Source organism: Zea mays, chromosome 8, assembly GCF_902167145.1.
Source record: "Zea mays cultivar B73 chromosome 8, Zm-B73-REFERENCE-NAM-5.0, whole genome shotgun sequence".
NCBI lineage: Eukaryota > Viridiplantae > Streptophyta > Magnoliopsida > Poales > Poaceae > Zea > Zea mays.
In genome coordinates, this window is record NC_050103.1 from 50667482 (window position 1) to 50811660 (window position 144179).

The 144179-nt window shown below is 43.4% G+C and overlaps 1 protein-coding gene across 2 annotated transcripts; it reads right to left on the reverse strand.

Annotated features, from left to right (window-relative positions):
* Positions 1–53546: 53546 nt before the first annotated feature.
* Positions 53547–55821, reverse strand: LOC103635177 (uncharacterized). 2 transcript variants are annotated; one of them, XM_008657703.3, is made up of 4 exons: positions 55618–55821; positions 54682–54748; positions 54476–54592; positions 53547–53740 (listed from the first exon to the last, which is right to left on the reverse strand). In XM_008657703.3, exons 1-4 carry the CDS (start codon positions 55640–55642, stop codon positions 53605–53607), a joined length of 345 nt encoding a protein of 114 aa, XP_008655925.1. In that variant the 5' UTR covers positions 55643–55821; the 3' UTR covers positions 53547–53604. The 2 variants fall into 2 exon arrangements, with proteins under 2 accessions (XP_008655925.1, XP_008655926.1); XM_008657704.3 differs by lacking the exon at positions 55618–55821 and adding an exon at positions 55205–55404 and having other exon boundaries at positions 53548–53740.
* Positions 55822–144179: the final 88358 nt, after the last annotated feature.

Sequence of the window (144179 nt, forward strand, 5' to 3'; positions counted from 1 at the left end):
AAAGCTTCGGCGTGGTAGCAGAAAATGAAACCGACTTAAAGATGAAAAGGCTATTCAGACCTCGATGGATTACTATAGAATTATTATCAAATGTAAAGGGCATGAATGTAATTTTGTATGGGCTGTGTCCCGTGCCTATAAATAGGTGAACAGTACCCCGTACTGTTCACGCTGATTTGGCATTTGCTTTTGCATCACACCTGTACTTTCATCTCCTTCCAAGCTGAAGGTACATTTGCAATTCGATGTCATTTCTGTTTCTTCATGATAATAATGTAAAAATAAGTTGATAATAATATATAATTGTCTATGTTATCCTTCATATTCCTTATGATTCATTCTTCGTCATTGTATGCTGTGTTTATGAAGGTACGCCCTTCATAACCTTCGTCTGAAAGTCATTATATCCTAAGGGAGATAATGCTCCGAAGGACGAAGGACTTTACCGATTAACATTTTCTGTGTTGCCTTGTTCTTAACTCATAGCATTTGAGAACAAGTCCCCAACAGAACTCCACCCTCGAGTAATAGATTAGATTGCTCGCTTCTTTTTCTTGTTCGTTCTTCGATTGCGCACAGGAAACGATCTTCGTGATCAGGCCGATCTCGCATCAGCAAGGTCGGTAACCACAGGGAGTTGGTTCAGCGATTGCATTGGCGCCTCGGGCTTGCTCGTCGTAGTTGGATCGCAAGGGTCATCTTCCGCCAAATCGGAATTATCTCTACTCGCTGAAAGATCGGGCACCTCAGCTACATCAACCCTGGACAATAGAGAGGAGCTTGTGGTTGATTTGTCCACTGAGATGGTGGAAAAGGACTTGCAGGTGGAGCAGCTGTCCAATGAGATCCAAGAGCTAGAGGAATTAGTGGGGACCAAGGAGAACACCATCGAGGTTCTCGAGGATCAGCTTATCAACACCCAGCAGCAGCTTGCCGAGGCTAACGAGCACCTGGATATGCATCACCAGGAGATCCAGGACATGGAGGCCAACGAGGACGTCGACATTGAGGGAGGAGAGGAGCCTGCCTCCAGCTTGGACACTGCTGGCTCAGGGAGACCACCTTCCCTCGAGTCGAGTGTTGCCTCGTTCGCTCACTAGGTATCAGGAGTAGGGCTAGAAGTCGGTAATGGTGGGACTCCTCAAAGCTAGCTTAGCTTTTGCACCCTTGGGGTACTAGGCTAGATAGAGTTGAGTCTTTTGGGCCATTGATGTAATCATGATAAACTCTTTTGGAAGCATGGTTGATGGATGATGTTAGTCTTAAATTGGGAAGAAAAGTTTATGCCTTGTGAAATCCTTTATGTTTATGAAAGAATCTATCAATTTCGCCCTTTGACTCTTTCTTCGCGATTGAACCTTGAACCTTAAAGATGTGTTATTGAGAATATATGTGATTTTTCAGATGGCCGGGAGAGCGCGTCGTGGTCAGAATGAGCGTGTTCCTCCACCGCCGCCACCGCCTCCTACTCTGCAGGAGCTAATGGCTCAGCAGAATGAGATCTTGAGGCAGCTAGCTCAGCGCCAGCCACCACCTCAGCACTATGGTAGTGGAGATCATCAACGTCACCCCGCGGCAGCCACCTACCAGGAGTTCCTCAGTACCCAGCATCCATTGTTCACTAGGGCAGAGGACCCACTTGATGCGGATGTATGGTTGAGAGTAGTGGAATCCAAATTCCCGCTACTCCATGGTGTTTGCTCAGAGGTCACTAAGGTCAGGTTCGCCACCCAGCAGCTTCGCGGACCCGCAAGGACTTGGTGGGACCATTTTCTTGCTATGCAGCTAGATGACCGAGAGGTGGAGTGGAGAGAGTTCAAGGCAGCTTTCAGGGGCACCATATACCAGCCGGTATCATGGACCGAAAGCTCAACGAGTTTCTGGCACTCACTTAGGGGAGCAGGACAGTGTTGCAGTATGCTCAGGCCTTCAATGACCTGTGCCAGTATGCTGGGTATCATGCAGACACGGACGAGAAGAAGAGAGACAGGTTCAGGAGGGGGCTCAGCACTAAGCTCCGTGACTGTCTCAACACCGTCAGGGCCAACAGCTATAATGAGTTAGTCAACATGGCCATTTCTCAGGAGGACTGTATCACAGCTCGTCAGGCAGAGAAGAAGAGGAAGACCCCTGTGGCAGGACCCTCAGCTCAGCCACAGCGCTTCAGGATTGTGTCTGACACTCAGAGCAGGGGACCTCAGCAGCAGCAAGGGCGTTGGGTGATCCGACCACAGCAGCAGCAGCAGGCACCCAACCGTACCCAGTTTCCAGCTCAGAGGAACAATCAGCAGCAGCAGCAATATCGTCAAGCAAATGACAACAGGTGTTTCACATGCGGCAACACCGGACATTATGCCAAGAATTGCCCCAGAAACCAGCAGAGGCAGGGGCAGAATGTTAATTAGAACCAAGGCAAGAGGCAGAAGGTGCAAGTGAGGCAAGGCATGCTGAACTTCACCACCATGGCTAATATTCCAGAGGGAGCACCCGTCTTGACTGGTATCTTTACAGTTTTGAATTATCCTGCTATTGTTCTTTTTGATTCTGGTGCATCACACAGTTTTATCAGTACCAAATTTAGTGCCAAGTGTCAGTTACCTTTCCTCCACACCAATGGGGGTATTACAATTTCGACACCAGGAGGCAGGATTACCACCTATCAGATCAATAGACACGTACCAATTAAGCTGGGTAGTTTCATTTTTAAAACCACTCTCTTGATAATGGGATTGGATAGTGTGGATATCATCCTAGGGACTGATTGGTTATCGCGACACCACACGATGATTGATGTCGCAGCCAGAGCCATAGAAATCCACTCCGCTTTGGATGGCGAGATCACCTTGTACCTACCCGACTAGGGTTGTACTCGTTCTTGTGCATTCACTATGATAGAGTCACCAGTGGAAGGGATCTCAGTAGTCCGTGATTACCCAGATGTTTTTCCGGATGAATTGCCAGGGATGCCACCTGACCGAGACATTGAGTTCGCCATTGAATTGCAACCCGGGACTGCTCCTATCTCCAAGAGACCCTATAGGATGCCTCCCGCAGAATTAGCAGAACTGAAAAAGCAACTGCAGGAGTTGTTGGACAGGGGGTTCATTCGCCCAAGTACTTCACCTTGGGGATGTCCTGCTTTATTTGTGAAGAAAAAGGATGAGAGTTTGAGAATGTGTGTCGATTACCGCCCTCTCAATGCGGTGACTATCAAGAACAAATACCCACTGCCCCGCATTGATGTTTTGTTCGATCAGTTGGTGGGAGCCAAAGTATTCTCCAAGATAGATCTTCGCTCGGGTTACCATCAGATCAAGATCTGTACCAGCGATATTCCCAAGACGGCCTTCTCAACCAGATATGGGCTTTATGAGTTTTTGGTGATGTCTTTTGGGTTGACCAATGCCCCGGCTTATTTTATGTACCTGATGAACTCAGTATTCATGCCAGAGTTGGACAACTTCGTGGTCGTTTTCATTGATGATATTTTGGTCTATTCAAAGAATGAAGACGAACATACTGAGCATCTGCACATCGTGCTTCAGCGACTGCGCGACCATCGTCTTTATGCTAAGTTGTCTAAATGTGAATTCTGGCTGAAGGAAATTAAATTCTTGGGTCACACAATTTCCCAGAATGGGATATCTGTTGATCCGGAAAAGGTACAAGAGGTAATGGATTGGAAACCCCCGACTACAGTGAGGCAGATTCGGAGTTTTCTGGGATTGGCAGGGTATTATCGACGATTTATTCCGGATTTCTCCAGAATTGCCAAGCCAATGACTGAACTGTTGAAGAAGGGAGTCAAGTATAATTGGAGCCAAAAGTGCGAAGATGCCTTTCATACACTAAGGCAACATTTGACAACAGCCCCAGTGCTAGCTCAACCTGATAACACAAAGCCCTTTGAAGTTTATTGTGACGCTTCTGGTACTGGATTGGGATGTATCTTGATGCAAGATAACAGAGTAATTGCTTATGCTTCCCGAGCACTCATACCCCATGAGAAGAACTACCCTACACATGATCTGGAGTTAGCAGCCGTAGTGCATGCTCTCAAGATATGGAGACATTACTTGATAGGAGCTCACTTTAACATTTACACTGATCACAAGAGCCTCAAATATATTTTCACTCAGGCAGATCTTAACATGAGGCAGAGGAGATGGTTAGAGTTAATCAAGGACTATGATTTGGAGGTGCATTACCATCCGGGCAAAGCCAATGTTGTGGCAGATGTCAGTGACTCAGAGGAATAGTAGCGCGGGGGTATAACTGAGAGAGTTAGTTTGGAAATAACCCGAGGACTTCGGTGCAAAGTGGTTTTTCTAGGAAACCTTTTATTAAATCTGATTTAAATTCAAACAGAACTTGAATAATTCATATCTTCGGTTTTATTCACCCAAATCAAGTCAAACCAATTTTGCCAAGTCTTAAATAATGTAAACTACCTAAGAAAAATATAAAACCCCTAAGTGCTACAGAAAACTTTAGGGTTTAGATTTAATTATTGTTTTGGCCAAAAGCTAAATAATAGGAAGAAAAATAATTGCACTATTTAACTGTGGTTAAGAAAATTTGGAGAAGTACATGACCACCTACTGACCTATTTAAAAATGATAAACCCTCTGTACACCCCATTAAGGTAGAGTTTGCCATTTATTTCACATTGTGCTTAAAGTTAAAGAAAATAGGAAAGGTGATTAAATTAAGGAACCAGGGGACACCCTTATTTTTGTTAGTATACTTATTCAGTGTAGTTTACTAGAAAAATTTATTATACCCTGGTTTAGTATAAAATATATAGGATACCTTTTATTTTAAGAAAACAAGGAAAACTTAGAAAAACCCTACAAAAATAACCCCAAAGTGAAAACACCCCAAACCTTGGGATGATTAATGTTTTGTTATTAAAAACATAGGAAAAATATGAAATCTTCTGTTTGACATTTTTCAAATTACAAGGTAGTGGAAAGTGTCTTTTTGACATTAAACTTTAGAAAATCACAATTAAATAACCACCAATTAACTTCCTTTGATTTTTGGCACAGAAGCATGTTATTACTGGTAGATACTAGCAAAATAACCTTTGGTACAGAACCCACACCTAGATAAGGGTTGTAGTGCAAAGTAACCCCTCTGCCCCAACTTTTGTTATTTTTGTCTAAGACATAGCATTTTTATTTTGAACCTCAAATTCCTAGAACAGGCTATAGTGACCAATGACAACCCACTGTAATTTTTACAGAATGTTTGGAGAAAGTTAAATCATGGTTGTAGTTCAAACCTTCACTAGAATTTATAAATAGAAAATAAAGAAGGAGAAAATGAATGATGGAAATTAGTGCCATCCTAAAACCCTTTGTAAATTGCCCACTGAATTATACAAGGGAGATACCAATCCACTATGCTTATCCTTAAAAAAACCTAAACCTAGAGTGATAAGCATAAACCACCAAAAGCCACGTATGACCAAGAAACCCTAAGTTACTCATTAACTTAGTTTTTCTTCCTTTAGCATAATGTTATTAAATCCTGCATAATCATGACATACATATTCGTTGCATCTCGATAGACTGTAACCTCGCTGACGGAGAATACGTCCTCGTGCCGGAGCAAGGAGCTGCTTAGGAGGTAGCCCCGGATCCAGCACCAGAGCCTGCACCAGAGGATCTTCCTACCACAGCTTTGGAAGGCAAGCCCCGGTTTATGCATAACCTGTTATTTATGCTATTTTACTATACTTAATGATCGTAGGATTGAATGTGCACTTAGGTGTAGGAGTTGTTTGAAACCCTAGTTGCATGATCTCAGGAATCCTATTGAGCTGAATACTAGTATGCTAGGCCGAGTAGTTGCTTATTTAATTAGGATCTCGGTAGAAGTCGAGTGATTTTCTAGCACTCGCGCGAGGTCAGGAATTGGTTGTACCCACTTTCATATCGCAATGATGCTGGTCTGTGGACAATAATCCATGGGGATTGGTTGTCTACGAGATGGGAAAGTGGAATAAGGATTAACGTGCAGATACCTGTGTCAAGCGTTTGAACGTACTAAGCACATGCCGAGAAATATGGTAAATCGGTAAGCCTAGTACCTGATTGAACCTGGCAGTAGACTTTTCCCCTCACGCGACCTGAGACGTGGTCTCCCATTCCGGTTATGGTGGGTACAAGTGCGGTCACTGCACGACGGCAGTCGGGTCAGTGAGGCATTGTACGCCAAGGCGGTGAGCCCTGATCTGCTGACGGGGAATCGATGGGGACGGTTGATGTGTGTGGGGACGGAGTGCCTCGCCACGTCGTGTGTTTAGGTTTACCTTGCAAGGATGAAAACTCGATTCGAATCGTCTGCTTCTCGCAGCTAATGAGACTGCTTGATCCATTGTACTGCATTGAGTAACAAGTGGAAATATGATGAGTTGATACAAGATGTTGATTGCTAAAATGATTGCTACTATGTATGAGTAGATAGTACATATTTAGCCTTAAGAGAGTCACACTTAAATTTGACAAAGCTAAAACTTGATTTAGAAACTCAGCTAGTGCTTTTGGCAACCAAACCCCATAGCCAAACAGCTGCATGTCTAGAGGTAGAGGAGTAGACTCCTCACACCGGGTAAGTCTAGCTGAGTATTAGTATACTCAGCCTCGGCTGAGGAGGAGCATGAGGAGTGATGGGACAGGCTTCCCCATCTCTCTGTTTATTTATCGTTAGTTTTATTCCGCAGCACTTCGAACAATGATGACTACTTTTGCAAAAACTTCGATGGTGATGTAATAATCTAATACTCCTTAATGTATGGTTTTATGTTTTATTGTATTTGCTCTGTGACTCACCATCGAGTGAGACTGTGATACTTGATCCTGTCAGTGGCCTCGCCGGACTAGATCCGAGGGATTGACGAGTTATTCCCATTTAAGTGTGGTCTAGCCTCTAAGGCGGGACTTAGGCACTTAAGTTGGAATAATTCGGGTAGTTTCGCCACAAAAAGGGCTTCAACTTTCAAAATATAATTGGTCAAGGATTATCCAAGGCCAAGAAGGAGGAGCTATAGGAATATGCTATATAATTGGTCAAGGATTATCCAAGGCCATGCTCTTCGGCGGAATTAACGAAGAAGCCTTAGGATGTATTCGAGATCGAACTAGGGTAAAGATTATCAGCACTCTGTGGAAGAGTGTTGGTTTTCCAAAGCTTGAAGCTGACATCAGCAGCTACCGACGACAGCATATCGTTGGCAGCTTATTCTATTCTAATTTCAAGGTAAAGTTTTTCCCTCAGCTTTTTATTGTTTTACGATGAAGGTGATTTCTGATGAAGGTTATTTTGCACATAGTATGCTACTAAGTAAAGCCTTGAGGATGTAACAGGACCTCGAAGATAAGAAAAATGAGGTTATAATTGAAGGCTTGGAAAGTAAAATCAAAGATCATGAAGCTGCTCTTGAAAAGAAAGATTTTGTTCTTCAAACAATGGAGGGTTCATTGGCAGAAGCCCAAGCCAAAATTACCAGATTAAACAGTGAACTCCTCCTGGAGTCAGAAAGCTTCGAGCAAGAAAAGAAGAATTTTGATGCGAAGCTTGAAGCCCAAGTCGAAAAGAGTTTGAATTTGCAGAAATCCTTGAAGGAGCTTCAGGACAAATGTCTAAACTTTGGCAACCGGTGCGTGCAACGGCTGAAACAGGTCTTCAACTCAGTGGGAGCCAGTTCTAAAAATTTTGAACCTTCGGTTGAAGACCTGCCAAGCACCTTCGAACATATTGAGGGCGAAGTTGAGGCGCTTGACGAAGGTATAGCTGGGCATGGTGACTTTTGTGCCCTGCTAGCTTCTCGCGGCACAGCTGTAGCTTTTATGAAGGCTAGTTGCACGCACGGAAAGATCGTAAATAGGCCGAACTTCAGCCTATCACCAGTGGATTTAACTGACATCCCTAGCCTGGCCCGAAGCATTGGAAATAGATTCATAACTCAAATTTGGACGAAGCGTGGGCGGAACTTAGCTGGTGACGAAGCTCGAAGTCATCTTAAGCCGGTATTAAACTTGTACCTGTTGCTTACCTTCTTCTGAGATTTATGTTTACCTTATACCGCTTTGTTATGTACAGGATGACGAAGCCGAAGGTCAATGATCCGAAGCTTGACAGATACTGATGAAGCTGCTGCGAAAAGCTCTAGAGAAATTTGAATTATCTTTGTAAAAGATATTGTAATTTAGGAATCAAACATTGCTCTGTAAATTTGTCCATACCTTGTAATATATTTTTACCTTTCCATCCGTGTATGAATTGCTTTGATGTGGACGAAACTTGTACTTTTTGAGTCGAAGGAGAAAAACACCTTCCCTTCTTTTCGTACACAACGAAGCATAACTTTGCTTCTTTTATACTCATCGAAGCCTTATCATCAGAGCCGAAGCATCTGTTTGTACACTATGTTATGATGATGATGATCTGACGAATGTCTAAATGAATGTGTATGAATGCAATGAATGATGTGATGTAACGTGCAAATGAATATCCAAACACACACATACGAAGCCACACCCAGACTCTGCATCCCCTTAGGAACGTCTTTTGAGTCTTAAGCTCTGCATCCCCTTAGGAACATCTTTTGAGCTTCTTCACCTTTTATTTTGGTGGTATAAGTTCTGCATCCCCTTAGGAACGTCTTTTGAACTTCTTCGCCTTCTATTTCGGTGGTATAAGTTCTGTATCCCCTTAGGAATGACTTTTGAACTTCTTCGCCTTATATTTCGGCGGTATTTGGCTCTGCATTCCCTTAGGAACGACTTTTGAGCAGAAAACTTACGCTGCGCTCCCGTAGGAACGACTTTTTGTAGCTTCGTCATGCTCTGCATCCCCTTGGGGACGACTTTTGAGCTTCTCCCTGCTTTTCCTCTTTTTTCTTTCTCTCTGCACTCGATGGTGCATGCTCAGATTTTACATTTTACATTATTTTGGGGGATTTGGCTCTCGTGGAGCTAAATAAGAAAGAAAAAATTACAAGTTATGGCCCCATTAAAAACCTTTCTCCCCCTTTGGAAAGGAAAAAGGGTGCCATAGAAAAAAAATGAAAAAATATTACATCAAATTACACATAATACCGCCGAAGCTCATCCACATCCCAAGATCTAGGTATGTAGTTACCGTCCATATCCTTCAATCTGTAAGAACCAGGCCTCGCCGAAGATACCACTAGAAAAGGTCCTACCCACTTCAGCTGTAATTTGCCTACTGTGTCCGGATTGGCCACTCTTCGAAGTACCAAATGCCCTGGCTTAATATTTTTCAACCGAACTTTTCTGTCACGCCATTTTATTATTTCAGCTTGGTATTTATTGATGTTCTCCACAGCCTGAAGTCTGGTCCCTTCTATAGTGTCTTTTGCTACGTGATAATCAGCTTTGTCTTCTGCCGAAACTGCTGTTCTTATTGACCCTGCTTTAGCTTCTTCTGGAGTTATAGCTTCGTCACCAAATAATAGTTTAAAAGGTGTAAAACCTGTTGAGCTTGGTATGGTTGTATTGTGGCTCCACACTACTTTAATCAACTTATCTGGCCACTTTCCTCTGGGCTGATTGAAGATTAACTTCATTATTCCTGTCATTATAATGCCATTTGCTCTTTCTACCAGTCCATTTGATTCTGGGTACCTTACTGATGCAAAATGAATCTTTGTGCCAATTTGGTTATAGAAATCTTTGAACGTTTTAGCATCAAACTGTGTTCCATTGTCTACAGTTATGGTCTTCGGCACGCCGAAGCGACAAACAATATTTTGTCAGAAGAATTTCTGGACTGCAACCGAAGTTATTGTAGCCAAAGGCTTTGCTTCAATCCAATTAGAAAAATATTCTACAGCCACCACAACATATTTCAAATTACCTTGGGCTGGTGGAAGTGGGCCTAACAGATCCAGGCCCCATCTTTGCAATGGCCAAGTAGGCTGTATTAGCTGGGTGAAAGATGAAGGTTGTTTTTGGTCTCTTGCACATTTTTGACAATTTTCACATTTTTGAACTAGCTCTACTGCATCCGAAGCTGCCTTCGGCCAGTAAAATCCTTGTCTGAACACTTTTCCCAGCAAGGGCCTAGACCCAATATGAGATCTACACAGACCTGCATGTATCTCCTTCATTAATTCAATACCTTCAACTCTGGATAAACACTTGAGGAGTGGAGAACAGACTCCATGTTTATATAATTCCCCTTCTATTATTACATACGGTCTTGTCCTTGCTTCCATTCTCTTATTATAAGCTTCGTCATCCGAAAGACAATTACCTTGGAGGAAAGATATAATTTCAGCCCTCCAATCTTCATTATGTACTAGGGAAATTGCAAGCACTGCTCTCTCCATAAGTTCAACTGAAGGTGCTTTTATTGTTTCAAAAAATACTTCCGAAGGTAGAGGTAGCCCATGTGCCGCTGATTTGGCTAGCAGATCTGCATGCTCATTTTCTACTCTTGGAATATTCTTGACAGAAAAACCTTTGAAAGAAGCCTCCAACCTTCGAACTGTATCGAGATATTTTTCAATTCGGGTCTCTTGCCTTGCTACTTTTGTCTATATTGCCAGAAATGACTTGAGAATTAGTTTTCAGGATGGCCCTTCTTATTCCCATTTCCCTTAACTTCCGAAGCCCCAACAGAAGTGCTTCGTATTCAGCAATATTATTTGTACAACCAAAGTCAAGCCTTATTGCATAACATGTTCTGACTTTTGAAGGCGCTACTAGGACAGCAGCCGCTCCTGCACCGAAGGTTCCCTAGGAACCATCGCAGAACACTGTCCAAGCTTCGGCGTCTTTGTTTATTTCTTCTTCCTGAGACCCTGGCGTCCAATCAGCGATGAAGTCTGCTAACGCCTAGGACTGAATTGAGGATCTATGGACATAGTCAATGGTGAATTCGTTAAGCTCTGCATCCCATTTTCCAATCCTTCCAGTAGCTTCTCTGTTCCTCATTATGTCCTTCAGAGGCTACGACGAAGGAACAATTATGTGATTGTAATATCCCAAAAAAAATGTTGCCAAAGGTTTATCTTCGGTGTGTGGATGTGGGGAAAGAGTTGTGGGCCGTTGGATGCAAAGTCAAGAGACATCTGATGCGTCATTTCTTTTTCCCACAAAACCCTAGTGGTCGCCCCCCTATTTTCCCTTTTCTTGGCCGCCAACCCCCCTTTTCCCCACCCTTGGCCACCCCTCCCCCTTCCCCTTGCATCCACCCTCCACTACTTCCTCCTCCCTCTAGATCTCCCCCCACGCAGCAAGGATCGAGAAGAGGAGGAGCAAGATGGATTGAAGAGGAAGAGAGGATCAAAGAGATGTTCTACCCCCATCTCTTGCAGATTTTCTTGGGGAAACCCTAGGTAAGGATAGGATTCTTGTTCCTCCCTATAATTATATGGTTTTGGAGGTTGTGGATCATGTGGATTGAAGGATTAGAGGTCGGATTAGATGTGGGGTTAGGTTTTGATCTCGAATTTAATTTCTGCAGAATGGCAGATTCGACAGTTTCTGTTCATGTCAGTTTTCCGTGGTCTTAGTGGCCTCAAAAAAATAAAAAGTCTATATATGAGTCGTAGATAATTTGTAGATCTTTCCGTGGCCGCGAAGAACACCTCAATCGGACATCAGAACAGAAAGTTATGACAGTTTGATTATAGCAGTTTTTCAGTCTCATAATTCTGTGCAGAATCTGTTCTCTTAAGAGTTAGGCAATTTTATCAACAGAATTAAACTGTGGGTTGGTAAAAGAAGTTGTAGATAATTTCATAAGCTTTCCAGATTGTTAAAGAGTGCATTCATATGATTTGTGAAACTCCAGTTATGTTTGTTTTACTGTGGCTGTTCCTGTTTGCCTGACAAAAATGAGTGGGTCTGTTCACTGGTGGGTTTCATCTAGTAAATGGCCAAATTGGCTCTTCCAACTATGGAGACTTTTGTAGAGGGATAAAAGTTCTTACCTCCAACAGAATTTCGTAATTTTTGGTTCAGTAGTTTGGGAGATATCGAATTTTCAAGTTAACCATACTGCTGTCTAAAACAGATTCAGTCAGTTATCTTGTCAGATGTTTTAGAACTTGTAGATGGTAGAATTTAATTATCCATTGAATACTGAAGTTGTAGAGTATTTTGTGTAGATACTCCTAGAGTATTTGTTTGATATCACCGCTGTTTTAATTTTAAAGATACAAAATTAACAAACAGCGCTGCTGCTGTATGGCATGTGGTTCAGGGTGGGAGTCTTTCCACTGGGTCTTGGTTTCAAGTGTAGGAGTGTTTTGTTGATTGATGGCAAATGTTTGTGAAATATTTGTACTAAGTTTTATGCCCGCTAGCAGGTGGCTATACTCCAGATCATGTCTAGTACATTTCTTCTTCTTCGATGAAGGCAAGTGAATGTAGCGGTGGTTGCTCCCGTTCTAACCTGTTATTTCTATTGCCTACACTCTAATATTCAGAAGTATTGGATTCTTTTATAATTGGACTCTATGGTGATGCTTTACTTGCTTGCATTATACTGATGCTCAATCATATATTGATGATGATTATGATTCGAGTATGATTCATGAGATTAATTCACACCCCCTGAAGGTAAATGAAGTATTATTTGAGGTTGGTATTGTATCTGAAGGTAAATGAAGTATTATTTGAGGTTGGTATTGTATCTGAAGGTAAATAAAGTATTATTTGAGGTTTGTATTGTATCTGAAGGAAGTGAAGGTTATTGATAAATGCAGCATGCCATATACATTGCATGACTCATTTGCATCTAAAGTTTTGTCGTGACCTATGGTCCGACCGTACCGGTACAATTTAGCATCGTACGTTGCCCGAGGAGGGTACGATGCAGCTTCATACCCTTAGAGGTATGAAGGCAGAGGACATATGCATTGCATTCATATGCATTCATTGAAGTGATATTTGCAGATGATGTGGTTTTATACTCTCAGAGGTATGAAGATAGAGTACCTACACATTGCATTCCTATGCATACATTGAAGTGATATTTGCAGGTATTATTGACGCACGGAAGTGTTATAGAACCTATTGTGGTTGTTCGAGGAAATGAGATGGTATTGGTTATAGTGGGACTACTGAGTTCCATATCTACAAGTATTTCTGATTTTAATTGTGACTCTTTTAAAATGTTGATGAATTCAATTTGTGGTTTAAAGATATCGTCAAAATTATTCGCTTGCTGAGATGTTTCATCTCACTCTTGCATTACTCAATGCAGGTGCTTGTTGCTCATCAAGGGAAGTGGGAAGTAGCAGCACATCCACCTTCACTCTTATAATAACACTGCTTAGGCGCAGTCATGATTTAATTAGAAGCTTCTTGTCAAAGGACGTTTGTTTCTAACTAGTTGTGCGCACTGGATAATTTAGCTCATGCCGTTATGGTTGTCTTCCCATTGCTAGCAGACTATTAATGTCTATTATGTTTTCTTATCATGATATCTATTTATACTTTGTTGCTTCCCCGTTTATGCCATTTTCAAAGGAGATGTTGTCGAAATTTTATATACGAATGTTAGATGTGTAGTTTAGTAGCATTCTGGGGTGTTTGTGGATCCCGGGGTGTTACAGTGATATGCTTGAAAATAATGCCGAAGCTTCCTGGAGGCCATTAACACAGCATACAACACCTTCTCCAATTCTGTATAATTTTTCTTTGATAAACTTAAAATTTCGGAGATGAAGTACACTAGAGCTTGCTTTTGACTTGACCATCTAGCTTCTCCTGCACAAGCGCCGCACTAACTGCAGAGTGCGAAGCTGCCATATATAAGAGCAATGGAGCCTCTAGCGAAGGTGGAGTTAGTGTTGTTAAATCAATCAAGTATTGCTTCAACTCTTCAAAGGTTTTTTGCTGAGCCGGGCCCCATTGAAAAACATCGGCTGACTTCAGTTGTTGGGACCATGCTTCGTCGCCGAAGGTCCTGCAGGGAGAAACAGCTTCGGCAAAAGCTGCTTATACGTGAAGCCGAAGCTACCACTCATGAAGCTTCGGTGTTATAGCGTATCCGAAGAGGAAGGATCGAACCGACTTAAAGATGGAATGACCTTTTAGTCCATAAGGGTCTGAGTCATTGTTGTAAACTTTTATAAGGGGTATGATTTTAATTCCTTACAGGCTATGTCCTGTGCCTATAAATAGTGAACAGTATTCCTTTACTGTTCACGCGATCCTGTAATTGCAAACACATTGCCCGGGAATTATTATTTTCAGCCAAGGCTAAGGTATAAATGTACCTAAACATTATGTTTTGATATTTAGATTCATATAATAAAATATATGAATAATGCTATCTATTTTTGATACATCTTTCTTTAATGTTTCATGTTTTATATTTCATTTCATATTATTTGATAATCCTGATCACGAAGGTGTAACCTTCGTGATATTCAACTCATGGTCTTCGTCCGAAGTTCATTAAATCCTTTGGGGAGATAATGCTTCAGCGGACGAAGGGCATTAATATTTAACATTTTATGTTGCCTTGTTCTTAAGGCTAAGCATTTAAGAACAAGTCCCCAACATTGGCGCCTACCTCCGGTGAACTCACTTCCACTTTTTGAGCTGATGGCTTCGTTCAAGAACCAAGCTGGAACTACTTCGGCTCCGAAGCTGATTCTCCCCATAACAGGCAGTTCATGCTCAGAGCCAACTAACAAGAAACGGAAGAAGGAGGCACAGAGAAGAGTACAACATGTAGGGGTACAAGGACCCTTCATCAAGTCAAGATGGTCTCACATCCCAATTACCTTCTCTCAAGAGAATCTTCAGCTCAAGGATTACCCACACAATGATGCTATGGTTATCTCCTGTGTGATCAAAGGATTTCTGGTTCACAATGTTTTGGTTGATACAGGCAGTGCGGCTGATATCATATTTGCCAAAGCCTTTAGACAAATGCAAGAGCCTGAAGACAAGATCCATGATGCCACACATCCCTTTTGTGGCTTCAGAGGAAGGCAGATTGTAGCACTCGGCAAAATCACAATGCCAGTAACCTTCGTATTTATTAACAACACAAGGACTGAACAAGTCGTGTTTGATATTGTTGACATGGAATACCCTTACAATGCAATCATTGGTCGTGGTACTCTCAATGCCTTCGAAGCAATACTTCATCCAGCATATCTTTGCATGAAGATACCTTCGGACCAAGGGCCCATTGCTATTCATGGAAGTCAGGAAGCTGCCAGAAGGGCCGAAGGAAACTGGACAGACTCAAAAGCAATCCGTAACATAGATGGAGTTGAAGCTTGTGAACAATACAAGTTCAGAAGGGAGAAAGCTGCTTCGGCCGATCAGCCGAAGCCCATGCTCTTATGTAATGACATAGCAGATCAGAAGGTGCTATTGGGATCTCAACTGTCCGAAGAACAGGAGAAAACCTTGATAAGGTTTCTGTTCAACAACAAAGATGTTATTGAACACTCGCTCAATGTTGATCCATCCTTCAGACCCAGAAAGCAGAGGCTTCGGAAGATGTCTGATGATAAGGCCGAAGGTGCTCGGAATGAAGTGAAAAGACTCCTTAGTGCCGGAGTTATCAAAGAGGTAAAATACCCAAAATGGCTGGCTAACACTGTTATGGTAAAAAAGGCCAATGGTAAATGGAGGATGTGTATTGATTATACTGATCTCAACAAGGCCTGTCCGAAGGACGAGTTTCCATTGCCAAGGATAGATTCCCTAGTTGATGCAGCAGCTTCATCAGAGCTTATGAGTCTGCTGGATTGTTATTCAGGCTATCATCAAATTTGGATGAAGAAGTAGGATGAGCCAAAAACTAGCTTCATAACCCCTAGTGGAACATATTGTTATCTTCGGATGCATGAGGGGCTCAAGAATGCTGGAGGAAGCTTCAGCAGAATGACAGTGAAGGTTCTTCATTCTCAGATAGGCAGAAATGTGCTAACTTATGTTGATGATATCATTGTAAAAAGCACGAAGCAAGAAAATCACATTGCTGATCTGCAGGAGACCTTCGCTAATTTTAGACAGGCCGGGTTAAAGTTGAATCTAGAAAAATGTGTCTTCGGAGTGAAGAAAGGGAAATTTCTTGGTTGCCTAGTTTCAACAAAAGGAATTGAGGCTAATCCAAATAAAATCGAAGCTATCCTTCGAATGGAACCACCAAGTACAAAGAAGGGGGCTCAAAGATTGACAGGAAGACTGGCATCTCTCAATAGATTCATATCTAGATCAGCAGAGAGAAATTTACCATTCTTCGAAGTGCTGAAGTCAGCCGAAGTTTTTCAATGGGGACCAGTCCAGCAGAGAGCCTTCGAAGAGCTGAAGCAATATTTGATAGACCTAACAACACTAACTCCACCAACGCCAGGGGCTCCTCTGTTGTTATATGTGGCAGCTTCGCACTCAGCGGTAAGTGCAGCACTTGTCCAAGAGAAGCTTGAAGGCCAAGTCAAAAAGCAAGCCCCAATATATTTTGTATCCGAAGTTCTTAGTTTATCAAAGAAAAATTACACAGAATTGGAAAAGGTGTTGTATGCTGTTTTGATGGCCTCCAGGAAGCTTCGGCACTATTTTCAAGCATACAATATAGTTGTCCCTTCTTCACAACCATTGAAGGATATTATGAGAAATAGAGAAGCTACTGGAAGGGTTGGAAAATGGGATGCGGAACTCAATGAATTTTGCATTGATTATGTGCATAGATCTTCGATTCAGTCCCAAGCGTTGGCGGACTTCATTGCTGACTGGACGCCAGGGGCTCAGGAAGAAGAAACGAGTAAAGATGCTGAAGTTTGGACAGTATTTTGTGATGGTTCTTGGGGAACCTTCGGAGCAGGAGCAGCTGCTGTGTTGGTCGCACCTTCCAAAGTTAAAACTTATTATGCAACAAGACTTGATTTCAGTTGCACAAATAACATTGTTGAGTACGAAGCTTTGCTCTTGGGTCTTCGGAAATTAAAGGTAATGGGAATTAGAAGGGCGGTTCTTAAAACTGATTCCCAGGTTATTTCTGGTCATATTGACAAAAGTTATAAAGCAAGAGATCCGAAGCTTGAGAAATATTTAGACACGGTCCGAAGGATTGAGGCTTCCTTTGAAGGGTTTTGTTTTAAAAATATTCCTCGAGGAGAAAATGAATATGCTGATTTATTAGCCAAGTCAGCAGCACATTGGCTGCCCTTACCTTCGGAAGTATTTTTCGAAACAATAAAAGCACCTTCGGTGGAACTTCTTGAGAGAGCAGTCCTCAACATATCTCCTGTCTATAGTGAAGACTGGAGAACTGAGATCATCTCTTTCCTTCAGGGTAACTTTCTTTCAGATGACGAAGCTTATAACAGGAGGATAGAGGCAAGAGCTCGACCATATGTTATAATAGAAGGGGAGTTGTACAAGCATGGATTCTGTGCTCCATTACTCAAGTGTTTATCCAGAGCCGAAGGTATAGAATTGATGAAGGAAATACACGCAGGCCTGTGTGGATCTCACATTGGATCTAGGCCTTTGCTTGGAAAAGTTTTTCGTCAAGGATTTTATTGGCCAAAAGCAGCTTCGGATGCAGCGGAATTAGTCCAAAAGTGCGAAGGTTGTCAGAAATGTGCAAAAGATCAAAAACAAACTTCGTCTCTAACCCAGTTAATACAACCCACTTGGCCGTTGCAAAGGTGGGGCCTTGATTTGTTAGGTCCGTTACCACGAGCACAAGGGAACTTAAGATATGTTGTAGTGGCAGTGGAATATTTTTCTAAATGGATTGAGGCAAAGCCTTTAGCCACAATAACTTCTGTCACTATTCAAAAGTTTTTCTGGCAAAATATTGTTTGTCGTTTTGGAGTGCCAAAGGCTATTACTGTGGATAATGGAACGCAGTTTGATTCCGAAGCTTTCAGAGAGTTTTGCATCAGTTCGGCATCTGGAGTCAAATGGACTTGTTGAAACGGCTAATGGCATCATAATGACAGGAATAATGAAGTTAATCTTCAATCAGCCTAGGGGAAAGTGGCCAGACGAATTAATCAAAGTGGTTTGGAGCCACAACACAACAATATCAAGATCAACAGGTTTTACACCATTCAAACTATTGTTTGGTGACGAAGCAATAACTCCAGAAGAAGCCAAGGCAGGATCAATAAGAATAGTAGCTTCGCCAGAAGACGAAGCTGAAGCTAATCACTCTATGGAAAAAGATGCTATAGAGGGAATCAGGCTTCAAGCTGTGGAAAACATCAACAAATACCAAGCTGAAACAATAAAATGGTGTGATAGAAAGGTTCGGCTAAAGAACATTGAACCAGGACATTTGGTGCTTCGAAGAGTAGCCAACCCAGAAACAGTAGGCAAGTTACAGCTGAAATGGGAAGGACCTTTTCTGGTAGTATCTTCGTCAAGACTCGGTTCATACAAATTGAAGGATATGGATGGCAACGACATTCCTAGATCATGGAATGCGGATGAGCTTCGGCGATTTTATGTTTAGTGTGATGTAATTTTTTCTATCCTTTTTTGTGGTACCCTTTTCCTTTCCAAAGGGGGAGAAAGGTTTTTAATGGGGCCACAACATGTAATTTTTATTTTTCTTATTTCAATTCTATAAGAGCGATATCCCCCAAAGATGTAAATGTAAAAGCTGAGAATGCACCATCGAGTGCAAAGGAAAAAGAAAAGAAAACAGGGAGAAGCTCAAAAGTCGTTCCTAAGGGAATGCAGAGCTTGCAGCGAAAAATAAACGCTGATTCCGCCGAAAGTAAAAGGCGAAGAAGCTCCTAAGGGAGGCTTACAGCGAAAAATAAACGTTGATTCCGCCGAAAGTAAAAGGCGAAGAAGCTCCTAAGGGAGGCTTACAGCGAAAAGTCAGCGCTGATACACCGAAAAGTAAACGGTGAAGTCGAAAAATAAACGGCAAAAAGATTTGAGTCAATATACATTTGGATATTCATTTGCACGGTACATTACATCATGACATTTGCATTCATAAATATTCATTTAGACATATATAGGATCATTATCATCATATTATACAGAAAAGGCAGATGCTTCGGCTATGAGGAAAAGACTTCGGAGAAAGAGGAAATTCTCATGCTTCGTTGTGTACGAAAAGAAGGGAAGGTGTTTTTCGCCTTCGGCTCAAAAATAAAATTTCGTCCACAGCAAAGCAGATCGTACACGGATAAAGGGGAAAAGATATATTACAAGGTATGCACAAATTTACATAAGTTTCTTTACAATTATATTACAAAAATTTCTCTAGAATCTTTTGCAGAAAAGTCCTTCGGAGCATCTGTTAAGCTTCAGCTTGTCATTCTTCAGCTTTATCATCCTGCACATATTAAAACGGAATGAGGAAGGTGCAGAATTCAAGGAGAAGGTAAAGTAACAAGTATAAGTTTCTCACTGGCTTAAGGTGGCTCCGAGCTTCGTCACCAGCCATTTTTCGCCCGCCGTTTATCCAAATCTGGGTCATAAACCTGTTTCCTATGCTTCGGGCTAGGCTTGGGATGTCAACCAAATCTGCCAGTGACAAACTGAAGTTTGGTCTATTTACAATCTTTCCGTGCGTGCAGCCAGCCTTCAGGAAAGCGGTAGCTGTGCCACGAGAAGCTAGCAGGGCGCAGAAATCAGCATGCCCAGCAATAACTTCGTCAAGTACATCAACTTCCCCCTCAATGTATTCCAAGGTGCTTGGCAGGTTTTCAGCTGAAGGTGTAAACTTATCAGAGCTGGCTCCAATTGAGTGAAACACATCCTTCAGCACACATCGACTGCCGAAATCTAAGCATTTCTCCTGAAGCTCCTTCAATGATTTTTGCAAATTTGGATTTTTCTCGATTTCGGTCTTGAGACTTGTTTCGAGATTCTTCTTTTCCTGCTCAGATTTTTCTGACTTTATAAGTAATTCATTGTTTAATTTGTCAGCTTTGGCTTGGGCCTCAGCCAGTGAACCTTCCATAGAATGAATAACGAAGTCTTTCTTTTCCAAGGTAGCTTCGTGTTCTTTAACTTTGATTTCAAGGTCTTGAACGACGAAGTCCTTTTTCTTCAGAGCAGCTTCGTAATTTTTGACTTTGTCTTCTAGATCTTTGATGATAGCTTTGTTTTTCTCCTCTTCAAGATCTTGTTGCATTCTCAGCACTTTACTTAGTAGTATACTCTGCAAAAACAACCTTCGTTAGAAAACATATTAATTCAAAAAAAACAATAAAAAGTTGAGTTTTTACCTTGAAATTAGCATAGAGCAGGCTACTGGCAATATGATGTCGCTGGTACCTGCAGAAGTTCGCCTCTATCTTCGGCAGGCCAACGCTTTTTGAGAAAGTCCTAACAACCTTGGCCTCGGTTCGATTCCGAAGGCATCTTAGCTTCCCTTCATTCACTCCACCAAATAGCAGAGACCCTGGTTTGTATCCACAGGATATAGCATATTTCTTTAGCTCTTCTTTTTCAGCGTCTGTTAACTCTTGTCCAAGTATATCTTGAAAATTAAAATTTTCTTCTTCCAAAGTGTCTTCAATCTGCTCTTTTCCTTTTTCAGTTGTCGTGTTCACCGCAACCGCAGCAGCTTCTTCTTCAGCCATTCTCCGAAGTATATTGTCAATATCGCCAAGTGTGGTTTCTAGATTAGGATCTTCGGTGATCCCGGTTTCGGCTCCGGTAGCTTCAGCTTCAGTGGTTGCCCCGGTAGCTCCGGCTCCGGTGGCTTCGGCTCCGGTGGTTTCGGCTCCGGTGGCTGTGGTTTCGGCGGTGACAATTTTTGACACCGACGTCGGTGGCGGTGTCTGATGAATGACATCGGCCACTTGGATAATTCTTCGTTTTTTCGGCTTTGCGGGACTTTCTGTTGCCGCAGCTTCTTTGTCCTTCTGAAAAAACTTCGTCAGTTCTAGCGCCAGCGGACTTAGCCTGGTAGGCAAAGGTTCAGTCATTACCTTCAGAATCTCTTCCACTTCGGCAGCAGAAGGTGTCGCAGGAGCTTCCTCCTCTCGGGCCAACGTCTTTGGTTTTGGGGATGCAGCTTTCCTTTTCTTCGAAGCAACTATCTTCGGCTCAGGGCTCAGTTTTTCAGAAATTTTCTTTTCCTTTTTAGCCAATTTGGTGCCTTCTTTGTCAAGGGCATTGGCAATTCTCTTTCTCTTCGGGCCTTCGGCATCTCCGCCCAGTTACTCATAATCAGGGTAATCAAAATTCAAGGCATCTAGCACACGATTCAATCTTCGTTTCGGACGTGTGCCGAAGGCTGCAGTCATTAATTGATCTTCTTTCTTATAGTAATTGCCGAGGATCTCGTTGCACATAATTTCAATGGTGGTCAACCACTCCTGGCAGGGTGCTTTAAAATGTTTCTTAAATTTGTAGTGATAAGGCAATCGAACAAGTTCCCCCTTCTTCTTTTCTTCTTTTAGCTTCGGCATCTCCCACTCCCTCAGTGTTGGGAACACCTTAAAAGCCAAAAATTCCTGCACTAGATCTCTAGTGCCAATATGATCTGAAATCACTCGAAATTCAGCCAAAGCAGTCTGACTTGGGCTTCCCATTATCATGTTGCATCGGGGCCTCGTCTCTCCGAAGGATAATTCTAGTGGGCTCTGGACCAGTTTATCTTCATCTTCATCAACTTTAACATAAAACCATTCAGACTTCCATCCGGCTGGCCATTTGCATCGGTAGCTTATTACTGGAAACTTCGAAGTCTTAGGATAAGCAAAGTTGTAACAGCCAAAATTCTCATGCAGACCATCTCCTCTGGCTTTAGTCTGATAGTGTAGTTCATGAACTCGGCAGAAACCTTCACCGAACGGTTCCACTCCCTGGCTACGAAGGGCCCAAATGTAAACACTTAATCTAACAATAGCATTGGGGTCAGCTGATGAAGGTAAATCCCAAACTTTTTCAGTACAATAGCAATCATCCTGTTCAGGGGGAACCTTAGACCAGCTTTAAGAAAACTTTTGAAGACCACTACCTCGTCCTTTCCTGGCTTTGGGATAGTTTCCTCTCCACCAAAACGAATTAATTCCTTCTTGGCCTCACTAAAATAACCCATCTTCACCATTTTAGGAAGATCAGCTTCAGAAATGGTGGACTTTCCAAAGTCCAAATGACTAGGTTTACTTGGCATCCCGCAACTGTACTCATCTTCGGAACCATCTTCTTCAACATCATCTTGTATTGCTTCGGCAGCAGGTGTGTCCTCTGATGAAACCAGCCCAGAATGCCTCATTGCTTCAGAAATCGGAACACTTTCAGCGGCTTCGGTCTCATCTCCATCACGCTCAACCCTAGCAGTGGAGCGTACTCTGGCCATTTGAATTTAAATTTCTTGAAAATTCCTTGGAAATTAATAACCTTTTTTCCAAAGCTCTTCTCGTGACGAAGCAGAATTTAAACTGGAGCTTCGTTTGAATGCAAAAGTCAAGCTTCGGCTATGGTTAAATTTTTGGCAGCAAAACAGTGCAATAGCAATGAATGTTGTGGTAACTTCACACCTACCTGTCTATTTGTATAGTGCTGCAGGTAAGAAGGTGAATCATCAAGATTTTTACACCGGACAAACAGTCGCTCGCACCCACTGAACGGTGGGCCGCAAAAACCGAGAAAGTAAACCTGCATGGTGGGACCGCTCCGCGCTCGGAAACTGCATCGTTTCTCGGCAACGAGCTCAGGGAAGGTGTTTTTCGGACCTTCGGCTTCCCGAAGCCTAAGGCCTCAGGGGCCGTAACACACTTAAATCGGAATAACCCGTCAGTCCCTCAGATCTAGTCTGATAGAGCCACTTAACCAGGATCAAATTCCACAATCTCACGCGAAGGTGAGTCACAGAAGAAATACAATAAAACAGGAAACCTCAAATTAAGTACGGAGTTATTACATAAATCGGAGTTTTTGGAGTAGCAAATAAAGTTCACAAATTAAGTGCAGCGGATAATCGATGTCGTCGGTAACGAGGAAATGGGCAAGGCCTAGCCCACTACTCCTCATGCTCCTCTCCTGCCGGAGCAACATCCCACTCGACCGTCCAACCCGGTGGCAGGGTGGTAGGCCAAGTCACACCATCAACTACATCCTGCATGGTACCTGCAAAAATGGTGCCACAAGCAAGGCTGAGTATACTAATACTCAGCTAGACTTAACCGGTGTGAGGAGTCTACTCCTCTACCTCTAGACTATGCAGCTGTTTGGCTGAGGGGTTTGGTTTGCCAAAAGCACTAGCTGTTTCTAAAATCAACTTTTAGCTTTTCAAATTCTACCATCATTAACTTAGCTAGATTTGCTCCTTCTAAGCATACATGGTAACAAGCAATTAGTTCAATCAACAAGTTATCTCATGTGATCCACATTTCACTTCTTACTCGATGCAGTACAAGGAATCAAGCAGTCTCATTAGCTGCGAGAAGCAGACGATTCGAATCGAGTTTTAACCTTGCAAGGTAAACCTAAACACACGGCATGTCAGGGTACTCCGACCCCACACATGACAACCGTCCCCATCGATTCCCCGTTCGCGTCCAGGCCTCACCGCCTTGGCATACAATGCTCCACTGACCCCGGCTGCCGCCGTGCAGTGACCGCACTTGTACCCACCATAGCTAGCATGGGAGACCCTGTCTCAGGTCGCATGAGGGATAAAGTCCGCGCCCGGCTTCACTCAGGTACTAGGTTTACCGGTTACCATTTTTCCCGGCATGTGCTTAGTACGTTCAAAAGCTTGACTCAGGTATCCACACATTAATCCTTAATTCATTTTTCCCGTCTCATGGACAAGGCATCCTCCCTGGATCCAAGTCCATAGACCAACATATATCCCATTATCAAGATGAATACAATCAATTCCTGACCTCGCGCGAGTGCTAGAAAAATCACTCGACTTCTACCGAGATCCTGATTAGCAAGCAGCTACTCGACCTAGCATACTAGTATTCATCTCAAAAAGGAGTCCTAAGTTCATGCAACTAGAGGTTTCAAGCAACTCCTACACTTAAGTGCACATTACAGTCCTACAAGCATTAAGTGTAGTAAAGTAGCATATATTAACATGGTTATGCATAAAACCGGGGCTTGCCTTCAATTGCTGGGGGTGCGGGGAGATCCTCAATAGCAGCCTCTGAAGCCTGCTCCTGGTCCTCCTCTTGGACAGGTCCTTGCTCGGGGATGAGCACGTACTCTCCGTCGGCAAGATTACAATCTAATGAATGCAATGCGTAAGATATATGCATGATACAATAGGTGCTTTAGAATTTACAACTTTTTAAGATGTAGGGTCTTTTGAATTTAAACAAGTTAACCTTACTTATGTAAAACCCTTTTAGTGGTATACTTGGTAAATTGGGTTAGTTTTAATGGGATGAGGTTTATTCCTTCTTCTCTTTTCTTTTATTCTCTTTAATGTTTTGGAGTAGGTTTGAACTACAAGTTGCTTTTATAGAATTCCAAAAATTCTGCAAAAATTACAGTGGCTTGCTACTGGTGTATGATTCTCTGTCTCAAAATTTGGGGTTCAGAAAGTGAATGGTTTTCTCTGGACAAAATTACCAAATCTTAAGGCAGAAGGGGTACTTTGAACTACAACTATTATTTAACAGTGGGTAATTCTTTAAAACTTATTTTTGCTGGCTTTTAGGTGTCATAACATGACTTGATACAAATTTCTAGTCATTAATACCTTTTAATTCTTTTCCTATGGTTTTCTTAAGGTTTCTAGCCAAAGGGGTGCTTTCTACTACCACTATGTTTGAAAAACATCAAACAACAGAGTTCTTATTTTTCTTAGCTAGTATTTTGTGCAAGAGCAATCATTCTGAAGTTTGGGTTCTTTTTGCTTAGGGGAAGTGGTGGTATGCATTATTTGAATTAAGTGGCCTTTCTCTTAAATCACTAGCAATTGGTATGAGTTTGCTTCCTTTTCATGGGTTTGTATTTTTCTCTGGTGGTTTATCTCATCATGGACTTAGCTAATTTTTGGTTGCCCAACATCTCATTATTTGAGGTTGTTTATGATTTATTGGGAAAATGCCTTATTACCACTTTGTATTTATTTTCCTTACTTAAAAAGTTAGGCTGGGGTGCTCTGTATTTTTGTAGTGGGGCTCTGGTGGTTATAAGTTCACTGGATTTTTGTTAACCACTTTGGTTATGGTTTTGAAATTTTAATAATTGATTTTCAGTCTACATAAGGTTGATTAAAGCATCTTAATTAGAAACTGGTCCTAATTAATGGCCTCTGCATTTTTCCTAGGTTCTTGGTTGCATAAGTAAACTAGGAAAAATATTACTAATCACTGTTCAACATTTTCTAATGCTTTTCTGATTTTCTCTAAGTTGTGGACAAAATGGCTTTAAATGAATAACTACATCATAATCTCTAATGCTGGGGGTTCTACTATTTTTAAACAATGTCTAATTAGGGTATAAGTATCTACAAATTTTCTTAAGCTCAGTACAGAAGAAAAACTAATTTTCCTTAATTAAACAAGGTTTAGGGGGTTTCTGTTTTTAATTTTAAGCTCTAAAATTTAGAACAGAAAGCATATGGTTCAATAATTTTAAATGATAGATCATAATATTCCAGAGCTAGCAAAATTGGTTTGACAGCTTTTTATTAAGATTTCATCAAGTTATGAATTTTCTAAGTTCTCTGGTTATTTTAAAAGAATAACAGAATTGATTAAAGGGAAAAACACTTTGCACTGGGGTCCCTGGCGGTTTTTCTAAGTTTTCCTTGCGAATCAGTCCTTAGGTTACTATTCATATGAGTCGCTGACATTACAGAAAACCCCTCGGGTTCTACAGAACCTAACCCGAGGTCCTTCTTCTACCTCAAACAGTAGCCGCGGCGAAGAAAAGGGCGGAGGGGCTTACCGGCGGCGAGACTGTTCCGGTGAAGTGGCCGAGGGTGAAGGGGAGGTCGCGGGGATCACAACGGTGTGCGGAACACCGTCGGAGATGGCCGGAGTTGGTCGGTCCACGCGCGCAGGCGGGGATGCTCGTCGGCGGCGAGGAGACCGGCCTGGTCACGGCGAGATAGTTCAATCAAATGGGTCGGAGAGGTCTACGGGATGCCAGAGAAGACATGAGCGAAAGGAATTGGGCGGAGACTCACTGGATAGCTCGGTCCACGCGCGGCGGCGGAAGACCGAAGTCCGGTGAGGTTGATCTCGGGCCTCCGGTGAAGTCCGGTCGGGTCCGAGGGCTTGGCGAGCTTCACGGGCTACTGGCGGAGCTAGCCGAAGCACTGGTTGGGCTGGAGGGCGGCTGGAGTGGGCTGGCCACGGCGGCCGTAGCTCTGGCGGCAATGGCGGGCGGAAATACGCTCGCCGGAGCTAAGGAACGGTGGCTGGCCGGTGAGGGTGAGTGCGGGACGAAGTGGGGCGCGCCTGGGGAGGCTTTATAGGCACGGCGCGGTGCACGGGCGGTCGTGGACCGGCGAGTGCGCGCGGGCGTGCACTGGGAAGGCGCGGTGCGCGAACGGGCGTGAACCAGGGGTGTCAGCCGCGGTCGAACACGTGTTCCCGTTGCCTCTGCCCCTGTTCAAGCGCCGATTGGGAGCAAATCTTCACGAATTTGGGCAAGATCACTGCAAGGGATTTGTTCACCAGACCAAGCTTTGTCTTTTGTGTATGGACGACGTGCGGTTTTAGGCTAGGGACAGGGAGTTGTAGCGTCACCAAGGTGCCAGTGTCAGAATGCCTGGTCCCGAGGTTGAGCTGCGCCAAAACCGTGTCAAATGGATTTGGTTTGAGTTCAAACTTTCCCAGAATGTGTTCAAGGTAATTTGGCACGACTTTGATATTTGGATCTTCTGGCTTTGAGTTTGGAAAAGCAGAGAACACAGATGATCTTTGAGAAGAGGTCTGAAATTCAGAAATTCAGAAATCTGAATTTCCCTAAGGGTTCATTGATCAAGGGCTGTTTTGGGGATTTAATTGAGTTATTTTGGCTAAGCCTTCTTAATCTTTCTTGTTACTTAGTAAATATACTTTAACTTATATAATTGGCTCAACTTAAAATTTTAAACTTTTCATTCTCTTTTTTATATTTCCTTGAATTTTGTTCATGGGGTTCACTTAGGGTTTTGAATTAGGGTTGCACATTCTTATCTTTCAAAAGCCTCAATTGTTTTGATCATGACACTTTAAGTATATACTTGGTGAATTCTTTCTCACTTAAATTGTTTTGATGCTCATGCTTACTTTGGTTCACATAATATGATGGTTCTTGGTTTGGCTTTTTAAGAGAAACCCTAGGTGACACTGGGGTGTCACAGCCTTCCCCCCTTAAAGGAATCTCGTCCCGAGATTCAGGCCAGAGTCCTCCCGGGGTGAAGCGAAGGGTGAGACTGATAGGAAAAAGGGTGATGATTGTTATTATTAGGGCAAAACTGCTCTTCGAATGTCATTCTCTTTGCAACTTCAGAAGGAAGTCCTTTTTAAGTTTTATCTTTTAGTTACTTCATTCTGAATTAAGATCATATTTTTGGAAATTAGATTCGAAAGGCAGGAGGAGGGGTTGGGGGTGATTACATACCAGCTTCCTTAGGTAGGCAATCGGGGAAGTTGGATCTTAAGAATTCCTCGGTTTCCCAAGTAGCTTCCTCCTCTGAGTGATTACTCCACTGGACCTTGAACATCTTGATCGATTTAGCCCGAGTTGATCTTTCCTTGCAATCCAGAATCTTGGAGGGGTACTCTTGGTACGAGAGATCTGGCTCTATCTCCAATTCTGGCTCTGCTAGAATCTCAGTCGGCAATCGAACACACTTCTTTAGCTGAGATACATGGAATACGCTGTGAATGGCAGACATCTTTGAAGGTAACTTCAGCTTGTATGCCATGGGTCCACATGCTTCAATGATCTCATAAGGTCCAATGTAACGAGGGGCTAGCTTGCCTTTGATCCCAAACCTCTGCACTCCCTTGGTGGGTGATACCTTGAGGTATACAAAACTTCCCACCTTGAACTGGAGAGGTTTCCTTCTTTTGTCATGATAGCTCTTCTGCCTGGCCTGAGCAGCTTCTAGATTCTTCCTGATCAGCTTGACCTTCCTTTCGGCTTCAGCCACCAAATCAGGTCCAAAAACTTCTCTTTCACCAGGCTGAGACCAATTGAGTGGTGTCCTGCACCTTCTCCCATAGAGAGCTTCGAAAGGTGCCATCTTTAGGCTGGACTGATAACTATTGTTATAAGCAAACTCTGCCAAGGAGAGGTGCTTATCCCAGTTCTTGCCACAATCGATCGCACAAGCTCTCAGCATATCTTCCAGAATCTGGTTTACCCTTTCCGTCTGACCATCAGTCTGTGGGTGGTAAGCTGAACTCCTGATTAGCTTGGTTCCCAAAGACTCTTGCAATTGTTCCCAAAATCTGGCAACAAATTGGGCTCCTCGGTCAGAAACAATGGTCCGAGGTAATCCATGCAAACACACGATCCGGTTGATATACAATTCTGCATACTTCTGAGCCTTATCAGTGGTGTGCACAGGAAGGAAATGTGCCACTTTCGTCAATCGGTCCACAATAACCCAAATTGAATCATGATGACGAGAGGTGTTGGGCAGACCCACAATGAAATCCATGCTGATGTCGTCCCACTTCCATGAAGGTACGGACAGTGGTCGCAAAGCTCCAGCGGACTTCAAGTGGCTTGCCTTAACCCTCTGACAGGTGTCACACTCTGATACATACTGGGCTATCTCCCTCTTCATTCTGGTCCACCAGTACAAAAGCTTCAGATCATGGTACATCTTGGTGCTTCCCGGATGCATAGAGAATTTGGAGAGATGAGCTTCATCCAAAATTTTCTTCTTGAGATCCCGGTCCTTAGGAATTACCAATCTGCTTTTGAACCATAACACACCTTTCTCATCCTGGCGGAAACAATTATACTTCTCAACCTTCTGATGGAGATTCTTCTTGATAATCTGCACTCCCTTGTCACTGAGCTGGGCCATGATAATCTGGTCTTGCAAAGCTGGCTCAACAGAAATGTGAGACAAAGAACCAGAAGGAATCACTTCAATTTGCATCTTGCTCAACTCATCACACAAGGTGTTAACACGAGAATCCATCAGAATACAGTTGCATTGCAACTTCCGACTCAAGGCATCAGCTACCACATTAGCTTTCCCTGGGTGATAATGTACCTCTAGGTCATAATCCTTGATCAGCTCTAGCCATCTTCTCTGCCTCATGTTGAGATCAGCCTGAGTAAAAATGTACTTAAGGCTCTTATGATCAGTGAAGATGTTGCAGTGGGTTCCCATTAGATAGTGCCTCCACATCTTCAATGCATGAACCACTGCTGCTAACTCAAGGTCATGAGTGGGATAATTTTGCTCATGGGGCCTGAGTGCTCTTGAGGCATAAGCAATGACTCGGTTGTCTTGCATCAAGACACAACCTAGCCCGGTGCCAGAGGCATCGCAATACACATCAAAAGGCTTGCTGCTGTCGGGTTGCGCCAGAACTGGTGCGGTGGTCAGATGCTGCCTTAATGCATGGAAGGCATCTTCGCACTTCTGACTCCACACAAACTTGACTTCTTTCTTCAGCAACTCAGTAATAGGCTTCGCAATCCGAGAGAAGTCCGGAATAAATCTTCGGTAATAACCGGCCAATCCTAGAAAACTCCGAATCTGGCGAACAGTCGTTGGTGGCCTCCAGTTCATCACCTCTTGCACTTTATCAGGATCAACAGCTATTCCATCCTGAGAGATAGTGTGACCCAAGAATTTGATTTCCTTTAGCCAAAAATCACACTTGGATAGCTTGGCATAAAGGTGGTGCTCTCGCAGACGTTGAAGCACTACATGCAAATGCCCGACATGTTCTTCTTCGTTCTTCGAGTACACCAGAATATCATCGATGAAAACCACCACGAACTTGTCCAATTCCGACATGAAAACAGAATTCATCAGATACATGAAGTATGCTGGTGCATTTGTCAGCCCGAATGACATCACCAAAAATTCATACAGCCCATATCTGGTTGAGAATGCCGTCTTCGGAATATCACTTGCTCGTATTTTGATCTGATGGTAGCCAGAGCGAAGGTCTATCTTGGAAAACACCTTGGCCCCGACCAACTGGTCAAAGAGAACATCAATACGAGGCAAAGGATACTTGTTCTTGATAGTTACCGCATTAAGAGGGCGGTAATCTATACACAGCCTCAAGCTTTCATCCTTCTTCTTCACAAATAGCGCTGGACATCCCCAAGGCGAAGTGCTTGGGCGAATAAATCCCTTATCCAGCAACTCTTGCAATTGCTTCTTCAACTCTGCCAACTCAGCGGGTGGCATTCGGTAGGGCCTCTTGGAAATTGGGGCCGTTCCCGGTTGCAACTCGATGGCGAATTCAATATCCCGGTCCGGTGGCATTCCTGGCAATTCATCAGGAAAGACATCTGCATACTCGTAGACCACTGGGATCTTTTTCAGGGGTAACTCCGTCATAGAGAAAGCACATGACTGAGAAGAACCCTGACTAGGCAGAATCAAAGTGAAATTCCCGCAGAAAGGAGAATTAACTTCCACGGTACGACTGGCTACATCAAGCACAACTTGGTGCAAGGTCATCCAATTTGCTCCTAGAATAATGTCCACATTTTCCAATCCCAATACAAGAAGAGTGGTTTTGACAATGTGGCTTCCCAGTTGAATAGGCACACTTTGGTTTAATTGATTAGTTGCAATTTTACCCCCAGGTGTGACTATCATGAATGACCCTTTTGAGTGAGAGAATGGCAGTTTGCAATTAGCACTGAACTTTTGGCTAATGAAACTATGAGATGCACCAGAATCAAATAGAATTAAAGCAGGTTGATTATAAACTGAAAAGGTACCGGTCATGATAGGAGCTCCTTCTGGCACTTCCTCTAGAGCAGTGAAGTTGAGCTTCCCTTGCCTGACTTGCACCTTCTGCTTTCTTCCCTTGTCTTGATTTGGTGCTGGCATCTGCCTCTGCTGGTTCCTGGGACAATTCTTGGCATAGTGGCCCACATTGCCACAAGTGAAACACTTGTTCCCATTGCCTTGGCGGAACTGCTGCTGCTGCGGAGGCTGATTGTTCCTTGGGGCGGGAGCTGGATAGCGGTTGGGTGCCGGCTGCTGCTGCTGCTGAGGTGGCCTGATCACCCATCTGCCTGCCTGCTGCTGAAAACCCCTGCTCTGATTGTGAGAAACAATCCGGAACCTCTGAGCCTGAGCGGATGGTGCTGCCATTGGTGCCTTCCTCTTCTTCTCTGCCCGGTGAGCAACAATGCAATCCTCCTGAGAGATGGCCATGTTGACCAACTCATTGAAGCTATTGGCCCGGACAGTGTTGAGTCGTTCCCGCAGCTTGGTATTGAGACCCCTGCGGAAGCGATCCCTCTTCTTTTCATCAGAATCAGCATGATACCCTGCATACTGGCATAAGTCGTTGAAGGCTTGCGCATACTGCAGTACCGTGCGGGTTCCTTGATTGAGGGCCAGGAATTCATTCAACTTCCGATCAAGAATGCCAGCTGGAATGTGGTGTCCTCTGAAGGCGGTCTTGAATTCCTCCCAAGATACTTCATGATCAGCGGGGAGCATAGCACGGAAGTGGTCCCACCAAGTCCGAGCTGGGCCGCGAAGCTGCTGTGCGGCGAAGCGAGCCTTGGCCTCATCAGGGCAGTCTCCTGTGAGGAGGGGAAACTTGGACTCGACGACGCGAAGCCACACGTCGGCGTCCAACGGATCCTCTGCCTTGGTGAACAAGGGCGGCTGCGTGCTCAGAAACTCCTGGTATGTTGCCATAGCCGGAGGTCGCTGATGCTGGCCTCCACCATGATGCTGTTGGTGGGGCTGGCGCTGCAAGAGCTGTCGCAGAATCTCATTCTGCTGGGCCATCAGCTCCTGCACTGTGGGAGCTGGAGGAGGTGGCGGGGGAGCTTGCTCATTCTGCCCGCGACGCTGCCTCGCTGCCATCTGAAAACAGAGATTGTCGCCAATGTTATCCCGACTCATATTTCCGAACGACAAGATATCATCTCATATGGAAGGAAAAGGCCATAATCATAATATTAGGTTCGAAAATGAAGATAACATGGTGACAAGGATCCCACAGATATCAAAAGTTTACAGGGTTACATTAATCAGGGGAAAGTACCCATAAGCCTAGTCCAAAAGGTGATACTACTAAGCTCGCATAGGTTTCTATCCGCCTAAAGAAATGTCAAAGCGACTGCTTAACCCTGAGCGGTGGAAGCGACACTGGATACGGGTGAAGGTGATGAAGACATCCACACTACTGATGCATCTATACCAATACAAGTACCAATTTCTGGTCCCATTACTCGCGCTCGTGCTCGTCAACTCAACCATCAGGTGATTACACTCTTGAGTTCATGTCCATCATATTTAGACCATGGAGACCCGTGCACTCTTGTTTTGCTTAGGAATCAGGGAGAAGACCGAAAGGGAAAAGGATTTGAACATGCTGGATTCGGACTGCAGAAGAACACCAACTTGTGACGGTCACCACGGTCAGATGCGGGCTCGGATTGGAATGTTCAAGCACAACATGGAAAGCTTATCAAGTCTACTTTCATATGGATCCGGAATTATAGTCATATCTGTTCTGAGGCCGCCGTAATCATTGTTTTCTTACCGAGACATTTCCTGCCTTTTCTGCCCATGGTGCTGCGTCACCCTATTTTGGCCCAATGGGTCGTGTATCAAGTTAGGTCCATTAGGGACGCATCCTAGGGTTGCAGCACGACCCCAATACCCTTGTGGTCGTCCTCCCATGTTTATAAACCCCCTAGCCGCCACCAAGAACAGCGGGTTTTGTTTAGATCAAGTTTAGCTCTCGCTACTTGCTTGCAAGCGCGCGTGCTAGTTCAGCCGCCCGTCTTCTTGTCTTCGGAACCCCACCATATTGTAGTTTGATCTTTAAACCTACATTTAGATCTGGTAATTCAGTACTTGTTCTACTTGTTCTTGCTAGTTCTTCGATTGCTTGCAGGACGAGTGCCCTAGTGGCCAGGGTGTCACGCTCCACAAGATCGTGACAGCCATAGGAGGTGGTGTATCGGTTGCTAAGGCGCAGCGTCTGATGAAGACATCCACACTACTGATGCATCTATACCAATACAAGTACCAATTTCTGGTCCCATTACTCGCGCTCGTGCTCGTCAACTCAACCATCAGGTGATTACACTCTTGAGTTCATGTCCATCATATTTAGACCATGGAGACCCGTGCACTCTTGTTTTGCTTAGGAATCAGGGAGAAGACCGAAAGGGAAAAGGATTTGAACATGCTGGATTCGGACTGCAGAAGAACACCAACTTGTGACGGTCACCACGGTCAGATGCGGGCTCGGATTGGAATGTTCAAGCACAACATGGAAAGCTTATCAAGTCTACTTTCATATGGATCCGGAATTATAGTCATATCTGTTCTGAGGCCGCCGTAATCATTGTTTTCTTACCGAGACATTTCCTGCCTTTTCTGCCCATGGTGCTGCGTCACCCTATTTTGGCCCAATGGGTCGTGTATCAAGTTAGGTCCATTAGGGACGCATCCTAGGGTTGCAGCACGACCCCAATACCCTTGTGGTCGTCCTCCCATGTTTATAAACCCCCTAGCCGCCACCAAGAACAGCGGGTTTTTTTTAGATCAAGTTTAGCTCTCGCTACTTGCTTGCAAGCGCGCGTGCTAGTTCAGCCGCCCGTCTTCTTGTCTTCGGAACCCCACCATATTGGAGTTTGATCTTTAAACCTACATTTAGATCTGGTAATTCAGTACTTGTTCTACTTGTTCTTGCTAGTTCTTCGATTGCTTGCAGGACGAGTGCCCTAGTGGCCAGGGTGTCACGCTCCACAAGATCGTGACAGCCATAGGAGGTGGTGTATCGGTTGCTAAGGCGCAGCGTCTTTGGAAGGCTGTAGTCGGGCCGTGAACGTCGTCTCCTTCCCCAATCGAGTTATTCCACACCCTCTCATCGAAAGATCGGGCAATCACCCAACGGGTGCACATCAGTTGGTAATCAGAGCAAGGTTTATCGGTGAGAGATTTACTTTTCTTCGCTGTTTTCTTATCTCCTATAGTCCAGAAAAAGCCAAAAAATAGTAGATTAGTTTTACCGCAATCCTATAAACCATTGAGCATTTACTAGTACTACTTAGTTAGGGCTTGTTGAGTTTTTGGTTGCATCGGTTGTGTCGAGTTGCTGGTCTTAGTTTATTCCTTTAGAGTTTTGAGTTCTACCACGTTTTGGTCACCACGAAATCCACCATCACCAAAAACATCTCTGGTTCGTTTTTGCCACCACAGATACATATCATATCCGATTTGGAAGTTTAAATACAATCTGGAAAGCTTATCTTATCTTCTTTCCAACGGATCTGACCTTATCTCAAAATTCGTTCTGAGCGCTCCGCAATCATCGTAGAGATTTCTGGACTTCCTATATTAACAAGATTTGTTAAATCTGATTTAAAGGGGTTGTTAGCAATATCTTTATTGTTTGGGTTGTCATAGTGAAAAAAAGGGTTTAGGCCCCTGCAAAAAAAAACAGAAGAAGAAGAAAAAAAAAAGAATAGAAAAGAAAAAAAAAGGAAAAGAAGAAGAAGGGGGCTGAATCTCTAAATCTGTTGTTTCTCTTTGTGCTGTGCTAGTTGTTCTTTTTCAGTGACTACCTTTGTGCCTAGGCTCACGTCTCTAGCCTGGTTTAGCCTAGGACCAGCACAGTACCACCGTTGAACGATTATTCAGCTTGCTTTTGTAACTAACGTGGTACTAGTGTATTCCTTGCTTCAGCCCACCTACAACTCTACATATTTCGACTACAGTTTGACAGGTCGTGTTGCTGCGGCACCGATACACTTATTCCACGGTTGCAGACTTGTTGGTTGCTGACCCCTCCTGTTGTGCAAGGTAAGAATTGGTAAGAGCTTGTGTGGCAGGTTGAGAGTGAGCGCCTTGCAGTAGCTACATCCTAATAGTTGTAGAGTTTTCATTCCTTCACGTTTTTTTTTTCTTGTTGCCTCTGTTCGTCTAACCATGGCAGGATTGGAGGTTGATGATGCTTCTCGTAATATGCCACACTCTCCTCGCACCAAGGGTATCATACAACACTTTGTAAGGCTAGTGAAGACGCACACGGAAGGTCTTGATAATGACATGCAGGTGACGAATGAAAAGATGGGGCAATTGGAGGCCACACAGATCGACACGAACACCAAACTTGCAAATGTGGAAATGACAGTTGCTCATATTGACAAGAGCCTTGTCGCACTCTTGAGGCGGTTTGATGAGATGCATGCTAATATCAATGGTGGGCGTGATGAGGGCGCCGAAGGTAACTGGGATGACTATGTTGCTGATACTGAACAAGATGACCAAGAAGCACCTAATCGCCGGCGACTACGTACTAACCGTAGAGGTATGGGTGGTTTTCACCGACGTGAGGTACATGGTAATGATGATGCTTTTAGTAAGGTTAAATTTAAAATACCTCCTTTTGATGGTAAATATGACCCTGATGCTTACATTACTTGGGAGATTGTGGTTGATCAAAAGTTTGCATGCCATGAATTTCCTGAGAATGTGCGGGTTAGAGCTGCTACTAGTGAGTTTACTGAATTTGCTTCTGTTTGGTGGATAGAACATGGTAAGAAGAATCCTAATAACATGCCACAAACTTGGGATGCGTTGAAACGGGTCATGCGGGCTAGATTTGTTCCTTCTTATTATGCACGTGATATGTTAAACAAGTTGCAACAATTGAGACAGGGTACTAAAAGTGTAGAAGAATATTATCAGGAATTACAAATGGGTATGCTGCGTTGTAACATAGAGGAGGGTGAGGAATCTGCTATGGCTAGATTTTTGGGCGGGTTAAATAGGGAAATTCAGGACATCCTTGCTTATAAAGATTATGCTAATGTAACCCGATTGTTTCATCTTGCTTGCAAAGCTGAAAGGGAAGTGCAGGGACGACGTGCTAGTGCAAGGTCTAATGTTTCTGCAGGAAAATCTACACCATGGCAACAGCGCACGACTACATCCATGACCGGCCGTACACTAGCACCAACTCCCTCGCCAAGTCGACCAGCACCCCCGCCTTCCTCCAGCGACAAACCACGTGCATCTTCCACAAATTCAGCAACCAAATCTGCCCAGAAACCCGCAGGTAGTGCCTCTTCAGTAGCTTCCACAGGTAGAACAAGAGATGTTCTGTGTTATCGATGCAAGGGCTATGGACACGTGCAGCGTGATTGTCCTAATCAGCGTGTTTTGGTGGTAAAAGACGATGGTGGGTATTCCTCTGCTAGTGATTTGGATGAAGCTACACTTGCTTTGCTTGCGGCTGATGATGTAGGCACTAAGGAACCACCCGAAGAACAGATTGGTGCAGATGATGCAGAGCATTATGAGAGCCTCATTGTACAGCGTGTGCTTAGTGCACAAATGGAGAAGGCAGAGCAGAATCAGCGACATACGTTGTTTCAAACAAAGTGTGTCATTAAGGAGCGTTCATGTCGTTTGATCATTGATGGAGGTAGCTGCAACAACTTGGCTAGCAGCGACATGGTGGAGAAGCTTGCACTTACGACCAAACCGCACCCGCATCCATATCACATTCAATGGCTCAACAATAGTGGTAAGGTCAAGGTAACCAAGCTGGTACGAATTAATTTTGCTATTGGTTCATATCGTGATGTTGTTGACTGTGATGTTGTGCCTATGGATGCTTGTAATATTCTGCTAGGTAGACCATGGCAATTTGATTCAGATTGTATGCATCATGGTAGATCAAATCAATATTCTCTCATACACCATGATAAGAAAATTATTTTGCTTCCCATGTCCCCTGAGGCTATTGTGCGTGATGATGTTGCTAAAGCTACCAAAGCTAAAACTGAGAACAACAAGAATATTAAAGTTGTTGGTAATAACAAAGATGGGATAAAATTGAAAGGACATTGCTTGCTTGCAACAAAAACTGATGTTAATGAATTATTTGCTTCCACTACTGTTGCCTACGCCTTGGTATGCAAGGATGCTTTGATTTCAATTCAAGATATGCAGCATTCTTTGCCTCCTGTTATTACTAACATTTTGCAGGAGTATTCTGATGTATTTCCAAGTGAGATACCAGAGGGGCTGCCACCTATACGAGGGATTGAGCACCAAATTGATCTTATTCCTGGTGCATCTTTGCCGAATCGTGCGCCATATAGGACAAATCCAGAGGAAACAAAAGAAATTCAGCGACAAGTGCAAGAACTACTCGAGAAAGGTTACGTGCGTGAGTCTCTTAGTCCGTGTGCTGTTCCGGTTATTTTAGTGCCTAAAAAAGATGGAACATGGCGTATGTGTGTTGATTGTAGGGCTATTAATAATATCACGATACGTTATCGACACCCTATTCCACGTTTAGATGATATGCTTGATGAATTGAGTGGTGCCATTGTCTTTTCTAAAGTTGATTTGCGTAGTGGGTACCACCAGATTCGTATGAAATTGGGAGATGAATGGAAAACTGCTTTCAAAACTAAGTTCGGATTGTATGAGTGGTTAGTCATGCCTTTTGGGTTAACTAATGCACCTAGCACTTTCATGAGATTAATGAACGAGGTTTTGCGTGCCTTCATTGGAAAATTTGTGGTAGTATACTTTGATGACATATTGATCTACAGCAAATCTATGGATGAACATGTTGATCACATGCGTGCTGTTTTTAATGCTTTACGAGATGCACGTTTATTTGGTAACCTTGAGAAGTGCACATTTTGCACCGATCGAGTTTCGTTTCTTGGTTATGTTGTGACTCCACAGGGAATTGAGGTTGATCAAGCCAAGGTAGAAGCGATACATGGATGGCCTATGCCAAAGACTATCACACAGGTGCGGAGTTTCCTAGGACTTGCTGGCTTCTATCGCCGTTTTGTGAAGGACTTTAGCACCATTGCTGCACCTTTGAATGAGCTTACGAAGAAGGGAGTGCATTTTAGTTGGGGCAAAGTACAAGAGCACGCTTTCAACGTGCTGAAAGATAAGTTGACACATGCACCTCTCCTCCAACTTCCTGATTTTAATAAGACTTTTGAGCTTGAATGTGATGCTAGTGGAATTGGATTGGGTGGTGTTTTGTTACAAGAAGGCAAACCTGTTGCATATTTTAGTGAAAAATTGAGTGGGTCTGTTCTAAATTATTCTACTTATGATAAGGAATTATATGCTCTTGTGCGAACATTAGAAACATGGCAGCATTATTTGTGGCCCAAAGAGTTTGTTATTCATTCTGATCATGAATCTTTGAAACATATTCGTAGTCAAGGAAAACTGAACCGTAGACATGCTAAGTGGGTTGAATTTATCGAATCGTTTCCTTATGTTATTAAGCACAAGAAAGGAAAAGAGAATATCATTGCTGACGCTTTGTCTAGAAGATATACTTTGCTGAATCAACTTGACTACAAAATCTTTGGATTAGAGACGATTAAAGACCAATATGTTCATGATGCTGATTTTAAAGATGTGTTGCTGCATTGTAAAGATGGGAAAGGATGGAACAAATATATCGTTAGTGATGGGTTTGTGTTTAGAGCTAACAAGCTATGCATTCCAGCTAGCTCCGTTCGTTTGTTGTTGTTACAGGAAGCACATGGAGGTGGCTTAATGGGACATTTTGGAGCAAAGAAAACGGAGGACATACTTGCTGGTCATTTCTTTTGGCCCAAGATGAGAAGAGATGTGGTGAGATTGGTTGCTCGTTGCACGACATGCCAAAAGGCGAAGTCACGGTTAAATCCACACGGTTTGTATTTGCCTCTACCCGTTCCTAGTGCTCCTTGGGAAGATATTTCTATGGATTTTGTGCTGGGATTGCCTAGGACTAGGAAGGGACATGATAGTGTGTTTGTGGTTGTTGATAGATTTTCTAAGATGGCACATTTCATACCATGTCATAAAACTGACGATGCTACTCATATTGCTGATTTGTTCTTTCGTGAAATTGTTCGTTTGCATGGTGTGCCCAACACAATCGTTTCTGATCGTGATGCTAAATTTCTTAGTCATTTTTGGAGGACTTTGTGGGCAAAATTGGGGACTAAGCTTTTATTTTCTACTACATGTCATCCTCAAACTGATGGTCAAACTGAAGTTGTGAATAGAACTTTGTCTACTATGTTAAGGGCAGTTCTAAAGAAGAATATTAAGATGTGGGAGGACTGTTTGCCTCATATTGAATTTGCTTATAATCGATCATTGCATTCTACTACAAAGATGTGCCCATTTCAGATTGTATATGGTTTGTTACCTCGTGCTCCTATTGATTTAATGCCTTTGCCATCTTCTGAAAAACTAAATTTTGATGCTACTAGGCGTGCTGAATTGATGTTAAAACTGCACGAAACTACTAAAGAAAACATAGAGCGTATGAATGCTAGATATAAGTTTGCTAGTGATAAAGGTAGAAAGGAAATAAATTTTGAACCTGGAGATTTAGTTTGGTTGCATTTGAGAAAGGAAAGGTTTCCTGAATTACGAAAATCTAAATTGTTGCCTCGAGCCGATGGACCGTTTAAAGTGCTAGAGAAAATTAAAGACAATGCATATAGGCTAGATCTGCCTGCAGACTTTGGGGTTAGCCCCACATTTAACATTGCAGATTTAAAGCCCTACTTGGGAGAGGAAGTTGAGCTTGAGTCGAGGACGACTCAAATGCAAGAAGGGGAGAATGATGAAGACATCCACACTACTGATGCATCTATACCAATACAAGTACCAATTTCTGGTCCCATTACTCGCGCTCGTGCTCGTCAACTCAACCATCAGGTGATTACACTCTTGAGTTCATGTCCATCATATTTAGACCATGGAGACCCGTGCACTCTTGTTTTGCTTAGGAATCAGGGAGAAGACCGAAAGGGAAAAGGATTTGAACATGCTGGATTCGGACTGCAGAAGAACACCAACTTGTGACGGTCACCACGGTCAGATGCGGGCTCGGATTGGAATGTTCAAGCACAACATGGAAAGCTTATCAAGTCTACTTTCATATGGATCCGGAATTATAGTCATATCTGTTCTGAGGCCGCCGTAATCATTGTTTTCTTACCGAGACATTTCCTGCCTTTTCTGCCCATGGTGCTGCGTCACCCTATTTTGGCCCAATGGGTCGTGTATCAAGTTAGGTCCATTAGGGACGCATCCTAGGGTTGCAGCACGACCCCAATACCCTTGTGGTCGTCCTCCCATGTTTATAAACCCCCTAGCCGCCACCAAGAACAGCGGGTTTTTTTTAGATCAAGTTTAGCTCTCGCTACTTGCTTGCAAGCGCGCGTGCTAGTTCAGCCGCCCGTCTTCTTGTCTTCGGAACCCCACCATATTGGAGTTTGATCTTTAAACCTACATTTAGATCTGGTAATTCAGTACTTGTTCTACTTGTTCTTGCTAGTTCTTCGATTGCTTGCAGGACGAGTGCCCTAGTGGCCAGGGTGTCACGCTCCACAAGATCGTGACAGCCATAGGAGGTGGTGTATCGGTTGCTAAGGCGCAGCGTCTTTGGAAGGCTGTAGTCGGGCCGTGAACGTCGTCTCCTTCCCCAATCGAGTTATTCCACACCCTCTCATCGAAAGATCGGGCAATCACCCAACGGGTGCACATCAGCGTCTTTGGAAGGCTGTAGTCGGGCCGTGAACGTCGTCTCCTCCCCCAATCGAGTTATTCCACACCCTCTCATCGAAAGATCGGACAATCACCCAACGGGTGCACATCAGTTGGTAATCAGAGCAAGGTTTATCGGTGAGAGATTTACTTTTCTTCGCTGTTTTCTTATCTCCTATAGTCCAGAAAAAGCCAAAAAATAGTAGATTAGTTTTACCGCAATCCTATAAACCATTGAGCATTTACTAGTACTACTTAGTTAGGGCTTGTTGAGTTTTTGGTTGCATCGGTTGTGTCGAGTTGCTGGTCTTAGTTTATTCCTTTAGAGTTTTGAGTTCTACCACGTTTTGGTCACCACGAAATCCACCATCACCAAAAACATCTCTGGTTCGTTTTTGCCACCACGGATACATATCATATCCGATTTGGAAGTTTAAATACAATCTGGAAAGCTTATCTTATCTTCTTTCCAACGGATCTGACCTTATCTCAAAATTCGTTCTGAGCGCTCCGCAATCATCGTAGAGATTTCTGGACTTCCTATATTAACAAGATTTGTTAAATCTGATTTAAAGGGGTTGTTAGCAATATCTTTATTGTTTGGGTTGTCATAGTGAAAAAAAAAGGGTTTAGGCCCCTGCAAAAAAAACAGAAGAAGAAGAAAAAAAAAAGAATAGAAAAGAAAAAAAAGGAAAAGAAGAAGAAGGGGGCTGAATCTCTAAATCTGTTGTTTCTCTTTGTGCTGTGCTAGTTGTTCTTTTTCAGTGACTACCTTTGTGCCTAGGCTCACGTCTCTAGCCTGGTTTAGCCTAGGACCAGCACAGTACCACCGTTGAACGATTATTCAGCTTGCTTTTGTAACTAACGTGGTACTAGTGTATTCCTTGCTTCAGCCCACCTACAACTCTACATATTTCGACTACAGTTTGACAGGTCGTGTTGCTGCGGCACCGATACACTTATTCCACGGTTGCAGACTTGTTGGTTGCTGACCCCTCCTGTTGTGCAAGGTAAGAATTGGTAAGAGCTTGTGTGGCAGGTTGAGAGTGAGCGCCTTGCAGTAGCTACATCCTAATAGTTGTAGAGTTTTTATTCCTTCACGTTTTTTTTTTCTTGTTGCCTCTGTTCGTCTAACCATGGCAGGATTGGAGGTTGATGATGCTTCTCGTAATATGCCACACTCTCCTCGCACCAAGGGTATCATACAACACTTTGTAAGGCTAGTGAAGACGCACACGGAAGGTCTTGATAATGACATGCAGGTGACGAATGAAAAGATGGGGCAATTGGAGGCCACACAGATCGACACGAACACCAAACTTGCAAATGTGGAAATGACAGTTGCTCATATTGACAAGAGCCTTGTCGCACTCTTGAGGCGGTTTGATGAGATGCATACTAATATCAATGGTGGGCGTGATGAGGGCGCCGAAGGTAACTGGGATGACTATGTTGCTGATACTGAACAAGATGACCAAGAAGCACCTAATCGCCGGCGACTACGTACTAACCGTAGAGGTATGGGTGGTTTTCACCGACGTGAGGTACATGGTAATGATGATGCTTTTAGTAAGGTTAAATTTAAAATACCTCCTTTTGATGGTAAATATGACCCTGATGCTTACATTACTTGGGAGATTGCGGTTGATCAAAAGTTTGCATGCCATGAATTTCCTGAGAATGCGCGGGTTAGAGCTGCTACTAGTGAGTTTACTGAATTTGCTTCTGTTTGGTGGATAGAACATGGTAAGAAGAATCCTAATAACATGCCACAAACTTGGGATGCGTTGAAACGGGTCATGCGGGCTAGATTTGTTCCTTCTTATTATGCACGTGATATGTTAAACAAGTTGCAACAATTGAGACAGGGTACTAAAAGTGTAGAAGAATATTATCAGGAATTACAAATGGGTATGCTGCGTTGTAACATAGAGGAGGGTGAGGAATCTGCTATGGCTAGATTTTTGGGCGGGTTAAATAGGGAAATTCAGGACATCCTTGCTTATAAAGATTATGCTAATGTAACCCGATTGTTTCATCTTGCTTGCAAAGCTGAAAGGGAAGTGCAGGGACGACGTGCTAGTGCAAGGTCTAATGTTTCTGCAGGAAAATCTACACCATGGCAACAGCGCACGACTACATCCATGACCGGCCGTACACTAGCACCAACTCCCTCGCCAAGTCGACCAGCACCCCCGCCTTCCTCCAGCGACAAACCACGTGCATCTTCCACAAATTCAGCAACCAAATCTGCCCAGAAACCCGCAGGTAGTGCCTCTTCAGTAGCTTCCACAGGTAGAACAAGAGATGTTCTGTGTTATCGATGCAAGGGCTATGGACACGTGCAGCGTTATTGTCCTAATCAGCGTGTTTTGGTGGTAAAAGACGATGGTGGGTATTCCTCTGCTAGTGATTTGGATGAAGCTACACTTGCTTTGCTTGCGGCTGATGATGTAGGCACTAAGGAACCACCCGAAGAACAGATTGGTGCAGATGATGCAGAGCATTATGAGAGCCTCATTGTACAGCGTGTGCTTAGTGCACAAATGGAGAAGGCAGAGCAGAATCAGCGACATACATTGTTTCAAACAAAGTGTGTCATTAAGGAGCGTTCATGTCGTTTGATCATTGATGGAGGTAGCTGCAACAACTTGGCTAGCAGCGACATGGTGGAGAAGCTTGCACTTACGACCAAACCGCACCCACATCCATATCACATTCAATGGCTCAACAATAGTGGTAAGGTCAAGGTAACCAAGTTGGTACGAATTAATTTTGCTATTGGTTCATATCGTGATGTTGTTGACTGTGATGTTGTGCCTATGGATGCTTGTAATATTCTGCTAGGTAGACCATGGCAATTTGATTCAGATTGTATGCATCATGGTAGATCAAATCAATATTCTCTCATACACCATGATAAGAAAATTATTTTGCTTCCCATGTCCCCTGAGGCTATTGTGCGTGATGATGTTGCTAAAGCTACCAAAGCTAAAACTGAGAACAACAAGAATATTAAAGCTGTTGGTAATAACAAAGATGGGATAAAATTGAAAGGACATTGCTTGCTTGCAACAAAAACTGATGTTAATGAATTATTTGCTTCCACTACTGTTGCCTACGCCTTGGTATGCAAGGATGCTTTGATTTCAATTCAAGATATGCAGCATTCTTTGCCTCCTGTTATTACTAACATTTTGCAGGAGTATTCTGATGTATTTCCAAGTGAGATACCAGAGGGGCTGCCACCTATACGAGGGATTGAGCACCAAATTGATCTTATTCCTGGTGCATCTTTGCCGAATCGTGCGCCATATAGGACAAATCCAGAGGAAACAAAAGAAATTCAGCGACAAGTGCAAGAACTACTCGACAAAGGTTACGTGCGTGAGTCTCTTAGTCCGTGTGCTGTTCCGGTTATTTTAGTGCCTAAAAAAGATGGAACATGGCGTATGTGTGTTGATTGTAGGGCTATTAATAATATCACGATACGTTATCGACACCCTATTCCACGTTTAGATGATATGCTTGATGAATTGAGTGGTGCCATTGTCTTTTCTAAAGTTGATTTGCGTAGTGGGTACCACCAGATTCGTATGAAATTGGGAGATGAATGGAAAACTGCTTTCAAAACTAAGTTCGGATTGTATGAGTGGTTAGTCATGCCTTTTGGGTTAACTAATGCACCTAGCACTTTCATGAGATTAATGAACGAGGTTTTGCGTGCCTTCATTGGAAAATTTGTGGTAGTATACTTTGATGACATATTAATCTACAGCAAATCTATGGATGAACATGTTGATCACATGCGTGCTGTTTTTAATGCTTTACGAGATGCACGTTTATTTGGTAACCTTGAGAAGTGCACATTTTGCACCGATCGAGTTTCGTTTCTTGGTTATGTTGTGACTCCACAGGGAATTGAGGTTGATCAAGCCAAGGTAGAAGCGATACATGGATGGCCTATGCCAAAGACTATCACACAGGTGCGGAGTTTCCTAGGACTTGCTGGCTTCTATCGCCGTTTTGTGAAGGACTTTAGCACCATTGCTGCACCTTTGAATGAGCTTACGAAGAAGGGAGTGCATTTTAGTTGGGGCAAAGTACAAGAGCACGCTTTCAACGTGCTGAAAGATAAGTTGACACATGCACCTCTCCTCCAACTTCCTGATTTTAATAAGACTTTTGAGCTTGAATGTGATGCTAGTGGAATTGGATTGGGTGGTGTTTTGTTACAAGAAGGCAAACCTGTTGCATATTTTAGTGAAAAATTGAGTGGGTCTGTTCTAAATTATTCTACTTATGATAAGGAATTATATGCTCTTGTGCGAACATTAGAAACATGGCAGCATTATTTGTGGCCCAAAGAGTTTGTTATTCATTCTGATCATGAATCTTTGAAACATATTCGTAGTCAAGGAAAACTGAACCGTAGACATGCTAAGTGGGTTGAATTTATCGAATCGTTTCCTTATGTTATTAAGCACAAGAAAGGAAAAGAGAATATCATTGCTGACGCTTTGTCTAGGAGATATACTTTGCTGAATCAACTTGACTACAAAATCTTTGGATTAGAGACGATTAAAGACCAATATGTTCATGATGCTGATTTTAAAGATGTGTTGCTGCATTGTAAAGATGGGAAAGGATGGAACAAATATATCGTTAGTGATGGGTTTGTGTTTAGAGCTAACAAGCTATGCATTCCAGCTAGCTCCGTTCGTTTGTTGTTGTTACAGGAAGCACATGGAGGTGGCTTAATGGGACATTTTGGAGCAAAGAAAACGGAGGACATACTTGCTGGTCATTTCTTTTGGCCCAAGATGAGAAGAGATGTGGTGAGATTGGTTGCTCGTTGCACGACATGCCAAAAGGCGAAGTCACGGTTAAATCCACACGGTTTGTATTTGCCTCTACCCGTTCCTAGTGCTCCTTGGGAAGATATTTCTATGGATTTTGTGCTGGGATTGCCTAGGACTAGGAAGGGACGTGATAGTGTGTTTGTGGTTGTTGATAGATTTTCTAAGATGGCACATTTCATACCATGTCATAAAACTGACGATGCTACTCATATTGCTGATTTGTTCTTTCGTGAAATTGTTCGCTTGCATGGTGTGCCCAACACAATCGTTTCTGATCGTGATGCTAAATTTCTTAGTCATTTTTGGAGGACTTTGTGGGCAAAATTGGGGACTAAGCTTTTATTTTCTACTACATGTCATCCTCAAACTGATGGTCAAACTGAAGTTGTGAATAGAACTTTGTCTACTATGTTAAGGGCAGTTCTAAAGAAGAATATTAAGATGTGGGAGGACTGTTTGCCTCATATTGAATTTGCTTATAATCGATCATTGCATTCTACTACAAAGATGTGCCCATTTCAGATTGTATATGGTTTGTTACCTCGTGCTCCTATTGATTTAATGCCTTTGCCATCTTCTGAAAAACTAAATTTTGATGCTACTAGGCGTGCTGAATTGATGTTAAAACTGCACGAAACTACTAAAGAAAACATAGAGCGTATGAATGCTAGATATAAGTTTGCTAGTGATAAAGGTAGAAAGGAAATAAATTTTGAACCTGGAGATTTAGTTTGGTTGCATTTGAGAAAGGAAAGGTTTCCTGAATTACGAAAATCTAAATTGTTGCCTCGAGCCGATGGACCGTTTAAAGTGCTAGAGAAAATTAACGACAATGCATATAGGCTAGATCTGCCTGCAGACTTTGGGGTTAGCCCCACATTTAACATTGCAGATTTAAAGCCCTACTTGGGAGAGGAAGTTGAGCTTGAGTCGAGGACGACTCAAATGCAAGAAGGGGAGAATGATGAAGACATCCACACTACTGATGCATCTATACCAATACAAGTACCAATTTCTGGTCCCATTACTCGCGCTCGTGCTCGTCAACTCAACCATCAGGTGATTACACTCTTGAGTTCATGTCCATCATATTTAGACCATGGAGACCCGTGCACTCTTGTTTTGCTTAGGAATCAGGGAGAAGACCGAAAGGGAAAAGGATTTGAACATGCTGGATTCGGACTGCAGAAGAACACCAACTTGTGACGGTCACCACGGTCAGATGCGGGCTCGGATTGGAATGTTCAAGCACAACATGGAAAGCTTATCAAGTCTACTTTCATATGGATCCGGAATTATAGTCATATCTGTTCTGAGGCCGCCGTAATCATTGTTTTCTTACCGAGACATTTCCTGCCTTTTCTGCCCATGGTGCTGCGTCACCCTATTTTGGCCCAATGGGTCGTGTATCAAGTTAGGTCCATTAGGGACGCATCCTAGGGTTGCAGCACGACCCCAATACCCTTGTGGTCGTCCTCCCATGTTTATAAACCCCCTAGCCGCCACCAAGAACAGCGGGTTTTGTTTAGATCAAGTTTAGCTCTCGCTACTTGCTTGCAAGCGCGCGTGCTAGTTCAGCCGCCCGTCTTCTTGTCTTCGGAACCCCACCATATTGTAGTTTGATCTTTAAACCTACATTTAGATCTGGTAATTCAGTACTTGTTCTACTTGTTCTTGCTAGTTCTTCGATTGCTTGCAGGACGAGTGCCCTAGTGGCCAGGGTGTCACGCTCCACAAGATCGTGACAGCCATAGGAGGTGGTGTATCGGTTGCTAAGGCGCAGCGTCTTTGGAAGGCTGTAGTCGGGCCGTGAACGTCGTCTCCTCCCCCAATCGAGTTATTCCACACCCTCTCATCGAAAGATCGGGCAATCACCCAACGGGTGCACATCAGAAGGAGGCATCGCGGAGGTAGTCCCATTGGCACCAGGGGCTGGTCCTAGCTCCTCGGGAGCCTCTTCTCCCTCGCTTCCTGCTTCATTGGCCTCCATCTCCAGGTGGTGCATGTCCAAGTGGTCATTGGCTTCCTCGAGTTCCCTCTGCACGTCGTGAAGCTGGTTCTCCAAGACATCAATAGTGTTATCTCGGATCTCCACTTGCTGCTCCAGGGTGGTAATACGCTGGCTCAGCCTTTCCACCTGCAGATCCTTCTCCACCAACTCTGTGGATAGGTCGACCACAAAATCTTCCCGACTGTCGAGGGTGAGCTTGGCAGCCTGAGCGGTGTTGGCAAGAAGTGTCATAGCATCGCTCTGAAGGGCCTGAAGGCGGTACAGCGCACTCATGCACTGAACAGTGACCCTCCCAACCAAGTCAGGATACATTGCCCACACATCCTTCACATGGCTCACGCGGTTACACCACATGGGATCATCCTTCTTTTCAGCAGGGAAGAGTCCCAAGGGGTGCATCACCATCTCCAGGGGATGGTAGCCACAGAAAGTCGTCAGAGTCTTCATGGCTGCTGCCTCAACGGTGTCATCCGTCCTGAGTCCAATCGTCTCAGAGTCAAGAGAACGCCAACCCGGCTGAAGGGGATGAGCCTCCAAAGTTAGCCAGACCCGACAACGAGGTACCCGATGCTCCTCATACAACTGCACCGTGTACAAAGGGGGCGTAGGGTAACCGGCGGAGTTAAGCACTTCCCACAAGATGGAAGGAAAGCCATCGCGAGAAAGGAAGTCAGAACTGAAACGAGAGTCTCCTCCACTGGCGGGGGTAGGTGAATTCATCTGCGGAAGGGAATCAAGATAAAGATTATGGTGGAAGGAAAAAGAAAAAGAGAGCCCGGATGATTTTAAAGAAAAGGGGTTAGCTCAAATTTTAATTCCTCTTTGTGTTTTATAATGCATGCATGCGGAAGGAAACGTTGCCTCTCAAAAGGGAAATAGGGTGCCTTTTTAGGGCATCCTAAAATATAAGTATTGGCCCACAGGGCCTAATTAATTAGCCACCTATTTCTCCCTCTATGCCTAAGGCCTTTCGTCCTAGGTCTAACGGTCTAGTCCTGTCGATCCGTAGTAGTTTCTAGGAAAGTTTTAGATTTTGAAAATCGGTATTCATGGTTTATTGTCCTTCTCTGTGGTGGAATTTGCTCCGATACCAGCTGTGGCAGAACCACCCGAATTATTCCAGCTTAAGTGCCTAAGTCACGCCTCAGGGGCCGTAACACACTTAAATCGGAATAACCCGTCAGTCCCTCAGATCTAGTCTGATAGAGCCACTTAACCAGGATCAAATTCCACAATCTCACGCGAAGGTGAGTCACAGAAGAAATACAATAAAACAGGAAACCTCAAATTAAGTACGGAGTTATTACATAAATCGGAGTTTTTGGAGTAGCAAATAAAGTTCACAAATTAAGTGCAGCGGATAATCGATGTCGTCGGTAATGAGGAAATGGGCAAGGCCTAGCCCACTACTCCTCATGCTCCTCTCCTGCCGGAGCAACATCCCACTCGACCGTCCAACCCGGTGGCAGGGTGGTAGGCCAAGTCACACCATCAACTACATCCTGCATGGTACCTGCAAAAATGGTGCCACAAGCAAGGCTGAGTATACTAATACTCAGCTAGACTTAACCGGTGTGAGGAGTCTACTCCTCTACCTCTAGACTATGCAGCTGTTTGGCTGAGGGGTTTGGTTTGCCAAAAGCACTAGCTGTTTCTAAAATCAACTTTTAGCTTTTCAAATTCTACCATCATTAACTTAGCTAGATTTGCTCCTTCTAAGCATACATGGTAACAAGCAATTAGTTCAATCAACAAGTTATCTCATGTGATCCACATTTCACTTCTTACTCGATGCAGTACAAGGAATCAAGCAGTCTCATTAGCTGCGAGAAGCAGACGATTCGAATCGAGTTTTAACCTTGCAAGGTAAACCTAAACACACGGCATGTCAGGGTACTCCGACCCCACACATGACAACCGTCCCCATCGATTCCCCGTTCGCATCCAGGCCTCACCGCCTTGGCATACAATGCTCCACTGACCCCGGCTGCCGCCGTGCAGTGACCGCACTTGTACCCACCATAGCTAGCATGGGAGACCCTGTCTCAGGTCGCATGAGGGATAAAGTCCGCGCCCGGCTTCACTCAGGTACTAGATTTACCGGTTACCATTTTTCCCGGCATGTGCTTAGTACGTTCAAAAGCTTGACTCAGGTATCCACACATTAATCCTTAATTCATTTTTCCCGTCTCATGGACAAGGCATCCTCCCTGGATCCAAGTCCATAGACCAACATATATCCCATTATCAAGATGAATACAATCAATTCCTGACCTCGCGCGAGTGCTAGAAAAATCACTCGACTTCTACCGAGATCCTGATTAGCAAGCAGCTACTCGACCTAGCATACTAGTATTCATCTCAAAAAGGAGTCCTAAGTTCATGCAACTAGAGGTTTGAAGCAACTCCTACACTTAAGTGCACATTACAGTCCTACAAGCATTAAGTGTAGTAAAGTAGCATATATTAACATGGTTATGCATAAAACCGGGGCTTGCCTTCAATTGCTGGGGGTGCGGGGAGATCCTCAATAGCAGCCTCTGAAGCCTGCTCCTGGTCCTCCTCTTGGACAGGTCCTTGCTCGGGGATGAGCACGTACTCTCCGTCGGCAAGATTACAATCTAATGAATGCAATGCGTAAGATATATGCATGATACAATAGGTGCTTTAGAATTTACAACTTTTTAAGATGTAGGGTCTTTTGAATTTAAACAAGTTAACCTTACTTATGTAAAACCCTTTTAGTGGTATACTTGGTAAATTGGGTTAGTTTTAATGGGATGAGGTTTATTCCTTCTTCTCTTTTCTTTTATTCTCTTTAATGTTTTGGAGTAGGTTTGAACTACAAGTTGCTTTTATAGAATTCCAAAAATTCTGCAAAAATTACAGTGGCTTGCTACTGGTGTATGATTCTCTGTCTCAAAATTTGGGGTTCAGAAAGTGAATGGTTTTCTCTGGACAAAATTACCAAATCTTAAGGCAGAAGGGGTACTTTGAACTACAACTATTATTTAACAGTGGGTAATTCTTTAAAACTTATTTTTGCTGGCTTTTAGGTGTCATAACATGACTTGATACAAATTTCTAGTCATTAATACCTTTTAATTCTTTTCCTATGGTTTTCTTAAGGTTTCTAGCCAAAGGGGTGCTTTCTACTACCACTATGTTTGAAAAACATCAAACAACAGAGTTCTTATTTTTCTTAGCTAGTATTTTGTGCAAGAGCAATCATTCTGAAGTTTGGGTTCTTTTTGCTTAGGGGAAGTGGTGGTATGCATTATTTGAATTAAGTGGCCTTTCTCTTAAATCACTAGCAATTGGTATGAGTTTGCTTCCTTTTCATGGGTTTGTATTTTTCTCTGGTGGTTTATCTCATCATGGACTTAGCTAATTTTTGGTTGCCCAACATCTCATTATTTGAGGTTGTTTATGATTTATTGGGAAAATGCCTTATTACCACTTTGTATTTATTTTCCTTACTTAAAAAGTTAGGCTGGGGTGCTCTGTATTTTTGTAGTGGGGCTCTGGTGGTTATAAGTTCACTGGATTTTTGTTAACCACTTTGGTTATGGTTTTGAAATTTTAATAATTGATTTTCAGTCTACATAAGGTTGATTAAAGCATCTTAATTAGAAACTGGTCCTAATTAATGGCCTCTGCATTTTTCCTAGGTTCTTGGTTGCATAAGTAAACTAGGAAAAATATTACTAATCACTGTTCAACATTTTCTAATGCTTTTCTGATTTTCTCTAAGTTGTGGACAAAATGGCTTTAAATGAATAACTACATCATAATCTCTAATGCTGGGGGTTCTACTATTTTTAAACAATGTCTAATTAGGGTATAAGCATCTACAAATTTTCTTAAGCTCAGTACAGAAGAAAAACTAATTTTCCTTAATTAAACAAGGTTTAGGGGGTTTCTGTTTTTAATTTTAAGCTCTAAAATTTAGAACAGAAAGCATATGGTTCAATAATTTTAAATGATAGATCATAATATTCCAGAGCTAGCAAAATTGGTTTGACAGCTTTTCATTAAGATTTCATCAAGTTATGAATTTTCTAAGTTCTCTGGTTATTTTAAAAGAATAACATAATTGATTAAAGGGAAAAACACTTTGCACTGGGGTCCCTGGCGGTTTTTCTAAGTTTTCCTTGCGAATCAGTCCTTAGGTTACTATTCATATGAGTCGCTGACATTACAGAAAACCCCTCGGGTTCTACAGAACCTAACCCGAGGTCCTTCTTCTACCTCAAACAGTAGCCGCGGCGAAGAAAAGGGCGGAGGGGCTTACCGGCGGCGAGACTGTTCCGGTGAAGTGGCCGAGGGTGAAGGGGAGGTCGCGGGGATCACAACGGTGTGCGGAACACCGTCGGAGATGGCCGGAGTCGGTCGGTCCACGCGCGCAGGCGGGGATGCTCGTCGGCGGCGAGGAGACCGGCCTGGTCACGGCGAGATAGTTCAATCAAATGGGTCGGAGAGGTCTACGGGATGCCAGAGAAGACATGAGCGAAAGGAATTGGGCGGAGACTCACTGGATAGCTCGGTCCACGCGCGGCGGCGGAAGACCGAAGTCCGGTGAGGTTGATCTCGGGCCTCCGGTGAAGTCCGGTCGGGTCCGAGGGCTTGGCGAGCTTCACGGGCTACTGGCGGAGCTAGCCGAAGCACTGGTTGGGCTGGAGGGCGGCTGGAGTGGGCTCGCCACGGCGGCCGTAGCTCTGGCGGCAATGGCGGGCGGAAATACGCTCGCCGGAGCTAAGGAACGGTGGCTGGCCGGTGAGGGTGAGTGCGGGGCGAAGTGGGGCGCGCCTGGGGAGGCTTTATAGGCACGGCGCGGTGCACGGGCGGTCGTGGACCGGCGAGTGCGCGCGGGCGTGCACTGGGAAGGCGCGGTGCGCGAACGGGCGTGAACCAGGGGTGTCAGCCGCGGTCGAACACGTGTTCCCGTTGCCTCTGCCCCTGTTCAAGCGCCGATTGGGAGCAAATCTTCGCGAATTTGGGCAAGATCACTGCAAGGGATTTGTTCACCAGACCAAGCTTTGTCTTTTGTGTATGGACGACGTGCGGTTTTAGGCTAGGGACAGGGAGTTGTAGCGTCACCAAGGTGCCAGTGTCAGAATGCCTGGTCCCGAGGTTGAGCTGCGCCAAAACCGTGTCAAATGGATTTGGTTTGAGTTCAAACTTTCCCAGAATGTGTTCAAGGTAATTTGGCACGACTTTGATATTTGGATCTTCTGGCTTTGAGTTTGGAAAAGCAGAGAACACAGATGATCTTTGAGAAGAGGTCTGAAATTCAGAAATTCAGAAATCTGAATTTCCCTAAGGGTTCATTGATCAAGGGCTGTTTTGGGGATTTAATTGAGTTATTTTGGCTAAGCCTTCTTAATCTTTCTTGTTACTTAGTAAATATACTTTAACTTATATAATTGGCTCAACTTAAAATTTTAAACTTTTCATTCTCTTTTTTATATTTCCTTGAATTTTGTTCATGGGGTTCACTTAGGGTTTTGAATTAGGGTTGCACATTCTTATCTTTCAAAAGCCTCAATTGTTTTGATCATGACACTTTAAGTATATACTTGGTGAATTCTTTCTCACTTAAATTGTTTTGATGCTCATGCTTACTTTGGTTCACATAATATGATGGTTCTTGGTTTGGCTTTTTAAGAGAAACCCTAGGTGACACTGGGGTGTCACAAAATAGTTATTAAACCGTGTAGATTCAATTCCTGGGCCATGAATCTGAGTAACTCATCGAACATGCTTTCGGTAAGCATCAGGTTTGCTTTGATTCAACGTTTTTCCTGTGGCCTTTATGCAAACAGGGAACTTAAAATTTTAAGAGCTATGGGAGACAAAAACAGCAGGGAAGGGAACCTACGGCGACGTTAGGAAGAGAACTGCCAAAGGAGGGTGACAAAGGAGGAAACCTGGCTAGTGTTTGAGATGGATCACTGGAGGGGCCAACCTGTGATGTCCACCGCATGTCCCCATCCAGCTCGACCTTCCTGCCACCGGCCGCAGATGCATCTGGCACCATGCCCATTTGCTCACTGGAGGCCTGCTACACACCTCCTTCACTACCCGGCTCACCAGCTACACGCCTACACCAGTCCCGCTTTGTTGTTGCTCTGGTGTTTGAGGATCATGAGGTGCTTGGGCTTCAGGTTGTGGAGACAGAGTCTGCGGCTTCAAAGCTACCTTTGGTTTTGTCATGATCGGTTTGCAGAACCTGTAAAAATGGTTTCAGAAGCAACAGTCTGAATCAATGTCATACTAAAATTGATGAAGAGTGTTTTTGTTGCAAAGACCAGAAAGTGGAGAAGCGATGCAAGCTTGATTCTGGAAATACCAAGCCCTTAGCTTGGGAAAAGAATCAATATAAATCGGCTGAGCAGGAACCTTATTTACTGAGCCCATATCATTGCAAGAATCCCTATTAGAGGCAGATGAATTTGTGAACTCAATGTGATTATTGTGCATCAACAACAGATAGTCCAGAGTCAGTTCCAGCTTTACTGAGCCTCCACGACCAGCAATACAATACTCTTGAGGAGGTCTATAAAACTTCCACAAGCGAAGAAGACAAAGAAATGCACAAGAGAAGACTCTATAAACAGATATTTCACCATGAATGGTAGACTTGTGATTAGGAGGCGGTGGTATTGACCCAAAAGCCTCACATATTGGCATTAACGCCACAACAACATCTGGAACCTGTATCACATAAAGATTTTCTTAAATTTAGGAACAACAATCAGTGCAGCAATGTTAAATAATTTTGTGCCCAATTAATAAAATGATTTACATTTGTGACATAGAATATTAGAACACGCATAACACTACTACTACTTGCAGGATACCTAAATAAATGCTCTGATTGTTGCACTGATTGCTGTAATGTGGAGAATAATGTGATGTGTAAGCTGAGGTACTTGAGGGTCAGGATACCCCGCTTGGACTGCACCTCGTCACCGACGTAGGCGTCCTTCTGCCCCATCCCGACCATGACACCAATGTGGCGCGGGCGCCCCACGATGCTGGGGAAGACGGCCCTTGGGGCGTCGTCGCCAGCGAACCCAGCCTGCCAAAGTTGGTGTTGTTGTTAGGGCCCCAGCAGCCACCGAGAACCTTGCATTCTCAAGAACAGATGTAACCAAACCGGTGGCTTACCTTGACCATGCCAGTTCCGTTGTCGCAGACGAGGGGCTGGATATCCTCGGCATCGGCCATTTTCTACCTACACCAGAGCTCGCCCGATGCCACGTTTGTTAAAACAAGAAGAAAGTGTCCATGAGTTGCTCTACAGAATCCGTTCTAAAAGGCATCAATTGAAGCTATTCTATGTTTCTATTTTGCTCCCAGCATAAGACAGTAATAAAAAACATGGCATTGACCACCAAACCACAGATCGGGCCATGCATTTCGTTAACGAAAGGCCCGCGATGACGCCAGATCACGCGCACAAGCACGCGGATCTGCTGCATTTGAAATAAACGCACGCCCCAATTCTAGCGAGATCTAGCCGGATCCGCGGCAGGAGTGCGCAAGCGCGAGATCGAATCGGCTTGGCACGACCCCGAGCGAGCAATGCTAGGCGAATCTGGGAGAGCCGCACCGCGCCCCCGCGCCACGCACTGGCAGGAGTAGGCAGAGAGGGACTGTAGGGTGACTATAGAGATGGTGAGAGAGTTACCGGATTAACGGAGGATCCGCGGTGAGGAGGCGAGGTGCGGTGAGCTCAGGCAGGCAGAGAAGAGCAGAGGAAGAGAGAGCGGTGGTGGTGATGGTTCTGTAGGGTTGCTCCCGTGGCCGCGAACCTCTTGGCTCAAAAATGACCTCGAACCTCTTGGCTCGCGACGGGTGGGAATCACGCCGAGCGTCGGCTTTCTCCCGTGGCTGCCATCACCTCCTGCAGAAGAGAGAGGTGGGCATCGACGGGAGCGCTATCAAGGGGCAGAGGGAGAATGGAGGTGGCGGCGACTGGAAGAAAAGGGAGGGGTTAGGGTTTGCCCCCACCTAGCCTTCCACCTCTGGACCCGGGCCCAACGACGACGATGGAGTGAGGCGGAGGGGAGGAGTCGGGAAAGGCTAGGGGACGGGACTGACCTGCTCCTTTGCCATGGGCCGCCATCAGATCAACAAGCGCAACGACCTCGTGCGGGAGGCGCTGCGATGCTCGGGGTAGGGGTGCGGACAGGGGATGGAGTTGTCGCGCGTGGCACGGCGGTGATGGTGGGGTGTCACGGATGGGGGCGGGGATGGCGGCGGCGGGGCTGGAATATCACGAGCGAGATCGCGGGAGGCAGAACACGCGCACATGTGCACGCCTACAATAAGGACTTATAGAGTAGTAAAGATTTAGGACTCAAGCTTTGGTTATCTGAAAATGATTCTAATATAAGAATACTTCAAGAAACTTTAGAAATTCGTAACTCCTTCGTGTTAACTTCGTTTTAACCCGTTCCAGTTGCCTTACCTTCATAATAATATTGTCTACGCATAACAACATCAGTTGTATCGTATCACATACTTTTATTATTGGATCTTTGTCTAACCTATGTTTACTAGATTAACTCTTCTAATCAAAGTTTACCTATCCATAATTATAATTTGATCAAAATATAAACTCTAAATATGTTATACCATAGATTAAAGTTGAAACAATTCTTTATTTAGAATATTTTTATCACATGATTTATATCAATCAACATATAACCTAGTTTGTCATATTTAATTCACATAGATCTTCCGAATACTATATCTCTTTAGTCGTAACTCCGGTTCTAGTCATTCTCGAACCTACGACCTCGTAGCAGCGCGTAGAATATTTTTACGCTGTTTGTTCTCATATTTGGTGTACTGTTATTTTTATGTACTTCTTGTATATTTGCATGTATTGCTACGAGTAGCAGCGAGGTTATGAGTCACCGAAGACCAACTTGGTGAAGTACCTGGGATCTCAAGTCACATGCAAGTTGTGCCCTTGATCACTTTTATTTACCTAATAATGTTCTTGTTAATTACTGTGACATGCTCAGGTTAATTTTATGGGACTTAATAGGTTACCCTAGTTTTGCTTACCCCACACCTTGCAAACAAATGAACTATTGGGTAGACTTGTTACTGCTCTACCTGGTTTTGGGATTAATGATATACTGAATTATGATCATGTTTCACTATTACTGCTGGTTTATTATTATTCATGACAAGAACATTGTATTAATTGGAACATAGAGTGACCACCCGGGAAAATAGTGCTACCACAAGGGTGGTATGGGACACCCTTTGGTGACTAATTAGGAAAGCTAGTGGAGGACTACCTTACTCGAAAGAGGCAAGGGCGGTAGAGGAGCTGCGGTATAGGGAGATTCTCGATTCGATCATGCTGCGATGGCTTTTTGGATGATGGATTCTTATATCGCCCTTCTCAGAAACCGTAGCGGGTTTTCTGAAGCTAGTGGAACTTTGTAAAGGCCTCGTAGTGCTACCTTGCCTCGCCTCCTCGGTAGAGGTGTATGAGATTCATGACCCCGTGGCAGATGGGTAACACGACTTGTGAGTAAAGATATGCAACCTCTGTAGAGTGTAAAATTAGTATATCAGTCGTGCTCACGGTCATAAGCGGCTCAGACCCTCACATGAGTAATTTATGGAACTAAACTTAATTTGTCATTCGCATTGCATTGTGGGTGTTATTATTAATTATAATCTCTTATTTATTTAGGTTGGTATCTGAAACGGAAATAGGCTTACACCTTTTCCTATATAAATTTTGGTGGTTGAATTGCCCAACACAAATTAATTGGACTAACTAGTTTGCTCTAGATTATATGTTCTACATGTGCCAAAGGTTCATCTACAACTATTCTAAATCGACTGTCCGGAATACCGTAGATTATTCCGGACAGGAGAAGCTTTTTGGAAAAACAGACTAAGCGCGGACCGTCCGGGTCCTTGCGGCGGACCGTCCACGACACCAGAATGACCCTCGGACAGAACTAATGCAAAAACTGATGTCTACACTACGGACCATCCGGAGGGAAAGCAAGGACCGTCCGAGTACACGCGTGGACTGTCCGGCCTCAGGCGCGGACCGTCCGGTAGGTGAGGAACCGAAAAACCCAAAGGTGACGGGTTTGGTAAAATGAATTATAGCGTCCTCGCGGACCGTCCGGGGTGAACGACTGGACCGTCTGCGATTGCCTTTATCTGACATCTGACGACGCATTAAATGCAAAATAGCCGTTGATATAGTCGTTACTGCTGACCATTGCGTTTTCAGTCGTTGATATGTAGGGGGCGGACCGTCCGGACCAGGACGCGGACCGTCCGTGGTTGGCAGAATTGAAGCAACGGCTAGGAAGTGGTTGGTGGCTATAAATACAACCCCAACCATCTCCATTCAATACACCCAAGCATTCCAACCTTCAACATTCAATACAAGAGCTAGCAATCCATTCCAAGACACAATCAAAGCTTCCAATCTCTCCAAGTTCCACAATTGAGACAAGTGATCATTAGTGATTAGTGACTTGAGAGAGAGAGAGTGATCCGTGTGTTATTTGTCGCTCTTGTCGCTTGGTGTTTGCAATCGTGCTTTCTTCTTCCTCATTCTCATTCTTTAAGTAACTTGTAATCAAAGCAAGAGACACTAAGTTTGTAGTGGTCCTTGTAGGGTCTAAGTGACCCGTTTGATTAAGGAGAAAGCTCACTCGGTCTAAGTGATCGTTTGAGAGAGGGAAAGGGTTGAAAGGGACCCGGTCTTTGTGACCACCTCAACGGGGAGTAGGTTTGCAAGAACCGAACCTCGGTAAAACAAATCACCGTGTCATGCGCTCTTATTTGCTTGAGATTTGTTTTTACCCTCTCTTTCGGACTCGCTTATATTTCTAACGCTAACCCGGCTTGTAGTTGTGCTTAAACTTTATAAATTTCAGATTTGCCTATTCACCCCCCCTCTAGGCGACTTTCAATTGGTATCAGAGCTTGGTACTTCATTAGAGCCTAACCGCTTGAAGTGATGTCGGGAGCATCCGCCATGAGGGAGATCGGGACCGGCGACAAGTCCGCAAGCTCAGGGAGAACACATTCAAGGGAGTCCTCCCACAAGCACAAGGAGGAATCATCTTCCTCCATCAAGTCCCAACGGAAGGGTGACAAGAAGAAGAAGATGAAGAAGGTGGTCTACTACGAGGCCGACTCTTCATCACCCTCCACCTCCGGCTCGGAATCGGCATCCGCTACTTCTAAGCGCCATGAGCGCAAGAAGTATAGTAAGATGGCCCTTCGCTACCCTCGTATTTCAAAACGCACTCCATTACTTTCCATCCCATTAGGCAAACCACCTATGTTTGAAGGTGAAGATTATTCTATGTGGAGTGATAAAATGAGGCATCACCTAACCTCACTCCACAAAAGCATATGGGATATTGTTGAGTATGGAGCGCAGGTACCAAAGAAAGGGGACAAGGATTATGATTCGGAGGAGGTCGAACAAATCCAACACTTCAACTCCCAAGCCACTACTATACTCCTCGCCTCTCTAAGTTGAGAGGAGTATAATAAGGTGCAAGGGTTGAAGAGTGCCAAAGAGATTTGGGACGTGCTCAAGACCGCGCACGAAGAAGATGAGGTGACCAAGATCACCAAGAGGGAAACGATCGAGGGGGAGCTCGGTCGGTTCATGCTCAACCAAGGATGTGACGGAACCTACCAAGTAATTAGGCCCACCTACAGTTGTCCTTGTCCAACAGACATCAGACAACCCTATAGATGTTCCTGAATCACTTGACAAGTTCGGTATCTTCTTTCTTACCTTTCCAGGAACGTTTCACCCGTCTTGCAGACATTACAGAACATCGGAGATATAGAAATGCGGAAGCAATTACATAACTTACATTTATTTAGAAAGTAAGATCAAGTTATTTATTACAGACCAGAGTTATATCCTAGGAGTGCAGAGTAATATTATTACACATACCAAGGGAGGCAAAAACTCCTCCCGATAGTTTTAAACAAAAGTCCTAATGGAGGATCCTTTCCTTCCGCACTTCATTCCTTGCGCTCTTCCTTGGGTACCGCCTTAGAGCAAAAGCAACAAAAATTTGTTGCTTCCTCACCTAAAAACAACGGGGGAATAAACCCTGAGTATGGAATTACTCAGCAAGTCTTACCTGACTAAAGAAAAGACTCTCAAGGGTATGCTGGTTAAGGGAGTCAAGGTAAGGCTTTTCAATAATCAAAGTCTCTGTTTTGCAGAAATGCTTACTAAAGTGGATCCTTAAAAATCCAGTTTTATTTGTCAAGTTAAGTAAAATTACCTGCAACTAGAGTTCTTTGTACCCTAGTTCAATCACTTGACCTGCACTAGCCAATTTCTTAACAAACCCTTCATCTTTAGTGGATTGCTACGTATAAGTCAGTGACCAAGTCTTCATAACCGTGAAGGTACGGCGATCCGAATCGATTATACTCAGCTGAGGATCTCCAATCACACGACATATGTAGCACTTAACCCTTGCATATGTCAACCCGCCACCGGGATTCTTAAGACCAGATCAGGTTCACGCGAACCGAGAGCACAGATACACCACCGTCCAGCCTCTTGCCACGGAGGGCACACGCTACTCCTGCCACCGCTCCACGCCCATTCCATGTTATCTTATTCTGGCCTTAGTCTGCCCGAGGCAAGGCTTACCCATGACAAGGCATGTGACCAGTTAAAGGGTCCTCGGTCAGTAGGCCTACATGGACACGGTCCTTAATCAACTCAGACGGAGACACTACACCGAGACTCCTTTCTCGTGCAAGTCACTCGCCCGGTCTCAGCTTAATTATTTCAAACCCAAAGTTTGGTACCTGGCAGAGGTACATCTTTTTCGATGTTGAACCCATCACGGCCGTGATGGATCCACCATCAAGTTTTATTTTCAAAAACATCCCACCCACTTTTGCCACATCATCTTTTGTAAAAACAAAACATTTTGTTTTTCTAGAGCAAGGCTAAGCATCAAAATTCTTTTGTAAAACGGGTGATCAAGGAAGGTAATCAAATTCAAGGAAGGTAATGCAGGAATTGTTTTAGCAATCAACTCCTATCACCTAATGCATCAAACAAGTGAGAAAGATTTTAAAAGCATCAAGGAGGTGGCAAATGCACCGGGGCTTGCCTTCGTTAGTAGGTGAGTCAGGCTCGGACCCGCAGATATCAAACTAGAAACAATTTCCGGCCTGAGATTCCGAAGGTGGTGGTGTCTTCTCTTCAGTTACTTCGATCTCTTCTTCGTTTTCTAATCATAACCATATATATGTGTATATAAGAATGAATGCCATGTAATGCTCATGAGAGTGCAAAGATAATAAGAATTTATTATCTAAGTCTTGAATACAACTTTCCTTCACGGAACTCCGAGAACTTAGGGTTTCCGGAGTCAGTAAAGGAGTTCAAAGGGCAGGGGTGGGGGTTTTGGGTTCTAAGTATCAAACAAGGTCCAAATCAAAATAAACTCTACCCAAGGCTTCTAAATAATATGTAGAGCTCATATAAAAAGTTTGGGCATTTTTGGACTTATTATCTATTTTCTAAAAATCCAGAATCAATGTTTTAAGCTACTTTAAATACTCCAAAATTTCTTATTTAATCTAAAAATCAGTCAACTATTTTTATTAAATACTATGAAAAATAAGAAATCTAGGAAAATTAGTTTGACATTTTTAGGATTTTTCTACCATTTTCTAGAATTTATTTGGTTCTGGAAGAAAAAGAAAAGGGAAAGTTTGAACAGCATTGGGCTTAAACCGGCCCAGTACAGTCCAGGCCCGAAGGAAACTGCCCACGCGCGCGCACCTGTAGACTTTACGAAAATGCCCCCAAGGTCTTAACTAATTTGCAAAACGTTCTACAGAATTTTCTAAGAGTCACTGACATCTTACACCGAGATCCCTGAAACTTCGTTTCTTCTCCAAATAAGTCCCCGACCACGGCGCGTTTGCCGTTCATCACCAACGCCGCACGGGCTGGCCCTGGCCGGCGGCGAATGCTCAGTCGAGCGACAGGGGGAGCATAACCTACCCAAGGCGACCTAGGAACGAGCTTCACTTTGGCTTGAACACTTTGAGAACGGTCTGCCCACGTGAACGGCGGAAACCGTGATGTTAATCCCGTGTTCCCAATCACTTACGCCCGAATGGTCAAACGGATGCTACGGTGAGCATTACGTGCCTACAGAGCTGCTAGAACAACACTCGAGAGAGGCAGAGCCTTACCAGAGTGGTCCGGCCACGGAGTGCAGAGTCTTGTGCTCACCGGCGACAGAGAAAAGGGGAAAATGACGTCGCGTCGACTCTGGGTGAAATTGGGGGATGGGATTGGGGCTATAGAACCGTAAGAGGCTGTGCTTTCATCGCGCGCAATCAATTTGGGCGAAGGTGGAGAGGGCAGTGCGAATTTGACTTCGATTTGGTTCACTGGTGTTCGTGATGACCGAGCCTCGCCGTGATCCAGGGGGCTATTTATAGCCGCGGAGGTCCGGCGATCACTTCCCGGCCACGGATAGCTTCTTTAGTGCATGCCTAGCACATAGAGGAGTGGTACAGTGAGGTAGAATCACGGTGCAGAGGACACCACGGCGGAAAACGATTGACTCGGTGGCCGCCGGTGAGGTCTCCGGCTGGACTCGGGGTAGGGTGCCACGTATGCGCTATCTAACTCCGGCGTTATTTGTTCCCTACCGCGCACGGATTTGGACGGCGGCGGCACGAATCTTCGCGCAGAGAGGTCGCCGGTGGTGAGCACACAACGCTGGCAGTCTGATCCACATCCGAGCACTGTACCATGGCGTTTCTTCAGTCAGTCGACCTGATAGATCATCTTGGAGCTCGATTTACTCCTGATTTTGTGTGGTGACCAGGCTAGCTCTCTGTACCAAAGTTATAGACCTACAGTTAATCTTCAACTTTGCCATGGAGCTTACCATAAAATAGTTACCGAATCCAACTCAAAATCAGGTTCAAAGTCTACCTAATTTCACTGTTACTGGAAATTCAGACTTAAGATGTCCTGACAGCCTGACTTTGAGGGTGATTATCTCCAAATTCTTCACAACAATTGAGCTCACACTATTAAGCAAAATTGTTCTCCTATGATTGGTCTACAACTTTGACGTGGTGCCCTAGGGCAAAAACCCTAGAATTTGAAAGATACAAAGGCTCAAAGTTGAAGCAATCACACTGATTTCAGACTTAGGCTATATAGAGGTCAAGTGGTACTTTTTGCAATTAGCCCCAAAACTTAGGGTTTGGCTTGTAAATCTTCCCAAATGTGAACCATGTGACTTTATATGCTTTAACATTATAGTTTTTATACTTTAGTCCAAATGTGCACTGTTTTTGCACATAGGCCTCTAGGGTTTGGATTTAGGGTTTTCCAGGGTTCCAATGGGGTTTTTGGTATCTCAGGGGTATAAAAGTGATTCAAGTTCATTCTTGGGAACATTTTATAACTATTCCCCTAAAGCTTTTAGGTTTTCTCAACTTGGGTTAAGTTTTACCCCTTTAATCCCTATTTAAGGTTAAGTTCCCTATCCAGGGTTCTATTTGCAAAATGCTATAACAATACAACTTGTTTGAAATTTTTACCTAGTGAATGCACTCTAGGTGTGTCAAACATATGTAATGCCAATGCTTATGATGCCATGCTCAAGTTTTAGTAGCAGTAACACCAGGGGTGTTAAATCCTTTCCCCCATAAAAGAATCTCGTCCCGAGATTAAAAGTCCTAGGATAAGTAATGGTAAAGGAAACGCATCACGTCTTTATTTCCTTATTCTTGGTACAAGGCAGGGGTGGTTTGGGACTCACTCCTTTATTACAACAGCTATACATGCTTTACAAATTACAAGAGGCTAAAAAGCCTGGGAAATTCTTATCTAAAAAGTCTTGAGTTTCCCATGTAGCCTCATCTTCGGAATGTTGGTTCCACTGTATCTTGTAGAACTTGAGAGTTTTTCTCCGGGTAACCCTGTCCTTTTGATCCAAGACTCGAATAGGGTGCTCAGAATATGTCATGTCCGGTTCAAGGACAACATATGTCACTTCAATGGTTCGATCGAGAACCCGAAGACACTTCTTCAATTGTGACACGTGGAACACATTAGGTATAGCAGACAAGGTTTCGGGTAATTGGAGTCGGTATGCCACTTGTCCACATTGCTCGAGTATAGGGAAAGGACCAATGTACCTGGGTGCAAGCTCCCCTTTAACCCCGAAACGTGATACACCCTTCATTGGCGAAACCTTTAGGTAGACATAGTCTCCCACAAGAAAGTATAAGGGCATTCGCCGTTTGTCTACATAACTCTTCTGACGAGCTTGAGCTTTCTTTAAATTATGAATTATTTTCTGAACCTTTTCTTTAGTCTCTTCCACCATATCAGGCCTGAAGAAGTACCTTTCACCAGGTTCAGACCAATTTAGCGGAGTACGACATCGTCGTCCATATAAAGCTTCAAAGGGTGCCATCTTGATGCTTTCTTCATAGCTATTATTATATGAGAATTCCGCTAACGGCAAACATTCATCCCATTTTTGTGGAAATTCCAGAACACACACCCGTAGCATATCTTCAAGTATTTGGTTCACTCTCTCAGTCTGTCCACTGGTTTGAGGATGATAGGCCGAACTGTGGAGCAATTTTGTACCCAGGGATTTATGAAGTTCTTCCCAGAATTTGGATACGAATTGAGGTCCACGATCTGACACTATGGTCTTCGGAACACCATGCAAACTGAGAATGCGAGCAATGTACAACTACGCATAGGTGATGACGGGATATTTTACTTTGACTGGAAGGAAGTGGGCGATCTTCGTAAGTCGATCAATGATAACCCAAATGGAGTCAAAGCCTTTTGCTGTTCTGGGTAATCCCACAACGAAGTCCATGCTAATATCTTCCCGTTTCCATGTGGGGATCGACAAAGATTGTAATGGACCAGCAGTCTTCATGTGTATGGCCTTGACACGTCTGCAAGTGTCACACTTAGCCACATAGCGTGCAATTTCAATTTTCATCTTCGTCCACCAGTAGTGTTGCTTTAGATCATGATACATCTTAGTGCTTCCCAGATGAATAGAATAGCGACTAAGATGTGCTTCATCTAAAATTTGCTGACGGATCTCTTCATTCTTCGGCACCACCATGCGGTTATTGAACCATACCACACCTTGATCGTCTTCTTTGAAACATTTGGCTGTTCCAGCCCTTGTCTTCTCACGTATGTGTTTCATACCCTCGTCATCTTTTTGTGCGTCAATTATTCTTTGTAAGATGACTGACTCTAGCTTCAAATGATTTGAAGTCCCATGTTGAATCATTCCCAGGTTTAATTTCTCCATCTCCTGGCATAATGTAATGTCAGAAGTCCTCATTGTTAGAAATGACAGGAAGTCTTGCGACTGAGCGCATCTGCCACTACATTTGCTCTTGGGTGATAATGGATTTCTAATTCATAATCCTTGATCAGCTCGAGCCATCGCCTTTGTCTCATATTCAATTCTGACTGGGTGAAGATATATTTCAAGCTCTTATGGTCTGTATAAATATGACAGACATTACCCAGCAAATAATGACGCCAAATCTTTAGGGCATGAACCACCGCAGCTAACTCCAGATCATGAGTAGGATAATGTTCCTCATGTCGGTGCAACTGCCTTGAAGCATATGCAATTACTCGGCCTTCTTGCATTAGCACACAGCCGAGGCCACTGCCTGATGCATCACAATACACATCAAAGGGCTTATTAATATCCGGTTGAGCCAATACCGGAGCAGTGGTTAATAATATCTTCAATTGTTCAAAAGCTTCATCACACTTTGAAGACCAATTGAATTTAATATCATTCTTCAATAAACTTGTGATTGGCTTCACAAGCTTAGAAAAATCTGGTATGAATCGGCGGCAATATCCAGCCAGTCCAAGGAAACTTCGGACCTGATGAACAGTGGTCGGGGGTTTTCACTCCAAAATGTCCTTGACTTTGCTGGGATCTAACGCAATCCCCCTGGCAGACAGTACATGTCCCAGAAATTGAATTTCCTCCAGCCAAAACGCGCATTTGCTGAACTTGGCATATAACTGATGTTCTCTCAAGCGCGTTAACACGATCCGTAAATGTTGGGCGTGCTCCTCTTCATTCTTGGAATATATCAAAATATCATCAATGAAGACCACCACAAACTTGTCCAACTCGGGCATGAATACAGAGTTCATCAAATACGTGAAGTGGGCAGGAGCATTTGTCAATCCGAAAGACATTACCAGGTATTCAAATAATCCATACCGTGTAGTGAATGCGGTCTTTGGTATATCCTCGGGCCGAATACGGATCTGGTGATAGCCCGATCTGAGATCAATCTTGGAGAAGACCCTCGCTCCAGTCAGTTGATCAAATAGAATGTCAATCCGCGGAAGAGGGTACTTGTTCTTGATAGTGACCTCATTCAGGGGTCGATAATCCACACACATCCGTAAAGTTTGATCCTTCTTCTTGACGAATATGGCTGGACAACCCCATGGCGACGAGCTTGGCCGGATAAATCCTTTCTCAAGTAGATCTTGTAATTAAATCTTCAGTTCTACCAACTCATTTGGAGGCATTCGGTACGATCTTCTAGATACGGGAGCCGTACCGGGCTTCAACTCAATTACAAACTCTACCTCCCGTTCAGGTGGCAGTCCAGGCAAATCCTCTGGAAAGACATCGGGAAACTCGCATACTACCGGAATATCCTTGATCTCCTGTATAATGGCTTCATAAACTCTGCCAGTAGCTTTGGTTGGAATGGGGATATGGAAAAGAATTTCTTCTTGGTTATGACTCAACCTGATAATTCTCTGATCAGTGTTGAGGGTTGCTTTGTGTCTGGCTAACCAATTCATGCCCAAAATGACATCTATATCTTGGCCTTTCAGAACGATCATATTAGTAGGAAAGTCCCGTCCGGCCAATGTTACGGGCAATTGATAAGCCACTTCTTTTCACTTTTGGTAGCTTTACTATTGGGCGTAGGAGACCATTTGTCAACCAATCTTCATAGATGGAGGGGGCCTGAAAAGGTCCAGTTCACCATTAAGTGCTTCTCCCGCTACATGAGAAGGTCCGGCTTCCATCCCGACAGGATCCGCAGGGATGTTCGGGTGTAGTTGTGAATACAACACATGAACTTCTTCATGTAGTGTATTATAATAGACCTGCAAGTTATCCATGGCTGAGCTAAGCTCCTCCACGCGGGCTCAAGCTTTGGCTTCATTAGCCCAGGCGAGTGGACGAGAGTTAACCGCCCAATCGAGCGCTAGATCTCGTTTCGCGAGTTGGTCTTGCAAGTAGCGGATGGCTGCTCTCAATTTGTTTCTTCTTTCACCATCCGCGACCCATAGATCATTCCTGTGACGGAGTTCTGATTGAAGCAGTTCAACTTGTGCTACCAGATCCCCGATAGGATCGTTGCTACCAGTGCTACTTTCTTCATGTCTTGGGGCAAGTTAATGGCGGGGTACGCCAATGGGTCTAGTAGATTTGCGCGCGGTCTTTCTGGTGCGCGGCGGCATTTTTATAAGGGGGAAAATTTGATTAGTATAGTTCTTAGCATGATGCATGTATAATTACAGAATCAACCTTAGTTGATTCACACCTTCTATATGTTGTACTCTTACTACCTGGTCTTTAAGATAAACTCTTCAGAATACTTAGGTAAGAAGGGAAGAGAGTTTCTAGATAAGTCTTTTAGAAAATCCTTTTGAAGATGCCTCATAATATCTGCAGAGAAGGGCTTCGCTCCGATACCAGCTGTGACAGAACCTCCCAAGTAATTAGGCCCACCTATAGTTGTCCTTGTCCAACAGACATCAGACAACCCTGTAGATGTTCCTGAATCACTTGACAAGTTCGGTATCTTCTTTCTTACCTTTCCAGGAACGTTTCACCCGTCTTGCAGACATTACAGAACATCGGAGATATAGAAATGCGGAAGCGATTACATAACTTACATTTATTTAGAAAGTAAGATCAAGTTATTTATTACAGACCAGAGTTATATCCTAGGAGTGCAGAGTAATATTATTATACATACCAAGGGAGGCAAAAACTCCTCCCGATAGTTTTAAACAAAAGTCCTAATGGAGGATCCTTTCCTCTCGCACTTCATTCCTTGCGGTCTTCCTTGGGTACCACCTTAGAGCAAAAGCAACAAAAATTTGTTGCTTCCTCACCTAAAAACAACGGGGGAATAAACCCTGAGTATGGAATTACTCAGCAAGTCTTACCCGACTAAAGAAAAGATTCTCAAGGGTATGCTGGTTAAGGGAGTCAAGGTAAGGCTTTCAATAATCAAAGACTCTGTTTTGCAGAAATGCTTACTAAAGTGGATCCTTAAAAATCCAGTTTTATTTGTCAAGTTAAGTAAAATTACCTGCAACTAGAGTTCTTTCTACCCTAGTTCAATCACTTGACCTGCACTAGCCAATTTCTTAACAAACCCTTCATCTTTAGTGGATTGCTACGTATAAGTCAGTGACCAAGTCTTCATAACCGCGAAGGTACGGCGATCCGAATCGATTATACTCAACTGAGAATCTCCAATCACACGACATATGTAGCACTTAACCCTTGCATATGTCAACCCGCCACCGGGATTCTTAAGACCAGATCAGGTTCACGCGAACCGAGAGCACAGATACACCACCGTCCAACCTCTTGCCACGGAGGGTACACGCTACTCCCGCCACCGCTCCACGCCCATTCCGTGTTATCTTATTCTGGCCTTAGTCTGCCCGAGGCAAGGCTTACCCATGACGAGGCATGTGACCAGTTAAAGGGTCCTCGGTCAGCAGGCCTACATCGACACGGTCCTTAATCGACTTAGACGGGGACACTACACCGAGACTCCTTTCTCGTGCAAGTCACCCGCCCGGTCTCAGCTTAATTATTTCAAACCCAAAGTTTGGTACCTGGCAGAGGTACATCTTTTCCGATGTTGAACCCATCACGGCCATGATGGATCCACCATCAAGTTTTATTTTCAAAAACATCCCACCCACTTTTGCCACATCATCTTTTGTAAAAACAAAACATTTTGTTTTTCTAGAGCAAGGCTAAGCATCAAAATTCTTTTGTAAAACGGGTGATCAAGGAAGGTAATCAAATTCAAGGAAGGTAATGTAGGAATTGTTTTAGCAATCAACTCCTATCACCTAATGCATCAAACAAGTGAGAAAGATTTTAAAAGCATCAAGGAGGTGGCAAATGCACTGAGGCTTGCCTTCGTTAGTAGGTGAGTCAGGCTCGGACCCGTAGATATCAAAGTAGAAACAATTTCCGGCCCGAGATTCCGAAGGTGGTGGTGTCTTCTCTTCGGTTACTTCGATCTCTTCTTCGTTTTCTAATCATAACCATATATATGTGTATATAAGAATGAATGCCATGTAATGCTCATGAGAGTGCAAAGATAATAAGAATTTATTATCTAAGTCTTGAATACAACTTTCCTTCATGGAACTCCGAAAACTTAGGGTTTCCGGAGTCAGTAATGGAGTTCAAAGGGCAGGGGTGGGGGTTTTGGGTTCTAAGTATCAAACAAGGTCCAAATCAAACCAAACTCTACCCAAGGCTTCTAAATAAATTGTAGAGCTCATATAAAAAGTTTTGGCATTTTTGGACTTATTATCTATTTTCTAAAAATCCAGAAGCAATGTTTTAAGCTACTTTAAATACTCCAAAATTCCTTATTTAATCTAAAAATCAGTCAACTATTTTATTAAATACTATGAAAAATAAGAAATCTAGGAAAATTACTTTGACATTTTTAGGATTTTTCTACCATTTTCTAGAATTTATTTGGTTCTAGAAGAAAAAGAAAAGGGAAAGTTTGAACAACATTGGGCTTAAACCGGCCCAGTACAGTCCAGGCCCGAAGGAAACTGCCCACGCGCGCGCACCTGTAGACTTTACAAAAATGCCCCCGAGGTCTTAACTAATTTGCAAAACGTTCTACAGAATTTTCTAAGAGTCACTGACATCTTACACCGAGGTCCCTGAAACTTAATTCGTTTCTTCTCCAAATAAGTCCCCGACCACGGCGCGTTTGTCGTTCATCACCGACGCCGCACGGACTGGCCCTGGCCGGCGGCGAATGCTCAGTCGAGCGACAGGGGGAGCATAACCTACCCAAGGCGACCTAGGAACGAGCTTCACTTTGGCTTGAACACTTTGAGAGCGGTCTGCCCACGTGCACGGCGGAAACCGTGATGTTAATCCCGTGTTCCCAATCACTTACGCCCGAATTGGTCAAACGGATGCTACGGTGAGCATTACGTGCCTACAGAGTTGCTAGAACAACACTCGAGAGAGGCAGAGCCTTACCAGAGTGGTCCGGCGACGGAGCGCGGAGTCTTGTGCTCACCGGTGACAGAGAAAAGGGGAAAATGACGTCGCGTCGACTCTGGGTGAAATTGGGGGATGGGATTAAGGCTATAGGACCGTAAGAGGCTGTGCTTTCATCGCGCGCAATCAATTTGGGCGAAGGTGGAGAGGGCAGTGCGAATTTGACTTCGATTTAGTTCACTGGTGTTCGTGATGACCGAGCCTCGCCGTGATCCATGGGGATATTTATAGCCGCGGAGGTCCGGCGATCTCTTCCCAGCCACGGATAGCTTCTTTAGTGCATGCCTAGCACGTAAAGGAGTGGTACAATGAGGTAGAATCATGGTGTAGAGGACACCGCGGCGGAAAACGATTGACTCGGTGGCCACCGGTGAGGTCTCCGGCTGGACTCGGGGTAGGGTGCCACGTATGCGCTATCTAACTCCGGCGTTATCTGTTCCCTACCGCGCACGGATTCAGACGGCGGCGGCACGAATCTTCGCGCAGAGAGGTCGCCGGCGGTGAGCACACAACGCTGGCAGTCTGATCCACATCCGAGCACTGTACCATGGCGTTTCTTCAGTCAGTCGACCTGACAGAGCATCTTGGAGCTCGATTTACTCCTGATTTTGTGAGGTGACCAGGCTAGCTCTCTGTACCAAAGTTATAGACCTACAGTTAATCTTCAACTTTGCCATGGAGCTTACCATAAAATAGTTACCGAATCCAACTCAAAATCAGGTTCAAAGTCTGCCTAATTTCACTGTTACTGGAAATTCAGACTTAAGATGTCCTGACAGCCTGACTTTGAGGGTGATTATCTCCAAATTCTTCACAACAACTGAGCTCACACTATTAAGCAAAATTGTTCTCCTATGATTGGTCTACAACTTTGATGTGGTTCCCTAGGGCAAAAACCCTAGAATTTGAAAGATACAAAGGCTCAAAGTTGAAGCAATCACACTGATTTCAGACTTAGGCTATATAGAGGTCAAGTGGTACTTTTTGCAATTAGCCCCAAAACTTAGGGTTTGGCTTGTAAATCTTCCCAAATGTGAACCATGTGACTTTATATGCTTTAACATTATAGTTTTTATACTTTAGTCCAAATGTGCACTGTTTTTGCACATAGGCCCCTAGGGTTTGGATTTAGGGTTTTCTAGGGTTCCAATGGGGGTTTTTGGTATCTCAGGGGTATAAAAGTGATTCAAGTTCATTCTTGGGAACATTTTATAACTATTCCCCTAAAGCTTTTAGGTTTTCTCAACTTGGGTTAAGTTTTACCCCTTTAATCCCTATTTAGGGTTAAGTTCCCTATCCAGGGTTCTATTTGCAAAATGCTATAACAATACTTGTTTGAAATTTTTACCTAGTGAATGCACTCTAGGTGTGTCAAACATATGCAATGCCAATGCTTATGATGCCATGCTCAAGTTTTAGTAGCAGTAACACCAGGGGTGTTACAAAGGAGAAGACCCGCAAGGCATGTACAACCGGCTAAAGACCTTGGTAAACCAAGTGCGCAACCTCGGGAGCACAAAATGGGATGACCATGAAATGGTCAAGGTTATTCTTAGATCACATGTTTTTCTTAACCTCGGGAGCACAAAATGGGATGACCATGAAATGGTCAAGTTCAATTAATTCGTGGTGATCCTAGATATAAACTAATGTCTCCCGAGGAAGTGATAGGAAAATTTGTGAGCGTTGAATTGATGATCAAAGGCTCCAAGAAAATCATCGAGCAAGGCGCCTCCTCCACATCTGATGTACAATCCGTTGCATTCAAGGCGACGGAGGAGAAGAAAGAAGAGTCTACATCAAGTAGACTTCCCATTGACGCCTCCAAGCTCGACAACGAGGAAATGGCGCTCATCATCAAGAGCTTTCGCCAAATCCACAAGCAAAGGAAAGGGAAATATTACAAGCCCCGTTCTAAGAAGGTTTGCTACAAGTGTGGTAAGCCCAGTCACTTCATAGCAAAATGTCCTATTTCTAGTGACAGTGACAGGGGCGACGACAAGAGGGGGAAGAAGAAGGAGAAGAAGAGGTACTACAAGAAGAAGGGTGGTGATGCCCATGTTTGCCGGGAGTGGGACTCCGACGAGAGCTCCACCGACTCCTCCAACGATGAGGACGCTGCCAACATCGCCGTCAACAAGGGCCTCCTCTTCCCCAACATTGGCCACAAGTGCCTCATGGCAAAGGACGACAAGAAGAAGAAGGTAAAATCAAGATCCTACACTAAATATGCAACCTCTAGTGATGAGGATAATTCTAGTGATAATGAGGATAACTTGCTTACTCTTTTTGCCAATCTTAACATGCAACAAAAAGAGAAATTGAATGAATTGATCAGTGCTATTCATGAGAAGGATGAACTCTTGGATAGCCAAGAGGACTTCCTTATTAAGGAAAACAAAAAGCATGTTAAGGTTAAAAATGCTTATGCTCTAGAGGTAGAAAAATGTGAAAAATCAACTAGTGAGCTAAGCACTTGCCATGACACTATTTCTAGCCTTAGAAATGAAAATACCAAATTAATTGCTAAGGCTAAAGATTTAAATGTTTGCAATGATGTTATTACCAATCTTAGAGATGAGAATGCTATTTTACATGCTAGGATTGTTGAATTAAATGATTGCAAACCCTCTACATCTACGGTTGATCATGTTTCTATTTGCACTAGATGTAGAGATGTTAATGTAGATGCTATTCATGATCACCTTGCTTTAATTAAACAACAAAATGATCATATAGCTACATTAACTGGTAAAATCAATGAGCATGACTTGGAAAATGAAAATTTTAAATTTGCTAGAAGCATGCTCTATAATGATAGACACCCTGGCATTAAGGATGGCATTGGCTTCCAACAGGGAGATAATGTCAAGCTTAACGCCTCTCCTAAAAGATTGTCTAATTTTGTTAAGGGCAAGGCTCCCATGCCTCAGGATAACGAGGGCTATATTTTATATCCTGCTGGTTATCCTGAGTATAAGACTAGGAGAATTCATGCAAAGAAGACTCATTCTCATCATGCGTTTATTTGCAAGAATGAGGCTTTTATCTCTAGGCGTTCTACACATGTTAAAATGCCTAAGAAGAAAACTCCTATTGCATCAAATGGTCATAATGTTTCATTCAAAACTTTTGATGCCTCTTATGTGCTAACTAACAAATTAGGCAAGGTAGTTGCCAAATATGTTGGGGCCAAACACAAGGGATCAAAGACTTGTGTTTGGGTACACAAGGTGCTTGTTTCTAATGTCAAAGGACCCAAGACCGTTTGGGTACCTAAGAACAAGGCCTAAATTTGTTTTGTAGGTTTATGCATCCGGGGGCTCAAGTTGGATAATTGATAGCGGGTGCACCAACCACATGACTAGGGAGAAAAGGATGTTCTCCTCCTACGAGAAAAATCATGATCCCCAACGAGCTATCACATTCGAGGATGGAATTCAAGGTTTGGTCAAAGGACTTGGTAAAATTGCTATATCACCTGACCATTCTATTTCCAATGTTTTTTTGTAGATTCTTTAGATTACAACTTGCTTTCTGTTTCTCAATTATGCAAAATGGGCTACAATTGTCTTTTTACGGATATAGGTGTTACTGTCTTCAGAAGAAGTGATGATTCAGTAGCATTTAAGGGGGTGTTAGAGGGTCAGCTATACTTGGTTGATTTTAATAGAGCTGAACTCAACACTTGCTTAATTGCTAAGACTAACATGGGTTGGCTCTGGCACCGCTAACTAGCCCACGTTGGGATGAAGAATCTTCATAAGCTTCTAAAGGGAGAACACATTTTGGGACTAACAAATGTTCATTTTGAGAAAGACAGGGTGTAGTGTGCATGTCAAGCAGGGAAGCAAGTTGGTGTTCATCATCCACACAAGAACATCATGACGACCGATAGGCCGCTTGAGCTACTCCACATGGATCTATTCGGCCTCATTGCTTACATAAGCATCGGCGGGAGTAAGTATTGTCTTGTTATTGTGGATGATTATTCTCGCTTCACTTGGGTATTCTTTTTGCAGGAAAAATCACAAACCCAAGAGACATTGAAGGGATTCTTGAGACGGGCTCAAAATGAGTTCGGCTTAAGGATCAAAAAGATTAGAAGCGACAACGGGATGGAATTCAAGAACTCTCAAATTGAAGGCTTTCTTGAGGATGAGAGCATCAAGCATGAGTTCTCTTCTCCCTACATGCCACAACAAAATGGTGTAGTGGAGAGGAAGAATAGAACTCTACTTGACATGGCAAGGACCATGCTTAATGAGTACAAGACCTCGGACCGGTTTTGGGCGAAAGCAATCAACACCGCTTGCTATGCCATCAACCGTCTCTATCTACACCGAATCCTCAAGAAGACATCTTATGAACTCCTCAACGGTAAAAGCCCAATGTTTCATATTTTAGAGTCTTTGGTAGCAAATGCTTTATTCTTGTTAAAAGAGGTAGAAAATCTAAATTTGCTCCTAAGGCTGTAGAAGGCTTTTTACTTGGTTATGACTCAAACACAAGGGCATTTAGAGTCTTTAACAAGTCCACTGGACTAGTTGAAGTTTCTTGTGACATTGTGTTTGATGAGACTAATGGCTCTCAAGTAGAGCAAGTTGATCTTAATGAGCTAGATGATGAAGAGGCCCCGTGCATCGCGCTAAGGAACGTGTCCATTGGGTATGTGTGTCCTAAGGAATCCGAGGAGCCTCCACATGCACAAGATCAACCATCATATTCAAATCAAGCATCTCCACCAACTCAAGATGAGGATCAAGCTCAAGATGATGATGATGAAGATCAAGAGGAGCCACCTCAAGAGGAGGACAATGATCAAGGGAGAGATGCTAATGATCAAGACAAGGAAGATGATGAGGGTCCAAGACCTCCACACCCAAGAGTCCACCAAGCAATACAACGAGATCACCCCGTGAACACCATCCTCAGCGATATTCAAAAGGGGGTAACCACTCGATCTCGTGTTGCTCATTTTTGTGAACATTATTCCTTTGTGTCTTCTATTGAGCCATACAGGGTGGAAGACACATTAAGGGATTCAGATTGGGTGTTGGCAATGCAAGAGGAACTCAACAACTTCACGAGGAATGAGGTATGGCATTTAGTTCCACGTCCTAATCAAAACGTTGTAGGAACCAAGTGGGTCTTCCGCAACAAGCAAGATGAGCATGGTGTGGTGACAAGGAACAAAGCCCGACTTGTAGCCAAGGGATATTCACAAGTCGAAGGATTGGATTTTGGTGAAACCTATACACCCGTAGCTAGGCTTGAGTCAATTCGCATTTTACTTGCCTATGCTACTTACCATGGCTTTAAGCTTTACCAAATGGACGTGAAAAATGCCTTCCTCAATGGACCAATCAAGGAGGAGGTCTATGTTGAGCAACCTCCCGGCTTTGAAGATAGTGAGTACCCTAACCATGTTTATAAACTCTCTAAGGCGCTTTATGGGCTCAAGCAAGCCCCAATAGCATGGTATGAATGCCTAAGAGATTTTCTTATCGCTAATGGCTTCAAAGTCGGAAAAGCCGATCCTACTCTCTTTACTAAAACCATTGCAAATGATTTGTTTGTATGCCAAATTTATGTTGATGATATCATATTTGGGTCTACTAACAAATCTACTTGTGAGGAGTTTAGTAGGATAATGGTACAAAAATTCGAGATGTCGATGATGGGGGAGTTGAAGTATTTTCTAGGATTTCAAGTCAAACAACTCCAAGAGGGCACCTTCATTAGCCAAACAAAGTACACTCAAGACATACTAACCAAGTTTGGAATGAAGAATGCCAAGCCCATCAAGACACCCATGGGAACCAATGGGCATCTCGACCTCGACACAGGAGGTAAATCCGTAGATCAAAAGGTATACCGGTCGATGATAGGATATTTACTCTATTTATGTGCATCTCGACCGGATATTATGCTTTCCGTATGCATGTGTGCAAGATTCCAAGCTAATCCTAAGGAAGTTCACCTTAGGGCCGTGAAAAGAATCTTGAGATATTTAGTTCATACTCCTAAGTTTGGCCTTTGGTACCCCAAGGGATCCACATTTGATTTAATAGGTTACTCAGATGCTGATTGGGCAGGGTGTAAGATTGATAGAAAAAGCACATCAGGGACTTGCCAGTTCTTGGGAAGATCTTTGGTGTCTTGGGCTTCAAAGAAACAAAATTCCGTAGCTCTTTCTACCGCCGAAGCCGAGTACATTGCTGCAGGCCATTGTTGTGCGCAATTGCTTTGGATGAGGCAAACCCTTAGGGACTATGGTTACAAATTAACCAAAGTCCCTCTCCTATGTGATAATGAGAGTGCAATCCGCATGGCGGATAATCCCGTTGAGCACAGCCGCACTAAGCACATAGCCATTCGATATCACTTTTTGAGGGATCACCAACAAAGGGGGGATATCAAGATTGCATATGTTAGCACCAAAGAACAATTAGCCGATATCTTTACCAAGCCATTAGATGAGAAAACATTTACCAAACTTAGGCATGAATTAAACATTCTTGATTCTAGGAATTTTGATTGATATTTTGCACACATAGCTCATTTATATACCTTTGATCATCTCTTTCATGTGCTATGACTAATGTATTTTTCAAGTGTATTTCATGATAAGTCATAGATTGAAAGGGAAATGGAGTCTTCGGCGAAGACAAGGCTTCCACTTCACTCCATCGAATTATTCATCCTACGTCGTCGCTCCACACCGCTCTCCAATTTGGTATAATCTTCACTCCTATATTATTTACCAAAGGGGGAGAAAGTTTGAAAAAAGGGCTTATATTTCGCTCACAAGAATCCGTTTTTGGCGATTCATGCCAAAGGGGGAGAAAGTATTAGCCCAAAGCAAAAGGACCGCACCACCACCAATTTCAAAAATTTGTAGTCTTTCAATTAAAGAATTTTTTGATTTTCAAAATTGGTATCTTATTTTTTATATAATTTCAAATTGGTATAACCTCTTCAAAATTAATATCTAAAACCCTCTTGAACACTAAGAGGAGAATTTCCTTGAGGGGGAGTTTTGTTTAGTCAAAGGAAAAGCATTTGAAACAGGGGGAGAAAATTTCAAATCTTGAAAATGCTTCTCAAAATCTTACTCATATACCTTTGACTATTTGCAAAAGATTTTGAAAAAGAATTTCCAAAACTTTGCAAAACAAAACAAGTGGTGCAAGCGTGGTCCAAAATTTTAAATAAGAAGAAAGCCATCCATGCATATCTAGTAGAAATAATTATTGGTTTCATCCCAAGCAACCTTTACACTTACCTTATGCAAACTAGTTCAATTCTGCACTTTTATATTTGCTTTGGTTTGTGTTGGCATCAATCACCAAAAAGGGAGAGATTGAAAGGGAAATAGGCTTACACCTTTTCCTATATGAATTTTGGTGGTTGAATTGCCCAACACAAATTAATTGGACTAACTAGTTTGCTCTAGATTATATGTTCTACATGTGCCAAAGGTTCATCTACAACTATTCTAAATCGAGTGTACGGAATACCGTAGATTATTCCGGATAGGAGAAGCTTTTTGGAAAAACAGACTAAGCGCGGACCGTCCGGGTCCTTGCGGCGGACCGTCCACGACACCAGGATGACCCTCGGATAGAACCAATGCAAAAACCCATGTCTATACTACGGACCGTCCGGAGGGAAAGCGCGGACCGTCCGAGTACACGCGCGGAATGTCCGGCCTCAGACGCGGACCGTCCGGTAGGTGAGGAACCGAAAAACCCGAAGGTGACGGGTTTTGGTAAAATGAATTATAGCGTCCTCGCGGACCGTCCGGGGTGCACGACCGGACCGTCCGTGACTGCCTTTATCTGACATCTAACGACACATTAAATGCAAAATAGCTGTTGATATAGCCGTTACTGCTGACCGTTGCGTTTTCAGCCGTTGATATGCAGGGGGCGGACCGTCCGGACCAGGGCGCGGACCATCCGCGGTTGGCAGAATTGAAGCAACGGCTAGGAAGTGGTTGGTGGCTATAAATACAACCCCAACCACCTCCATTCAATACACCCAAGCATTCCAACCTTAAACATTCAATACAAGAGCTAGCAATCCATTCCAAGACACAATCAAAGCTTCCAATCTCTCCAAGTTCCACAATTGAGACAAGTGATCATTAGTGATTAGTGACTTGAGAGAGAGAGTGATCCGTGTGTTATTTGTCGCTCTTGTCGCTTGGTGTTTGCAATCGTGCTTTCTTCTTCCTCATTCTCATTCTTCAAGTAACTTGTAATCAAAGCAAGAGACACTAAGTTTGTAGTGGTCCTTGTAGGGTCTAAGTGACCCGTTTGATTAAGGAGAAAGATCACTCGGTCTAAGTGACTGTTTGAGAGAGGGAAAGGGTTGAAAGAGACCTCGTCTTTGTGACCACCTCAACGGGGAGTAGGTTTGCAAGAACCGAACCTCGGTAAAACAAATCACCGTGTCATCCGCTCTTATTTGCTTGAGATTTGTTTTTACCCTCTCTTTCGGGCTCGCTTATATTTCTAACGCTAACCCCGGCTTGTAGTTGTGCTTAAACTTTATAAATTTCAGATTTTCCTATTCACCCCCCTCTAGGCGACTTTCAGTATCTACTTGTACTTAGTAACTGCTAATAAAATTTTATTTGACACTATGTTCTTTGTTACTCCATGCAAGCAGACAATCCGAGACATGTATAACTCTGCCAACACTGCACTGTTGTAGCTGGTCTTGAATGGTATGAAATGAGCCACCTTTGTTAAGCGGTCCACTACTATCTAGATGGAGTCATAGCTGGCTCGAGTGCGAGGGAAGCTTGCTATAAAGTCCATCCTAATCTCATCCCACTTCCATTGAGAAATCTGTAGCGGCTCCAACAAACCTATGGGCCTTTGGTGCTCCGCCTTAATTCTCTGACAACTGTCACATATGGCAATATAATCTACAATATCCCTTTTTATACTGTACCACCAAACTCTCTTCTTCATGTCTTGGTACATCTTCTCGCTTCTAGGGTGTATGGAATAGGTTGTTTCATGGGCTTCCTTGAGGATTAGCTCCCGAATTGACTTGATGTCGGGAACACATAGCCGATCTTTGAACCATACCATGCCTTCTGCATCTTCTCGGAAGTTCTTGCCTTTCCCTTCCAAGATTAGATGCTAGATCTCATTGATCTTCTCATCATTTTTCTGCCCTTCTTTGATATTTTGCTCTAGGGTGGGTTCCAGTTCAACTGTTACTCCCTGTGTGCTGTTCAGGAATCCGAGACTTAGCCTGTCGAATTCCTTTGTTAACTCATATGGCATCGGGTGAGCGACCATCATGTTGACTTGACTCTTTCTGCTCAAAGCTTCTGCAACTACATTAGCTTTGCTAGGGTGGTAATGTATTTCTAACTCATAATCTTTGATCAATTCTAGCCATCTTTGTTGCCTCATGTTTAGCTCTGACTGGGTGAATATGTACTTAAGACTCTTGTGGTCTGTGTAAACATCACATTTCTTCCCATAAAGGTAGTGCCTCCATGTTTTCAATGCATGAACCACCGCAGCTAATTCCAGGTTGTGTATGGGATAATTCTTCTCATGGACCTTCAGCTGTCGGAACGAGTATGCCACAACTCTTCCTTCCTGCATCAGCACACATCCACGTCCCGTGTAAGATGCATCACAGTACACTGAGAATGGCTTGAGAACATCTAGTAGGATCAAAACATGGGCTGTAGTCAACTTCTTTTTCAACGTTTCAAATGCCTCCTGGCACTCTGGGGTCCATTTGAACTCGACTTTCTTCGCTATCAAGCCTGTTATTGGTTTGGCGATCTTGAAGAAACCTTTAATGAAACGTCGATAGTATCCGGCCATTCCAATGAAACTCTTGATTCCACGAACATCCTTCGGTGGTTTCCAGTCTAGAATATATGCTACCTTATTTGGATCCATAGCTAACATGTCTTGGTTTATGATGTGACCCAAGAACAGGACTTCACGAATCCAGAACTCACATTTGCTCAGCATGGCATACAATTGATGTTCTTGTAACTGTTGCAATACCATCTTCTGTTCCAAATGTTCTTCCTCACTCTAAGAATATATGAGGATATCATCGATGAACACCACTACAAACTTGTCTTGATAGTCCATGAACACACTGTTCATCAAGTACATGAAGAAAGATGGCACATTCATCAAACCGAAGGACATGAATGTGTACTCATATAGCCCATACTTAGTGATGAATGTCGTCTTTGGTATGTCCGAAGGTCGGATCCTAAGATGATGATAACCTGACCTTAGATCTATCTTCGAGAACACATTGGCTCCTCTTAGCTGGTAAAACAGGTTCTCTATCCTTGGCAGGGGGTACTTATTCTTGATGGTGACTTCATTTAGAGCTCTATAGTCTATGCACATTCTCTTTGTCCCATCTTTCTTCTCCATGAACAGAACTGGAGCGGCCCAAGGTGTGGTACTTGGTCTAATGTAACCTTTCTCTAACAGCTCGTCGATCTGCTTCTTACGTTCAACCAATTCTGGCCCGGACACTCTATAAGCTCTCTTATTAATGGGGGCAGTGCTAGGGTCAAGCTCTATAGCAAACTCCACCTTCCGCTCGGGTGGCATGCCTGGTAGTTACTCAGGAAACACATTTGGAAATTCTAACACAACTCGGGTGGCCTCAAGCTGGTTGGCCTCCTTACCATCCATGGACATTTGATGACAGGCCCCTTCCTCTAGATCAAGCATGATCTGTTCAGTTACTATCTCTTCTTCAGATGGGGACTCTAACCTCACTGTTCTCTTGTCATAATTGATGATTTCTTGGTTCTTATGTAGCCAATTCACCCCTAAGATAACATATATCCCTTGAGTACCCATTACCACTAGGTTAGAGGGGAAATCTATCCCCCTTATTTCAATCCTTAGGTTTGGGCACATCTTATCTGACTAAATCTTCCCCACAACTAAATTAACCCTTAGTGGTGGAATCATTGGTTCTATGGGGATGTTATGTGCTTCTACCCATGTTGTAGTAACAAAAGAATGCGTGGCACTGGTATAAAATAGTACTTTTGCTGGATGGGATTTGACTGAAAACATACCTACTGCCACATCTAGTGCATCCTGGATTGCTTCGGCCTCCAAGTGGTTCACCTTTCCATGGTTGTAGGCCTAGCCACGGCCTCCTGATGCCTGCTGTGGCGCACCTTGTCTTGCTGGGGCATTGGAAGATGACTATTGTTGGGCTGCTTTCTTCGGGCAATGCATCGCCCAGTGGCCTTGTTCTCCACAATGGTAGCATCCTCTACCTCCTCCTGGTGCTGGGACTACCTAGTTGCTCTGATTTGTTGCTGGGGCAGGAAGGCAAGGTGCCTGATTGCTTTGCCTCTGGTACTGATTTCCTCCCGCTTAGTTGTGTTGGCGGTACTACAACTTCTACTGAGGGTACTGCCTCTGGAATTGTTGTTGATGCAGAAGTTGGTTTTGTTGCTGATATCCTTGTGTGTGACTCTGCTTGAATTGCTGGGATGAACTGCCTAAGAAGCAGGGGCGACTGCTGCTCCCAGTCTGTGGTCCATCCATCTTACGTTTTCGGCCTTCCATCTCCTTGTGCCTCCTCTCAGTCATTATTGCTATATCAATCAGATGTTGGAAGGTGGGGAAGGTGTGATTCATCAAATGGTAATGCACGGGGTCAACCAAAGCTCTCATGAACTTTTACTGCCTCTTTGCATCAGTGCTGACATCTTCGGGTGCATACCCACTGACTGACATGGGTCCCTACTTTAGTGCCGTAAATTCCTCCTTCTTCACTATCATTAGGCCTTCTGGAACATGATATCGGCAAAAGTTGTCTTTGAACTCCTCCTAAGTGATAGCTTTGGGGTCAGCATGGATGGCGAGATAGGACTCCCACCAAGATTGAGCTGCTCCACTTAGCAGACGGGGACCTTACAGGACCTTCTCCCTGTCGTTGCATTGAGCAGTGTGCAGTTCCTGTTCTACTGCACGCAGCTAGTCCTTGGTGTCCATGGGGTCTGCAGAGTGGGCAAAATAGGGGGATGACCTCTTATGAAAACAGAACACTTGTCTCTTGGCATTTGTAGCATTTGCACTTGCGGTTGTGGCTATGATTGTTATTGAGCTTGCTGGTGTAACACCCTGATTTTGGGGGTATAAAATTTCTTTCTAAATATCACCCAAAATCATGTGTTATCTTCTTTTTCTAACTCTAGGCTTTCTCTCTCTCTAGATTCTTTCTCTCTTTTTTCCTTTTGGTTAGAAATAGCTTAAACTAGTGGAGGTTAATTATTTATTTTTACCAAAACCTTCTGGGCCATGACATGATGCATCATGCTGAGCTTAAAATATTCTTTGAAGTGTTGCACAAGTTTGAATTTATTTGAATTTGAAACCTAGTTTGAATTTGGATTTGAAAACTCTATAGAAAAAGAAATAGAAAAGGAATTAGAAAATCCAGAGAAAAAGTAAAAGAGAAAGCAGCCCAGTCGGCCCACTAAGCCCAGCCAGGCCGCGCGCCCACGCGCCCGCGCCGCCTGACAGGCAGACCCCGCCTGTCAGCGGCAATTCTCCCTCGCGCGCGCCATCTAGCTCGCCGGAGACCACTCCAAGCCTCCCCGAGCTCCGCTCCGAGGTGAGACACCCGTCCCCGTGCCCAATTCCCCCTGTTGTGCCCTGTGTTCGGCCAATTTCCCTTCGCCGGTGCTCGGCCGCGGCGGACCGCCGTGCTCGCGCGGTGGCCGCCCGATTTAGCCCGGTCTAGTTCCCCGGAGTAGGTCCCTGTGTCACCCCTGCCTCTGCTAAAGTTAGCCAAGGCTTTAGCGCGCCTTAAGTCCCCTCCCCGTGGCCGGAATGGCTCACCGGAGTTACTCCGGCCCGCCCGAGGCTATCTCACCGCCGTTCTCCCCTCTCTGCCCGTGGATTGGTGGCCTCTTCCCCGCCATTGAGTTCGTCGTGGCGCCCTCTTCCTCTCTGCCCAACTCCGGCGACCCCGGAACCCCCTAGCTCACGCCTGCCTCAACTCCGGCGACCACACCGCCGCGGAGAGGAGCAGCGCCGCCCGCAGCCGTTCACTCCTCCCCGGTCTGATCCCCTCTGTCCGATCCTGATCGCATAGCCCGGACCCCGGGTACCGCTTCGCGCACGCGCACCCTGCGCCCTTGGCCTGCCTCTGATCCCCTCCGTCCGATCCTAATCGCACGGCCCGGACCGCGGGTACCGCTTCGCGCACGCGCGCCCTGACGCCCTGGCCCGCCTGTCAGCGCCCAAACCCTCTGGCGCTGGGCCCGCTCGGTCAGCGCTCTCTCCCCCTCTGTCGCTGACACTCCCTAGCCCGCCTGTCAGCGCTCGCCCGCCCGCGCGCGTGCCCTCGGCCGCAGATCTAATCTCAACCGTTGGTTTTAGATCTGACGGTTAGATTCACCCGATAACCCTTCGCGCGGTAGTTTTCTTAAAGAGACCCTCGGTTTATTGGAAATCAACCCGCCGTCCCTGGTTTTCGTGCGCAGGCCCCTGTAATCTTGCAGATTTAGGCATGGACTTTTAAATATTCACAGAATTAGCCCTAATTTCATATTTTGAATTCCCAAACTTGTTTATTTCATAACTTTTACATATGAACTCCAAATTTAGTGATTCAAATTGCAAATGTTCATAGAATTATTCTCTGTTGAAATAAAATGGTTTCACTCACTGTCTGCACAATCTAATTTTTAGAATTGAATATAAACTAATGTAGGTGTATGTTTTATTTATTTAACAAATAAATAAAGGAGAACCTTAGAGATTTAAACCTGTTTAAGCTTGTGAAATTAATGATAGGTATTGCATGAGTTCATCTCTGTTCTAAATTATAGGTCATAATAAAATAAATTGATCTATGTTTATGTACTTGTAAGTAACACTTAGGGAAATAATAATCTATTTCCAAATGAAGTTAAGTTATGTTGTAGTTCATGTTATATTTTGAATTCATTATCCCTTATGTAGTATTGTGTCCTTTTAAGATGTGTTCCAATGTTTGTACATGTTTGGTGTGATGTTCATTTGTACTTTCCAAATGTATTGAATGCATGCTCGCTTTATTTAGACAACGAGCAGTCTGAGGTTCCTGAGTGTGTTGTTGGAGACCTCCCTGAGCAGCAACCTGGTGAAGGCAAGTGTCCTCTGACCCATTATGTCCTACATACTTTATGATTCACTATCCCTCATTACTTTATGAAACCTAAGGATTGACTAGTCTGTATTCACTTATCCTTGATTACCTTTTTGGTTACCATGGTTAGCATGTTGCTATTGCCTTAACTTAATCAATGAACATGATGTGAACATTTATGATACGACATTGTTATCCCGATTATGTGGATGATTCTGTGATACCTTAGGGGGCTCAGGCCTTTTTTTCCTGAGTACCTCTCCGTAAGGACCTGTTCGTGGAGTGACCACCTGGGATAACAGTACAACCATGAGGGTGGAATAGGACGCCCTTAGCTGATTAATTAGATGAACCTGGGGTGTAGTTGGCTTTGCCGGAGGGCCGTCAATGGGGGCCAGGGCGTAGTGCTTGCTCTGCTAAGGTTGGGGTCCAGAGGTTCTTTCGATTTAGTTTTGTTAGTCACCCACCTTGGGGAGGTGTACTGCGTTTGTACGACTGGCAAAACCTAACGAGCAGCTATGCACCAGGGGAGTCTTTGTAAAGGCTACGTAGTGTATCCCTGGCCATTCACCTTGGTAGTGAAGATCAGGTCTGTACAACCCAGGCTGGAAAGGGATCACGACTTGTGGGTAAAGTGTACAACCTCTGCAGAGTGTTAAAAACTCGTATATCAGCCGAGCTCACGGTTAAGAGCAGCCTTGGGATCCTCTTTGATTAGAAGAACTTTGGATACTTTTGTGATGATGATTAACAATGATGTTATAAAATCTGATCTCTGGTATTTGCTCTTTTGAGGAAGTACTTTTTGGGTAATAACTGGGTTTATTACTAAAAGTTAGCTCTACTAATAATAATAAATACTTGACTAACCTAAAAGCAACTGCTTAACCTCAACTCCATATATAGCTAGTCAACTTTAGCCAAACAGGACATTTGCTGAGTATGTTGATGTGTACTCACCCTTGCTTTACACACCACCCCCACCCCAGGTTGTCCCCAATGTGCTAAGTGCTCAGGAGGTGATGCTGGCAACAAGGATGACTTTGAGGAGGTCTAGGAATATGATGAGTTTTAGTTTACTTTAGTGGCAAACCCCCAATCAGCTGCCTGTGTGGGCTTAGAATCTACGTTTCGTATTTCCGCACTTTGATAATTATGTTGAACAATGGTTATGTAATAGACTCTATGGATGTCTTGGACATCTTGATGTAATCAAGTACCTTCCCACTATTTATTTCGAGCATTGTGTGATGATGTCCAATTATGTAATCGCTGTGTACATGAGTTTCTGATTCTGGCACGTACATGGTTCGCATTTGGTTTGCCTTCCAAAACCGGGTGTGACACATGGCTGCCAGTGTCTGTCCGGTAGCTTGAACTGCTTGGGTTTGCATGAACAACCAGTTGAATAAACATTCCACAATTGCGTTGTGCTGGTCCTAGTTCAAACTGTGCTAGAGACATGAGCCGTTACACAAATGGTATCACCAAAAGCTCAGAACAACAATCCAAAATCCGATATTATAAAATGAATGCACACAAATTGCATTTTGTGATTCTTGCTGTGGTTTTTCTTTTCTTTTCTTTTGTACATGCTCTTTTTTATGATTAGTGCAACTTTTTTGTGCACTTGTCTTTTCCTTTTTCTTTTTTGTTTTTGATTGCAGCTAGTGATCTAAATAAGGTGGTGTGAACTCGAAAATCTAGTGGTAAGCAACCATTAGACCAGCAACTCAACACAAATGCAGCAACCTTGAATTCAACAAGTTGAAAACTAAGTAGCAAAGCAAAGCTCAAAATGTTTTAGGTGATTTTTAGATCTGAGTTTATCTTTGGGCAAAAGTGGACTATAGGTAAATAAACTAGAAAGGAGAAGATCTCTCATCGATCAACCTAAAATTTGATACCACTTGATAAACCCAACGGGTAGAAGGGCGCTCGATCTTCCGATGAGAGATGATGGATGTGGAAATTTTGCTGGAGGCCGATGTTGGCTGCCCAACTACCACAACCAAGATGGTGTGGTGCCTTGAGCGACAAGCACACCGTCTCCTGATAACTATGATTTGGGGTGGAGGTCGACGTTGTGCTATCCGACTACAACCACAAAGGGCTACGCCTTACCGATAGTTACACTGGCTCCTGTTGTTGCTGCTCTTGCCTTGCCAGGAACAACCTTGAACCTGCAAACAATCGAGAACAAGCAAGAACAAGATTACAAGAAGACGCTCATGGATCTGATAAAGTTGAGGTCCGGTTTCAAGTAGTCGGTTGGTCTAGCCGACACACGGGTTGACAAGGAAGTAGCAAAGGCTAACCTTACATCAAACAAAACCTAAGTTCTTTGGTGGCTACTAGTTGCTTAAATAGAGGAATAGAAAGAAGGAAGTCTGGTGGAGTTATGGAGCTCTCTCGGCAGTTCCTAGGCACCTCCCGTGCGATATCCCATTATTTCTTGATCCACTAGCAAGTAGACGAAGAGAGCTTTCCAACAAGTACTTATTTGCAATAAACAGCCTTGGGAGTTGAAAGATATGCTCCATTTAATTTAGTGCTTGTTGCAGTTACGGAATCACCTCGGGCTGGTGGAGTTAGGAAGTTGTCTCAACCGTTTCTGGACGCCTCAGGTGTGATCTCTTATTGATTCTTGATCCACTTAATTGTAGACGAAGAGACCTTTCCAACAAGTGCATATTTGCATTAAACAACCTTGGGAGCTGAAAGATATCCCTCTTAAACTTGCATTTGCTGTAGTTTGAAAATCCTCTCGGGTGGAGCAGCTTTTATTACCTTGTTGCCTTCTCAACTCATAGATGGTTCGCCTCCTAAACACCTAAGCATAATAAAGTCATCACAAGGTTTTAGTACCTCATTTAAGGAACAATTAGCTTCAACAACAAGGAACGAGTTTACTTGATAATTAAATTTACGTGCACGAACTCGTTTCATTGTCGTTGATTAAATGGTGAAGGGGATCGCTCGTGTGGTTGTATTGATGGCAGTGATGTCCTCATCACCATGTGGAGGAGTTCTAGGACTTCAAGGAGTTCTAAACTAGATTACAGGCAAAACCCCAGTCATCTGCTTGTGAAGGCCTTATCTTTACTATGTTTCACTTTAGCATTTTGATTATTGTTTAAGTTAATGACTATGTGGATGTATCTGACATCATGATGTAATAAAGTAATGCCTCTTTATGTTCTTATTCGAGCATTGTTCTATGATGTCCAGTTATGTAATCGTTGTGTACGTTAATTTCTGATCTTGGCACGTACAAGGTTCACATTTGGTTTGCCTTCCAAAACTGGGTGTGACATAAGTGGTATCAAAGCCGTGATGACTATAGGACTGCTAACCTAGAGGCAATGGCCGTTATAAGGACTATGAACCCTCATTCTCACCTTGACCTCTGGTGTCACTACAAAAGTCGGTCATCTCAACCAACCCTATGTTATTCTATATATATATATATATATTATACCTTGCTAAAATTTTATTTTTGTTCTGTTTATGGTTTACTTGCTGGTCATATTAATTTTGTTCTTACTCTTATGGTTATCGTGTCTTTTGTAGATGGCTTGCCTTTAGGCACACCTCTCGTAAGTTAGTGATCCCCTTCCTGCCCTTTTGCCTTGTGCAACGTCCACTTCGCCACATGGTGTCCAGTCAATCGAGTCACCTGGAGGGGTTGCACCACCGCCTGCACGAGGTGCAGGAGTGCCAGTGTCTAGAGAGGGAGCAGTAGGACTCTTCCTCCCCGCCTCAGCAGGAGGTGGAGTCTGTGAGGTGCCCGTCCCCTGTGCCTCAGCTGGAGGCACCCCCTGCACCACCATAGGGCACCCCAGCTGCTAGAGGAGTTATTGGAGGAGACCCCGACAGTGACGATGACTGTGGCAGCTCAGACCATCGCACTGATCTCTCGGAGGAGCAGGAGCCGGAGGGATGGTCGCATGACCCATCAACCGTGATGTCGCTCGCGATTGTCACTTCCACGACGCACTTGACACCTTGTTGCGTTGGGCTTTAGACCGACACACCTGGTCGGTCGAGTATCATCGTGTAGTTTACTAGCATAGTCGTGGCAAATACCCGAACCTCTAGGAGGCTACCTTTCTGGTACGCCGTCTGGAGGACAACCTCCAGGGTGCAGAGGCCTGCTCAGAGCACTATGCTATCTCTGAGAGGGCACTACTGAAGCGGCCATGCAGGATGTTTCACGGCGTGCACTCTCGTAGTATTGCTCTTTGTTCGGTGGGGTGGCTGATAGTCTTAACCTCAGGTATTACCCTCACCGTTGACTGGCAACACGGAGAGTGTGATTGTCCCACCCATCTGTGAAGGCAACCCTTGGTTGAGCAGCACAGTAAACCTGGTCGCCATGCTTAACACTAAGCTGGACCACGCTCTGGACGAGATGAGCAGGGATGGTACAGAGATCACGGAGCTGCGTGCTGAGCGCGCAGAGTGCCAGCACCAGGAGGGTGGTTCTCTCGCCCCCTCTAAGACTCAGGACCCTTATCGCTCACCGCCACAAGGTCACTATGCATACAGCGCCCCCGACTGTAGGACCAACATAGACTTGGATCCTTAGATACTTAGCGTTGGAGTTTGTAATCAGTTCTTAATTCAGGTGTCTCAGTCTTAGTTACTCAGGTTAGGTTGCTTATCATATGCTATTTTATGCTGGTCATGGTGAACCTATGCTGGATTTGGATCTTTGTAATGACTGTCGCCAAAATATGGGTTTCCCCTATAGTTTCATTTAGCTGTGTTTGGTCATGTTGAGAATTAGTGGAGATCTTTGTTCATTCAGTTTCATGAATAAGTTTGTATACCCTTTTCTTATGTTGAAAGATTGCAAGATCAATATTGATGAGTGAATGTCTTCCACAGATGTGTGACAATAGGCGCCGAGGAGGGAGGCGTCCTCAGAAGGAGCAGTGTGTCCCGCAGGAGGAGGAGCCCCAGCTGTTGCCTCCCCTGCCACCCCTGATGACAGTGGAGCAAATGTTCTTCATGTATACCTAGGCAGTGCAAGCTATTGTAAGACCTAAAATTTGTAGGAAAAAATATATATCATAAAATAATAAAATAAAGAAATAAGAATATATACTAGTTTTGTGAGAATTTTCAAAGACCCTTTTAAAATCTATTAGAAATCTGTCTCCTCATGTTTAAACAATAATATTAAGTTAAATTAAGTGACCAATAAATTGGTAATTAGAAGTAGACCTCTTGCCAACGACTTTGTAGTAATGCATATTAGGGACAACATAAATTATACCTCTAATTTTAAATGAAGACACTAAATTAGAAAATGAGAAAAGGGATTTATCATGAAACCATTTATTCCTCCCATAAATAAATAAATAATATTAAACAATAGAGTATATGTTCATATTTGGTTTATATTTGAGAAATGGGAATCTAATATTCAAACATAAAGTTGAATCGTGTTGGGGACCTTCGGCTTCCGAAGGTCCTCAAAAACATGATTTGACAATGTTTTCCAAGTGAAATGTGTGAGCAGGTATCTTCGGAATTGGACTACGAGTATATAAGAGTATGGTTAAGACGAAGCTTGAGTGGGACGGAAGGCGATTGTGACGAAGGAAAAGATCATCACGAAGCTATGCGAAGATAAGCTTCGGCATGACAGTAGAAAAGGGGAACCGACTTAAAGATGAAAAGCCAAATTAGACCCTGAAGAATTACTGTAGAGTTATTGATAAATGTAAAGGGCACTAATGTAATTTTACACGGGCTGCATCCCGTGCCTATAAATAGATGAACAGTACTCCCGTACTGTTCACGCTGACTTGGCATTTGCATCACGCTTGTACCCTCGCTTTCCTTCAGACCGAAGGTACATTTGTAATTTGTCATCGTTTATACAAGTAAAATAAAATAGAAATAAATCAATAATAATAATGTTTAAAATAATTATGTTATTTTCTCTATTTCATGCATAAATCTTTTTTGTCTCTTATTATGATTATGAAGGTATGACCTTCATAACCTTCGTCCGAAATTCATTATATCCAAGGGGAAATAATGTTTCGAAGGACGAAGGGCTTTGATATTTAATATTCTATGTTGCCTTGTTCTTAATTCATAGCATTTGAGAACAAGTCCCCAACATTGGCGCCCACCTCTGGTGAACTCACTTCCATTTCTTGAGCTTTCAACACCTTCGACAAGCATCACCTTCATCATGCCGCCGAAAAAAGCTTCAGCAACAGGGGCAATACTGCAGTCATGGCAAAGTCTTTTGTCATGGCCGTCAAGAGTGTCGCTCAGACCTGGTACTCCTCTCTCCGGCCAGGGACAATCACCTCTTGGCAGAAGCTGAAGGATATGTTGATAACCAGCTTCCAAGGATTTCAGACAAAGCCAGTCACCGCTCAGGCTCTTTTCTAGTGTACCCAGGACCATGAAGAATACCTTCAGGCGTATGTCCGAAGGTTTCTGCGTCTAAGGGCACAGGCGCCAACAGTGCCCAATGAAATTGTCATTGAGGCCATGATTAAGGGGCTTCGGCCGGGACCTTCAGCGCAATACTTTGCCAGGAAGCCACCATAAACTTTGGAGAAGCTGCTACAGAAGATGGACGAGTATATTCGAGCTGACAATGACTTCCGCCAAAGAAGGGAGGAAGCATTCAGGTTCTCTGAGATGACCAGGGGCTTCGGAGGAAGATTTCACCCGAGGCATGTTAGGTCAATTCATAACTCTACTCAAAGTGATGATCGAGGGAGCCAGCAGCAAAGGCCACAATACTCTTAACAAGCTTCGGGGCAGCAGCAAAGTTCTTTTCGGCCGTCAGCGACAAGGGGCAGAGGCGCCAGGGGCTTCGGGGGAAGGTTTGGAGATCAGCCAAGAAAAATTTACTGTCTATTCTGTGGTGAAGACAAGGGCCATAGCACTAGGATGTGCCATGTTACCATCCAGAAGCAGAAAGAGATAGTAGAAGCAGCAGCGCAACAAAGTCAGCCGAAGCAGGTCATGCATACTACTTCGTATCATTCGCCTTATATTCCAGAATATGTAGGCAACCACCCTGCAGCTTCTGTTGCTTCGGCAAGCCAACCCCAAGCATCTTGGCAACAGCCTCCACCGCCACCGCCGATGCAGCGAGGACAGCAGCCAGAAGGGAGTCAGCACAATCACCTTCAGAGGGACTTCAGAGAAGAGTCCGAAGCTCGCACAGTCAATAGCACTGTGCCAGAGTCGAAGCACATTTATTGATAAATATCCTACCTCAACAGCAGTTTTTTCGCATTTTTACATTCAGTATTACTTTTTTGTTAATAAGGAACAATTATGGGAAGTTTAAGTGTCTTTTATCGTTTTTCAATTTCTTGTAACACTTTCGTCTTTTACCATAATAAGAATATGTCTTTTCCATAGGCTTGAGTTGCCGAAGCATACGAATTTATGGTGGCATGAAGGACCTATGTATTATCAAGAATTTGTTCTAATGGACACAGTGCGAATTGTTCGAAACAGTAAAAAGTCGTTCCTAAGGGAGCGCAGTGTAAGTTTTCTGAGCCTACAGCGAAAAATAAGCGCTGATTCCGCCGAAAGTAAAAGGCGAAGAAGCTCCTAAGGGAGGCTTACAGCGAAAAATAAACGCTGATTCCACTGAAAGTAAAAGGCGAAGAAGCTCCTAAGGGAGGCTTACAGCGAAAAATAAACCTTGATTCTGCTGAAAGTAAAAGACGAAGAAGCTCCTAAGGGAGGCTTACAGCGAAAAGTCAGCGCTGACATAAAAAGTGTGTGTGCTCTATTACAGGGATATGTATCTGCGGCACAAATATCATTTTGCATAACATAACATCATCACATCATTCTGCATAACATAAGCATCATACAACATATTGCATGTGGAACAAGAAGGGGATGCAGTGTTGATCTTCGGAGAATATTTTGGAAAAGAGAAAATCGTGCTAAGACACAAGATAAAACTTTTTTATAGCTTCGGAGCTTGGATATTCTTCATTAGAGAAGTATGCAAATTCTTGTGATATAGAAAAGATTTTCTTCACGAAGCATGAAAAGAAGGGAAGGTGTTTTTTCGCCGAAGGCTCAAAAAATGGTATGTATGCAAAATTTCATGCATCGTAAAGAATTAAACTATAAATAGATTATATATTACATTCAAAGTTACAATGTATTACACATGTTACGTTCCAAATGTTTCTACAATAGCATTTAATCCTCCTTAAGAACTATTTCTGCAGCTTCGTTCAGTAGCTGGTCGACAACCTTGTCCATAATGGCTTCGGCCATTTTTCTAATTTCATCGTCCCCCTTCGGGTGGGGGCCCGGAGATGCCTCAGCAGGTTCTGAGGGAAGAGAAGATATGTCTATATTACTATTACAAACCGCGAACAAAGTCTGGAATCAAAAATTACAACATAATAAAAACCACTAATTAATACCTATTTGCCCTTCAGGCTCTATACTTTTCTCGGCAGCTTCTGCTACTTTTCTAGCATCGTGGATGCCTTTTTCGCTCTTTTGAATAATTTCTTGCGCCATTTCTCGGCCGCCGTTGTCCCAGATATCGGTGAAAATTTTTCCGCCGATCATGCTTGCTTCGGCTGAGGGGTCTTTAATGTCTTCGGAGGACAAGGTAGCTTCGGAATGCGCTAGAGATTTTACATGCTCACAACCTTTTTTCTCCAAAACAGTAGCAATTCCTCTAGCACCCAAAAAAGCACATATGTCTCCGCGGCTATTCAGGATTTCTTCGAAGGCCTCAGCTTCGTGACTGATCCATTCCATCGGACCTTCGGGATTGCCTCTTGAGAAATTCTCTTCGCTAGAGAATGCGCCAACGATGGCGAAGCTGGATTTTATCTTCTTAACACATTCTATGGATTTAACATAGCATCTTCTCTGGGATGCACGAAGCTCTTTAACATTTATTTCTAAATGATTGGCCCATTGATCACTAAGCTCTCGTTTTGTCTCTTCAAGTATACGTTCTTCTTTAGCTCTAGCTAGCTATTTCTGAAGATCTTTAATTTCGCGTTTTTGGGTTTCAGCCTGGGCTTTTGAGGCAGCTTCGTCCTCTTTTATTTTGTCCACCAATGTAAGCAGAATTTTATCCTTTTCCAGAGCTTTGTTTCTCAGCTTAATAACCTCTGATCGTAGGTTGTTGAAAGCAATATCATAGCTCTCGTCTTCGGCATTCTTTTGCACTCTCAGCGCGTTGCTCAATATTAAACCCTATATATACAAGAATTAATATAAGAATAAAAGAATGATTCAAAAATTGTAAATTTCTAAATGCACAATTCTCGCACCTTCAGGCTATTGTATGCAAGGCTATCCGGAAGATCCTCCTTCGTCATAGCGCATAATCCAGCTCCAAGCTTCGGAAACCCCATGCTCCTAGCCATCTCCCGGCAGACAGATAATTCTTTGTTGTTAGGGAGGCAGTATAGGAAGTCATCTTCGTCTGTTCCATTGAACACTAATGCTCCTTTCGGATATTTTAATTCTCTAGCATAGTGATTAGCTTCATAAATCTCTTCTTCAGATAGTTTTTTCCCCGAAGCATGTCGTACAATGTAATCGTTTATGTTGGAAGGTGCTTCGGGGGCAGCAGTGTCAATTCCTTCAACCGAAATTGGCTCTGACACTTTTATTTTTTTTGGCTTCCAATGCTGCCTTTGTAACCTTTGTTTCTTCAGTTTCCAAAGGTTGCTCCTTGAAGGGCTCTGAAGGCCCAGCTTCAGCTTCAAGTTGTTGCTTCGAAGTTTCAGCAACAAAGGCTTCAGTAGACACTTCAGAAGTTCCAATGGTTTTCTTTGGAGTTATGCTTGAAGATTTAATTGTCTCCAAAACATCTAACACATTAACCATCCTTTTTCTTTTCAGGGTCACTGTTGGACCCTTCTGGCTTTTTTCTGACTCAATTTTTGCTGAAGGACTTAGAACTTCTAATGTTTTTGCTTCTTCAGTTTTTGCTTCTTCTATCTTTTCTGTTGCTGGCTCTTCGATCAGCTCTTTGATTTCTGGCAGCAGAGTTGACTCTTTAGCTTCGGTGGCCGAAGAGGTCTTACCGCCGAACTCAGGCACTGTGGCCAGTTCAATGTAACGTGGCCGGTGTGTGAGAACCTTTACCCTTTTCCTCTTCGGCGCCGGCTCACTAGGAGCGGCTGAAGTGGTTTCCTTCGCAGAGGAAGTGTTCTTTCTTTTTTGACCCCGTGCCGGATAGTGGTAGTCGGGGTACACGAACCCAATTGCGTCAAATACTCGGTTCAGTCTCTTCTTTTTTCGGCCTCCGAAGGCTGCTGACAATGCAGTATCTTCGACCTTTGAATATACCCCAAGCAGTTCATCACTTACAGATTCAATGCTTTTTAGCCAGTCATCATCTGGCTCAACGAATTTATCTCCGAACTTAAATGTGTACTTCAGCCTGACTAGTCCACCTTCGTCAGCCTCTTTAATGGTCTCCTGCGGCATTTCCCATTTTTCCACAAGCGGCCATACTCTGAAGGTAATATGTTCTTGTACCAAATCCCTCGTCCCAATAAAAGAGCAAACAACTCCGAAGGCTCTCTGGCATTCTTCGGCTGCTTCATTCATTTCCACCTTCGGCCTCCGCAGGCCGAAGCGTTGCCAGATGGGACGCATAATGATCTTCTTTATATCTTCTCGTAATATCAAGTCATTCTTCACATAAAACCATTCTGTCATCCAGTCGCCAGGCCACCTCTTTCGAAAGGTCAGCACTGGGCAGCTTGACCCAGACCGGGAGCCAAAGCTGTAGCAGCCAAAATTGTTGTGATACTGTTCATTACCCCAGGGTTTTGTCTCGTATGACAATTCGTGTATGTTGCAGAAACTTTTCGCATCAGGTTTCAGGCCTTGGCTTCTCACGGCCCACACGAAGATATTCATCCTTATGATTGCTTCGGGGGTAAGTTGGTGAAGGTAGATTTCAAATATCTTCAGCACCTCTACAACAAAGCTGCTTAGGGGAAATAGTAGTCCAGCTTTCAAGAAGCTTCGGAATACTACAACTTCATTTTCCTCAGGAGTTGGACAAGTCTTCTCTCCTTCGTCGGCCCTCACAACGGACAAGTCCCGAAAATATCTTCCCCTCATGTTGACAAGATGATTTTCTTTAATACTTGATTTGCCGAAAACTGCATGGCTTGGTCGCCAAGGTCGATCTTCGGAGTCTTCACCACCACTATCCACATCATAGCTGTCGCTGTCACCAGTATCTTCAGATAAACCTTCCAAAATTTCTTTAGTAATCTTCTCTGTATTAGTCTTCGACATAGATTGAAGAAAACCCAGATGCATTTCCTCAGAAAGACTCAGCTTCGAATCACCAACAACTTTGTTATCTTCAGACATCCTTGCAAACGCTGAGAAAGTGCTCTCAACGCCGAAGCCTTAAAATTTAAAAGGCCGAGCAAAGGTTGTTGCGCGTAGGCTAAAGGTTGGGTGAGTAAAAACAGTTGGCAAGAGAGCGTGTCAAATAACTCGGGATCAGCTCTTATTTATACGCCCAGAACGTTGAAAACTGGAGGGTCCCGCTTGTCAAAGACTGATTGCTATTCTAGCAAGGGGAAGGTGTTTTTTCGGACCTTCGGCTTAAGGCCTTCGTCCATATTGCAATATGAATTTATCAGTACAGCAAATTAATATTGCGAGGGGCTACTGTTGGGGACCTTCGGCTTCCGAAGGTCCTCAAAAACATGATTTGACAATGTTTTCCAAGTGAAATGTGTGAGCAGGTATCTTCGGAATTGGACTACGAGTATATAAGAGTATGGTTAAGACGAAGCTTGAGTGGGACGGAAGGCGATTGTGACGAAGGAAAAGATCATCACGAAGCTATGCGAAGATAAGCTTCGGCATGACAGTAGAAAAGGGGAATCGACTTAAAGATGAAAAGCAAAATTAGACCGTGAAGAATTACTGTAGAGTTATTGATAAATGTAAAGGGCACTAATGTAATTTTACACGGGCTGCGTCCCGTGCCTATAAATAGATGAACAGTACTCCCGTACTGTTCACGCTGACTTGGCATTTGCATCACGCTTGTACCCTCGCTTTCCTTCAGACCGAAGGTACATTTGTAATTTGTCATCGTTTATACAAGTAAAATAAAATAGAAATAAATCAATAATAATAATGTTTAAAATAATTATGTTATTTTCTCTATTTCATGCATAAATATTTTTTTGTCTCTTATTATGATTATGAAGGTATGACCTTCATAACCTTCGTCTGAAATTCATTATATCCAAGGGGTAATAATGTTTCGAAAGACGAAGGGCTTTGATATTTAATATTCTATGTTGCCTTATTCTTAATTCATAGCATTTGAGAACAAGTCCCCAACAAATCGGATTTGATTTGAAAATTTGAAAGACATCAAAATAGGAAAGAAAAAAGATAAGGACAGACCTGTGTTGGGCCGACTTACCTTCCCCGCAGCCCACTCTTCTTTTTTTCCCCGTGCTCCCTACGGCCCAACTCCCGCACAGCCCAATCCCACTTCCGCGCCAGCCCAGTTCTCGCTCCCTGGCGTGTTTGCGTCGCAGTGGCGTGGGATGGGACCCGCACGTCATCCTCATCCCCTTTCTCCTTCTGAGCAACTTACGAGTGGGGCCCCTGATGCAGCCGCTTTCCCTTCCGAAGCGTGGACCGAGCACTGGTTATCTTCTACCCGCGCAACCACCTCCGTAACTACTAGCCAGACATGCCGGACCTGCGTCGTGATCCTCCCTGGGGCTCACGGGTATATGGGGGGAAGCCCTCTCATGCTCCTCTAACCCAGACTCGCTCTCTCCTCTGCTCTGCCCTACCTTGCTGGCGGTGGCGCGCAGATCGCGGACTTCACCCGCACAAATTCGCTCCTGCCCATCTCCTTGTCACCTGCAGCGGACATCGTGGGCTGGTGCGCCGTCGTAGGCTCCAGCCGTAGCGCCGGCGCCTGGAATCGAATGCGACGGAGGGGCAGGGAATCTCTCACCGTCGGCGGAACTCCACCGCGGGCATTGTACGACCTGGCCCTCCGTGCGCATGATCTCCGCGAGGTGGTGGTCGATGGCTGCCGCGGCCTCACAGATGTCACGCTCGCTGTCCTCGCTGCGCGACCTGGGGACCTCCAGAGCCTCCAGATCGGTTCTGATCCTCTCGAGCGCGAGAAGTAGTGGGGGAAAACACCGGGGCTGCCTAGGCTCCTGGTCGGCGGACGCCGCCTCAGGCTGAACAACCATAACTCAGTTTGCCGTGCGTGAGGAAGTCGGTTGGTGGACGCATCTGGCACAAGGGCAATCGGGCCGCCAATACCGAGATGAAATGGTGCGGCTGCTGGGGCGAATCCCTCTGCGCAGGCGTTCGAGGAAATTGATGTCGCCGTGAAACATCTCCTGGGCTCATAGCACCTGAGCGTGACCTTGCCGAAGGTGTTTGGTGGCCGGGGACCTTGGGATCCTTCGTCGGAGTTTCTGAATCGCTGCGGAACTTCCTCTGTCGTGAGCTGAGCACAAGATCACACAATCGTGGGTAATGGCCACCTGAACCTTTTTCGCTTTCGTCCTTTCTGCGTATAACTTGTTTGGATCCGAGTAATGTGGCCACACAATCGCGGGTAATGGCCACCTGAACCTTTTTCGCTTTCGTCCTTTCTGCGTATAACTCGTTTGGATCCGAGTAATGTGGCTAGGGTTCGAATTTTGGGGTGTCTCGCCATGGCGCTTCCATGGAGGGCTGGCCGCCGCCGTCCTGGCCTGGGGAATAGAATAGTCGCCATAGTTCGTAGAATCGTAGGCGGTTGTCCTCGGTCATGCTCGCTGTTGTCCATATTCTGCTTGGCACTGTGCGGTTGTTGGAATGGGGCACTCGATTATGGTTTGGGCGGGCCGCCCACAACAGCACTGTACATCACTTTCGGCGGCCCCTGTTATTTTCGGCGGCTAGAGGTTGGCCGCCGAAAATAAGCAGTTATTTTCGGCAGCCAGGCACAGCCGCCGAAAATAGCATAATTTTCGGCGGCTACTGACACAGCCGCCGAAAATAGTGTTATTTTCGGCGCCTTCTGACACAGCCACCGAAAATAACAGCTTATTTTCGGCGGCTAGCCCTAGCCGCCGAAAACTAAGATTTTAAAAAGGTCGGGCCCGACCTTCTTCTCTGCTTCTTTCTGTCTGCCTCACCCGCTCGCGCCGCCGCGCCGCCGCTCGCCGGCCGGCCCTGCGCCGCCGCTCCCGAGCCACCACCACGCCGCGCAGCGCCCCTGCGTGGGACTCCGGCCGAGGCCGCCGTCGCCCGAGCCACCACCGTCGACCCGCCGCCGTTCCTACTCCACCGCCGCCGTTCAAAGCCCCGAGCCGCCACCGTCGTGGAACCAATCCGCCGTCGTCGTCAAGCTCTTTCCCGTCGTAAGGTATTTTTTGCGTTTTTTATTCTATATTTTCGGCGGCCGTTATTGAATTACCGCCGAAATTACTATATATTTATAATTGTGTTTGTTTGATTAGTTGTATGATTAGTATTATTGTTTAGTTCGATTTCATTAATGTATTAGTGGTATATGTGGTTTAGTGATTAGAGGTATATTGTATTTAGGCATTAATTTCATATTAATATGTGGTACTAATTATATTATTAGCTTTAATAGTATATTATATTGGTACGTATAATAGTTGCATAATTAGTGTATGTGGTACTTAGTTTGATTTGATTATTATTATATCATTGTTTGTTTTGTATATAAGTAATATTATTTAGTGGCAGCGAATTTATGCTGCCAAATTTTTTTTGGGTCCTACTAAGTTCATGTGGGTTTAGAACCTATCCCTGTGTATACATGTAGGACCGATACACTTGATGAAGTTGAATAATTGTTTCACGATATGGTTCGGTTTAACAGTCTCAGGCATGGCTGAAGATCGTGCATGGATGTACAATGGCTGGAGTAGAAATGGACGTCATTCTAATGAGTTGGTAGCCAAGACCAAAGATTTTGTGGACCACGTATTCGCCTTGTCCTTAACCGGCACTGTCAGATGCCCTTGTAGGCGTCACGAAAACAGTATATTTCTTAATAAGGAAAGAGTTAGCCTAAATCTTTGTCAGTTTGGATTTATGCCCGGATATGAGGTGTGGGAACATTATGGTGAGGTAGTACCCAACCGGAATGTAGAAGAGGAGGAGAACAATGATTGGGCTGGCGATGATGCGATGCATGAGATGCTAGATTCGCTACGTCCAGAATTCAACCTAAGCTCCGAGGATCCTGCCACACCAGAGGTTTCCAGATTTTTTAAACTACTAAAAGACTCTGAAGAGCCGTTGCATGAACACACAGATGTAAGTATACTCGCTTTTGTGACTCGGCTCATGGCCATTAAGTCCAAGTACTTTTTCTCGAACAATTGTTATAATGAGATTTTAAAGTTATTAGGAGATGTGCTCCCAAAGCCCAATAAGTTGCCTAAAGACATGTACCAATCAAAGACAATTATCAAATCTCTCGGTATGGATTATGAGAAGATTGATGTGTGCAAAAATAATTGTATGCTTTTCATGAAGGAGCATGCGGAAGAGAAAAAATGTCTAAAATGTGGACAATCTAGATTTGTGGAAGTTGTTAATGATGAGGGTGAGAAGGTGATGACAGATGTTGCACATAAGCAGCTCCGCTACTTGCCACTAACTCCTCGAGTGAAATGAATGTTTCTATCTAAAAAAACCGCTATGCACATGCGATGGCACAAAGAAGGTGTCCGTGATAACGATGACCTAATCGTGCACCCTTCAGATGGGGATGCATGGAAGGCTCTCGACACGTTTGATCCCGAGTTTGCAGCTGATCCAAGGAATGTTCGAATCGGCCTCGCGACCGATGGCTTCACACCTTTTGGTCAAATGGCATCATCATACTCATGTTGGCCCGTCTTTGTTATTCCATACAACCTTCCACCTTCTCTTTGTATGAAATATGAATTTATATTTCTTTGCTTAATCATTCCTGGCCCAGACTATCCTGGAAAGAACCTCAATGTCATGTTAAAACCCTTGATTGAAGAGTTGAAGGAGCTTTGGAAAGGTGTTGAAGCATACGATGTTTTTACAAAACAAATATTCAAACTTCGAGTTGCGTATTTGTGGTCGGTGCATGACTTCATGGCGTATGCTATTTTTTACCGGTTGGAGTACACATGGTAGATTGACATGTCCATATTGCGGTTCAGATACAGATTGCTTCCGTCTTGCTCATGGTGGAAAGATCATTTACTTCGATTGTCATCGATGCTGGTTGCCCAGGAAACACCCCTTTAGCAGCGATAAGAAAAACTTTATAAAGAACACTGTGGTCACCAAAGGTCCGTGTAAACGTCTTAACGCGGCAGAAATATATGCTCAGCTGAACAACCTTGTCCTAAATGAAAAGGGGGACAAGTACGAAGGATTCGGAGTGGACCACAACTGGACACATATATGTGGTCTCTGGGAGCTCCTTTATATGTCGTCATTGATTCTTGTGCACAACATTGATGTCATGCACCAAGAAAGTAATGTTGCTGAAGCCCTCATACACACCTGCATGCATTTTGACAAAACAAAGGACAATCTGAAAGCTCAATGACAACGGTAGGCCGCCACGTGCCTTGTTCTGTCTTACCTCTAAAGACAAAATCGAGGTAATGAGATGGATGAAAAAAATTAAATTTCCCGATGGTTATGCTGCGGGCTTGAAAAGAGGTGTGAATTTGAAAACGGGAAAACTAACTGGGTTAAAGAGCCATGACTTCCATATATTAATGGAGAGGATTATCCCTGTCATGTTTCGTGGTTATATGCCCGACGCCATGTGGCAAGCAATAGCTGAGCTAAGTTATTTCTACAGGCAGATCTGTGCCAAAGAAATAAGTAAAAATATGATGGAGAAGTTGGAGAAACAAATACCAGTGTTGTTATGCAAGCTAGAAAAAATATTCCCACCTGGATTCTTCAATCCGATGGAGCATCTACTTATTCACATTCCATATGAGGCAAAGGTTGGTGGACCTGTACAATATAGGTGGATGTATCACATTGAACGTGCACTCAAAAACCTGCGAGGCATGGTTCGAAATAAGGCTAGAGTAGAAGGATGCATCGCTGAAGCTTTTTTGCTAAAGGAGGTTTCATACTTCATGAGTGTGTATTTCGCAGAGGAACATAATGTCTATGCTGCTACCATGCGATACAATGTCGATGAGGAACCTCCTGTCAGTGATCTCAACATTTTCCAATGGAGAGGCACAAGTACTAGTAAGGGCACGTTCTACCACCTTAGCATGGATGAAAGAATGTCCGCATTGCTATACATGTACTCTAATATGGAAGAGATGGAGCCATATTTCATGTAAGTCTTTATTTTACCCCTTAATTTCTTTACCAAAGGAGCCATATTTAATTACTTATTTGTCGTACAGTAAGTTCGACGAGGAAAATTGGACTTATTCCCATCAGCCTACAAGCAAACAACTAGATACTATGCGACGACATGGGAGGCAAGGAAGACATAATTTTGTTGACTAGTTTCGCAGGCATGTAAACTCTCTATATTCCTTACTTTCATGTCATTTAGCCTTTTACGCGAGGTAGTCATTTTAACTGTATATTATTTGCAGTGCACAAAGACTCCTAACATACACGAGGACTTGAGACAGCTATCTTATGGGACGGTCACTTGCAGAACATTTGGTCGATACGATGTGAATGGCTTTCGTTTTCGTTCAGACCAATTTGAAAAGTCTCGTCCTCGTGCAGCCACACGTAACACTGGAGTTCTGACTAGGGCACTCGATGCACTCGGTAGAGAAACTAATTATTATGGCATCATTCAAAACATCCTAGAGTTTAATTTTGCAAGGAACAAACCTTTGAAATTAGTATTCTTTCTATGTGATTGGTTTGGCAGCACTAATGGGATTAGACAAAGTCAATATGGTATAACTGAAGTAAAGCACAAGGAACGACTTCGAGGCCATGATAATTTTATCCTTGCACACCAGTGCGAGCAGGTCTACTATATGTCGTACCCAAATCCGAAGTTTGAAGCATGGTGGGTAGTTCATAAGGTGAACCCTAGGGAACGTTTACATACTCCTTGCACTGCTGGTTATCAATTCGAAGACGAACAGGCCGATGATGTTTATCAAGAAGAAGAATTGCCAACTACTTTTACTATCGATGAGGGTGTTGCACTGAACTCACTAGTCGGAGACCGTAACGATGTCACTACTGATGAGTGTGTTGCACCGAAACGAAAACGAAATCCAAGGAACAAAAAAGCCACATTGCGAGCTTTGGATCGAAGAAGACTCCTTGATCGTGATTCTGATGAATTTTGATGTGTAATGCAAAATTTCATATTATGTGATGTATTATTTGATTTTTTATTAGTTCACTTAATTTTATGGAGCTAATACATTTAATGTTTTTCTATTGAACAGGATGAGTGGTAGGAATAAACCAAAGCGCACTGCTAGGGTGTTTCTTAATGCAGCTAGCAGGATACTCCCTGGTGCACGTTCCCTTTTCCAAGGGAGTTCTTCTAGCCAGAGCAGACAGGAGGCGTTGCTGAGACACACTCGGCCAGAACTACGTGATACACCTATCGCTCTACAACGGAGTACCGATGTAAATGTTTATGTAATTGATCTTATTTGTCAGTCACTTATGTAATTGATCTTATGTAAATGTTTATGTAAATTTTTACGTGTCTCTATTTCATGTCCATAGGAAGAGGAGGACGACGAGGAGGAGGTGCAACACCATGAGGAGGAGGACGAGCAGGCCCATGAGGAGGATGACGAGGAGGAGGTGCAACACCATGAGGAGGAGGATGAGCAGGCCCATGAGGGCATAGATGCTGAGGCGGATGACGATACCACCGAGGCTCCTGTCGTTCGATGAAGGGGCACTCGGAAGGGCCACTTTGTCCTACCTCCGTCAGCGCCTGCACAATCTGAAGCTAGAGTACTGATCATCCCGGTTGGTGATAGGTACTCACGTTTGGCCACTTTGTTCTTACGTATTTGTTTATTTTACACTATATATATGACATGACTTTCTTGTTTTTTTGTCATGCAGCCAATGGGAAGACACGTCATTTGACGGTCGAGGTCACCATAGACAGGTTAATCAAGTCTTAGGTAACCTCTGTCGTCTACATAACCCAGGAATTGTCACCGACCCGAAAGGTGTGGTGGTTCCTTGCACTAGTTGGTCGCACTTCGCACTAGCTCCACATGCTACATATGGAACAACTCAAGGCGCCGTCAAGCACGACTTTTGGGTAATTTTTTCGAACTAACATTTATTAGTTGTTTCAACCTAACATTTATTAGTTGTTTTTGAACTAATTTTATTTTCGATGTTGGACAGAGACGCTATCGTGTGGAACCTGAGGCTCAAGAGCATGCAGACCGAGTATTAGAGAAAAATGCGAAGAAGGTGTGCAGGGATGCATTTTCCAATGCTCGTCTATAGGTTGTGAACGCGTACATGAAGCGCCGAGGTCATTCTATCAACAACTTTCGACAATATTCAGATGTCTACTTGACTGTAGACCAGTACATGGAGGTAAAAATCTAATTTAACAGTTCATTCAGATATGAATGTAATTTTGAGCTAACGCTTTATATGCAGGTAACTCTTCCATGGATGGAACACCGGCCGCAGGCTTACAAGGCTTTGTGTGAGATATGGGCTTCGCCCGAGTGGATTGAGAAGTCAAACAGAAATCGACATAGGCGGCGCCATCAGTAGGACGAGGACGATGATGAGGTCGTAGTCAACCATACCTATGGGGCTGATGGACACATTCGGTTGGCTAAGCGAATGGTGAGTATGTAGTATTCTGTTTTACTCAGAAATGAAACAGGATTGAACTCATATATTTGCAGGAGGCTCAAACTGGAGTTGTCCCGAGCCCAATCGATGTTTATAGGAGAGGGCATCGAGCGAAAAACAGTGAAATCTCCGATGAGCTGTGTAGTCAAGCGGCCGTTGAGCGTATGGTTAGTTGTTGTTATGATTAATGTTTTCTTGCCATATAGCTATAAATTACATGTGTGCTGAACCTTCATATTGTATTGCAGGAGACATACGGGCAGGAGATGGTTAAGAAGTATGGAGAAGACTACGATTGGCGAGGAGCGCCTACCATCGACGCTGAGGTTGTGCATTCACTTGGAGGCAAGGCGCATGGACGGTATGAACTTGTGAATTGTTTTCAATAATATTGGAACTACGACCGAATAGCTAATTTTCTTGTTCTTCAAGATATTCTATGTTTACCGGTGTTATCGATTTGACGGAGTTGCGTTCTCGTGGCGGCTCTTCGTCGCAGGCGGGCTGTGGTAGTAGCAGCCGTAGTCGCCGCTCTGTATCTAGCATGGAGGAAGCTATGAGGGAGCAGCAAGAAAAGTTTCGTGAAGAGATGCGGCAACAACAAATGGCATTTCTCCAACAGCAATCAGAGTACATGGCTGCTTACAACGCACATGCGCAACAAGCAATGAACGTGAGTGTCTTATTTATTCTCAACACGCTTGATATTGGTTCTATAACTAATATATTATATTTGCAACAGTCTTGGTTTCCACAGCAGGCACAGCAGCAACCATTTGTTTTCCCTCAATTTCAGCCGCCGATGTCTCAGTGGGGATTACATGCTCCGCCACCTCCACCTCCACCTCAGGTTATTCAATTTAGTTAAGACTTGTCGTTTGTATCAACCTAATTTCAAATCTTTACTAAACTTGATTTTGTAGGGATCCGGAGTCATGGGCCACAACACGCCACCACCGGTCATACCAGCACCAGGAGGAGCTTATGCAGGGGAGGGAGCTTATGCAGGAGAGGTTAGTTTGAGAAACAATTTGTTTGAATAGTCGTTATACATGTAACCAATGCCGTTATTAATGTCATCTTTTTTTAGGATCCAAACCCGTTACACGACTTCGTCGACCAGTTATTGGCTTCTGGAGGTAGTGGACACAACTCCAACGATCCCAATGTGTGATTAAGTTAGCTTTGTGCCGCACTGTGTTGTAATGAACTATTTGTGGATTTTATGTTTGTATGAACTATTTGTGGACTTTATATTTGTATGGACTCAAGTTTTATGTTGTGAACTCAAGTATGAATTTTCTGTTATTGTATGGAATTTCTGCTATTGTATGAATTTTGTATGAAATTCTGTTATTTTTCGCTTTTTTCAAATTTTTTTGCTCTGAAATTAGTAATTTTCGGCGGTTCCCCTGGCCGCCAAAAATAGGGATTTTATTTTTGGCATTTTTAATTTCTGGCGGCTGACTGTCTGGCCGCCGAAAATAAAGGCTTATTTTCGGCGGCCAGGGAGCCAGCCGCCGGAAATAAGCTGTTTTCGGCGGCCTGGTCCAAGCCGCCGAAAATAAAGGCTTATTTTTGGCCGGGTTTTTTTGGGGGCCAGAAGCCGCCGAAAATAAGCCATTTGCCGCCGAAAATAGCTTATTTTCGGCGGCAAATGGCTTATTTTCGGTGGCGTCTGGCCGCCGAAAATGACTGTAGCTCTTGTAGTGGCCGGTGGAGCCCCGTCGGGCGGTGTGGCGCGCTGTCAGCCGTGGTGCTCGGGGAAGAAGAATAACGCAGGTATGGATCGGTAGCCGTTGGATTTAGATTGGCCGGGAGAGATTGGAGCAGGGGTGTCAGTGGTTTTTGTAGAATCTTAACCGTTGATCTCTTCACGTGGGACAGAGATTAGACCAGGCATACATAAGATATGGGACATTGGATCTAATTGGACGACATACGATAGAACATACCCCTTCACCGTGGTATATTTGCTTAAGAGCCCCTCAGAAACATGCAAATCAACCCGCAGTGCACTGCTAGTATAAACTAATTATAGGCAGGTCCTATTTTTGACAAAACAGCCCCTATGCTCTCTAGATTTTGTTTTCTCGGCTCAAACTCTATTAAAAATTCATAAATAAATCCCAGAAATTGTTTTTAGGCATAAAAATAATATTTATATGTCCCTAAACTTGTAAAATTCATATCTTACCCATTTTAACTCCGAATTAACCCATTCCAATTCCTAGAATTTTATAATATTATTGTTTATCATCTTGTGTCTCTGTTTTGACATACAAACAATAATAAAATTTATTCTCTAATTAATCTTATATCAAATACATAAAACCTTAGGAAATTCATAACTCCTCTGTTTTAACTCTGATTTGATCCGTTGAAGTTGTGTTAGTCTCGTATAAATATTTACTATGCACAAACAACATTTATTATACCATGTCTCATTATTTTATAATTAGATCTGTATTTAATTGGTGTTTGTTAGTCTGGTTAAACTACTTATCATTATAATCTACTAAAATATAATTTATGGTCAATTTATAACTTAGACTAAAGTTGAGATAATTATTAATAGAATAAACTCTCATATGATCGATACTAACCAAATTATAATATAGTTTGACATTTAAATCACATAGATCTTTTATAAACCATAACTCCTTAACCTTGACTCTGATTTTACTAGTTCTCGAACCCACGATCTCGTAGCAATGTGTAGATTATTATTATTCAGTTTGTACTTATGTTTGGTGTAATGTTAATTTTGTCTATACACTGTTTGTTTGTATTACTACGACTAGCGGTGAGGTCACGAGGATATGAAGATTCATCCTGGTAACTGGAATCTCAAGTGCCAGGCACGTTGTGCCCTTGATCACTTTTGTTTACCCAATAATGTTCTTTAATACCACTTATTCATGCATAGGCTTAATTTTGATGGGACCTAATAGGCAACCCTAGTCTACTTATCCTGTTTACCTTGTTTACCCCTGAATCACTTGGGTAGTTTTGCTATTGCTTTATATGGTTTTGGGTTGATATTTCATTATATCCATGTTCCAATTATTTTGTTATTTTATTTATGTTCATGTCAAGATCATTATCTTTAATTGGAACATGGAGCTTAACTTGAGAAACACGTGACGTCGCCACCACCATCACCGTTGTCGCCCCTGCTGCCGTCGCCCCTGCCATCACCGTCGTCGCTGCTGTCGTCACCGTTGCCCATGCCGTCGTCGCCCTTGCCGTCGCCGCTACTGCCATCACTGTTGCCCTTACCATCATCGCCCTTGCTGCCATCGCTCCAGCCGTCGTCGCCGCTGCTGCTGCTGTTGCCCTCGTCGTCGACATCACCACCACTCCACTCCTCGGAGGAGTCGGAGGAGTCCACCTCATCCAAGGAGACCCCCAACTCATCCGACCCACCAAGCCTGGCGTGCTTGATGGAGCGCCAGTACGTCCAGGCCGCAGCGGACAGCCCCATGGAGTCATCCGAGTCCTCGGATGACGCTGGGGGAGAAGACGGAGCTGGCGATCGCTCAGATTCGGAGGAGGCCTCCTCCAAGTAATCAAAATCACCGAAGTCCTCCGAGGGAGGACTCGAAGCACGTTTGCGCTTGCCGTCAGCGCGGCGTGGCCAGCCACTGCCCCTCCTACCCTTACCCATGGTTGGTTGGAAAGGGAGGGAAAGATGAAGAAGAAAGAAGCAGATGGTCATAAAACGAGTGAAGAGAACAGCCGCGACAAACAGGCTATTTATAGAGGCCGGGGGTGACCGTTCACTTCCTACCCCGCTCATTGAACAGTCACAAGAATTCAATAAGCAATTCAAGCCGTTTGAAAATGAGTCAGGCAACAGGCGCCGCTTCGCGTAACACGACACCGATTGGACCTAAGTCAACTGCTTATGCAAATGATTACACCTCTCGGTCACATCAAGTTACTACTCAAGGACAGTGTGGTAAACACTCTGCGTACCAAGACACCCCTTGGGCACACCCTTTGGGTGTGTCGCCTAGAATTTTCAAAGATTTTCTGAAGAAGTCATATCCACAAAATATACGCAATGAATGTACCACGACAAAAGGAGGAGATCGACTGAGATGGAAGGAAGTCCAAATGTGGCTACTGAAGTGCAAGTCTAATCAACAGAAGCATTGAAGCACAGAGCGGGGTGATGTCCAGTTGAGAGCCATCTGCCTCAACTAGCCAAACGTCCAATCTGTCACCGATCAAATTGACTTTAGACCTAACAAGGCATGGACATATAGCATCGTTTGAATTCCCAGAGCACGAGAAGAAGACCTTTGAATGGATTATTTCTAAAATCCACTCAAAGCTCGCGGGCTACACCCATTGGGTGCACCTTCGGTGCACCCAATAGATTTTTAGTCCCATGAAGACAAAATGCTGATTTCTAAAGCATAAGATGAAGACCTTTGAATGGATTATTTCTAAAATTCACTCAAAGCTCGAGGGCTACACCCAATGGGTGCACCTTTGGTGCACCATCGGTAGAGCAAAAATCAGGCCATATAACAAACCCATAAGCTAGACTAGAATCTTTGGGCTAATTATTTCAAAATCAACTTAAAGATTGGGGACTTGTGGGGGACTGATATCCCCCAGGTCCACTAGAAGGCGAGAAGGCCTCGCGCGGGGCCTCAGGCCAGTCACCCCGCAAGGCCATCCCTGCGTGGGCCGGGCTACAACTACTGGCGAAATGGGCCGACCTGAGAAGGCAACGAACTCAAGCCCAGACAATCCGTCGACTCGTGCGCTATCCAGAGCAACCACCCGACTTTCCCACACATAGCATCCTCGAATATCGGGCGGGTTAGGGATAAGTCGGCGAGATTGTAGGAGATCCGTTCAGTCGGTTCACTATTATTTAACAGACATATGATCCTCATGTACATATGGAGTACCCCACGGTCGTGTATATAAGGCCCAGGGGTACCCCTTCATTTCCATCGACCATCAACCTATCTCATTAGCTTTACTCCATTCAGGAGACCTTACTTGTAATCCACCACATATAGATCCACACCAGGAAGTAGGGTATTATCCCTCTCTAGGTGGCCCAAACCTGCAGAAAATCGCATGTCCCTCTCTCGTGCGTCTAGCACGAACCATTGAGTTACAGTCAACAGCACTGTTCTACCCAAAAGCACCACAAGGGGTAACCCTGGGTGTGCAGTCGGACTCTAAACACCAACACCAATAGCTCATCACTGTTAGCTTCGACATCCTCAAGCCAGTCATCATTCGGCTCATCAAACTGATTTCTATAGCGATAGATGTATCTCATGTAAACCAGACCACCCTCGCTAGAACTAGTAGCAATCTCCTTCGGCATCTTTCAGTCATTAACGAGCGATGACACCTTATAGGCAATATGCTCCTGGACCAAATCCCTAGTACCGATGTAAGTACACACCATGTTGAAAGCCATCAAACACGGTTGCACTTCGTTCCCACTTGCAATCGACGGCCTCCTGATGCCGAAGAGTGACCGTATGGGGCGCTGGATTATACCCCTCACATCTTCCCTCTTGCTCAAATCATTTTTGACATAAAACCACTGTTTCATCCAAGAGCCCAGCCATTTGTTTTGAAACATTGTTACGGGATACCTCACATCAGAGCGGTGCACAAAGCTGTAGCACCCGAAGTTGTCGTGATACTGCTCCTTCCCAATTGCTTTTTTCTGGTAGGATAATTCATGAATGTTACAGAAACACTTGGCATCTGGCTCTACCCCCTGGCTCCTCATGGCCCAAATAAAAACCACCACTTTAATTAAAGCTTCGGGAGTAAGCTGATGAAGGTATATCTCAAATGTCTTTAACACTTCAACCAGCATCCTATGCAAGGGAAAACGAAGCCCAACCTTCAAAAAACTCTTAAAAACAACAACTATGTTTGCTTCAGGAAGAGGAACGGTGCTCTCTCCCCTAGCCCTCATAATGGATATATCATGGAAATATTTTCCCTTCGTCGCCTTAACCTGTCCTTGCTTAACAGTGGATTTTCCGAAAACAACATAACTCGGCCTCCAAGGCCGATCTTCGGCATCTTCGTTATCACTCTCCACATCAAAACCATCACTGTCGCTGGAATCCTCAGATAGCCCAGCCAACATTTCATCAGTGATTTTCTCAACGTTGGTCCTTTCCATAGCTTCGTAAAAACCAGCAAGTGTGGGGTCTTTAGTCTTCTTATCTTCGACCATTTCGGTGATGATCACAGCAAAAGCCGAAGCTCAAAAAACATTTGCGCTCATAGAAGAAGAATGCTAAAACGACAATCACAACACAAAAAGCTAGATAGCACAAAAAATATTCATAGCGCAAGCCTCTGTATATATACACCAAGCACCACTTAGCGGTGGGGCCCAGGATTCAAAACGATTCGCTATTCTAGTAAAGGGAAGGTGTTTTTTCGGACCTTCGGTTAAAGGCCTTCGTTCATGTTGCAGTCTGAATTTGTTACAAAGAAACTAACTAATACTGCGAGGGGCTACTGTTGGGGGGCCTTCCTCTTTCGAAGGTCCTCAAAAATACGACTAACCATTTATTTCTAGCATAATGTCGAGTATTATAGGAGCTTCGTCATAAACAAAGGTTCGTGATGGGAGTCTTCTTCACCGCTGAAGGTCTTTAAGATGAAGATATAGTTCAAAAGTGACAACGATGAATGCCAAAGCTATAGCCGAAGAGCAACGACTTCGGCTTAAATGGTATCGAAGATCAAGCATCATGCTGAGCCATAGAGGAAAAGACTAGCTAGTCCCTAATGATTTATGTTACAATTATGAACACATGTTAAGGTCATAAATGTATTTTACCTAGGCTGCGTCTCGTGCCTATAAATAGGTGAAAAGTACCCCCATACTGTTCGTGCTAGATTGTATTCGCTCTCGTGTCAACACCGTCAATCAAGCCAAAGGTATCAATGTAATATAAATTATACTAATGTTCATGTGCATATATTATGAAATAGATATACGAATGAATAGATGAATGGATAATATATGATATCTCTATGGACTCTTATTCTCATAAATGATGAAGGTGTGTCCTTCATGACCTTCGTCTGAAGATAATTATATCCGAAAGAAGATAATGCTTTTGAGGACAAAGGTCCTTAATCTTTAACAATAGTGTTGCCTTGTTCTTGATTCACAAAATTTGAGAACAAGTGACCAACAATACTGAAGTTGAGGCTGGAGCTGAAGAGCAGTCTTCACTCACAAAAGGCGGCGTTGAAGACCCTGCGGTGGCGGGGACTTCTGTGCAGATGTAATGAATAGAGTAGAGGTAGTACAATAGTCCTTTTAATTTGTACGATACTTAAAGTCGCTTGCTGCACAGGTTCCGGCGCCTAGGCCTGCACATGCAAATTTTGGTGACAATGGAAATGACAAATCGTTGATGTGCCGAAGTTTGATAGTGCTTAGTAGCAGGGAATCTGATGTCGACCCGTGGTCATCAGAAAGTGAGGGGTTGCTGAGCCTGTTTGCTAGGATGGACGATGAGTCCTCAGAAGATGACTTAGATTATTTTATGGCGTTAGATTTGTCTATGGTGGAGTCTTCACCTAGGGTTGCCCCGACAACGGCGGAGTCTTCTTCTAGGGTTGCACCACTGCTGTGAGGGGCAAAAGAAGGATTGGACCACCGAAATGGAGTGTGGGAATGTGGGGCGAGTCTTCGCAAGGCATCGAAGTGTAACACCCCAGGTGTTACTCAGGGTTTCTCCTCAGCACCTACATCCTTGACCTGATATCATATGTGGTTTATTTCGAGCAAAAGACACCAAACTTGAGGAGCCAAGTCTTAACTAAGTCTTTTTTTACCTTAGAGGTCATACCTTAACCTTATCATGCTCGTGGAAGAGGGAGAAGTGCTAAACCCTAAAGTTCCCCTCTTTAGGGCATTAGAGCACCAAACAAAGGTTTAGTGAAAAGGCTAAGTAAATCAAATTGTCATGACTTGGGCTAATTATAAAAGATGTAGTCCACTTAATACCCTACAAAAAATAGTAAGGGAGTTGCCCCAAAAAGTTTATGCAAGACCCCCGAACAAATCACTCAAGAGGGAACACAAAAAAACCAGGATTTTAGATTTCTAAAAATCACCCCCTCACAAAGATCAAACATGTTCACCTTGTTCCAAAACTCAAAACCATTTGGCCCAATTGACAAAGTGGCGCCAAAAGACACCTAGAACACTCTAGTGAAGTTTGAAGACAAACCAAATCCATTTGACATGATTTGGCATGAATTCTTTCTCGGGATGGAGTAGTCGGACAAACCAACCTTTGGGACAAGACAACTCCTCATCCAGAAACGCTTAGGCCTCCACACAAGCCAAATATAGGGAAGTCAGGGGAAGAGATCTTACAAAAGGATCTTGCCCAAATTCACTAAGATATAGAACCAGCGGGCTACTGAAAGTGACTACACCGAGTTTTGCCATGTGTTCGACGCCGTGCCTAAGGGGCCGATCGCGCACTAGCTGTTCTCCGCACGCGCCTCGAGCCCCAGCCAGCCCAACCTCGCGCCCGCGCCTGAACCACGCCTGAGAGAGCCTATAAAACCTTCCCCGAGTGCACGGTCACCCCGCCTGACTCCTTCTAGCAAGTCCACAGCTCTGACGAGCCCCACGCCGCCCGCCAGAGCCATCCGAGCCTCGGCCGCCGTGGCTAGCTCGCCTCAGCCACCCCACCGCATAACCAAGCTCACCAGAAGCTCCCCCGCACCCTCCCGTAGCTCATAGCCTCGCTTGATTGAACTCTGCCCCCCGGGGAGGCACAACCACCGCCCGCCGCTCACTGTATGCCACCGGAGCTCCCCGAGCGTTGCCTCGAAGCTCTACCGCACCAGACCCCCAGATTGAAGCTCGTCGGCGACCTACACCTGCCTGCTCCCGTGGACCGGCTTGCTCCGCTCACCGTCGACCGATCACCACCGCCCCCGAGTTTGCCTTACCAACCCGAAGCTCCATGACCCAGCCCCCAAAGCGCTATCGAGCCAGGTGAGCCGCAATTCCTCACCGATGCTCTAGAGACTATTCCGGCGAGGGGAGAAGGGAGCGAGCGTTGAGAACCTTAAAGCCGAGGGCCCCTTTGCACTGTTAGCGACCCAGGTGAATAGGAGCCCGAGGGCATAAGTGAACGAGAAAAGGAGTGAAAAAGCCGGGGGTCCAAGCGCAAAACAACTTTTCTTTTCCTTTTTAATTTGAAATACCTTTTAATTCTGCAGCAAGTTTCAAAAATCTGTAACTTAAAGAATACTGACCCAAATTTTATGAGACTAATTTTGTTAAACTTTGTATACTTCAAGCTTTCAACCAAAAATATTAAAACACCTATGAACAATACATTGTTTTAAGGTTTTGATTTAAATAGGCAAACTTCCTAAACCAAGAAAAAGGGGGCAAAAATAGGAAAACTCTTATGTAGGAGTCGAGAACATTTGTGGAGATACTTATCAAATAGTAGCACTGTTTAAAAATGCTAAGCACCACAGTCCACAAAGTTAAGAATGGTTTAATCACCAAAACCTGTTTTTGCCCAAAACTTAGAAAAGGGAAAAAGGAAACTAAAAGTAGGAACCAGAGAGCAACACTATTTTTCCTAGCATGCCTAAGTGATATAGTTCGTGGGAAAAATATGTTGAACCATAGTCTAGTAATATTCTGAAATTTATTATTTAATTTAGATCTTAAGTATTTAAGTGAAGATAATGGTAAAAATAGTAGGACCTATGCACTAAGGTTAAGAAAATTTTGGTATTCACTTAACCATTGTTAAACCACTACAAAAATACTAACCCCCTCAGAAACCAAGGTAATTGGGTTAAAGAAATGAAGTTAGGTTTATGCAATTACCTATAGAAAATAAAAAGAGAAACCAAAATGGAAATCAGTGAGCAACCCTAATTTTTCCTAAACACCAAAGCCATATACTATGGGTGAAAATAAAAAAATTAGGTAGTTGCACAATAGAACATGCCCACCCCTGCCCAATGAGAGCATTTATAAAACTTTAAGAAATTATACAACTCATCCCCTATGAGTAAAAATGACCAACTTTGGGAATTATTACTCTTGCGCAAAGAAAAACTAGAAAAAATTGGAAATTCTATTGTTGACATTTTTCAAAAGCAGTGTTAGTTGTAAGCACCCACTAAGCCCCCAAACTTTAGAAAATCACCATTAAATAACCACTAGGTTTCTTTGTGTAAAATTTGGCACATAGGCATAATATTACTCATAAACATCAGCAAAAATAAGCTTTAGGGTAGAAGTCACTTCTACACAATGGTTATAATTCAAAGTGCCCTCTCTGCCCTAGGCCTTGTCATTTTTGTACAAGGAAGCCCCTTCTTCTCTACTTCCTAAACTTTTAGAAAAGCTTAAGAAGCCCCATAAAGAAGCCACTATAATTTTCGTAGAACTTTTGGGCCTTTAAAATTAAAGGATGAAAGAAGCTTTAAATTCCTAGCATGCACAAGGGTTATATATGTTGCATACAATCTCATGCATTTGCATTCATTAGATTGCAATCTTGCGAACGGAGAGTACATGTCGATCTAAGAGAAAGAGGCTCAGCATGAAGAAGCCCAGGAACCAGCACTCGAGCCCGTCGCCGAGGAACCTTCCACCACACCCGTATTTGAAGGCAAGTCCTGGTTTTATGCATAACTGTTATATATGTTATTTTACTGCACTTAATGTTTATAGGCTTGTATTGTGCACTTAAGTGTAGGAATTGCTTGAAACCCTAGTTGCATGAACTTAGGTTCCTTTGATATGGATACTAGTATGCTGAGTCGAGTAGCTGCTATATGCTAATTCAGGATCTCGGTCGAAGTCGGGTGATTTTTCTAACACTCGCGTGAGGTCAGGAATTGATTGTATCCACTTTGATATCGTAATTATGATTGTGGTGGACAAGAAAAAAATGGAATAAGGATTAATGTGTGGTACCGTGTTTCAAGCGTTTGAACGTACTAAACACATGTTGGGAAATATAGTAACCGACAAGCCTAGTATCTGATTGAATCTGCGCATAAACTTTATCCCTCATTGGTCCTGAGACGAAGTCTCCCATGCTAGCTATGGAGGGTACAAGTGCAGCCATTGCACGGCGGCAGCTGTGGTCAATGGAGCATTGTATGCCAAGGCCGTGAGCCCTGTTCTGTTGATGGGGAATCGATGGGGACGGTTGTTGTGTGTGTGGACGGAGTGCCCCTACATGTCATGTGTTTAGGTTTACCTTGCAAGGTTAAAACTCGATTTGAATCGTCTGCTTCTCGCAGCTAATGAGACTGCTTGATACGTGCTGATGCATCGAGTAAGAAGTGAAATGAGGTTTCTTGAGATAATATGTTGATTGCACTAAATGATTGTTACCATGTATGCTTATTAAGGAGCAAACCTAGTGTGAAAAAGTATTATAGAACTTGAAAAGCTAAAACTTGTTTTAGACTCAGCTAGTGCTTTTGGCAAACCAAACCCCCTCATCCAAACAACTTCATGGCCTAGAGATAGAGGAGTATACTCCTCACACCGGGTAAGACTAGCTGAGTATTATACTTAGCCTTGCTTGTGGCATCATTTTTACAGGTTCACTACAAGACATGGTTGATGGTGTGACTTGGCCAGCCACCCTACCACCGGTTTGGACGGTCGAGTGGGATGCCGCCTCGGCAGGAGAGGACCAGGAGGAGTAGTGGGCCAGGTGTCACATCAGGATTTAAGGGACAAAGCCGGGTGCACCTCATATATGCGCCAAAGAAGACAACACATATAATAACAGAGAGTATAGAGATAAATGTCACAATATAATCAGAGTACTTATTACATAGCGGAAGTCTTACAAAATAAAAGATAAATATAAAACGAACTAAAGTCCATCCTTAGCACCATAAAGTCAACTAGGAGACGCCACCTAGATCAAATCAAACTCCTTGTTGTGTGGCTCCTCTTGAACCACATGTTCTTCTCCTGTGGGGGGTCCGAGATAGCAAGGGTGAGCTCACACACGTTCATCCCTCAACAAGTTGTGGGGAATAATGTGCATGAACTCACCAAAGGTGGGAGTTCATGTGATGTGTAAGGCTGATCAACAATAGGGGTTAAAGATGAGCATTGCTTTTAATAAGTTGGTCAAATTTTATTAGCAGTTACTAAATGTAAGTAAATATCAAACCATAATAAGAATAATAGAACAAAATTAATCAATAATCCCATGCAATGCAAATGACAAATTGAATTTAGTTCCATAATTTTATCATGCGAGAGTCCTGAGCTGCTCATGACCGTGAGCTCGGCTAGTATACCAATTTTACACTCTTCAGAGGTTGTACCCTGTACCCACAAGTCAGGTTACCCATCTGCCAAGGGGCCATGAATCCCATACACCTCTACCAAGGAAGTGAGGTAGGGTAACATTACAAGGCCTTTACAAAGTTCCACTAGCTTCCGAAAACCCGCTACAGTTTATGGGAAGAGCACTTGCAGGAATCCCTCGTCTGACCGCCATCGCAGCAAAATCAACCCGAGAACCTCCCTACATACAACTCCCCTACTGCCCTTGCCCCTTTCGAGTAAGGTAGTCTTCCACTAGCTTTCCTAATTAGTCAGCCAAGGGCGTCCCATTCCACCCTTGTGGTGGCACGTGTTTCTCAAGTTAAGCTCCATGTTCCAATTGAAGATGATGATCTTGACATGAACATAAATAAAATAACAGAATAATTGGAACATGGATATAATGAAATATTAACCCAAAACCATATAAAGCAATAGCAAACTACCCAAATGATTCATGGGTAAACATGGTAAAAGATATCAGACTAGGGTGACCTATTGGGTCCCATCAAAATTAAACCTATGCATTGATTAATGATAATAAAGAACATTATTGGGTAATAGAAGTGGTTAAGGGCACAACTTGCCTAGCACTTGAGATATAGTTGATGTTTATTCATGTTTATGAAATATAAGAATGAATAGATCATTGATACATAATTGTTATTATCTTCATTCTTTGGTATTCCTTCATTTTCTTATTTACATTCACATTTATATGTTGAAATGATGAAGGTATGTCCCTCATGACCTTCGTCTAAAGATCATTATATCCGAGAGGAAATAATGCTTCGAAGGACGAAGGTCTTTAACCATTAACAATTGTGTTGCCTTGTTCTTGATTTATAGCATTTGAGAACAAGTGACCAACACTAAGTATAAGTAAATTCCAACCATAATAATTAGAGATCACAATTAATAAATAAACCACAATGTGATGTAAATGACCAATTAAATTTAATTCCATAAGTTACTCATGTGAGGGTCCGAGCCGCTCATGACCGTGAGCATGGCTGATATACCAGTTTTACACTCAGGAGAGGTTGCACATCTTTACCCACAAGTCATGTTACCCATCTGCCACGGGGTTGTATGGTCCCCATACACCTCTACCAAGAAAGCAAGGCAGGGTAACACTACGAGGCCTTTACAAAGTTCTACTAGCTTCAGAAAACCTGCTAAAGTTTCTAGGGAGCGCAATATAGGAATCCCCCATCTAAAAAGCCATCGCAGCAAAATCAACCCGAGAACCTCCCTATACCGACCACTCTCCTACTGCCCTTGCCCCTTTTGGGTAAGGTTGTCCTCCACTAGCTTTCCTAATTAGTCAGCCAAGGGCGTCCTATACCACCCTTGTGGTAGCACTGTTTTCCTGAGTGGTTCTCCATGTTCCAATTAACAAAACGATCTTGTCACGAACAGTAAATAACTCATTTATAATAAAAAATTGATCATGAATAATGTGTATCTTAACACCCAAAACCACATAAAGCAATAGCGGGTACTACCCAAAAGTTAAGTGGTAAACAAGGTATAAAGATAGCCAAACTGGGGTGACCTATTGGGTCGCATCCAAATTAACATATGTAGATCATAATGATTAATAGGAACATTATTGGGTAAATAAAAGTGATCAAGGGCACAACTTGCCTTCAACGAGCTCCTGCTTAGTATTTTCCACATGCTGAGCACCTGGGTCCTCGGTTGCTTGCTCGTCTACTTGCAACAATACAAGCAAATATTATATAGGATAAATTAATATCACACCAAACATGAGAACATACTGCATAATGATATTCTACGTATTGTAACAAGATCGTTGGTTCGAGAATCACTAAATTCAGAGTTACGGTTAAAGAGTTATGATTTCCAATGTTTGAAGTGTTTGGTATATAATAAAATAAGTGAATAACTTTAATCTATGTTTCATGATAAAACAGAGTTACCAGGTGATAAACAATATTAATACGAAATTAATGCAACTGGAATGGATCAAAAACAAACTAAAATGAATTTCTTATGAATTAAACAATGTTCTAGAATTATTTTTATACAAGAAATTCAATTTAAGTGTATTTTCACTTAATTAATAATCTGATTGGACTGCGGCCATAAATTCTAGAGAGCACAAGGTTTAAACTGCAAATTCCATGGACATATTTGTACTGCCTTACACACTGTCTGGACGGCAGGTTCATTTTTATATATCACGGGGTCTCCTTTACAAAGTTGCACGGTCGAAGGAGTACCGATGAATACTGGCCATCCAATCTTGGCACATCGGACCAGATTAGAATTGTGCGCTTTCTAACTCTGCAACTCGCCCCGGTCGTCAGATCCGATATCAACGGATGGAAAATGACCACGCCCCGATCTGATCTAAACCCTTGATCATTGAATCAACGACCCATATCTAATCTAACGAATCGGTATGCCTTGATCTAATCCCGACCTTCCCATCCTGATCCCACGGTGTGGATCAAACGTTGCAGAACTGTAACATGTTTTAATTCTACCCGTCCAAAAAGATCTGATGGCGCATGCTCTTCTTCCCTACGACACTACCTGTCGACCGTGCGCGCACTTGGGAAAGAAGACCCCGACGGCGGCGCCATGGCCGGAAATTCTCCAAACTCCGACCTGGCGTCCAACTCCGATCTAAAGAAGGTAACAAAAAGTGGGTGACCGCAGGACATCGTCGAGAGGCTACTCACCAAGATTCAAGAAGCAACAAGCCTCCCCCACGGCGCGTGGCGGAACAGGGGGTCCGACGACAAATTCCGGACGCCACACCAATCAATTCTTCTCCAATCCACCACAAACACCACACCAGCAACCCCACGAAGCACCCGAGCCAGTAATCGATGGTTTAGCGACAATGCTCGCGATGCATGGGTGACGACGACTCTCCCTCACTGTATGGCGGCTCAGCTCTCCTCCTACGCTAGGGTAGCTAAAAGCCTAGGGCGATGAAGTGGTGGGGGAAGAAAGGTGCACGGTATTTGGCTTATAGCCTCCAACCAAACGAGCTCGAGCTGCAACGGTGCCGAAATTTTGCGCCATGATTGCGCTTCAGCACGGATTTGGGGGGAAAGGGAAGAACACTGCCAGGATTGGCCCACCCACCAGAGGACGACATCGGAGCTGAGGCGCGGGTGAATTACGCTGTGGAGTAGTCGCTGACCACGCGCGACCGGCTTGCCATACCCACACCCAACGCGCCGAGAGGCTAGATTTGGCTGACAGCAAGGGCCCACGCGTCGACGTCGAGTTGTAGTGGTGGGCCACCAGGTTCGCGCGTAGTAGGATTTATTGGTCGAATTCCTGGGTGGCGGCCTAGCACTCGATTTCTTTTTTTCTTCTTTTTTTTTCATTTTCTTTACTGTTTTCTTTTTATTTTTATTTCTAAATCTCAAATTTGAATTTGAATTTTGTTGTGAATTTCACTCTTTAAATTAAATGCACAATTCAAAATACCAACATGAATAATTATTCTCATTATTTTATATATATTCTTTCTAGTTATTAAGGGATTTATTAACTTGTATGTTTGTATATATGTATATGCATGTGTCACAAAGAAAGAAAAATTTCCATAAACATCAAATATTCTAACTCATTTATTTATTATGATTTGGGTATTACAAATCCTACCCTCTTAAAAGGAATCTCGACCACGAGATTAAGATGAATTAGGAAAAAGGTGGGGAAAATCTACTCTTAGTTCTTCTTCTCTCTCCCAAGTAGCTTCATCTTCACTGTGATGACTCCATTGTACTTTGCACATCTTAATCACTTTATTCCTCGTAACACGAGTCAAAGTATCAAGGATCTTGATAGGGTACTCAATATAAGTCAGATCATCTTAAACACTAAGCTCCTCCATAGGCAGTTGCTCTTCTGGTACCCTGCGACACTTCTTCAACTGGGATACATGGAAGACATCATGTACATCTGCAAGATGGTCGGGTAGTTCCAGTTGGTAGGCAACTTCCCCCACTCGCTTTAGGATCTTGAAGGGTCCAATGAAGTGAGGGGACAACTTCTCTTTAACTTTAAATCTCCTCGTACCCCGGATCGGTGACGCCTTCAAATACACGTGATCACCCTCCTTAAACTCCAACTACCTTCTTCGGATATCTGCATAACTTTTCTGCCTTGATTGTGCAATTCTCAAGTTCTCCCGTATCAACCGGACTTGTTCTTCTGCCTCTTGTATAATTTCTAGCCCAAAGATCTACCTTTCACCAGTTTGATCCCAATATAAAGGAGTCCTGCATTTTCTGCCATATAAAGCCTCAAACTAGGACATCTTCAAACTAGCCTGGTAACTGTTATTGTAAGAGAACTCCGCATAGGGTAGACTCTTATCCCAACTGCCACCATGCTTAAGAGCACATGGTCTTAACATATACTCTAGTACTTGGTTGGTTCTCTCGGTGTGCCCATCAGTTTGGGGATGGTAAGCCGAGCTGAAATTCAACTTCGTGTCCAAGTACTCATGCAACTTCTGCCAAAACCAAGAAGTGAATTGGGATCCTCGGTCAGACACGATCTTCTTAGTTACCCCGTGTAGACAAACTATCCGGGCCATATACAACTCAACTAGCTTGGCCCCCGTGTAATTAGTCCTCACATGAATGAAGTGAGCCACTTTTGTTAGTCTAACCACAATCACCCAAATAGAGTCATGTCCAGCAGAAGTGCGGGGTAGACCAACAATGAAATCCAAACCAATTTCTTCCCACTTCCACTCAGGTACCTTCAGCGGGTGAAGTAATGCAGCTGGTCTCTGATGTTCAGCTTTTACCCTCTGGCAAACATCACACACTCCCACATGTGAAGCAACATCCCTTTTCAGACCATACCACCAATACTTTTGTTTTAGATCTTGATACATCTTGGTACTTCCAGGATGAATGGTGTACGCTGAGGCATGTGCTTCCTTCAATATTGTTTCACGAAGACTATCAATCTCATGGACACAAATCCTGTTCTTGAACCAGATTGTGCCTTGCTCATCTTCTGTGAAGTCTGGACCTCTACCTTCTGCCGTCAGATCTTTGATCTCTTGAATTTTAACATCACAGATCTGACCATTTCGTATTTCTATCTCCAAGGTAGGTTCTACCTCTATGGTAACTCCTTCTATGTGAGCAACTATTCCTATGTTGAGATTTTCAAAATCTTCTGCTAACTCATCAGGTAACTGGGTAACAATAGCTGCATGAACATGTTCCTTCCGACTCAAGGCATTTGCAACTGGATTCGCCTTGCTCGGATGATAGTTAATCTCCAAATAATAATCTTTGATGAGCTCCAACCAATGGCGTTGCCTAAAGTTGAGATCTTTTTGAGTGAAGATATACTTTAAGCTCTTATGATCATTATAGACTTGGCACTTTGTCACCATTATACAATGCCTCTATATCTTGAGAGCATGCACTACGGCTGCCAGTTCTAAGTCATGAGTGGGGTAGTTCAACTCATGTTTCCACAACTATCGAGACGCGTAGGCAATGACATCTCCTTCTTGCATAAGAACACATCCCAAGCCCTGGCGGCATGCATCACAATATATATCAAATCCCTTCTGTAGATCTGGCATAATCAATACTGGGGGTGACATCAATCTAAACTTCAATTGATTGAAACACTCTTGGCATTCATGAGTCCACTTAAACTCCTTTCCTTAGGCTTCGCTATCTTGGAGAATACTTCAATAAATCGCCGATAATAACCTACGAGTCCCAGAAAACTCCGGATTTCAGTGACCGAGCTTGGTATATTCCATCCCACTATCTCTCTCACTTTAGCTGGATCCACTGATATTCCTCCATTAGAGATGATGTGCCCAAGAAATGATACTTCATCAAGCCAGAACTCACACTTGCTAAACTTGACATAGAGTTGATTATCCCTTAGCTTCTATAGTACCAATTGCAGATGTTCCTCATGATCACTATCATTCTTAGAATAAATCAGAATGTCGTCGATGAATACCATGACGAACTTATCAAGATACTCCATAAACACCTTGTTCATCAGATTCATGAAGTAGGCTGGTGCATTAGTCAAGCCAAACGACATGACAGTGAACTCGTATAGACCATATTGGGTAGAAAAGGCATCTTGGGAATATCAGAAGGCCTAATCTTCATTTGATGATAACCCGATCTGAGATCAATCTTAGAGAATACCCTGACACCTCTCATATGATCAAACAAATCTTAAATACGAGGTAAGGGATACTTATTCTTAATTGTGATGTCATTAAGTGATATATAATCAACACACATCCTTTGTGAACCATCCTTCTTCTGTACAAACAGAACCAGTGCTCCCCAAGATGAGGAACTCAATCAAACGTACCCCGCCTCCTGCAACTCCGTTAGTTGTTTCTTAAGATCTTTTAATTCTTCCACTGACAATCCTGTATGGCCTTTTTGAAATAGGAGCGGTTCCAGGTAAGTGATCAATAACAAATTCAACTTCCCTATCTGGTGGCATTCCGGGTAACTCCTCTGGAAAGACATCTAGGAATTCTCTAACCACATGGATGTGTCTGCCCACGAATTTACCATTTACTAGATATATGGTGGGTCTAGTGGAGGGGGTTAAGGTAATCTGTTGGTCACTTGTTGTCAAATGTTATAGATCAAGAACAAGGCAACACAATTGTTAATAGTTAAAGACCTTCGTCCTTCGAAGCATTATTTTCTTTCGGATATAATGATCTTTAGATGAAGGTCATGAAGGACATGCCTTCATCATTTTAACATAGGAATATGAATAATTAAACAGTAGAACATAAAGAAATAAAGATCATGATTATGATTCAATAATATATTCACATTTATGTTCTATGAATATGAGTAAATATCAATAATATTCATATTACATTAATACCTTTGGCTTGACAAAAGGTAAGGATGCGAGAATGGCGCGAGAGTGATTACGATCCAGCGTGAACAGTACGGGGGTACTGTTGGAGGCCTTCCTCTTTCGAAGGTCCTAAAAAAATGTGACTAATATGTTTTTCAGTATAACATAAACTGTTACAGGAGGTTTCAGCTTTGAGACGAAGGTATGCGTGATATGAAGATACAACTTGAAGGCAGGATGAAAGGACGCCGAAGCTGTGGCTGAAAGAGCTTCGGTTTAATATAACGACAATGGTGAAAGATGGAACCGACTTAAAGGAGAAAAGACTACTTAGTCCTTGATAGCTTGCCTTATGATTAACAGTAATTATCAGGGACATGAATGTAATTTTGTCCGGGCTGCGTCCAGCGCCTATAAATAGATGAACAGTAACACCATACTGTTCACGCTGGATTGTAATTGCTCTAGCATCACTCTTAGATTTTCATCTTCTGACAAGACGAAGGTATTGATGTAATATAAATATCATTGATGTTCATCCATGTTTATAAAATGAGAATATAAATAATTGTCACACCCGGTTTTATGGGACAAAGCCGGGTGCATCTCATATATGCAAAGAAGACAACACATATAATAACAGAGCGTATAGAGATAAATGTCACAATATAATCAGAGTACTTATTACATAGCGGAAGTCTTACAAAATAAAAGATAAATATAACTCGAACTAAAGTCCTTCCTTGGCGCCATAAAGTCAACTAGGAGACGCCACCTAGATCAGATCAAACTCCTCGTTATGTGGCTCCTCCTGAACCACCTATTCTTCTCTTGTGGGGGGGTGTGAGACAGCAAGGGTGAGCTCACACATGTTCATCGCTCAACAAGTTGTGGGAATAATGTGCATGAACTCACCAAAGGTGGGAGTTCATGTGATGTGTAAGGCTTATCAACAATAGAGGTTAAAGCTGAGCATTGCTTTTAATAAGTTGGTCAAATTTTATTATCAGTTACTAAATGTAACTGAATACCAAACCATAATAAGAGTATAGAACAAAATTAATAATAATCCCATGCAATGGATATGACAAATTGAATTTAGTTTCATAATTTAATCATGCGAGAGTCCTGAGCTGCTCTTGACCGTGAGCTCGGCTAGCATACCAGTTTTACACTCTGCAGAGGTTGTACCCTGTACCCACAAGTCATGTTACCCATCTGCCAAGGGGTTATGAATCCCATACACCTCTACCAAGGAAGCGAGGCAGGATAACACTACGAGGCCTTGACAAAGTTCCACTAGCTTATGAAAACCCACTACAATTTATGGGAAGAGCAGTTGCAAGAATCTGTCGTCTGACCGCCATCGCAGCAAAATCAACCCGAGAACCTCCCTGCATGCAACTCCCCTACTGCCCTTGCCCCTTTTGGGTAAGGTAGTCTTCCACTAGCTTTTCTAATTAGTCAGCCAAGGGCGTCCCATTCCACCCTTGTGGTGGCACGTGTTTCTCAAGTTAAGCTCCATGTTCCAATTAAAGATTATGATGATCTTGACATGAACATAAATAACATAACAGAATAATTGGAACATGTATATAATAAAGTATTAACCCAAAACCATATAAAGCAATAGCAAAACTACCCAAGTGATTCAGGGGTAAACAAAGTAAAAGATAATCAGACTAGGGTGACCTATTGGGTCCCATCAAAATTAAACTTATGCATTGAATAGTGATAATAAAGAACATTATTGGGTAATAAATGTGGTCAAGGGCACAACTTGCCTTAGACTTGAGATTCTAGGTACCAGGATGATCCTCAGGTGACACGTGACCCCACTACTAGTCATAGCAATACAAACAAACATGGTATAGACAAAATTAACTTCACACCAAACATAAGAACAAACTGAATAATAATGATCTACGCGAAGCTACGAGATCGTGGGATTAGAACTACTAAAATCGGAGTTACAATTATCAAGTTATGAATTTCTGAAGTTATTAAGTACCTAGAATAGAGTAATTCATGTGAATAATTTTAAATCAAGTTTAATGGTTAGGTAAAGGTACTTGGTGATAAAAAATACTTAAACAAAATTAATGCCACTGGAATGAATCAATTTGGAGTTATGGATTTTAAGTTATGAATTTCTAAAGGTTTTATGTATTTTGTCCAAGATTAAATAGGATATAAATTTTAATGTGACTTTAATGTCAAAATAGTGGTACTAATTGATAAAAAATAATATTACAAAATTATAGGAATAAGAATAGATTAATTTGGACTTCATATGACTTTTCTATGAATTAAACAAGTTTTAGTGATTATTCTTACACTAAAAATCCTTTCGCATAATTATTCATCTAATTTAACTGTCCACTGGACTACACACAAATTACTAGAAAAAGCAGGGTCCCGGGCGCAAGAGTTCTAGGACACAGTGCACAGTTAACAGGGACGGCAGGTTGATTCTACATTAAACCAGGGACTCATGTGTAAAGAGCGCGCAACGAAGGGGTACTGGCCAATTCTAGCCGCATGATCTAAAATCTACCGTCCATATTAGATTATCCTTATTACGAACCAACGCGCGATCACGGACGAACGACAACCGTTGAATTTGAGATATGCGAACCAGATCCGTTATAAACCTATGAATCGTGCCAACCACACGATTACAGATCCATTGGCCCAGATCATATGCCGTGAAGGGGTACGCAGCCACCAATCTCAGCCATTCGAAAGGAATCAGACGGCGCCAGGGGATTCTCCCCACAAGCCGGCCGGCCGAGGATGGCGACCCGAGGTCTCACGGCGGTCTTTGGCCGGAGAAAGTGACAATCATGCACTCGAGCCCCAATTACCCTCCCGAAAGATCCTACGTGTAGAGGAGATCATTGCGAGCAAGGTGGATGACGTCTTACCGAAGGTGGGGCAGTGAGATTGTCCGACCACAAAGCAGGCGAGTCCACGGCGGAGCAGTGGGCACGGTGACAAATTCCGGTGGCCACAAGCACAACCCGCCCAAGGTGAGGATTCGCACAACCTCCGTGCCGCCATGCGAAGTTTCTCGTGCGGTGTTTGAGGGCGTAGAGACAGGGTAGCGCTGTTTCGTTCGGGATGTCTGAAGTCCTTCCGTGTACTGGGAATACCCGCCGACGACCCGAGCACAGGGGTGAGGGAGGCTTGATCCGGGAGAGGGCGTCGCGGGGAAGGTCAGTTTTATAGCTGGCCGGTGGACGTAGCCCGAAATCCTGGTGCGAGCTACGGATCTAGCGAGCTCGCCCGGAAGCTCCGGCATTCAGTTGAGGGAGAAGCCCCCCTGGTGGTGCCCCAGGAGTCTGGCCAAGGGGCCCCACATGGCATTGATTTGGGCGCGGGAGAATCGCTGGCGCATGCGGGCACGACGTGGGACACTGATGACCCAGACCCACTGGTCAGCGCTAAGGTGCCCACGACTCCGCACGGATGGAGAGAGCAGCGCACGCGGGAGGGAGCCACTGACCACGGGGCCCACATGTAAGTGGCGGTGTCAATTTCGCGCGCGGGTGGCTAGCGATGGGCTTGGCAGCGTTTGGGCTAGCGTGTGAAGGGGGAGTTGGGCCGTGCGCTGGAGTACGGTGATGATGGGCCGCCCGATGATGATTCGGCCCGAGTGCACAGTTACTTTTTTCCATTTTCCTTCTCCTATTTCTTTTCTCTATTTCCAAATTCAACTTAAATTTCATTTTAAATTCAAACCTTGTGACAAACTTTATCCTCGGATTAACATACAATTTGAACATACTTGAAATGTGATGGATTCATTTATTTATAAGTTTACTTTGAGTTGTATTATATTCCTCTCTCGTTTTCTTTATTTCATTTCCAATTCTCTAAAGTGCACATTTGGTTTGAATTAAAATTCCTATTTCATCATTACATTTTTATCATTATTATTTTATTATTTTTTTCTTATACAAATTTGGGGCCTTACAAATCCTACCCCCTTAACAGAAATCTCGTCCTCGAGATTTGTAAGAAAAGGGTGTATAACCCATATTGTCTTAGAACATACACACAAACAAAATCTCGGCATGATGCATAATTTATTAGCAACACATAGGGTCAATTAGACCTTATTATTCCTCCTAAATAGTATCATACCATCTACTAACTAGAGTAACATTTAGGTCATACAAATAGTAATAGATATATATTTATGTAGATTGGTGGAGCTGTCGGTGGTGGTGGAGGTAGTGGTTGTTGTTGTTGTTGTTGTTGTTGTTGTCTTTCAAACCGTTCTTGCCCTATTTCTTGACGTATCTCTAGCCGGTCCTGACGTATTTCGTGGTGTTCTTGTCTTATCTGATTTTGCATTTCGGTAACTATGTTTGCCATTTGTTGTATTACCATCATTTGGGCGGCAACCACTTTATCGATTCCAACTGGTGGAGGATTTGGAGGATTCATTTCTGTTTGTTGTTGCCTGATAATCTTCCCTTCCTGGTATTGACCATCGAGAGTTAGAAGCATATGGTAGGATAGTTTTGCAATGAAAAGTATTTGGTAAGCAGAATGAATAGGCTAGTAGCTGGTTATGATCTGAAGATTCTTTAGCAGGGCTTAATCATTGTTTTATGTCCAGATTGGGGTAACTAGTCGTATAAGGTGAATATCCAAAGGTAGGATAGAATTTTATCAAGATGAGATAGATATGGGTGGGATAGACTACATGATGTAGATCAAAATCTTGTTTGATGTTAGGTGGGGACAGATTGATTATACCATTCATCATGACTATATGGGTTGGGTTAGCTCTTATGCTCATGGTTGAGTTTGTCTAATGTGCTAAGTTAAGTTAACACCTGGCTAGTAGGGTTTAATCTCTTCTACCAGTATCACTAATCTGTTTAAGTAGACCACATTATATTAGGTCATATTAGCTTAGGTCACATTAGATTCTATAATACTATTTAAGAATACCATTTAGTTGAGCATATCAAGCTAACTTTATCTTTATGAAATTTTAGTATATATTTTTTAAGGGGAACTCCCAATCGGTTTTTTATACACCTAAAATTCTTCATGCCATTAGCAGGTGTGGCATAGAAAACAAGGGTACATCAGATTTTAGCTATTAGGTGAGTGTAGAGAATATTTGGGGTAAAAGAAAGTTAGGTAAGGAAGACTTTTATTTCGGGTGATGATCTTGATTCATCTGAAGATCTGTTTCTACACATATCCTTCATTGTCGAGGTTAACCTTCTTCTTGGGTCTGATTCAGGGACCATCGATCGTGGTGTTAGATGCCATTATTTGAGTTGGGATAACAACTGCGGTTACATGGGGTAGGTAGATTAAACAGAGTTTTGCTTTCTTGGATATATGGGTTGGGCAACCTATAACATAGGCTACGTCGTGGTTTCTCGGACAAGTTGGTCTAAGACACCAGTTTAGATTTAAAACTCATTTATCGGAATATGGTCTAATCTATGTCACCAGTATTAAATAACTTGTTTAAGTAACTTCCTTTAGATTAGATCATGTCAGATTAGGTAGGGTCTAGATTAGATTGGATATAACTAGATTAGACTAGTTTGAGTTAGATAGATCTACCAGGGTAGAATATATATTATTAGGATATGTTAGAATCTTTTGAGATAGGATGGATTATACGATGTAGGTAGATCATAATCTCTGTTAGGTCAAAAAAGAGGGGTTATGCAACCATCGAGTGGTTAAGGTAGTTGCATATGGCCAGGTTGGACTAAGATTCCAATTTAGATTAAAACATATTTATAAGAGTAGGATCCAATGTTATTTTACCAATATTATCTAACATGTTTGTCCATTAGGTTAGATCTGGTCAGATAAGATGGGATCAGAATTAAATTGGTGTAATTAGATTAGACTAGATAAGATCTACTTAATTTATTTTGGAATAAATTATGTTTGTTACACTATTATGAGATAAGCAAAGTGGTGGGAATAAGTATGCTTATTAGGACAAGATGAGTCTCTAAGAATAAGATAGAATCTTTTGAGATTAGTTAGATCTATTAGGGTAAGATAAAATCTTTTCGAGATAAGATGGATCTATTAAGTTAAGAAAGAATCTTTTAAGATAAGAGAGAATCTTTTATGATAAAATGAATCTATTAAAATATATTCTAGTGGGGGATATTCTTAGTTGATCTAGTTTATCTTATGAATTACATTTATGTCTATATGTAGATGCAGATGTAATTGTGGACATTACTCCACAACTCATCACACTCAATCAAAGATCCAAATCAAACAAGTATCATAAGAACAAGCACTCAAGCATATAGATACCTATAAAAATAGTTTTGTTTTTATGTTCCTAAGAGTAGGTCTCCTATTCCTAAAGTCACTTTAGGCATATGATTTCAAAGTGTGAAATCCACTTTTGTCTTTAGAAGGAACATGTAAGAATAATCAGAGTAAAGCGAAAATAGACGAGGAAAGATTAAGATAAGTTTAGAAAAGAATTAGAGTAAGGTAAGTAGGTAAAGGTTTGTCCATTTCTATCTAGGTTTCGTCCTACAGTCAACATTCCTCTGATACCACTTCTCGCACACCCGATTTTATGGGACAAAGCTGGGTGCATCTCATATTGCGCCAAAGAAGACAACACATATAATAACAGAGTGTATAGAGATAAATGTCACAATATAATTAGAGTACTTATTACATAGCGGAAGTCTTACAAAATAAAAGATAAATATAACTCGAACTAATGTCCATCCTTGGCGCCATAAAGTCAACTGGGAGACGCCACCTAGATTAGATCAAACTCCTCGTTGTGTGGCTCTTCCTGAACCACCTGTTCTTCTCCTGTGGGGGGTGTGAGACAGCAAGGGTGAGCTCACACATGTTCATCGCTCAACAAGTTGTGGGGAATAATGTGCATGAACTCACCTATTGGGGACTTGTTCTCAAATGCTATGAATTAAGAACAAGGCAACATAGAATGTTAAATGTTAATGCCCTTCGCCCGCTGAAGCATTATTTCCTCAAGGATTTAATGAGCTTCGGACGAAGGTTAAAAACGGTACAATTACGAAGGTTAAATCTTCGTAATTGGACTCTCAGAGATTATATAAAACAATGCGAGATATAAATCATTAAAGACAAGTAAATTATAAGTAAAAGACATCATTTACATATTATATAAACATGATGTATTCAAATATTAGACACATTTATACCTCTGCCTTGGCAAAGAATAATTTCCGAGTGATGTGATTGCAATTACAGGAATGCGTGAACAGTAAAGGAATACTGTTCACTATTTATAGGCACAGGACACAGCCTGTGAGGAATTACAATCATGCCCCTCATAAAAGTTTACAACATTGACTCAGACCTTTATGGACTAACAGGTCATTCTATCTTTAAGTCGGTTCGACCCTTCATCTTCGGATATGTTGTAATACCGAAGCTTCATGAATGGTACCTTCGGCGTCACGTACGAGCAGCTTCAGCCGAAGCTGTCTCTTTCTGCAGGACCTTCGGCGACGAAGCATGGTCCCAACAGTAGCCCCTTCGCGGTGCTAGATCGTTTTTCGTAATGAGCTTGATCCGTGAAAAAAAAGTCTCTTAGGCTTCAGGAAGCCGAAGGTCCGAAAAACACCTTCCCTGAGCTCGTTGTCGAGAAACGATACAGTTTCCGAGCACGTAGCGGTCCCACCCTGCAGGTTTACTATTTGGTCTCTGTGGCCCACCGCGCAGCGGGTGTGAGCAGCTGTTTGCCTGGTGTAAAAATCCTGACGATTCACTTTCTTACCTGCAGTACTATATAAACAGACGGGTAGGTGTGAAGTTACCACAGCATTCATTGCTATTGCACTGTTTTGCTGCCAGAATTTCTAACCATAGCCGAAGCTTGACTCTCGCAATCAGACGAAGCTCCAGTTTAGAGCCTACTTCGTCAGAAGAAAAGCTTCGGGAGAAGAAGTTATTTAGTTCCCAAGAAATCTTTCAAGAAATTCAGAATTAAATGGCTAGAGTGCGCTCTACCGCTAGAGTTGAGCGTGAGGGAGGCGAAGCCGAAGGAGCGGAGACTGTTCCTATCTCCGAAGCAATGCGACGATCCGGATTGGTGACCTCGGAAGGAATCCCCGCTGTCGAGACAGAACAGACTGTTGTCGATACAGAACAAGTTGCTGCCGAAGCGGAGGAAGGAGATATTGAGGAAGCTAATTCCGATGATGATTACCATATCACCGTACCGAGCAAGCCCAGCCATTTCGACTTCGGAAAGTCGACTGTCTCCAAGGCCGATTTCTCCAAAATGGTGAAGTCGGGCTATTTCAGTGAAAATGAGAAGAAGCTGCTTCGCTTCGGGGGGGGTGGAAACTACCTTGAAGCCAGAAAAGGATGAAATAGTTATTTTCAAGAGTTTTCTGAAAGCTGGATTGAGATTTCCTTTGAATAGAATGATTTCTGATGTGTTGCAAAGGTTTGGGATCTATTTTCATCAGCTGACTCCTAACGCCATTGTCAGGCTTAGCGTTTATATCTGGGCTCTCCGAAGCCAGGCGGTGGAGCCGTTTGCCGACAGCTTCTGTCGAGTTCATGAGCTGCATTACCAGACTAAGGCCGGAAAAGATGGATTGCATGAAAATTTTGGTTGCTATAATTTTGCCTATCGGAAAACCACAAAGTTTCCTATGATCAGCTACCGAAGCAAATGGTCGGCAAGCTGGAAGTCAGAATGGTTTTATGTCAAAGTTGACGAAGACAAAGAGAAGCTGGTACAGAGCCCTCTTGAACTGATCTTCGGAGAAACAAGACCCCGATGCAAAATGGCAGTAGAAGGTCCAACTTGGGCTGCACTGGCTGAATTCAAAATTATTGCAGAACATATTGGCACTAGAGATTTAGTGCAGGAATTTCTGGCCTTCAGGGTATTTCCAACTATGAAAGAGTGGACTATGCCGAAGCTTAAAGGGGAAAAGAAAGAGGGGGAACTTGTCCGACTACCCTATTATTATAAGTTTAAGAAATATTTTAAAGCACCCTGCCAAGAATGGCTCGATACAATTGAAATAATGAGTAATGAAATTCTTGGAAATTACTCCAAAAAAGAGGACCAGCTGATGACAGCAGCCTTCGGCACTCGGCCGAAGCGAAGGCTGAACAGGGTGCTTGACGCTATAGGATTTGAATATGCTGATTATGGTCGACTAGGCGGGGATGCTGGAGGCCCGAAGCGAAAAAGAATTGCCAGCGCTACTGACGAAGAGGTCGGCAAGGTAGCCAAAAAGAAAAAGAAAGATTCTGAAAAACTTAGCCCTGAAGAGTTAAACCCTGAGCCGAAGGTGGCCACTACAAGAAAGAGAAAAAGTGCATCTCCAGAGCCGGACACGCTGGTTCGAGAAGAAGATACTCCTGCTACTCCTTCTACTGTTGAAGTAGAAGAGATTATGAAGGTAATGACTGAACCCTTGCCTATCAGGCTAAGTCCGCTAGCACTGGAACTGACGAAGTTTTTTCAGAAGGACAAGGCAGCTTCGGCAGACGAAGGCCCTGCACTGCCGAAAAAACGAAGGATTATTCAAATAGCAGATGTAATTCATGGGACACCGTCACCAACACCGGCATCAAAAAATGCCATTGATCAAACTGCCGAAACTGCCGAAGCTAAAGGCGCCGCAGCCAAAGCCACCAGAGCGGAAATTTTCGAAGCTGATACTGGCGCAGCCGAAGCTGCCGAGGCTGAAATCGGGGCCACAGAAGATCCGAACTTAGAAGAGACACTTGAAGTTATCGATAACATACTCCTAAAAATGACTGAGGAAGAATCTGTTGTGGCTGCGGCAAGCACAGCTACTGAAAAGGGGAAAGAACAAGCTGAGGACATTTTGGAGGAAGAAGATTTTGAATTTCAAGATTTACTTGGGCAAGGACTGACAGACGCTGGAAAAGCAGAGCTTAAAAAATGTGCTATAGCCTGCGGATATAAGCCAGGGGCTACACTGTTCGGCGGTGTTAACGAAGGAAAACTGAGGTGCCTTCAAAACCGCAGCGAAGCTAAAATTATTAGAACTCTCTGCAAAAACATTGGCTTGTCGAAGCTAGAAGCGGACCTGTGCCGTTATCAACGACACCATATCGCCGGAAGCTTGCTTTATGCTAACTTCAAGGTAACAAATATTTTTGTTATTTTATTACTATTATTATTATCTTTTAGGTCGTGTTCTAACGAAGATCGTTTCGATAGAGCATATTATTAAGCAAGGTTCTAAAAATGCAACAAGATCTGGAAGAAGAGAAAAACAAAGTCGTCATTCAAGATTTGGCTGAAAAAGTTGAAAATTACGAAGCTAATCTGAAAAAGAAAGACTTCACAATCCAGGATCTTGAAATCATGGTCAAAGAGCACGAAGGTACATTAGAAAAGAAAGATTTTGTTATTCAGACCATGGAGGGTTCTTTGGCTGAAGTCCAAACTGAGAATAACAAGTTAAAGAATGAATTGCTCCGACAGTCAGAAAAATTCGAGCAAGAAAAGAAATATCTTGAAGCAAGCCTGAAAACTGAAGTGGATAAAAATTCAAATTTACAGAAATCCTTTAAAGAACTTCAGGAGAAATGCTTAAGCTTCGGCAGCCGATGCGTGCAGCGGCTGAAGGATGTGTTTCACTCTGTTGGAGCTAGCTCTGCGAAATTTACACCTTCAGCTGAAAATCTGCCCAGAACATTAGAATATATTGAAGGCGAAGTTGATGCCCTTGACGAAGTTATTGGTGGGCACGCCGACTTCTGCGCCCTGGTAGCTTCTCGGGGCACAGCTACTGCTTTTTTGAAGGCTGGCTGCACGCATGGAAACATTGTAAACAGACCAAACTTCAGCTTGTCAGCATCAGATCTGATAGATATCCCAAGCCTAGCCCGAAGCATTGGAAATAGATTCATGACCCAGATCTGGGTAAGTGGCGGACGAAAAATGGCAGGTGACGAAGCTCGAAGCCATCTTAAACCGGTAAGAAACTTATGTTTGTTACTTTTACCTTCTCCTTTGAAATTTGCACCTTTCTTATTCTGCTGTTTGGTATACACAGGATGACGAAGCTGAAGAATGACGAAGCTGAAGTTTGACGAAGCTGAAGACGAAACCTAGGCTGAAGCTTAAAGTTGCTTACAATATGCTTTCCTGCAAAAATTCTGGAGAAACTCTTGTAATATAGCTATGGAACAACTCATGTAAATTTGTACATACCTTGTAATATATTCTGTCTCCCTTATCCGCATACAGTCTGCTTTGCTGTGGACGAAACTTCTCTTTTGAGCCGAAGGCGAAAAACACCTTCCCTTCTTTTCGTACACAACGAAGCATAAAAATTTTTTCCTTCGAAGTTTTTCCTCATTTCTGAAGCACCTGTCTTCTTTGTGTAGCATGATGATGATTCTATATATGTCTAAATGAATGTTTATGAATGCAAATGACATGATGACATGTACTGTGCAAATGAATATTAGGACACATGTTCAAAAACCATAAGCACAGCCCTTCATCCCCTCAAGAATGATACAAATCTTTTTGCCGTTTACTTTTCGGTTTCACCGTTTACTTTTCGGTGTATCAGCGTTGACTTTTCGCTGTAAGCCTCCCTTGGGAGCTTCTTCGTCTTTTACTTTCAGCGGAATCAGCGTTTATTTTTCGCTGTAAGCCTCCCTTAGGAGCTTCTTCGCCTTTTACTTTCAGCGGAATCAACGTTTATTTTTCGTTGTAGGCTCTGCATTCCCTTAGGAACGACTTTTGAGCTTCTCCCTGTTTTCTTTTCTTTTTTCCTTTGCGTTTACATTTACATTTTTGGGGATGTCATTCTCATAGAATTGAAATAAGGAAAATTACATGTTGTGGCCCCATTAAAAACCTTTCTCCCCCTTTGGAAAGGAAAAGGGTGCCACAAAAAAAATATAAAAAATTACATCAAACTAAACATAATATCGCCGAAGCTCATCCGCATTCCACGATCTAGGAATGTTGTTGCCGTCCATATCCTTCAATCTGTAGGAACCGGGTCTTGACGAAGATACTACTAAAAAGGGGCCTTCCCACTTCAGCTGTAGTTTGCCTACTGTCTCAGGATTGGCTACTCTTCGAAGTACCAAGTGTCCTAGTTCAATGTTCTTTAGCTTGACCTTTCTGTCACGCCATTTTATTGTTTCAGCTTGATATTTATTGATGTTTTCCACAGCTTGAAGTCTGATCCCTTCAATAGCATCTTTTTCTACAGAGCAATCAGCTTCGTTTTCGCCTTCTGCCGAAGCTACTGTCCTTATTGATCCTGTTTTGACCTCTTCTGGGGTTATTGCTTCGTCACTGAACAATAGTTTAAAGGGTGTAAAGCCTGTTGATCTTGACATGGTTGTGTTATGACTCCACACCACTTTGATTAACTCGTCTGGCCACTTTCCCCTGGGCTGATTGAAGATTGACTTCATTATTCCTGTCATTATGATCCCATTGGCTCTTTCGACAAGTCCATTTGAATCTGGGTGTCGGACTGATGCAAAATGGATCTTCGTGCCGATTTGATCACAAAATTCTCTGAAGGCTTCAGAATCAAACTATGTCCCATTATCCACAGTAATAGCCTTCGGCACTCCGAAGCGACAAACAATGTTTTGCCAGAAAAACTTTTGAATAGTAAATGAAGTTATTGTGGCTAAGGGCTTTGCCTCAATCCATTTGGAAAAATATTCCACTGCCACCACCACATATCTTAAGTTCCCCTGTGCTGGTGGTAATGGACCTAGCAAATCCAGACCCCACCTTTGCAACGGCCAAGTGGGTTGTATTAATTGAGTTAAAGACGAAGGTTGTTTTTGATCTCTTGCACATTTCTGACAACCTTCGCACTTTTGAACTAAATCCGCTGCATCCGAAGCTGCCTTTGGCCAATAAAATCCTTGGCGAAAAACTTTCCCAAGCAAGGGCCTAGATCCAACGTGAGATCCACACAGACCTGCATGTATGTCCTTCATTAATTCTATACCTTCGGATCTGGATAAACACTTGAGCAATGGGGAACAGACCCCACGCTTGTATAACTCCCCTTCTATTATGACATATGGTCGAGCTCTTGCTTCTATTCTCCTGTTGTAAGCTTCGTCGTCTGAAAGAAAATTACCCTGAAGGAAAGAGATGATCTCAGTTCTCCAATCTTCACTATAAACAGGGGATATGTTAAGGATTGCTCTTTCAAGAAGCTCGACCGAAGGTGCTTTTATTGTTTCAAAAAATACTTCCGAAGGTATAGGCAGCCCCTAGGCTGCTGACTTAGCCAATAGATCAGCGTATTCATTTTCTCCACGAGGAATATTTTTGACAGAGAAACCTTCGAAGGAAGCCTCAATCCTTCGGACTGTATCTAGATACTTTTCAAGCTTCGGGTCTCTTGCTTTGTAGCTCTTGTCAATATGACCAGAGATAACTTGAGAATCAGTTTTAAGAATGGCCCTTCTGATTCCCATTGCCTTTAATTTCCGAAGACCCAAGAGCAGAGCTTCATACTCAGCGATGTTATTTATGCAACTAAAATCAAGTCTTGCCGCATAACAAGTTTTAACTTTGGAAGGTGAAACCAACACAGCAGCCGCTCCTGCTCCGAAGGTTCCCCAAGACCCATCGCAAAACATTGTCCATGCTTCGGCATCTTTATTTGTTTCTTCCTCCTGAGCCCCTGGCATCCAGTCAGCAATGAAGTCTGCTAACGCCTGGGACTGAATCGAAGATCTATGAACATAATCAATACAAAATTCATTGAGCTCTGCAGCCCATTTTCCAATCCTTCCAGTAGCTTCTCGGTTTCTCATAATATCCTTCAGAGGTTGTGAAGAAGGAACAATTATGTTGTAAGCTTGAAAATAGTTCCGAAGCTTCCTGGAGGCCATCAAAACAGCATACAGTACCTTCTCCAATTCTATATAATTTTTCTTTGATAAGCTAAGAACCTCGGATACGAAATATATTGGGGCCTGCCTCTTAACTTGACCTTCAAGCTTCTCCTGGACAAGTGCTGCACTTACCGCTGAGTGCGAGGCTGCCACATATAATAACAAAGGAGCCCCTGGCGTAGGTGGAGTTAATGTTGTTAGATCTATCAAATACTGCTTCAGCTCTTCGAAGGCTTTCTGCTGGATTGGTCCCCATTGAAAGACTTCGGCTGACTTCAGCACTTCGAAGAATGGTAAGTTTCTCTCTGCTGATCTGGATATGAATCTATTGAGAGATGCCAGCCTTCCTGTCAATCTTTGAGCCCCCTTTTTTGTACTTGGTGGTTCCATTCGAAGTATAGCTTCGATTTTACTTGGGTTGGCCTCAATCCCCTTTGTTGAAACTAGGCAACCAAGAAATTTCCCCTTCTTTACTCCGAAGACACATTTTTCTGGATTCAGCTTTAGACCAGCCTGTCTAAAATTAGCGAAGGTCTCCTGTAAATCAGCAATGTGGTTATCTTGCTTCGTACTTTTTACAATGATATCATCAACATAAGTTAGTACATTCCTGCCTATCTGAGAATGGAGAACCTTTGCTGTCATTCTGCTGAAGCTTCCTCCAGCATTTTTAAGCCCCTCGGGCATCCGAAGGTAGCAATATGTCCCACTAGGGGTTATGAAGCTGGTTTTCGGTTCATCCTCCTTCTGCATCCAGATTTGATGATAGCCTGAATAGCAATCCAGCAAACTCATAAGCTCTGATGAAGCTACTGCATCAACTAAAGAATCTATCCTTGGCAATGGAAACTCGTCCTTCGGACAGGCCTTATTGAGGTCAGTAAAATCGATACACATTCTCCATTTACCATTGGCCTTCTTCACCATAACAGTGTTAGCCAACCATTCTGGGTATTTTACCTCTCTAATAACTCCGGCACTGAGGAGTCTTTTCACTTCATTCCGAGCACCTTCGGCCTTATCATCAGACATCTTCCGAAGCCTCTGCTTCCTGGGTCTGAAGGATGGATCAACATTGAGCGAGTGCTCAATAACATCCCTGTTAACTCCACAAAGATCATTAGCTGACCAAGCAAAAACATCTTTATTGTTGAACAAAAACCTTATCAAGGTTTTCTCCTGCTCTTCGGACAATTGAGATCCCAATAGCACCTTCTGCTCTGCTATATCCTCACATAAGAGCATGGGTTTCGGCTGGTCAGCCGAAGCAGCTTTTTCCCTTCTGAACTTGTATTGCTCACAAGCTTTAGTTCCATCTATATTATGGATTGCTTTTGAGTCTGTCCAATTTCCTTTGGCCCTTCTGGCAGCTTCTTGACTTCCATGAATAGAAATGGGCCCTTGGTCCGAAGGTATCTTCATGCAAAGATAAGCTGGATGCAGAATTGCTTCGAAGGCATTAAGAGTACCACGACCAATGATTGCATTGTAAGGGTACTCCATGTCAACAATATCAAACATAACTTGTTCAGTCCTTGTGTTGTTGATGAATCCGAAGGCCACTGACATTGAGATTTTGTCGAGTGCTACAATCTGCCTTCCTCCGAAGCCGCAAAGGGGATGTGTGGCATCAAGAATTTTATCTTCGGGCTCTTGCATCTGTCTGAAGGCTTTAGCAAATATGATATCAGCTGCACTGCCTGTATCAACCAAAACATTGTGGACCAGAAATCCTTTGATAACACAAGAGATAACCATAGCATCGTTGTGTGGGTAATCCTTGAGTTGAAGGTCCTCTTGGGAGAAGGTAATAGGAATGTGAGACCATCTTGACTTGATGAAGGGTCCTTGCACCCCGACATGCTATACCCTTCTCTGTGCCTCCTTCTTCTGCTTCTTGTTGGCTGGCTCTGAACATGAACCGCCTATTATCGGGAGTACCAGCTTCGGAGCCGAAGCAGCTCCAACTTGAATGTTGAACGAAGCCATCAGCTCAGAAAAGTGGAAGTGAGTTCACCGGAGGTGGGCGCCAATGTTGGGGACTTGTTCTCAAATGCTATGAATTAAGAACAAGGCAACATAGAATGTTAAATGTTAATGCCCTTCACCCGCTGAAGCATTATTTCCTCAAGGATTTAATGAGCTTCAGACGAAGGTTAAAAACGGTACAATTACGAAGGTTAAATCTTCGTAATTGGACTCTCAGAGATTATATAAAACAATGCGAGATATAAATCATTAAAGACAAGTAAATTATAAGTAAAAGACATCATTTACATATTATATAAACATGATGTATTCAAATATTAGACACATTTATACCTCTGCCTTGGCAAAGAATAATTTCCGAGTGATGTGATTGCAATTACAGAAATGCGTGAACAGTAAAGGAATACTGTTCACTATTTATAGGCACAGGACACAGCCTGTGAGGAATTACAATCATGCCCATCATAAAAGTTTACAACATTGACTTAGACCTTTATGGACTAAAAGGTCATTCTATCTTTAAGTCGGTTCGACCCTTCATCTTCGGATATGTTGTAATACCGAAGCTTCATGAATGGTACCTTCGGCGTCATGTACGAGCAGCTTCAGCCGAAGCTGTCTCTTTCTGCAGGACCTTCGGCGACGAAGCATGGTCCCAACATCACCAAAGGTGGGAGTTCATGTGATGTGTAAGACTGATCAACAATAGAGGTTAAAGCTGAGCATTGCTTTTAATAAGTTGGTCAAATTTTCTTATCAGTTACTAAATGTAAGTGAATACCAAACCATAATAAGAGTAATAGAACAAAATTAATAATAACCCCATGCAATGCATATGACAAATTGAATTTAGTTTCATAATTTAATCATGCAAGAGTCCTGAGCTGCTCTTGACCGTGAGCTCGACTAGTATACCAGTTTTACACTCTGCAGAGGTTGTACCCTGTACCCACAAGTCATGTTACCCATCTGCCAAGGGGTCATGAATCCCATACACCTTTACCAAGGAAGCGAGGCAGGGTAACACTATGAGGCTTTTACAAAGTTCCACTAGCTTCCGAAAACCCGCTACATTTTATGGGAATAGCACTTGCAAGAATCATTCGTCTGACCGCCATCGTAGCAAAATCAACCCGAGAACCTCCCTGCATGCAACTCCCCTACTGCCCTTTCCCCTTTCGGGTAAGGTAGTCTTCCACTAGTTTTCGTAATTAGTCAGCCAAGTGCGTCCCATTCCACCCTTGTGGTGGCACGTGTTTCTAAAATTAAGCACCATGTTCCAATTAAAGATTATGATGATCTTGACATGAACATAAATAACATAACAAAATAATTGGAACATGGATATAATAAAATATTAACCCAAAACCATATAAAGCAATAGCAAAACTACGCAAGTGATTCAGGGGTAAACAAAGTAAATGATAATCAGGCTAGGGTGACCTATTGGGTTCCATCAAAATTAAACATATGCATTGAATAGTGATAATAAAGAACTATACTGGGTAATTAATGTGGTCAAGGGCACAACTTGCCTGGGACTTGAGATTCTAGGTACCAGGATGATCCTCAGGTGACACATGACCTCACTGCTAGTCATAGCAATACAAACAAACCTGGTATAGACAAAATTAACATCACACCAAACATAAGAACAAATTGAATAATAATGATCTACGCGAAGGTACGAGATCGTGGGATCAGGAACTACTAAAATCGGAGTAACGGTTATCAAGTTATGAATTTCTGAAGTTATTAAGTACCTAGAATAGAGTAATTCATGTGAATAATTTTAAATCAAGTTTCATGGTTAGATAAAGGTACTAGGTGATAAACAATACTTAAACAAAATTAATGCCACTGGAATGAATCAATTTGGAGTTATGGATTTTAAGTTATGAATTTCTAAAGGTTTTATGTATTTTGTACAAGATTAAATAGGATATAAATTTTAATTTGACTTTCATGTCAAAATAGTGGTACTAAATGATAAACAATAATATTACAAAATTATAGGAATTGGAATGGATTAATTTGGACTTCATATGACTTTTCTATGAATTAAACAAGTTTTAGTGATTATTCTTACAATAAAAATCCTTTCCCATAATTATTCATCTAATTTAACTGTCCACTGGACTGCGCACTAACTACCAGAAAAGGCAGGTTCCCGGGCGCAAGAGTTCCAGGACACAGTGCACAGTTAATAGGGACGGGGGGTTGATTCTACATTAAACCAGGGACTCATGTGTAAAGAGTGCGCAGTGAAGGGGTACTGGCCAATCCTAGCCGCACGATCTAAAATCTACAGTCCAGATTAGATTATTCTTATTATGAACCAGCGCGCAATCACAGACGAACGACAACCATTGAATTCGAGATATGCGAACTGGATCCGTTCTAAACCTATGAACTGCGCCAACCACACAATTACAGATCCAATGGCCCAGATCGAGAATTTTGCAAACATGACACCGTCGTGGGAGGGCTTCAAATATTTGGCACCGTGGTCGTGGCAATTGTAAGCGTGGCATTTAAATCTCCCGAGTTTTGCAAATTTGGCATTGGGGTCGGTTAATGGTCATTAGGAAGTCTCTCGTTCCCGTGCTGCCCTCGCTTCGTTCCGCTCCGTTAGGCACTTGCCGGCCCGTGAGTCTCCTGTATTCCATTCTCCTCTCCTCTCCTCCTCCTCTTGCTCGCGAGAGCCTGGCCATCGTCTTCCTCGAGCTGGTCTGTTCGTCCCGGCGCGCACTGGGTGCATTCGTGCCCTGTCCTTATCCGGATCTAGCCCTTCCCTGCCTCGGCGGTTCCGGCGCCCGTGGTCCATTGCCGACCTTCGACGCTGGTGAGCTCTCCTTCTTCTGTAACCCTAGGGTTCGCAGATTTGGCAGCCAGCATGGAATCTGCCGCCGAGATTTGTGCCCAGAAGTTGTCCTTGGCGGTTGTTGCAGCCCGTGACACACTGAATGCTTCTGCTGCCGCGAGTATTGTTGCTGGTGATTATTGCGCCACATTTTCCATAGGTAACGATGTGGTTTCCACTCTTGATGTTCTTGAATCCATTGTGGCGGCGGAAAAAAGTGCTATGCATTCTTACAAACAGGCGAGTGCAGCTGTCGATTGTGCTAAGGCGACCGTGGCCAAATATTATGAGGTTTGTATTCTGAAACTTATACTGAGCCAGGCAATTCTTGAGATTGTTTAGCCCTGTGATTGAATTGTGAAGTGAGGAAATGTGAAGTGAGTTAATCCTTGTGACATTGGCTTGTGTAGTTCTTTTGTAAGGAGTTCAGTTAGATGAACTAGATCAGTGTAACAATGGCTATGGTATTGTAATGCGTGAGTTCCAAAATGTAAGACATCATGAACAACTTGTTGCTACTTATCTTCTATGAAATGCTATGAAGTACCTGTTATGACTACATGATGGTACTTGTCTTATGTATTTGTGTTCTATTGTGTCACTGAAAACAGCGTCAAAACAGAGCCATTGCTTGCCCAGAAAACAGCTGCTTGCCCAGAAAACAGCAAGAAGCAAGCTGCGCAGGGGGTCGCCTTGTACCAGAAAACAGCTGCTTGCCCAGCGCATTTCTGGAACATTGGCTGGTCCATTGCTTTTTGCTGCGCAGCAACAATAACACAGAAAAATCTTGCTGTTTTCGAGCTGGTTGAGGAAATAACAGTCTAAATAACCATGGTCCATAGCATAGTCTGCGCAATAACAGTCTACGCACCATGGTCCAGCAGCATAGTTCCAAATATAAAAATCTGTGGTGAATTCAACAGCTGGTTATTTAGAAATAGTCTGCATAAAAATAGTCTGCAATAACAACAGCTGGTTGACGAAATGGTGAATTCAAGGGGCATAAAAATGTCCCAGAAATACCATAGTTTCATATAGAGGACAAAGTACCATACAAATGTCACAGAAATAGCATAGTATCATACACACACCATAGTACTCAAACATTCTTCTTCCTAGGTGTGATCTTTTTAACTAGGACACGAACTACACGTTCTTCTGGTGGCGACGAAGGTCTTTCAACAAGATCTTCATTAGCTAGTAAAATTGCAAGGACGACTTCATTCTCTTGGACACCTGCCTGTGATGACTCAGGTACATCTTTGGGAAACCAGCCTTTTGTTGAATTTTTCCTAGGCTTTCGCTTCTTGTGATGACATAGGTACAGAAATTAGTTAGTACTTCAAGATAGACAGTTTGGTCACAAAAATTAGTTAATATCAGAAAATAAACAGATTGGACACTTTTCTTTGTAACCTTTTCTTTGTGCCATTTAATGGACATTTGTAGCTTGCTTTCCTGTGTCCTAGTTCACCATAGTTTGGACACTTGATCTTTCCCCGAATGCTTGTCTTACCATTGTCAGTGTTAACTTTCTTTTTTCCACTGCCTCCCTCAAGGCATCCTTTCATCCTATTTTTCCTCTGTCGACCCACAGCTCGTTTTCCAATTGGAGCACCAACTTCTTTTGCGAAAGGGACTTCTGGCCAAAATGATTTGTCACCGATAGGTGGAACCACCCTTGAGTATGCTGTGGTGAAATGAGATACAGAGTAGTACTCATCGACAAAATCCTCCATTCTGACATCCCTAAATTCTTGAGCTGTTGTCAAGCATAAAGCATGGTTACATGGTTTGCCCGTGTGCTGCCACTCTTTGCAAGAGCATTCCCGCAAATGAGCATTGACAATGTGCTTTGAATGCACATCATTGTTATCCCTTACCTCAGCAATGTAGTTGTCAGCTTTACGAACTGATAAATGACTTAAACCTCTAGTTCTGTCGTGTAGGATATGCAGGACCGAAGGTAAAATCCTTCCTTGCAACCTTTGTGCAATCCTCCTCCGCCTGTGAAACATCACCATAATTTCCTCCTTTATCCTTTCAGCCAAATCACATACAGGCAGATCCTTCCAATCCTTAATCCAATTGTTGAAAACCTCAGCAATGTTGTTAGTCACATAGTCGCACT

What these genes read in the sequence shown, in the direction of transcription:
- LOC103635177 (XM_008657703.3), bottom strand. Translation starts at nt 55,642, where the DNA reads ATGGCGGCCCATGGCAAAGGAGCAG. An exon ending in ACGGAACTGGCATGGTCAAG is followed by an intron (nt 54,593 to 54,681) that starts GTAAGCCACCGG and finishes CAACTTTGGCAG; the next exon opens with GCTGGGTTCGCTGGCGACGA. An exon ending in ACGCCTACGTCGGTGACGAG is followed by an intron (nt 53,741 to 54,475) that starts GTGCAGTCCAAG and finishes CCATTTTTACAG; the next exon opens with GTTCTGCAAACCGATCATGA.